Source organism: Eretmochelys imbricata, chromosome 10 (genome assembly GCF_965152235.1).
Source record: "Eretmochelys imbricata isolate rEreImb1 chromosome 10, rEreImb1.hap1, whole genome shotgun sequence".
Taxonomy (NCBI): Eukaryota; Metazoa; Chordata; order Testudines; family Cheloniidae; genus Eretmochelys; species Eretmochelys imbricata.
This window is the reverse complement of record NC_135581.1, coordinates 59469849-59614027: the sequence shown is the minus strand read 5'-3', so window position 1 is coordinate 59614027 and position 144179 is coordinate 59469849. Positions and strand designations below refer to the sequence as shown.

Sequence of the window (144179 nt, the reverse complement as noted above, 5' to 3'; positions counted from 1 at the left end):
TATTGCTGATTTTGCAGAGCGCTTTATGAAGTCTGAAGATGGCCCAGTTACATCTATCCCATTTTCAATGTTGCAAAATTTTGCAGTATTTTGCTGGAATAGTTACAGTCTCAGACATCAGTATAGCTACTGCGTACCAAGCTGTCTTAGCTTATTACTGAATTAGTTGGACCTTAGGAAGCCTGATCCAGATTTCATCTAACACTTTGAAAATTACACCGTTTTCATAAAAAACTCTCTTGCTGGTCATATACCTCTGTACTAATAATTTGGAATCATTGCCAATACTGTAACTAATTGCACTACTGGTGTCTTGAATCCCATTTTGTTAAAAGTATCTCTTCATTTGATAACTGCAGCAATACATGCTGCAATACATTCGCCCCACCACACACTCAAGCAGACCATAAAACGTGGCAGGATTAGTCAATCAAGCTTTCATAGGTGTCTTCTGTATTCATCTTGCTGTATAGTAATGGTTTGTCTGTTTCACCTCCACAGCATGCTGTAGAGAAAGGAGTTTATTGCAATCACTAGCAGGGCAGCTTAATACTTCGCTCAAGTTTAGTGTGCGGATTTGGAATCCTGCTTTAAAGAATATTAATAAATATACATATATATTTCTAATTACTAGCCAGGTAAATCTATCAGCACAATTGTGTTCAGAACAATGTTTTATTTTAATCTTTTTTGACTATCTTTACCCTTTGCCTTCTTTCAATTACCTATAAACTAGAGGGTCTCACAACTTTGTTGCTTAGGTGGACTGGGCTGGCAGGAGGGTCAGGAACACACCCTCTATCCCTGAACCTATAGACATTTTACAGGATACTGCCATTAAACCTTTATGTGATTGGTAACTTGTCTAAGCCACTTCTCTTTTTCTCTAAATTGTTTTATCAGTTTCATATAAACAAAAATGATGCTGGAGGCAAAGGGGTCTGAGCAGCAGCATTGTATCATCAGAGGTAACTCACTAACCTTAAACCCTAGCTCTGCTGCTTGCCTTGATCATCTCTCCCCTTGGCAGTGCCCATTTGGTGCTGCAGGTAGAAGAAGATCTCTCCCTACAGCCCCAATTGGGCTCTGTTTAGAGAACTAACACTGTTTTGACTGGGCGAAGATTAATGAAGAGCTGCTCAGAGCTAATCTGCAGCAATGGGTAAAGGTCATTCTTAAAATATAGTTGGCAAATCCTACTCTGCCCAAATTCAGGACACTCTGCTGTTCCTCATGCCAAATTTATTTTTTATTACTGCTACCCCCAGGTCTGGGAGGGTGAAATGTCTGAATGGGGAGTACACTATATGCCTCATCCATATTGTCCACTAGTTTTCTGCCTTCCAACTGATTTGTGTGCACAAAGTGAGGATCTGCATCCTTCCCACAGAGTGTGCAGGCTTTTCAGGATGGGAACTGTGCCTTCTTTTGTTTGTACAGCACTTAGAGAGTGTTGTAGGTGCTGTAAAGTGTGTGTCTTACATTCTCTCCACCAGCCTAGCGAAAGGAGGTCTTGATTTCTCTCATCTTCTGAACAGAAGCTTTTACATTACTGGCATGCCCTCAGTGTGCCCATAGTAGGTTCTAATTTTGCATGGTAAAGTGAGTGAAGCTGGAAGAGAAAAGTCAGCAGGTTTAAGAAAACACTTCTGTATTTACTTAGGTATAAGTAGCCAGAATAGAACTTGATGTAACTGGCTCAGCAAAATGAGGCCTAAAACTCAGCTCTACAGCATTTCTCTGTCTGCAAAAAAAGGTCCCGTCTTTGCCCTGAAAAGCCTACATATGCTGTGGTAAGGATGCAAGTTCTTGCTGCAGACACACCCTCTGCTAACAGATTAATTGAAAGGAAGACACACCAGTGGAGCATAGGGGAGAGGCATACAGTGGACTCCACACCCAGGCATCTCATCCTCCCTGGCCTGCGGGTGGCAGTAATCGCATGAGGGACTGCAGAGTCTCCTCCATCTAGGCAGAATAGGCTTTGCGAACTAGATTTTAAGAGTGATCTTTTCCCGCTGCTATAGATTAGCTCTGAGCAGGTCTTGGCTACACTCTCTCAGATCAAATATCACCTGCAGCTTTCATTGCTGAAAACAGTCAGGATGCGTAGATATTGTGTAGGACCTAATGCTTTTAGTAGGAGAGTTCCAGTCCCAGACAGCAAAAATATACTAAAAAGCAGCAGTATTTTCACTGTACTGGTTCTGTATTCCACTCACGGTAAAACCCATTTGCTGTTGCTGGGTATTGATCTTTTATTGCAATGAGGCAGCTTGACAATCCAATGGCACTTTTACAGTTTTCTTTGTCTCTCTATACTTTCCCCTGAGGCAGAAGTCCAACCAATCCCAGCACCATTTTAGAGAAATAGTGTCGGATTGTTAGTGTGTGATTAGAACGTTTAGTGAATATGCGGTGTCTCTATTTTTTTTTAGTAGTGATAAGCATGAGTTACAATTTTGTTGAAGAGGTTTGTCATAGCTGTTCCATTTTTTAAATTAATTTTTGGAGGGTCATTCAAATGTACAAAAATAAAAAATGAAAGGAAATGTGTGATCAAGAAAATCTCATGAAGGTGTGATTGGACTGCAAGCTCTTTGGAGCAGGGGTCATGCCTTTTATTTGTCTGTAAAGTGTAATGCATGTATGTGACGCTGAATAAATAAAAGTAAAAAATATACTAAAATATACAATTCTATTATGCTGAAGACCATGTTTATATTCGTATTGAGCTACTATATCATTTTTAATACAAATAGCAATAAAAAAGCCATACCTTACTGAATGCTTCCAGGGTAACATTATTGAATAGTGATTTTCTGCAGCTAAATAACTCATCAGCTTTGGTCACCTGCAGTCAGAAACAAGAGGAGACTCCCATTTTCATATAGCCTATTTTGTTTTCATTATAGCAAAGAATAACCTTTCCCATACAAGGAATTGAGTCTATATACTGTATGGGATCAGCTGTACCATGAAGGCCCAGCTCAGCATCGGGGGAACTGTACTGCCCCAACTGGAGGTTTGTGATACATTGTGTTTCAGGCAGGTAAAGTGTCTCCCGGGGAGCACAGATTCTTTGCCACAAACACAGGTTGCAGCACATGCTCTCTGAGCCTGCAAGCTATAGAGATGGGGCCCTGCCACCTCCTTGTTCCTCCCTACCCTCTTTGGGGAGGATAGTGCTGCTAGCAGCAGTGGCCTTTGATTAGCAAAATGCTTGGATATCATGGTGTCACACCCCTCCCTCAAGGGGTCCCCTGGAGAAGGCAGATCAGAATTGTATATTGCTAACACTGTTGCAAGCATTGCAGGGTATTTTGGGAAGGGTCAAAGGTGTGAGTGAGTGTAAAATGGAGGATTCCTTTGCAGATTGCGAGAGGCCAGAGGGGGAAGACAGAAGAGCACAGAGAACGGGTTAACGCCACGTTCCTGCTAGGCCCAAAGATAAGACTCTGACTCCAGCCAGCTCAAGGCCACAGCACATATCTGACTCTGGGCTGCCTGCCAAGTAAGAGTGGGGCCCGGAATCCACCGACCAGCCGTGAGAAAGGAAGTTTCAACTGAACAACAGACCTGCAGATCCAGCCTATAACCAGCGAGGCAAGTGAAGGCCAGCACGGAGGAAAACAAAGAGGACAACAGAGTCTAGCTGGTGTGTTTTGGGAAAGTCGAGAAGACCACAGAGAGCCGATTTTGACTGGTACAAAGAGGTTCCCTGAATGGAACACACCCAGAGGAGCCCAGGACTCAAAACCCTCCTGAGAGCTGGAGCAATCCGGAGATCACAGTGGACCCTGGACAACCTGTACGCACAGGACAGAACTCCCATCCACCCCTCCCCCTCTTCTTCTTACGTTACACCCAGGCCTGGCCAGCCTCAGCTACTGAGTATGAGAGTATGAAAGTGGGTTAGGGCTTGGGGCACTAACGCTTTCTTCCTTCCTCTGAGCGACATGGGAAGCACTCATCACTCTCCGCTGTTATTTTATTATTTTATCAATAGAGCTTTCAAACTTAGACACTTGGTGTGTTCAGTCATCTCCTCCCTTAGCGATCCTGTGGCCTCAGCCTGATCACCTGATGCCTCAGGCAGACTGGTAACAAATGTGTCACAATGGTGATTTCTTGGCAACCTTATAAAAATCTAGATATAGAACCTCTACTCTCAGGGGAGCACAAGGATTGCTGCTGAACCTTCCTCTTTTTCCACAGGAGCAAAAGTGGGCAACAGCCTCCTTGCTCTCTACTTTTTTTTTTTCCCAAGCGGGGAGGCAAAGTACCATCTATCATGTTTTACATTTTTATTATATTAACTCACACTATATACAATTAATTATATTAACACACACTATATGACTATACTATAAACAAATGCAAAATAGTGGTCACCCAAAAGCAGCCATTGTGGTTAAGTTTACACTTAGATTCTCAGCTCAATTTTCTAAGATTTTTCAATTCAAGCTCAATTTTCTAAGATTTTTTTCCTTTTTATGTTGAAGTTTTCTTGCTTGCTCACGGTCTTGTGGTGATTCATTCTTACATTCTGTGGCAGATTATTTGTCTGGAAGATTCCAAGCACTGAAAGAATTGGTGAAAAACTTCCTCCTGGTACCAGGCTTTTTATCTTTTTGCATTTGCCCAAATCCTATGCAATAATGTTTGATTTTGCAGAATTAATGTATGAAATGCCTCCTTTGTAACAGCAAATCATTCAGTCCCTACTGTGAACAGTGGCACTTGCATGCTTGCATCACAGGTGCAGTTGCACTGTGGTCTTCACTGTATAATATATATTTATTTTAAACGTGTCTCTTTTTAAATTGAAGAATGTATAGATTCTGTTCAAAGGAGTTTTTTTTGTTTTGTTTTATTCTTTTAACTTTAAGAGAAGCAGCTGATTAAAGTTTGTGTGTGAGATACTATAATATCAGACTCAACCACAGTTGGTGGAAGGGCTCTCAAGGAATTAACCCAATACAATTTCATTCTTTGCTGCCCCTTGGAAACTGAAAATTCACTGAGCACGCTCCCTTTATACAACCACTTTCCCCACATAAAGGGTGGAACTTCCTACAGATCATTCTGGGAGTTGTAGTTTCTAAACCTTGATAACGAGAAATGTTTGCAAGAAAATTAATGTTCAACACACTTGTAAAATTAAATTATCCTCACCTGCAAAGTAAGGCTGTGGTACTCAGTGGCTGAGTATGAATTACCACTATCACAGGCAACAAAGGAGCAACACTGGGGCTGGTATTTTCACAGTACTCTCTACTTGCGAACATTTGAATGCTACGAAGTGGAACACTTGGAGAGGAAAAAAAAGGGATTAATCATTTAAATCCACTGAAATACATTGGACTGGGAGAGCTTTTTGGACAAAGAATACTGTACATTCCTACTTTTAAGAAAGTGCATTTTTCTTGTTTAAGAGGAACACTTACTTCAGTAACTTTGCTGTATTTCAAATGCAGATTACACCTACATTGTATTTTACACTACTTTTATTGTTCATACTTGTTTATACTGTAAATGTATATACCAAGGCAACACATCAGTTTACTGGAAAGGCACTGATGATCACTATGGGTCACATCGACCAACCTCATGTTGATTTCAGCGAGGCTATTTGTAGAGTAAGGTACTACTCGCACAAGTAAAGGTACTAAGTCATTATACCTAAGTGAATATTATTTCTATATTATCCTTGATGAGCACCACACTCTAAAAAACCCCCCAACATATAAAAAGGCAGTGACCCTGGGCTGAGGAGCCTATGAACCCAGCTAAATATTGCATGAGAGAAATATAATTATATGGGGATGCAGGGAAAAAGATGGGGAAGTGTAATGAAAGCTGCTTTCTAGGGGCTGGATTTTTTCTTCTGCAGAAGGAAAATGACACCTAATTAAAGACCATGAGATTGTCAATATTCATTTCCCAATATCCTTTCAAAGATGCAAAACCTGCAAACTTCTGGGGACTCCTGAGAAACACACTCACCTCCCCCCTGGATCACTGCCTAGAGATATGGAACAGATGTCCTTCCATGTGCCCTGTGGCCATCCCCATCCTCTTGCCTGCACAATGTCAGGTGAGTTGTCATTGGCTCCTCCTCCTCAGCTGCATGTTCCAATTTTCTCTGCAGGAAGTTAGTGACTTTGAGGGGGAGTCAACAATGGACAGACAGTTTGCACTGGTATTTTAATTTGTCCACTGGGAACATGCTGCCTATGTTGGCTCCACCCGGTTCAGTCTCCTGCCCACCCTAACACCTCATCACAATCTCCAGAGTCCCAACTTTTCATCAGTCCCAAGCAGCAGATTCCAAGGGTAGGGGGGGGCATGGAAGAACTGCTGCTGACCCTTCCACGTGCACTGCCCAATTCTGGGCTAATTTTTCTCCCTTCAGCTTGTGTCGGTGGAGACCATCTAAGTCAAGCAGACTAAAGGATATTTTGTGTTTAGGCACAGAAGTTACAAATTCAACCATACTAGTGCAGTTTAATGGTACAGGCAGAAATGGAAAATTTGCTGGCAAATTTGCTGGCTGATGACTTCCTTTCTGGGACTGACCTCCCACCCAAACAAACCCACCCTGGATAGATATTTCTAGGATTTCAGTGCTTTGGCTAGTGCAAGGAGCCTGGACAACGTCAGGAACCTTGAGATTCACTGAGAGTTTCTAGTAGAATTTTAGTATCTCTACAGCTTTGGAAGTGCTCATCTGAGCAGCAGTAGAAAGGATTAATAAAGCCCTGAAGCCTGAGTCATGGGTCTAGACTGCCTCTGATAACTGCTGGAAGGTTCTGGCCACAGCAGGGGAAAGAAGCCAGGATCCAGAAAAGTTTCACCTTTTGTCATCTTCTAAAAATATAGCCATAGTTGACAAAAAGTGAGACAAAGTAGAGAGAAGCTCACTGGAGGAGACAAAAAATAAAAGCAACATAACAGGACTGCGTTTCTTCTGAACAAGTTTCCCTGTCAAAAGGTAAATACCTTCACCCCTGCCAAACCAAAGTACAAGGAATAAGGCGAACATAAGTTTTGGTCAGTATTCTATGGCTAACACACAGGAGTGGCAGATGTCAGTGTTCTATACCTGGCTTTGACCCAGACTTCCTGTGTACTCTTGACCTAAAATCCTCAGTCTGTGTGTGTCTCAGTTCCCCCTTCTGCAAACTACTAATCTACTTCAGGGACGTTGTGAGCCTGAGCTCATTAATGGTTATCAAATGCCTTTGGATCAAAGGTGCTATAGACATACAAATAGTGGTATTATTATTAAGCTCATGTGCACAGCATGCCTGAATCTAAAAACTGACCTTTGTACAATTTATCTACTTGTACACTGTTTATAATTCACGACGATTCTTAAGCATGGTTCTATATTCTTTGTTCTATAAAGCTGACAGAATGGATCAGATTCATTCTTGGTTGAACTCCATTTCAAGTCAATGGAGTTACACCAGACATGCATTTGGTCCACTGTATTCAGCCACAGAGAGGGGCTGTGAATCTGCATCTTTATCTGTTTGAACTAGTCACATTAAATATATTAATCCTGAGCAAGAAGGAAGGGACTGAGAGTAACAATTACTGAAGTTGCAAAGCTTTAATCATCTTTTTATTTTTGATGAATTTATTTGTATTGGGAAATTGAGGCTGTGTGCTATTCTGGTCTTTATTTAGTCTCAATGCAAGCCACAATAGTGGTGATATTTCAGGCTATTTTATTCAGTGCTGTTATAGCCTTATTGATCTCAGGATATTAGAGAGACAAAGTGGGTGAGATAATATTTCTTATGGACCAACATCTGTTGGTGAGAGTCACAAGCTTTTGAGAGCCCAGGGTTGAAGAAGAGCTCTGTGTAAGCTTGAAAGCTTGTCTCTCTCACCAACAGAAGTTGGTCCAATAAAAGATATTACCTCACCCATCTTGTCTCTCAGGATATTTTATGACATTAGTGGAATTAAAGCACATTAGACGAATACCAAATAATATAGGTATTACAGGTTGTACCAATATAAAGCATATAGAATTCCAAATCCTGTTTTATAATATCTGGGTACATACACAACAGAGTTGAAAACATGGTGAAAGAGAAAAACTTTTAAGGCCAAAGGGATTGTTTCTTTTTGTCTCTTCACAACAGTAAAAATCAACATGAAGGTTTCTACCTATGTGGGGGTTGTTTTGTGATTAAGTATATCCTGGCTAGCACCAACTGATCTTGCACCTGTTCTTGGGGGGTTGCATTTTGTTGTTGTTTTTTTACAACAGTGCAGAAGAATAAAAACAAGTCTGCCAGTCCTTCAGAAGTCAGCAGGAGGCTAGAATTTTGCTGCTCTGTGCTATGGGATTCCTTGCAGGTTTCTCCTAACATAACCTATGAGATTCACTGCTGTCTTTACAAATGTTACCTCAGTCACAGTAAATGAAGTGCAATTGAAGAGGGTTGGTAAGTGGCTCCCCAGACAACTGTTTAGAGGAGTCAAATGAATAAGGCCTTGTCTACACAAAGACTTTGTATCAGTATCACTATGTCAGCTAGAGGTGTGATTTTTTTACCAAAATAGTTATACACACACAACCCCTAGCATGAGGATAGTTATACCAGTATAAAAATGCTCATACTGGTATAGCTTATACCCATATGGGAAGGAAAATAGACGATGCCACTGTGAACACTTTTATACCCTTTTAACTGCACCCACTAGGAGGATTGTACACGTAAGACAAGGGTTTAGTATCAGGAGTTCAGGATTCAATCATACAATGGTTGATCTTAATAGCTGGCTTATCCTGATGTATCACTGGACAAGCTAGCTTTTGCTGTACAAACCACCCTTGAATAGTTTCCTGTAATATCAAAGAAAGGGAGAACCCAGGCTGTATACATAGACTGCAAATGAGAGAGAAACTCCCAACAGATTCTTGATTATATCAATATCCAAGCAAATTCAATTTTCTGATCGGTTAGTGAAAAGCAGACTTAAAATGTTACTATACTGAGTGCTCTTCTCAGCTTTACACTGTAGGACTATCCCCCTAAATCTGGATTTAGGGTGTGACAGACCAACTCCTCCACTTGTGCATTGGTCTCAGCATAATGGTACATTAGAAACTTTCCTACAGCTTTGGCAGCATACCAGATGTACCATGACCTCAGGGGCAAATGATGTGCACACTTCAAATGCTATGCTGTCTAGTGTCAGGACTGAGCACCTTCAGCTGAGCCTGAGGACTAGCCAAGCCAGCCTCCAGGCTGATTAATGAACATAGATGGGTTGTGCCGATAGGACTGTTTGATTACCTGACCTGCCCGATTGGCTGAAGAGAGCCAGTAGGCCTGCCTTTGAGCTCAGCAGCAACAGCCAGATGCCGACTGCTCAACAATTCTGCTTGCAGTTGTGATTGCTCTTGCCCCCGCCTTGTGACTGTCCTGCTCCAGCCCCATGTTCCCTTCTTTATTCCTGGCTCCTGGTTTTAACCCCCGTTTCCAGCTCCTGGCATCGAAACTTGGCTCTGGTTTCTGGCTCCTGACTTTGACTCTGACCTTTGGCCCCCGTTTCTGGAAAGCTCTCAGACCAATTCTAACCATTGAGCTGGACTGCAGATGCTCACCCCTGACATCTAGGCCCTGGGAAAAAGGAGTACTAACATGTACATCAAATAGGTCGTCTTATATTTGAGAGAATGAGAAATTTCTGACCTAATAATTTTCTATCACTACTAATGGGTTATACCCTCCCACCTGTGGACTTCAGCGGCAGTCCAAGATTGTTGCTGGAGGCTCCAGGACTAAGACCAGCTTTTCTGCTCAGGGTGCTAGAAGAGTTCTTCCAAATCTAAAAAAATACTCCAGCAACCAATTATTAGCATTAAGACAACAACTTGATAGACTATATAAGTACCCTTTAAGCAACTGTGCATCCAAGTCTTCCCTCAAAGGAACATTTCAATTTGTTAACAAGTTGCATTCCAGTCATTTACCAGGCTAGGTTAAATGATGAAAGAACCTGCTAACAGAAAGAAAATGATCAGGTAAGAAATTTCCTATTCTGCTGCACAGCTTCTTTCCTCATTCATCACTAATGGGAAACAGCAAGCAGGGAATCATAGACGTAGAGAGGAAAAGCATAAGCAGAATTTTAAGTATTATTAAAACAGAATGATAGGCAAAATAGAAGTTCCCCTATATAGCAAAAGAGCTTTGTAATTTAAGGAATTATTTGGGAACCAACCCAGCAGCACCATCCTACCAATAGCTGCCTCTCCACAGGAATGGAAACTTCCTTTGCAAATCTTCCTCAGATGAGTCTCGTACACTTACCCCCACAATGCAACTAGGAAGACTGTAGAGGGACATTTGACTCCTTCTTCATAAATAGTTTTCCAGATGCCTACCATACCAATCGGTACAGGATTTTGAAATCTTGCCTGCAGCAACTTTGAGGCCCTTAAGTCCCTGGCCTTTCGGATGGATTGAGAGGAATGGGGTACAATTGGTGTTTGTACTCCATATGCTTGAGACATATCTTTAGAACTCTAGGAATGGCCATTTATGCTGCAACCTTCCAATGGGTTGCTAAAGTGTAATACAAAACAATGAGAGAACCATTTCCTAGAAACTGTGGAAAGAACAACTTAACCTGAACAGAAAGGTTTTTGGAGCTATAAGAATAACCTTTTCCTCTCTACCTCTATGATTCCCTGCTTGCTGCTTCCCATTTCTCTCTTTACAACATTTCAAACATTCATTTTTTCTTCTCTATCCTTACTTCCAACATATTAGTCCATTCACTTATTTTCCCCATCTCAACTTCTGCAACCTCAGCCTGAAACTTCAATAGCTTTCTCCATCGTTCCCCTCTTCAGTCCATTCAGAAATGCAGCTACTATGCTCATCTTCCTTCCCTGCTGCTCTGACCACATCTCCCTTATTCGGTCTCCACACTGGCATCCCCTCTTTTTTCCACACACTAAATGCAAGCTCTCCTTCTTCATCTTCTTGTCTTTGCCTACAATACATCTCTGTATCGAATCAATGGCAATGCCAAGTCTCCTACCTGTACTGCATCACTGGCAGATTTGGAAATAGAGCAATCAATGTGCACATTAAGAAGTCCACAACCTCATGTCATATAACATTTCCAAGTTGCTCAGAAAATTAAAATTTTGCCTTAACATGGAAGATATTATGAAAAAGTTATTCAGCGTTCTCAGTTGTTCCTTCCATTAACTGGCCAGATGCTGCTGCCATCCTTGTGCAGCCCAAAAAGAAGGCAAAAGATGCAGAATCTTTCCTCTGTATATTTCATTCCCATACAGGAAAACTGTTACCCAGGCTTTTCAGAACCCAACACAGTGGTAACTTAGCTGTTTCACTCCGGGTGGTTATTGGAATAAATCAATGGAAACACAGCACGTCCATCTATAAATGATTGATACAAGCAAGTGTCCTCTTTACTAAAACTACTGTTTATTAGATATTAAACACACACACACACGCGAGCAATAGGTTTAGGACATCCCAGATATAGTTACCCGCAGTCTGAGATAGTTTAGAGTGATCACCAGCCAGGCTTCCAGAGGCCCCCTTTCCCTTCCAGCTAATGTGGAGTTTAGAAGTCAGCTCCTTGCCCAAAAAAAAGCTCCCTCGGACTGCTCCGCGGTATTTACTTTGACCTAATTTTTTATAGCTAACTTTAACAAAGCACATAACCTCTACTGAATCACCAATTTTTCTAATTTCAACAAACTACTCATTATTTTAAAACATTACTAGTATTCTTAGCCATAACAACAGTACGTCGGGGCACCTAAAACTAAGGTCACTATTCACTCACTTTCTTCCATAATGTTCTGTCCCCGTCCTCCCATTCTGATTAACAAACTGCAAGTATGCAAAAAGAAAAGGAGTACTTGTGGCACCTTAGAGACTAACCAAGTATGCAAGTATGCAGTTGTCTGACCTTGTCTGACAAAGGCCTAAGATTATTCCTAGCTATGTGATGTTTGGTTTTCAGCTGGCAGTGGCTGAACATACAAAATAGCTGACTGCAGTACTGTCAAGTTCTGGGGTATTACACAGGAATGTCTAATTCCGGGGTAACAATCCCCTCCTTGTAGATTGTCCCTACCCAGCTAGGTAAATACTCATTGCAAAGTATTTGGGTGCAACTGAACTTTAAGTTACTTGCAACCAATGTTCCCTCTAATTTTTTTATCCATGTGTGGAATTAATTTTGTCATGTGCACCAATATCCAGGTAATGGGTGAATGTGCACCACCAGTAGAAACAAAACCTAGATATAATACATATTTTTAAAAAGTTAACATGGGGATAATTAATTACTCCGGACAGGACAGGTTAGGCATTTCAGAACTCACTATTCAAAGAATTAAATTTAAGCATAAGAGAGAAATAAAAATTATGAAATGCATAGATCACACAAAAAATTAAAGTAATAGCACTTTGAAAGAATAATATTACAGAGAATATATGTGCATTGCAGGAAGTATCAAGAACTAACAACAAACAACAACAACAACAACAACACCACAAGTATGTGTAGGGAGGTGCGTGTGAAAGACAGTGTATGTGAGAGAGAGACAGACATACACAGTGTGTGTGAGGGGCAGAGAAGCGCTATTATGTACCTGTTAAGGGGTCTGAGTTTCTTTTTTCTCACTCCCTCCAACTTTCTTGTGGTCCAGGCAGCAACATCCATGCTCTACTCCATCCAATAAGGAAGGCAAAAGATTGTCTCTTTTGGGACACAAGGTCTTCTCTTCTGCGGGACTTCAGTTGAGGATCTTGACCTACCAGGCACTGCTTGCTAAGTACGATTTCCTGAATTACTCTAAATTTGCTGAGAAACTACCACAGTAAAACAGGACCTGTTTTCAGGCAATCATAGACAAAGGTAAACTAGTGGCGAGGACAACGCTTTGATCAGCTGTGGCTGCAGCAGATAATTCCTCACAATCCATGGCTATGGGCATAGTCATGTGGAAGGAATCGTGGCTCCACTCCTCTGGTTTCCCCAGGGAGGTACAAAATACCAACGAAGACCTCCCTTTCAATGAATCCCATGTCTTTAACCAGAAAACAGACAATACTCAAGGAATGCAGAGTAGTTCTGGAATCCTTGAGTATGTGGAGGAAATTTACACACCTGCACCGAAGTGTAGATTCCACCACACAGTGCACAACGTTACAGGACCACCCAGTTCTTCCATCAGAGGCCCTACAAACTGCTGTGGAAGAGACAGAGGACTCACAGATCACACACTCCGGGACTGCCTTCCCAGCTTTCCTCCTTCCAGATGCAACCCCCACAGAAAAGATATTTCTGAAGAACTCTAGGGAGCTGTCGACCACATTGCCTTCTGCCATACGACCACCTCCTTTTAGGGGTCATCTAGCACTCAGAGTGCAATAACAATGGACAAATGAGTTCTAAATGTCATCTACTTTAGCTGTATGACCGAATTCAGTACACTACCTCAGCCGCAGACTCGCCTGCGATTCCTCTTCAGGGACCACTCTCATGACAGCATCCTCTCTGAAAAGGTGAGCTCCTTGCTGCAAAGAGGAGGTATACAGCGTTTTCCTTCAGAATATCAAGGGATCTATTTAACCTATTTCCTGATAACCAAGGAGAAGGGCGGGGGAGACCGATCCTGGACCTCCATCTTCTCAAATCAATTCATACACAATGCCAAGTTTTATATGGTCACACTAGCATCGATCATCCCCTCATTAGAAAAAGGCTTGTAGTTTATGTCTCTTCATTTGCAGGATGCCTATTTTCATCTAGCCCACAAATTTCTGAGGTTTATGGTTGGCTCACACCATTTCGAATATAGAGTTCTTTCCTTTGGACTCACCACGGCTCCCTGAGTTTTTACCATGGTTTTTGCCATTGTGGCAGCCTACATCATGCATTATCGGCTCCTCATTGTCCCATATCTCGATGACTGTTTCCTGGCGGCATGATCCAGATGCAAGGCCCAAGTTTCAACCTCCATGTTGCTTGTCCTCCTTTCTTCCCTTGGAGTCAGCATCAATGTCAAAAAATCAACTCTAAACCCCACACAATGCCTGAGATTTTATAAGGGCCACCATCAACTCAGTCACAGCATGAGCCTACCTACTACGGGACAGGTTCTAGACTCTGCAAGAACTCATAACTCGCAGAGTCAACAATCCATTGGTCCTGGCCAGGACTTGCCTATCCCTCCTGGGCCACATGGCTTTATGGCTTCGCTGCCTCCAGATGTGGTTATAGATGGTTTACTCACCCACTCATCACATCACGGACCTCATGCTGACAGTCCCCACCAAGATAATCTCATCTCTCATCCCCATGTAAGGTCTGCTCCCCAGAAAAGACTATTATCACCAACACCTTCCTCCTGGGTTGGGCAGCACATATGGGCAAACATGGCACAGGAAACATGGATTCTTCAAGAGTCCAGAATGCACATAAACATGCTGGAGCTCTGAGCTGTAAGGAAGGCATGTCAGGCCTTTCTCCCACTCATCCACACCCATCATATTGTCATTGTTTCAAACAACACCACGACTGTTTGCTACATCAACAAACAGGGGGGCACAAAGTCAACAGCTCTGTGCTCAGAAGCAGTCACTCTTTAGAATTGGTGCATTCCCACCAAATCATCTTATCTGCAGCCTGTCTCCCAGGGACATTGAACATGATTGCAGACCCACTCAGAACGCAGTTTGTGATTGACCACGAGTGGGAACTCCACAGCACTGTAGTACAGGACATCTTTGACAAATGGGGAATTCCGACCAGAGACCTCTTTGTATCTCCAGTGAACAGAAAACGCATCACATATTGGTCCAGAGGAGGTCTAGGGCACCGGTGTCAGGGGAATGCTCTCCTTCCCTGGTCGGAATAACTCAACTATGCCTTTCCTCCTCTACCGCTACTACCACGAGTACTTCACAAGATCAGATGAAACAAAGCGACAGTCATTCTGATCACCCCCTACTGGCCCAGACAGTTTTGATTTCCCAACCTGCTTTGTATTTCTGCCCATTCCCACTCTCCCTGACCTCCTGACGCAGCACAATGGCCATCCAAAACCATAGGTGCATCACCTCAGAGTGTGGTATTTGGATGGGCATCTTCTCTAGAACGGGCATGTTCATCAGGTGTGCAAAACATCTTCTCCATCAGCAGGAAGGAATCCACTATGCATTGTTACCAAGCCAAGTAGAAACACTTCACCTCCTGGGAAGAGCGCAAGGGACCTTCCCCAGAAGCAGCAGGGGATTCCCCTCCTTCTGGATTACTTCCTGTTCTTGAAGTCATCAGGTCTTGCCCTCAGCTCTCTCAAGGTCCACCTACAGTAATTAGCACCTTTCACTTTGTCTTTACCCATCCACTGAAGGGCCTCATCAGAACCTTCCCACCTGTACAACCCATCGCTCCTCAGTGGGACCTCAATGTGGTTCTATCTGTACTTACAAAGCCACCATTCAAACCACTGGCATCCTGTTTTATGTCCCTCCTTTCCATGAAGGTTGCCTTCCTTGCTGCTATCACTTCAATGAGATAGTGAACTTGGGGCTATGATGGCTGACCCTCCTTTCATGACTTTCCATAAAGATAAAGTCTTCCTATGCTTGCATCCCAAATTTTTGCCAAAGGCCATCTCCCATTTTAACATTAATCCATTCACTTGCCTGCTTTCTTCCCAAAAGCCCCCGGCTCTGAAGAGGAATGGCGACTCCACTCTCTTGATGTCCATCAGGTGTTGGCCTTCTACCTGCAGAGGACACGACTGATCAGGAGATCTCCTAGATGGTTTGTTGCAATAGCTGAAAGAGTTAAGGGACAGATCATTTCTACATAACGGATCTACAAGTGAATTCTGGGGTGCATTACACTCTGCTATCAATTATCTGGCCTCTTGCCAACCTCTGGGGTACAGGCCCATTCCACAAGAGCCCAAGCTTCAACCATGGCCTTCCTCCATGGATTTACTGCTTTGAGATATCTGTAAAGCGGCCATATGGAGTTCAGTATACACCTTTGCTATGTATTACGCCTTGGTGCAAGGCTTGGTGGTGGATGCCTCCTTTGGTGTGTCTGTCCTTCCATTTCCACCCTCGCTCAACCCTTCTATTTTCATCCGCACACTCTCCCACAACTTAGGTCCTGCTTGTTAATCACCCTCAGTGGAATACAAAAGGGACCCATCACTCAAAGAAGAAGAGGTTACCTACCTATAACTGGAGGTTCTTTGAGATGTGTGGTCCTTATTTGTATTCCATCTCCCAACTTCCTTCACTGTAAATCCAACAGATCTGTAGCAGAGGGGGAGAAGGAACTGAAGAGATGGTCATTCCACCCTGCCCTTTTTCACCTTGGACAAAACCATGAGGCAAGTCAGGACATATGTGTGGACCAACGGACGCTACTTTTGAATTCTCCAGGTCTAGACGCTAAGAAAAAATAGCTCACCTTTAAACTCTGCTGTTGTGCCAAATATTAGCCCACTGACCTTAGTGGATTAAAGACCATTGAAAAGATTTGAACTTTTGAACACCAGTTTAAATAGTATTTAAATTTAGCAGTGTTATTCAAGGAAAATGAATAATAGTAATTCATTACCTCTGAGGTGGGTTGGTACAGTGCCAAATAACCCAGTAGTTGGCAGTTAAAGTTCATCTCACTTTATTATCATAAAAGAGCAAAGACGCAGATATCAAAGAGCTTCTCTTTGATTCCACCACCCAAGCCTGCCCAGAAGGACTGGCCTTTATCATCTTGAGAGAGTGCACAGTATGTCTCATCTCAGAAAGGAAATAGAGTGAAAGTCACCTGAATGGAAAGGGAATACTTTCCCTCCAGCATAAGCACCTAGGGATTTTCAGAGGATCCTAGGGCAGTTGGAGCTCTTTAGGCACCAACCTCCCTTCAGCTTCTGATATTCCCAAGCCAGATCTATAAAAATGCAAAAATTGCTCTATTCCAGAGGCTACATTAAGTGCATGAACTAGAAGTACAGGATCACTCTACCGCATACCGTACACCAAATGTTATCAAAACCTTCTCCATTCGCATGATTCCATTGCTTCTGTTACAAAATGTGTTAGAAAGCACGGATTTGCTGTCTGTTTCTCTGTTTGCTTTACCACTAACTCCCAAGCCAACAACTTAAATTGATTATACACCCACAGCGAAGGTATGATGTATGCATTTAAATACATTCTGAGATTATAGGCATATGCAGAGGAGAAAAGCCAGCAGAAGAAAGAACATCTAACAAATATATTTACAGACATATTAAAGGCCCAGGGTGAGATTATGTGCTATGCCTCTCAGAGCTGCAGCATATAACTTGCAGCCCAGGGAAAAGAGGTAAGTTAGACAGCCTTCCTTTGCAGCCTTCCAATCTTGGGCTGCTCCAGGGGGTTGAAATGCACCCCTGCCTCAATGGAGTGTCTAAATTACAGCAGCCTCCCAGAGTTGCCCATAGTGGAGAATCTCTTCAGTGCTGTATGCAGCAGCTCTATCCCCAATACACCCTTCCTGCCCCCAGCCTCACCTCCTATGCCAGGGTTCCCTGACGGCAGCCTTATGGCTGTCTTCATCAGTTTCTATGCCAGAGGAAAATCCTCCTCCAGCTAGAACTAGGGCTGTTAAAGCCCATTTTACCACATTTAAAGAGGCTGGAGTATACACAAACTGGGAAAAACTTTATTTTCATACTATACAAGAAGCCTAATTTATATAAATTTCAACTCACATTTGTAGTCACAAAGTATTACCTTAGTGTTAGCTGTTTTAGATCCAAATATTAACAAGACTCCGACAGATAAGTTCTGCTGTCAGTTACACCAATGCAAATCCAAAGTAACTCTGATGCTTTAATTTTTGAAGTAACAAGCACTGCAGAACAAGTAGATGATAACAAAAGAAACCTAGATCATAGCAATAATTCAAAAAAAATCCTGAAGTAATAGAAAAAGTCCCAATTAAATAGTGATCAATGGATACAATCAATACTTTTATGTGCTGATTTTCCAAAAATAATGTGATTAGAACATTCCTGGATGGATTCTGTCATAATTTCTACTGGTGTAAATCCAAAATAATTATTGCAATTATTGTTAAACTCCATACAAAATAAAATAGAACCAAGATCATTTCTACTTGACCTCCACAATGAATATATACATGTATTCACTAAAAGTTGTAGACTATTGTTCAAATACACTAGTGATTCATTCTTAAAAATGTCCAAGAGACCAATTAACTGAACAAAGCCAAATATATTGTCTAAAGCCAAAGCAATACAGTATGAAAAGGAGACAAACATACCCTCCTTCCGTGAAGCAATTTTTATCTCACAGCATGTTCATCTTACAGAGAAGAAGGTGTGCTTCAAAGATACACATTTCAGTTAGTAATATTTATAGTATGATTTTACAAGTTGCAAAATTCTTTAAACATCACTTGAAGTGTAAGTTTAACCTGCTTGTATGTGCCAGGTTGTTTGTGGCACCGCCTTCTGCTTTTCCATATCTCATTTTGAATACTACATTCCAAGTGTTGATGAGATATGAAAGTATTCCCTAACTATACTTGGTACAAAATATTCATGCATCTTTGCTTTGAAAAGTTTCTTATTTTCTAATTCCAAAGCTGACGTCAGCTTTTCAGTGTTGTAGGATACTTGACAAGGGTGAACAGAATTGTGGGGAGAGCATAAATTCCCAACACACAACACTTATATATATCAAAGTAAAATGTATATTATATTAATACCGGGCACCTATACTACGTCTAACAAATATGTATTGGCTAACACATGGACAGTTTAAAGGAATAGGAACAAGAATCACCTGATCTGCTTTAAGTGATCAGCACCATTCAGAGTCCAGTAGTTCAAAATTGAACATTTTGAAAGAAATATACATTGCTGTAGATAAGAAGTGAATGATGGAAAATAACCCAGAAGTCTGCGTCCATTTTTTGAGACACTGAATTGTATTCCTCTTCATTTCCTGAAGACATTTGTACACCTAATCATAATGAAAAAAGTTACATTGTGACTTAATATCTAAAACACACGAGTTACTAAAAATTTAGACAGATCTCAGGAACAGCAGCCAAATTATTATTTTTTGAGAAAATAATATTTCTAATCCACAGGTTTTTGAAAACTTTCTTTTAATAAATACTTAATTTAATTTTAAAATCTTTGAAGTATGCATGAGAGATTAAATAATATCCACAGATTACACCTTTGCATACCCATTCATTCTATGTCAAGTATTTCTTCCCCAATTTTAAAGCAAGGATTGCATGAAATTTTTTTGACGGAATTCAGAATTTTGTAAATTCACTAGTGAAGTCAGCATTCTTTTGCTTCTAGGAGACTTAAGTTTAGGACTTTTTAGAGCTGGAGAATGAAAAAAAAGTGAATTTTCTTTGTCTTGTAAAACTTCCTGTTTTCCCATAAATAAACACAAAACGCTTGGCAGTGGTGGTAGCACATTTAAGGAGAAAGGACATTCATGTCTACCCATATCTAGACAATTGGCTGTTCAGAGGCAGTTCCCAGCAGGAGACTTGCAACAGCCCTAGAGTACATCCTCTCCATGTTCTCCCAACTAGGTCTTCTTGCGAACTATGAGAAATCACCTCTGCCAGGAAGCCACCAGGCTATAGACATATCAACACAGGAGCAGCAACAATCACTATGAATATCTGCAAGGGACAAAACTGAAGTTTATACTAAAGGAACCTATGACCTCAAAACCAGTTCAGACCTGAAACTTAGATACCCCTTTTGTACACCTACACTATCTATAGCAGCCTGCATTAGATGAATTTTGTGAATACTCATAGTGCCGTAGAGTGTCCAAATGGAGCATCTTGCATTGGTAATGCTTGGGCCCACCTTGAAGAATCTTCTACTTAACTCATCCACAATAACAAATGTCAGGGAGCAAGAAATAAACTCCCTTCTAACTCTCCTTCAGTTTTCTCCACTGAACTGCAGGTCAGTATGCTTCCTTGAAGTTCCTACTGAAAACCTAAGACAAACATTTATGTAAATTATAGCCACTCTATCTTACATCTTCAGTTCTGCTAGGGGAAAGCCAGGGTAACCTGAAAAATAAAATTATTATTTAAGTTCTCTATTTTTAAAACTCTTTTTTCTGCTTATTTTGTAACCATAGTAAAACAAGGCAGTAATCTAAGTTGCCACTTTCCTCCTTCCTGCAACTGAAGGAGGAGAAGAGAATATTAATTCTCCATAACTCTATCTGAGTGGAACTTGTTTGCCAAACTGAAAATAACCATTTTCTAAACCATAATACACAATCAGTGTGAGGTTTCAATGTCACATAGCACTTTCTGATTGCTAGGTGCACTCTGTTTTGATTTGCAGCCTCAGAATGTGCCCATAACGTGTACCACACCTATGTAATTTTGCATCAATAATATAGAAACAACCTTGAAGAAGAGTGTTTCTGCAATACCTTTTAAATTAAATGCCCAACCCTATGAAAATTAAGTGAATTAAAAAAAATTAAATTCACTCTCATGGGAAATTAACAACTTTCCATATGTAACTATCAATACTACTAAAAAGTGCTTAAAAGAATGAAGGGTTGGTTCTTATTTGACAAATCCATGTTGACAGGTTTTGCTCATAGAACTGGTCTGATATTGTGTGATATAGCTAGCACCTTTGTAAACTACCCAGTAGTTCTCTAAGTGGATATGGAATTAAACTTGACTAAATTGAAAAGCAAACATATTACTTTGCAAGTATCAGGGGGTTATCCATGTGGAGGTCATTTAAAGCTTCGACCTCTAAAATAACCATTAGAATAGTAAATGCACCTCATCAAAACAGTGCACTATTTTATGTAAGTAGATGCATTTAGCTTTATGGTAGCTTGCAGACACAAACAATTAGATAAAACTCCAGAGGATGAAATGTTTCACAATTAATGGTTTTCCACCGTTGCTTTCATCTGGCATATATAGTAAACATCAATTTAATGTGGCTAGTTTTAGCCAATAAAAACTATGAATAATTTTTTTAAAATTTAGAGTTTCAGAATTGGTGTTGGAACCCAACAGGCAAGAACAATACAACATACAACCTCCTGCAATGCACCCACCAACTTAATTTCTTCCAGAAATGAATAAAAGGGAAAAATTTCAGTCACAGTTTTATCTGAAACTCAAATCAGAACAACATATTGGAACTTACCATAAATTTATAATTTTCATCCACTCTGCCTCTACTATAAGGCCTGGTCTGCACTACAAGGTTAGGTCAAATTTAGCCGCGTTAGGTCGGTTTTATAAGCAAGGAGCATACACAACCAACCCCGTTCCGCCGACCTAAAGGGCTCTTAAAATCGACTGCTGTATTCCTCCCCGAGGGGAGTAGTGCTAAAATCGACCTTCCTGGGTTGAATTTGGGGTAGTGCAGATGCAGTGCAATTCAATGGTATTAGCTTCTGGGAGCTAACCCAGAGTGCTCCAATGTGACTGCTCTGGACAGTGCTTTGAACTCCGATGCACTAGTCAGGTACACAGGAAAAGCCCCAGGAACTTTTGGATTTCCATGAAGCTCTCCTGGAGGTACTCTGAAAGCCTTTGCAGAAGGTTTCTGGGAGGGCTGCCTTATTTCATCCTCCACAGTAGGACACTTTACCATGCCAAGCCAGTAGCAAGTAGTCTGGAATCACTGCAACACAAAGCATGGCAGCAAATGGTCCTGGGTTTTGGTCACATTCATGCAAAATTCGGTCTTTATCTTTCTGTGTTAGCCTCAGGAGAAAGTGATATCATTCATGGTCACCTGGTTGAAATAGGGGAATTTTTGTAAGGGAATAGCAATCCCTTCTGTCAGGGTTCCCTCCCCACTCTAAACTCTGGGGTACAGATGTGAGGACCCACATGAAAGACCCCCTAAGCTTATTTTTACCAGCTTAGGTTAAAACTTCCCCAAGGCACAAATGCCTTGTCCTTGGACAGATGGTATGCTGCCACCACCAAGTGATTGAGACAAAGATTCAGGGAAAGGATCACTTGGAGTTCCTATTCCCCCAAAATATCCCCCCAAGCCCTTACACCCCCTTTCCTGGGGAGGCTTGAGAATAATATCCTCACCAATTGGTACAGGTGAGCACAGACTAAATCCCTGGGTTTTTAGGACACTAAATCCAATCAGATTCTTAAAAAACCCAGAACTTTATTATAAAGAAAAAAAAGTAAAAAGAAGCACCTCTGTAAAATCAGGATGGACGGTAATTTTACAGGGTAATCAGATTCAAAACACAGAGGATTCCCCTCTAGGCAAAACTTTAAAGTTACAAAAAACAGGGATAAACCCTCCCTCTAAGCATAGGGAAAATTCACAAGCTAAAACAAAAGTAGCATTTAACAATTTAACGCATTTCCTTGCTATTACTTACTATTCCTGTAATTTAGATGCATCATTCAGTAGGAGTTGGATTACTTGCTTGGTCTCTCTCTTTGTCTTGGAGAGAACACACACAGAGCACAAAAACAAAGCCTTTCCCCCAGCCACCCCCAATTTGAAAGTATCTTCTTTCCCCATTGGTCCTTCTGGTCAGGTGCCAGCTAGGTTAATTGAACTGATTAATCCCTTACAGGTAAGGGGACTCTGTACCTCTGGCCAAGAGGAATTTTATATTACTGCATACATAAAGGTTGTTACCCTTCCTTTTATATTTATGATACCCTCAGTTTGATCATCCCCAGCACATTAGACCCCAGTCATGCTGGGCTGTTTGTGCTTGGGGATCATCCTGGAGAATAGCCCCACTGGGAGGGGTGTGCTGCACATCCACCCCAAAACCTACAGCCCCTCCTTTTAATCGGCAACTGCAGGCTCTCCTTTTCAATGGCAAAACCAACCAGCATTGGTTGCTATGGGAAAGGAGGGCACTGCAGTTTGAAACCATTCCCACATGTTATGAAAGCGGAAGAAGCCAACCCCGCATACCTTTTGGCTTACAATGGCTATCTGGAAACCAAATTCTGTTGCCCAGTCGTGTGTGGTGTGCCACCATACCAGCAGGCGCTCAATATAAAAGGCAAAATGCAACCTTGTACCTAAAGCACATGTGCTGTCTGCTGTGAATCGCTTGATTCACGGTGAAAGAGTCTCCCATTTGTTCTCAAATTTACCTTCTTAAATTCTACTTTCCCTTCCCCCCCTGCAGCTGCAAATATTTCTGTGCTCCCCATATCAACTCCGTCCTGAGGTTATCGCAGATTAGAAGGCGAAAAAAACACACTTGTGATGACAAGTTTTCAGAGCTCATGCAGTCCTCCCACACTGATAGGACACAGCTGAATGCATGGAGGCATTCGGTGGCAGAGGCCAGGAAAGCATACAGTGAGTGTGATCAGAACACGCAGAAGGAGATGCTGAGGCTAATGGGGGAGCAAACGGACATGGTGAGGCGTCTGGTGGAGCTGCAGGAAAGGCAACTAGAGTACAGACACCCGCTGCATCCACTGTGTAACCACCTGCCCTCCTTGCCAAGTTCCATATCCTCCTCACCAAGATGCCCATGAACACGGGTTGGTGGTGGTGGTGGTGGAGGAGTTCTGGGCACCCTGCCACTCAACTCCAGAGGATGGCCCAAGCAACAGAAGGCTGTCATTCAAACAGTTTTGATTTGTAGTGTGGCTACAATAAGCAAAGTGGCCTTGTCCTTCCCTCCTCCCCGCCCCCCCCCCCAGGCAACCTTTTACTAGTCTGTATTGTCAGTGATCTCAATTTTTTTTTTTAATAAATGAAGAATGAATGGATTCAGAACTATACAGACTTTATTTCCTGTGCTACCTGTGGTTGAAGGGGGGAAGGGATTGGCTTACAGGGAAGTACATTCACCAAAGTGGGCAGCTTTGCATCCACGACAAACACACACAACTGTCACATCATAGCCTGGTCAGTCATGAAACTGTTTTTCAAAGTGTCTCTGATGCGCAGAACTCCTCGCTGTGCTCTTCCAATTGCCCTGGTGTCTGGCTGTTCAAAATTGTCCACCAGGTGATTTGCCTCAATCTCCCATCCCACCATAAACGTCTCCCCCTTACTCTCACAGATATTATGGAGCACACAGCAAGCAGCAACAACAATGGGAATATTGGTTTCACTGAGGTCTAACCTACTCAGCAAACAGTGCCAGTGCCCTTTTAGATGTCCAAAGGCACATTCTACCACCATTCTGCATTTCTCAACCTATAATTGAACTGCTCCTTACTGCTGTCCAGGCTGCCTGTGTACGGCTTCATGAGCCATGGGAGGAAGGGGTAGGCTGGGTCCCCAAGGATAACTATTGGCATTTCAACATCCCCAATGGTAATTTTCTGGTCTGGGAAGAAAGTCCCTTCTTGCAGCTTTTCGAACAGCCCAGAGTTCCAAAAGATGTGAGTGTCATGCATCTGTCCCAACCATCCCACGTTGATGTCAGTGAAATGGCCCTTGTGATCCACCAGTGCTTGCAACACCATTGAGAACAACCCCTTGTGGTTTATGTATTGTTTGGCAAGGTGGTCCGGTGCCAAGATAGGGATATGTGTTCCATCTATCGCCCCACCACACTTTGGGAACCCCATTGCAGCAAAGCCATCCACTGTGACCTGAACATTTCCCAGAGTCACTACCCTTGTTAGCAGAAAGTTATTGATTGCCTTGGCTACTTGGATCACAGCAGCGCCCACGGTACATTTGCCCACTCCAAATTGATTCCCGACTGACCATTGCAAGCTTCCACAGGGCTATCACCAATAGCTTCTCAACTGTCAGGGCAGGTCTCATCTTGGTATTCCTGCGCTTCAGGGTGGGGGAAAGCAACTCACAAAGTTTCATGAAAGTGGTCTTATACATGTGAAAGTTTCGCAGCCACTGGGAATCATTCCATACCTGCAACACTATGCGGTCCCACCAGTCTGTGCTTGCTTGCCGGGTCCAGAATCAGCATTCCACTGTATCAACCTGTCCAAATGCCGCCATGATATCCCAATCACCACATCCTGTGCTTTCAGGAACGTCTGTGTCCATGTCCTCCTCACAATCTTCCTTGTGCTGGCAGCTCCTAGCTAGGCTCTGCACATACTGCAGGATAATGTTTGAGGTGTTTACAATGCTCACAAAAGCAGTGCACAGCTGAGTAGGCTCCATGCTTGCCGTGCTATGGTGCCTGCATGGATAACCCAGGAAAAAGGCGCGAAATGATTGTTTGCATTTGCTTTCAAGGAGGGAGGGCGGGGAGACACACGATTTGTACCCAAAACCACCCTGTGACAATGTTTTTGCCCCATCAGGCATTGGGAGCTTAACCCAGAATTCCAATGGGCAGCAGGGACCATGGGATAGCTACCCACAGTGCACCACTCCGTGAGTCGATGCTAGCCACGGTATTGAGGATGCACTCCACCGACCTAATGCACTTAGTGGGGACACGCACAATCGACTGTATAAAATCGCTTACTAAAGATCGACTTCTATAAAATTGACTTAATTTTGTAGTGTAGACATGCCCTAACACTTACAACACACTCTCGGGTTACCCAGTGATCATAAAGTACTGACCTATTTTCTCTGGCAGACTATTGAATATCAAGTGTACATCCTGAAGTTAAATAGTGTGGGATGGATACATGTAGAGAAAATCAGCTCACAAAACCCAACAGTTAAAGACTGTAGGACAAACCCAACCACAAATGTAACCAGGCTTAAGACTGCCAAAGTAAAATTACTATATCTTTTATACTCAGCAACAGAACTCCACTGTGGCAAATAGCTATCTTAAAGGCTGACATCACAAACTTTGCCTTTGAGAGAAAACTAATAAATTCTGTGGCCTGACAATGGTACTTGAGAGACAGTTAATTTTTACCAGCCAGCAAATAAACAAAAATACTACTTCTTCATCCTGTAGCACTTACCATCCAAGGATCTTAGAGCTCTTTTATAAGCATGAATGCTATTCAGGTTCTTATATCATACCTTTCACTGGCATCTGAAGATATGTCTATCCTGCAAAAAACAAAAACAAAATAAAAATATCCCACAACAGTGAGTCTCAGAGCCCAGGCCTACAGACTTGAGCTCATGCTACAGTGCTAAAAAGGGCAGTGTGGACATTCCTGTTTGGGCTGGAGCTCAGGCTCTGAAACCCAGCGGGGAGGGTGACTCTCAAAGTGGGAACATCAAAGTGGGAACATCTCAAAGAGTGACTTCCCTGAGTGGGAACATCTACACTATTATTTTTAGCACCACAGAGTGAGTCTGAGTCTGTAGGCCTGAGCTCTGAGAGTCACTGCTGTGAGGTGTTTTTATTTATTTATTTATTTATTTGCAGTGTAGACATACTGAGCCTGCAGCTTTGGTTTGGGAAGACGTATACATGGCCAAAGGAAAGCTCAGCTCTGGACTGGAAATTGATAGGACCTTCATACTTTGGGGGTGGGGAACAGGGTATCTGCATTTCCTTTGTTGACTACATCCATGAGGTCATGATAGTTGACTAGTATCTTGACAGCAGCAGATAGGACTGTGTAGGCACCTTTAACTGGCATGGGCTTCTTCCCTTTGGATGGAGACTACCCAGGTCGTGGCATGAGCTGCAGAGAGCACCTGTTCTCTTATTGGCTTCTGGACATGATTGCCAGCAATACTGGGAGCAGAAACATACTGTCTCCTTCTGCCAGCGGATGCAGCAGTCATGTGCAGCAAGCCATCGCACACCAAAGACAACCAGAGTAGTGGGCCTGAATTAACCTGAACCGGAGAATTTCCTGATGACCTTAGAGAGAAGAGACTGCATGGGGCAAGGTCCTGGTGGGTTACCGGGCCAGAGGACAGAAGAGAACAATCAATGGTCTCCACTAGATTCGGAGAGTTCTTGCACAGAGTAAGAATCCCTCGGGTCTTAGCAAAGTCCCAGTCCATAAAATTGCTCAATGTCCCCAAGTCAATTAGAGTTTCCAGGTGGATTTTGGGGCACACAGAAAAATCTGCAGTGGCAGTTGGGAGGGGCATCAGATGCTAGCTCGCAGTTGCAATTGTTCTAACAAAGACATGTGGGGTCAGATAATTTCAAAAGGAGGAAGGAGTCCTGTCCAACACAGCTTCCTGTATTGATGTTGAGATCTGGCATCTTTCCAACACAATGGCCAGCCCAGTCTTTGCCAGACATAATACTGCAAAGCATCTGGGTCTCCCACAATATAAGCAAAGCCCCAACACTTGTTGTCTGTGCTTCTCTGCATCAGGTAGACGTGGGTGGACCTGGCCCAGTGGCCTGGGTTCCAGGTCCTGGAGTAAACTGCACCACTGAGGAATCACAGCCTGAGATTCGGCAGGTTTTAGGGGGCTGAGCTGAGCCACAGTTATGGTGCTATTTGGCCACACTGTTGTCAAGTCAAATGCATAAATCCATTAGGTCACCCAGACTGGATGGAGGTTCAACCTGTACCAGCTCATCTTTAGTGTCTTTGTTCAATCCTAGTCAGAAATGGTGACACTGTACTGCCTTGTTCCAGTCAGTGTCCACAGATAGGAGGTGGAATTCATCTGTGTATTTGGCCATGGTTTGACGCCCCTGCCATAGTGCTTGAAGCATGGGCCCTCTTGGTTCAGGCATGGTGAAGGCCATCAAAGATCCTGGATACTGCTTGAATACACTTCTCCAACTGACCTAGGAGGGCACTGGACTGTTCCAAGAGTGGAGATGCGCAAGCCAAGTCTTCCCCAGTCAATAAATAACAAGCCCAACCCAGGCATAGTCAGTAGGGAACGAGTTGGGGCCATAATAAGAACAGGAGCTGGCACCAGTTCAGGAATCCCATTGAAGTGGCCATGATCATCAAATTTTTTTTTAGCGAAGGGGTCTTTGGTTCCCAGGGGACTGGAACCAGGGCAGCCAGCAATGCCACCTACATCAGTAGGGTGGACACCTGCACCTGCAAATTCTGTATGGCCCCTTCCATCCATGCCACAGAGAAATTGGCCTGGGTGAGATCCCATGCTGGAAAAGTGGACCCCAAGCCTGGTTGTTTTTTATGGGTTGCTCGAACTGTTAGAGACCGGACCATGGGTGGTCAGGCCTAGTGGGCAAAGGCAAGAATCAGGCCTAGTGGGTCAAGCAAAAGCTGGAAAGCATATTCAAACCAAGGGCCAGGGCTGGAGTTGGGTACCACTCATAGGCACTGACTCTGTGGGTGCTCCAGGGGTAGAGCACCCATGGAAAAAATTAGTGGGTGCTTAGCACCCATGGGCAGCCAGGTCCCCCTCCCCCGGCACCTCCTGTCTGCCAGTGGGCCCGCCAATCAACTCCTCCCCCTCACCGTGATCAGCTGTTCCGCAGCACGCAGAAGGCGCTGGGAGGGAGAGAGAGGAGCAGGGACAGGGGGTGGAACTTGGCAGGAAGAGGTGGGGCGGGGGCAGAAAGAGGCGGGGCGGGGTTGTGGGCTTGGGAGAAGGGTGGGGGCGGGGCCTGGTGCGCAGGAGGGGGCTGAGCACCCTCAGGGCCTGGAGGAAGCCAGTGCCTGTGGTACCAGTAGCCATGCCAGGAGTAAAAGCCAGAACCAGGAACTAATCTCCAAGCTAATGATCAGAGCCAGTAGCTACACCACGGGTCAGAGACAGGATCAGAAAATGGAGATTACTTACCTGTAACTGGAGGTTCTATGAGATGTACGGTCTCTATCTGTATTCTACATGTAGTGGACACATGCACACCATGTGCCTGAGTCTGGAATTTTCTTGCAAGCAGCATCTATTGGTCCACACATGTGCTGTAACTCTTTTGCTCTGAACCAAAGGCATAAAGGGAAGTGCAGACTGAGATGCCTCTCTAGTTCCTATTCTTACTGCAAACCCCAATAATCTGCAGCAGAGGAAATGGAGGGCAGGTAGTGGAATACAGATAGGGACCATGCATCTCTAAGAATCTCCAGTTTAGGTAAGCAACCTCCATTTCTTTTTTGAGGGATGGTCCCTATGTTTATTCCACACATGGGGAATTAACAAGCAGTGGTCAAACAGGAGGTGGGTGTAAGGATGCAGAAGTAATAGCTGACTGTAATACTGCTGTGCCCACAGCTGTATCTGCAACAGAAGATTGGAACAAAGCATAATGTCTTGTGAAAGTGTGCAAGAAGCTCCAGGGTAGCTGCCCTACATCTCTCTACTACAGTTGCATCTCTCAGAGATGCAGCAGAGGTTGCTTGTGCTCTAGTGGAATGAGCTCTCACTCCCTCCATTCATGATTTGTGGAAAAATGTCGGCTGAGATTGTCCACTAGGGAGTTCTGCACACCTGCTAAGTATGCTGCTGAAAAAGTTATATGATGGCTGGAGCACCAATTCCAGAGGTTGACTGACTCTACACAAAGAGGACTGGATCTAAATCCCCCCCTGCTTGCTTACACAGAAGATATTATCATATTGCTTGACATTATTTGGACAGGTCAGGATCAGATGAGTGGGAAGAAGGCACTGCAGCCTCGATGGACCGTCCTGAGTTCTAGTAAATTGATACAGATTCTGGTCTTCCAAGGGGTTCATATACCTTGTGCTGTACGATTGCCCATATGCCCTCCACAATTTAACAGAGAGGCATCAGTAATGATGGTTGCCTCAGGAGTCAGTGTGAGGAAAGGGATCCCCACCCAAACCTTTTGACTTTGTGAACCAGAGGAGAGTCCAAAACTTTGGATGGGATTATCACTTTGTTATTGTTGCCGGCCCTCTCTGGTGAGTAAAACAGACAAAAGCCAATCTTCCAGACAACGATGATGGAGCCTGGCGAGTTGCATTACATGTGCCTGAGGCCATGTGGCCAAGGAGGAAAAGGCAAATTCTGACTGAAGTCTGGTGACCTGGTGTATGAGAACACCCATGTTCTGGAACCTCTTGAGAGGTAAATAAGCTCTTGCTGTGGATGAGTCCAACACTGCCCCATGAAATTTATGGAACTTATGGGGATCAACATGGATTACCTGTGGTTGAAATAAATATCTAGAGAAGGCAGTAGACTGAGCAGGAATCACACTGCCCTCTGTACTTCTTCGTAGGATCTGTCATCAGATGCCAATTGTCAAGGTATGGGAAAACAGTGAATCCCTTTCTTCTCATCTGCCACCACTGAAAAAAGCATTTCTAAAGACCCTGGGTGCTGTGGCTAGTCCAAAGGGGACGACTCTGAATTGGTAATAGTCTTGTCTGAAAAGGAATCTGAGGAACCTCCTATGGGATGGATGAATGTCTATGAAAAATATGCATCTTTCATGTTGAGAACTGCAAACCATGTCCCTCCTCTCAGGAGAGAATTATTGATGCCAAAAAGAGATCACATGGAATTTTACCTTTGAAATGAATATATGCAGTTGATGTAGGTCGAGAATCAAGCATCATCCCCCTTCTTTTGGGGGTTGAAGTAGTGCAGGGAGTAGAACCCCTTCCCTTGTTGTTAAGGTGGAAACATTTCTATGGCTCCGCATAGGAGAAAAGAGTCCACTTCCCAGCAGAGAATCTCTTTATGAGAGTGGTCCCTGCAAAAGGAACCAGAAAGAGGGTTTGTGGGTAAGAGTTGCCAGAAATTCTATGCTATGAATAACTTCCAATACCCATTTTTCAGTGGTTAGGTCCCTTCATAGAATCATAGAATATCAGGGTTGGAAGGGACCCCAGAAGGTCATCTAGTCCAACCCCCTGCTCGAAGCAGGACCAATTCCCAGTTAAATCATCCCAGACAGGGCTTTGTCAAGCCTGACCTTAAAAACCTCTAAGGAAGGAGATTCTACCACCTCCCTAGGTAACGCATTCCAGTGTTTCACCACCCTCATAGTGAAAAAGTTTTTCCTAATATCCAATCCATTCTAAACCTCCCCCGCCCCCCTTCAGCTGAAGGCAAATTGGGTATGGCGGTTTCCAAAAACCTGAGGAAGCGAATGATGTGGCATCAATAAAGGGATGCGAGTCTCAACAGTCCCAGGAAAAGAAACTGTTTGAGTGAGGGTTAGTTAGATGTGGTGGTGAATTTTGCAGGGGTTGAGTTCCTGGGGCCTATAAAATCGGATGCTGGGAAGACAGCTGAGCAAAAAGCACACCTCTTAAATCCCAGCTTTTTCTTTGGTTCCACCATTACATAGTTTAGTATAGCTGATGAGATTTGTTTCTATCTATACTACTTATACTAAAAACTAACCTATTCTTAACTTCCTAACATGTAGGTACAAATGGCACAGGAAAGGATAGGAGGCAGGTCCTGGAGGCAAAATTTAGGCTGCTTGGTAAGAGATTGAAATCCAGGACCTCCATGGTAGCATTCTCTGAAATGCTTCCAGTTCCACACGCAGAGCCAGTTAGATAGGGAGAAATACAGGGTCTCAATGCATGGATGAGGTGATGGTGTAGGGAGGAGGAGTTTAGATTTACTATGAACTGGGGAACCTTTTGGGAAAGGTGGAGTCTATACAGGAAGGATGGACTCCACCTAAATCAAAAACAATGAGGAGTCCTTGTGGCACCTTAGAGACTAAGAAATTTATTTGAGCATAAGCTTTCATGGGCTAAAACCCACTTCATCAGATGCATGGAGTGAAAAATACAGTAAGCAGCAGATATATGAAAATATGGGAGTTGCCTTACCAAGTGGGGGGGGTCAGTGCTAATGAGGCCAATTCAATTAATTGATAAGGCCATTGCAGAGAAACTCATTCAATGAATTAAACTAAGGGCTGGGGGAAAGTCAGTCAGCTGCGGAGGAGCACGTGGTTTGGACTAGGGGAGGATCCTTAGGGGAGGATCTATTGATGGAGTTTCTCTATATCTTAGTACAGAGGAGAGGATGGAAGATGATAAAATATGGGTAGGATCTAATGAGAAACAGTCAAATGAAAAAGAGTCCCATTCCATTACATCACATGATGGCAGACAGCTAAAAAAATTTTAAGTGCTTCAATGCTATAAGTCTAAATAATAAGATGGGTGAACTAGAGTGCCTTGTATTAAATGAGGATATTGATATAATAGGCATCAAAGAAACGTGGTAGAATGAGGATAAGCAATGGGACACAATAATACCAGGTAACAAAATATATTGGAAGGACAGAATAGGTCATACTGGTGTGGCACTATTTGTGAAAGAAAATGTCAGATGAAGTAAACGTCTTAAATGAACCAAATTTTACCAAAGAATATGTGTGGCTAACCAATTTATTTGAGCATAAGCTAGCTGTAGCTCACGAAAGCTTATGCTCAAATAAATTGGTTAGTCTCTAAGGTGCCACAAGTACTCCTTTTCTTTTTGCGAATACAGACTAACACGGCTGTTACTCTGAAACCTATGTATGGCTAGTAATTCCATGATTGAATAACAAGAATATAGCAGTAGGGATATGTGATGGTGATAGTGACTGTGAAATACCCAGAGAGATTAGAGAAGCTATAAAAATAAAAAAACCTCAATAATGGGGGATTTCAATTATGCCCATATTGACTGAGTACATGTCACCTCAGGACAGGTGACGAAGTTTCTTGACACCTTAAATTACAGCTTTTTGGAGCAGGTAGTCGTGGAACTCACAAGAGGAAAGGCAATTCTTGATTTAGTCCTAAATGGAGCACAGGATCTGGTCCAAGAGGTGAATATAGTGAACCTCTCGGCAATAGTGATCGCAACATAATAAAATTTAACATCCCTGAGTGGGGCTGGGATGGGACACACACTACAGCAGCCCACCAGGGTTGCATTTAATTTCAGAAAGGGGAACTACACAAAAAAGATGTTAAACAGAAATTAAAAGATACGGTGCCAAAAGTGAAATTCCTGCAAGCTGCATGGAAATTTTTTAGACACAATAGAGGCTCAAATTAAATTAAATTAAATTAAATTGGAGGCCCAAATTAAAAAACACAGTTTTTTTAAGAGGACCAAAAAAATGCCATCGTGGCTAAACAACAAAGTAAAAGAAGCAGTTAGAGGCAAAAAGGCATCCCTTAAAAAGTGAAAGTGAAATCCTATTGAAGAAAACAGAAAGGAGCATAAACTCTGGCAAGTGAAGTGTAAAAAACAATAAGGAAGACCAAAAAAGAATTTGAAGAAGGAGCTAGCCAAAGACTAAAAGTAACAGCAAAAAATTTTTGTAAGTACATCAGACGCAGGGAGCCTGCTAAACAACCAGTGGGGCCACTGGACAATCAAGATGCTAAAGGAGCACTCAAGGATGATAAGGCCATTGCGGAGAAAGTAAACCAATTCTTTGCATTGGTTTTCATGGCTGAGGATGTGAAGGAGATTTCCAAACCTAAGCCATTCTTTTTAGGTGACAAATCTGAGGAACTTTTCAAGACTGAGGTGTCATTAGAAGAGGTTTTGGAACAAACTGAGAAATTAAACAGTAGTAAGTCACCAGGACCAGATGGTATTCACCCAAGAGTTCTGAAGGAACTCAATTGTGAAACTGCAGAACTACTAACTGTGGTATGTAACCTATTATTTAAATCAGCTTTTGTACCAGATGACTGCTGAATAGCTAATGTGACGCTGATTTTTTTTAAAAGGCTCCAGAGGTGATCCCAGCAATTACATGCTGGTAAGCCTAACTTCAGTACTTGGCAAATTGGTTGAAACTACAGTAAAGAACAGAATGATCAGACACATAGATGCATACAGTTTGTTGGGAAAGAGTCAATATGGTTTTTGTAAAGGGAAATCATGCCTCACCAATCTACTAGAATTCTTTGCGGGGGGTCAAAAAGCAACTGGACAAGGGTGATCCAGTGAATTTAGTGTACTTAGATTTTCAGAAATCCTTTGACGACGTCCCTCACCAAAGCCTCTTAAGCAAAGTAAGTTGTCATGGGATAAGAGGGAAGGTCCTCTCATAGATCAGTAACTGGTTAAAATATAGGAAACAAAAGGTCAGTTTTCAGACTAGAGAGAGGTAAATAGTGGTGTCCCCCAGTGGTTTGTACTGGGACTAGTACTGTTCAACATATTCATAAATGATCTGAAAAATGGGGTAAACAGTGAGGGGGCAAAATTTTCAGAGGATACAAAACTACTCATGATAGCTGAATCCAAAGCAGACTGTGAAGAGTTAAAAGAAATTTCACAAAACTGGGTGACTGGGGAACAAAATGGCAGATGAATCAATGTTCATAAATGCAAAGTAATGCACACTCAAAAACATGATACCAACTATACATATAAAATGATGGGGTCTAAATTAGCTGTTACTATACAAGAAAGATCTTGGAGTCATTGTGGATAGTTCTCTGAAAACATCCACTCAATGTGCAGCAGCAGTCATAAAAGCTAACAATGTTGGAAATCATTAGGAAACGGATAGATGATACAGAAAATATCATATTGCCTCTTATAAATACATGGTATACCCACATCTTGAATATTGCATGCAGATGTAGTCCCCCATCTCAAAAAAGTTATATTGGAATTGGAAAAGGTTCAGAAAAGGGCAACAAAAATTATTAGGGGTATGGAATGGCTGCCGTATGAGAAGAGATTAAGAAACTGGGATTTCTCATCTTGGAAAAGAAGGGGAGACATGATAGAGGCCTATAAAATCATGATTGGTGTGGAGAAAGTAAATAAGGAAGTGTTATTACTCCTCATAACTCAAGAACTAGGAATCATCAAATGAAATTAATGGGCAGCAGGTTCAAAACAAACACAAGGAAGTGTATCTTCACACAGTGCAGTTAACCTGTGAAACTTTTTGCCAGAGGATGCTGTGAAGGCCAAGACTATAACAGGGTTCAAAAAAGAACTAGATAAGTTCATGGTCCATCTATGGCTATTAGCCAGGATGGGCAAAGATGGTGTCCCCAGTCTCTGTTTGCCAGAAGCTGGGAATGGACGATTGGGGACAGATCACCTGATGATTACCTGTTCTGTTCATTCCCTCTGAGGTACCCGGCATTGGCCACTGTCGGACGACAGGATACTGGGCTAGATGGACCTTTGGTCTGCCCCAACATGGCTGTTCCTATGTTCTTAACTCAATAAAGGACAAATAAAGCTAAAATCTATCTGACTCTAAAATGGATAAAACCCCAGATTCAGGATGGACCAGAGTGGTTCACTTCTGTCTGCCCAGTGGTTGGGAAGGAACTGAGGTGGCAGGAGGCGCTATGCCTTTTATAGCCTCATCCTCATAACAGTCGTAAACAGTGAGGGGAGGGATAGCCGGGGACACACATGCATGCTAACTGCCTGGAGAAGGTTCTACAGTTAGGCACCACCAGGTGGCACAATACCCATAAATGGGTATATACAGAGCTGCTTATGACGCTGTCTAAATGGGAATGGTGACCATATACACTAATAGAGTCACCACTCTTACAAGATTGTGATAATCTTCTACAAAGTGTTGTAATCTGCAGATTATTATTATCTGGTAATAATGTATATATCAACATTGTGGTTTGCTATATGTTTGTAACTCGAACATGTTGTGAGATTGAGAAATGCCCACAGGTTCTCTCTTCAGGAACAACAGGGAACTGTAAACAAGAGTTTACACGTCATTTCCGAAGACACCTCAAACGGCATGTACGCAGGTGCAAGCAAAAATTTGCAATGCATATGAAGGACTGCTTGACCCCAAGACATAGCAAGGATTTTTCCAGTGAAATGGGTCAAGAAAAAAAGGGAGAACCAAGACCCTGACAACGTCTTTCCTACCACATCTCTGGACTGGTGAATTCTGACAGGGGAAATTTTGAACAAAAGGATTGAGGTCCCAACAAATTATTTGTGCAACCCAGAGAGACTTATAGAAAGCTAGCAGACTTAACATCCCTGCTATCATTTGGACTATAAATTCACTTCCAACTGCAATGTATTTTATCTGCTTTAACCTTTTATTAACTCCTTTTTCTTAGTTAATAAAAATATTTAGTTAGCTTTTCTAAAGGATTGGCTACAGCATTACCCTTAGTGTAACGTCCTGAGTATCCACTGATCTGGGCAAGTGATTGGCCTCCTGGGGCTGGAAGAATCTAATGTGTGGTGATTTTTGCTATTAATAAACTGTCATCACAGATGTCCAGTTTGTCTGGGTGGTAATAAAGGCTGAAGTGTCTCAGGGGACTGTCTGTGGCTCCATGTTAAGCTAGTATAGCAACCTAGGCTTTCACATTTGTTGCTGGTTTGGTTAAATCTAATTAGAGAATATACCACCAGTGTGGGACTGTCTGCCCAGTTTTTTTGATAGTCTGACCCGAGACTGGCCCTCTCAGCTGTGATCCATACCAGCCTCGGTGACACTGCTGAAAGAAGAACCCATACACGGACACCTGAAAAGACCTACCACAGAAGTAAAAAGTTCTTCCAGACGCATGGTCCTTAGCTGTATTCCACACTGTAAGCATGAGTAGGCATGTGCACCGTGCACCCAAGTCCAGAATATCTTCAAAGCAGTGTCCGTTGACCACACTTGTGTTCCTGAGCAAGGGTATAAGAGGCAGTGTATGTTGACACCTCTCTAGTTCCTTCTCTTACTGCAAATCCAAGAATATTCAAAACAAAGGGGACTGAGGGCTGGTAGTGGAATACAGATAGGGACCACACATCTCGAAGACCCTTCAGTTACTGCAAGTCACGTCCACTTCTTTTCTGAGAGATGGACCCTATGTAAATTCCACATGTGATGACTGGCAAGCAGTGTTCAAACTGGAGGAAAGTGTGAGGAAGCTGCCAGCAGAGATGCTTGTAGTACCACCATTCCTATCGATGCATCTGCAGTCGATGCTTGAACTAGAGAGTAGTGTGTCATGAACAGGTGGACAGAACTCCAAGTTGCTACCTTGCAAATGTTCAGTAGCAGGACATCAGTAAGGTATGATGCGCAGGCAGCATGTGCTCACATGGAGTGAGATGTAATATCCCCCAGGGGAGAAATTCTCGCTATTTTGTAGCGATCCAAGAGGCAACCTGAAACCCACTTAGAAATCCTCTGGAAGGAAATGGCATGTCCTTGCAATTTTTCTGCTACAGCAATAAAGTCTTAGAGATTTTCTAATGGGTTTCATTCTTTGCAGGTAGAATGCCAGGGTGCACCTGACATCGAGGGAATGAAGTCTCTTATTTTCAGAAGAAATGTAGGCTTTTGGGAAAAAATACAGGTAAGCGTATTGCTTGATTGATGTGGAACTCAGGAACAATCTTGGGGAGAAATCTGGGATGTAACCAATCGGAAATCTTCTCTGAGCCCAGATTGGGGTGCTTGATTTTCCCTTGGTCCTGGGTTAGGAGATCCAGAAATAGCAAGATCCTGATAAGTGGACGGACAGACAGTGTTAGAAGTTCTATGAACCAGAATTGTCTGAGCCGGTAGGGTGCTAAGAGAATGATGCTGGTTCAGTTGCGACGTACATTCCCTATCACTTGCAAGAATAGGTGAATGAGAGGAAAGATGTTTCTGAGGCTGTCTGTCCAGGAAAGCAGGAGAGCATCACCTTGGAGTCATGACCCATGGCTCCCCAGAAAGAATACAGGGTATGCTTCCTATTCGTCTGGGATGCAAAGAGGTCCTATAGCGGAGTACCCCATTGCATAAATATCTTGGTTAGGACTGTGAAATGAATCTCCCATTTGTGATCTGCAGAGAAACTTCTGGTTAGTTTGTCTGCCAGGAAGTTGTGTAAACCTGGGAGGTACACAGCCTGTATCGTGATGTGGTTCCTGGTATACCAAAGTATGACAGTTTCCAGGCAGAAGAAATGAGATCTCGCTCCTCTTTGTTTGTTTATATACACCACTGCAGAGATATAGTCTGAGGTTGTCTGTACACAGAGCCAGCGTATGAGAGGAAGGAAAGCCTTGCACACCAGGCAGACCCCCCTCAGTTCCAGTAAGTTTATGTGGAGCGTGGCCTATCCCGGGATCCATGTACCCTAAGTATTGTAGTAGTCCAGGTGAGCTCCCCACCCCATGAGGCACCTGTCATAATGATAGTCCTGCATGTGGGAGGGCTGACAGAAATCCCCATCATGACTTTGTTTGGGTTTGACCACCAAGCAAGGGAGGTGAGAGCTCTGATGGGAAGAGTCACCTTGGAGTTGATACGGTCCCTGTTTGGCTGGTAAATGAAATGGAGCCAACCTTGCAGACACTGCCAGTGGAGTTTGGCAAACGACATCATGTAGATCCATACAGCCATGTGGCCTAACAGAGAGAGATACCTGTGAACCATAGTTTGTAGTCTGCATGTGATATGGGAAATCAGGTTGCTCATTGAATAAAATCTGTCAGTGGGGAAGAATGCTCTTGCAAAGACTGCGTTCAACTGGGCTCCTACAAAGTTTATTGTCCTTCTGGGTGATGAAATTGACTTTTCTTCATATATGAAAACACCTAAGGTAACAAGAAGTTGCAGAAGAGATCCTGTTGCTGGCACGGACTTCCTGACAAGATCGGCTTACCAAGAGCCAGCTGTCCAAATACTCAAACACCAGTTGTCCTGGCATCTTATCTGGACTGCTATCACAGAGAAAACTTTCATGAATGCCCTGAGCGCTGTAGCAAGCCAAAAGGGGAGGACCCAAACCTGGTAATGTTCCTGGCCAACCATGAAATGCAGGGACTTCCTGTGTGATAGGTGAATATACACGTAGAAATATGCATAATTCATGCGACGGCCAAGAACCATATCCCCCCTGCTGAAGGGAGGGGATTATAGATGCCAATGTAACCCTCCTGAATTTCAGTTTTCAAATAAAGGTGTTCAGTTACTGAAGATTCAGGATGGGTCTCCACCCTCCAACTTTTTGGGGAATTAGAAATATGGGGGCTAAAACCCTACTCCTTGATATTGAGGCAGGACACGCTCTATCGCTCTTTGGTGTCAAAAGCATTCTGCCTCCTGTTGAAGAATCAGTTGGTGAGAATGGTCCCCGAAGGGGGTTTGTGAGGAGGGAAGGAGAGAAACTCTATGGAGTATCCCTGATGGATAATCGCCAGAACCCAAGTGTTCATGGTGATCTTGTTCCAGTTGTGGGCATGCATGGAGGCTGTGGCAGTAGAAAGAGATGAGAAATGGGACCTCTGAATCTTCTGGCATTTGTGCAGAGGCTCAGCTGGACTCTGGTAATAGGAAGCGTGCAGAGGTGGCGGCCTTGGTCCACATGGCTGTCTCTTGTGTTTCCTCCTGGGGGCTGGAACGTACATCTCCAGGGCCCACAGAGTAGATCTCAAGTCCTTCAGTGAATACAGGGACTCGTCTGTCTTCTAATTAAAAAGGTTGGACTCAAAGGGGAGGTCCTGGATGGTTTCGAACCTCTCTAGGAAACCCTGAAGACTGTAGCCACAAGTTCCTCCGCAGGACAAGTCCTGCGGCCATAGTTCTGGATGCTGTATCTGGAGCATCTACCACAGCCTGGAGAGCCACCTTTGCCACTAACTTCCCTTCATCTAAAAAGAAAGAGTGGAACTGGATTCTGACTTCCATGGGAAACATTTCTTTAAGTCCGCAAGACTGGAGTGGCTGTTAAGATCATATTTCACTAACAAAGTATGGTAGTTAGCTATTGAAAATTGCAGAGGAGACAACCTTCTTTCCTAAGAGGTTCAGCCTCTTTAATCCCTTATCTGCTGGGGTGGATTACTGGTAGTGTGACCAAGCTCTTTCCATAGCCGCCTGTACCATCACCAACTTGGGGCCAGGACGGGAAAACAAAACAAAAAAAAAAAGAAAGTCAGCTTCTTTGACAGGAATAAAATAACATCTCTCAGCCCTTTTAGGCGTAGAGGAACATGGTGCTGGTGTGCACCATACTGCTTTGGCTGGCTCTAGTATAGCCTTGTTAATTGGAAGGGCCAATTCACTCAGTTCCTGCAGTTGCAAGATGTTCCAGAGCTGGTGTTGAGGATCTTGGACCTCCTTTAGTGGGATCTGTAGATCATTTGTGACCCTCTGTAATAGCTCCTGGTACTGATGGTGGTCACCCAGTGGCAAGGGCAACGAAGAAGCGACAGCATCGTCTGGGGACGAAGAAGAAGTGGAACAGGTTCTGGCTCTTTCTCCTCATACACCAATAGAACCAACTGGTGAGAAGAAGAGGAGAGGTACAACTCCTGAAAAGGGCCTGCCAAATGGATCCCATGGTCCCCAATAAGGTCAGAAAGAGGGATCCACCGGTTGTGGGGGACCTCAAAGGGAATCAGTACCAGCAGACATGAGGTGGGGGGGGGCATACCTGGAGGGATGCACAGCCCTCTCATTTGGAGCTCCTGTGCCTCCATGGAGATTCTGGTGCAGCCATCTCCTCTGATTCCTAGGACTTTTCCATCAGTAGTGGCAGTACTATTGGTACCAGAATGCTCCTGCCTGATGGCTGGAGATGGAACAGCTCCTGGGACATCAGAATAGATTCTTCCTCCAGAGTAAGGACATCCCTCGGGAGGGCAGGGCCAGAAAGGAGCGGAGACTGTGGATAGGGAAAGAATATATCCTCTGGTGTTATGCAAATTTCTGTATGGCCCTGGGTCTGGGAGTTCCAGCAAATATTCCTGAAGGACCCAGTTACCTGGTGTAGCAGAACAGTTTTTAAATGAACAAGGGGGTAATTCCAATCTGGGGATCTTGGCAAATCAGATTCCATAGGTTGCATGCGCAGCATCTCACCCAGCCAAAGACAGAGAAGACAGTTACCTTTTCCATAACTGGTGTTCTTCGAGATGTGTTGCTCATGTTTATTCCACAATGGGTGTGCATGATCGCCACATGCACCGGTGCCGGAAGTTTTTCCCCTAGCAGTACCCATGGGAGGGAGCGCCCCCCACAACCCTTAGCACGGTATAACGGGAGCTGCGTGCTCCCCCCACCCTCAGTTTCTTCTTGCCAGACAACTCCGACAGAGGGGAAGGAGGACGAGATGTGAAATAGACATGAGCAACACATCTTGAAGAACACCAGTTATGGAAAAGGAAACCGTCTTTTTTTCTTCGAGTGATTGCTCATGTGTATTCCACAATAGATGATGCCAAGCTATATCTGTTGGAGGTGAGTAGGAGTTCACAAGTTCCCAGGATGAAGAACAGCCCTGCTGAACCTGGCATCATCCCTGGTTTGGGGGACAATCGCATAGTGCAAGGTGAACGTGTGAACCAAAGACCATGTGGCGGCCCTACAAATGTCCTGGATGGGGACGTGGGCCACGAAGGCAGTCGAGTGTGCCCTCACAATGGGTGGCAGGGGGACACCCTCCAGCTCATAACAGGAACGGATGCACAAAGTGATCCGACTGGAAAGCCACCAAATGGAAATCGGCTGGCCCCTCACGTGCTCAGCCGAGGCGACGAACAGTTGCAAGGACTTTCTGAACAGCTTGGTCAACTCGAGGTAGAAAGCCAGAGCCCGCCACACATCGAGTGTGTGGAGACGGTGCTCCTTGCTGGACGCATAAGGCTTGGGGCAGAGGACCGGCAGAAAAATATCCTGACCAATGTTGTAGGCGGGATCCACCTTCGGGACGAACGTGGGGTGTGGAAGGAGCCGGACCTTGTCCTTATGAAAAACCATGTACGGCAGCTTGGAGGTCAAGGCCCTGAGCTCCAAAGACTTGCCTGGCCGACGTGATTGCAACCAGGAAGGCCACCTTCCACGAGGGGTGAGACCAAGAGCACGTGGCCAGTGGCTCAAACGGGGGCCTTGTGAGACAAGCCAACACCAGGTTTAGGTCCCACTGTGGGACCAGGGGGTCTAGAATACAGACAAAGACAGTCCAAACCCTTAAGGAACCGGCCAATCATAGCATGTGTGCCCTTGCACTGGTGGATGGAAGGCTGATATGGCCGCCAGGTGCACCTTGACTGATGAGGGTGCCAGGCCCAGGGCCCTCAGGTGGAGGAGGTAATCAAGGATAATCTGAACCGGGGTGGTCACTGGGGAGACACCCTGGTCCCCTGCCCACCTAGAAAACCAGGACCACTTCGCCAAATAAGCGCGGCGAGTGGCGGGCCGTCTACTTTCAAGGACGATGCGCTGGACCTGCTCTGAGCACGTCCTTTCCTCTCCACGTAACCACTGAGTAGCCATGCCGTGAGGCAAAGAGCCGCCAGGTTGGGGTGGAGGAGGTGGCCTTGGTCCCGAGAGAGCAGGGCCAGGCGCAGCAGCAATGGCCATGGTGGAGCTACCGCCAGACCTGTGAGGGTCCCGTACCAATGCTGCCTGGGCCACTCCGGGGCAATCAGGAGGACCCAGGCCTTGTCTGTCTTTATCTTCTCCAGGACCCTGATGATTAGCGGGAACAGGGGAATGGCGTAGAGAAGCCGGTCTGACTTGGACAGGAGAAAGGCATCAGAGATAGCACCCCTCTCCAGGCCCCCCCGGAGCAGAACTGGGGTCATTGCCGGTTCTGCTGAGTCGCGAATAGGTCCACCTGGGGAGTTCCCCACCTTCGGAAGAGCCAGAGGGCCACTTCCAGGTGGAGGGACCACTCGTGTTTCGAGCAAAAGTCCCTGCTCAAGCGATCTTCCCTCTCGTTCTGGGCGCCCAGTAGGTGGAAGGCCTTCAGGTAGATGTCATGGGCCATACAAATGGCCCATAGCCTGAGGGCTTCATGGCAGAGGGCAGAGGATCGGGCCCCGCCTTGCCTGTTGATATAGAACATAGAGGCTGTGTTGTCCACGAGGACCCTGACTACCTTGCCCTCCAGGTGCGAGCAGAAGGCCATACACGCCAGCCACACCACCCTGAGCTCCTTGACATTTATATGTAAGGTCAGGTCTTGAGCCGACCACAGGCCCTGGGTCTGAAAGTTCCCCACATGGGCCCCCCAACCCAGGTCTGATGCATCGGACACCAGCTCCAATGACAGGCCCTGTCGCTCAACGGGACCCCTTGGAGCAGGTTGTTTGGGGCAGGCCACCACCGTAGGAAAGTGATCAGAGTCCAGCACGGTGAGGACCTTGTCCATCCTGTCTGTGGCCTGGGAGAACTTCAAGCCCAACCAGAACTGGAGGGGCCTCATCTTGAGTCTGGCATGACGGACCACATACGTGCACTCTGATATGTGACCCAAAAGTTGCACGCAAACCCTGGTGGTTGTCACCAGGAACCTTGTGACTGAGTCGATGAGACCTTTCAGGGTCTTGAATCTGTCTGGCGTGAGAGAGGCCCTGGCCGACACTGCATCCAGACGCGCCCTGATAAACTCTATGCATTGGACGGGGACTAACGTGGACTTGGTGTTGTTTACCAACAGGCCCAAGGCGATGCAAGTGGATAGGAGGAGCGCCATGTGATCCCTCACCTGCGACTGGGAGGTGCCCTTGACCAGCCAATCGTCCATATAGGGAAATATCTGGACGCCCCCGCCGTCTGAGGTAGGCTGCTACCACCTACATGCATTTTGTAAATACCCTGAGGGCAGTGGACAGACCAAACGGGAGGACCATGAATTGGTAATGATTCTGTCCCACCATGAAATGGAAGAAGCGCCTGTTCCCCTTGAACACGTGGATGTGGAAGTACGCATCCTGTAGATCGAGGGCAGCGTACCAGTCCCCGGGATCCAGGGATGGGAAGATGGAGGCCAGGGAGACCATGCGGAACTTGAGCTTCACCATGTACTGGTTCAGCCCGCGGAGGTCCAGGATAGGCCTGAGCCTCCCTTTGGCCTTCAGGATAAGAAAATAATGGGAGTAATACCCTTTGCCCATGAACTTCTCAGGTACCACCTCTATCACTCCTAGTCCTAGAAGCCACCCCACCTCCTGCTCGAGCAGAGCTTCGAGCGAGAGGACCCCCAAGAGGGATGGGGGCGCGGAGCAGTTGGGCGAAGAGGAAGTAAACTGGAGGGTGCAACCCTGGGAGATAGTGTTGAGGCCCCATCAGTCTGAGGTTAACCGTGAGATTACGGGAGGAAAGCACACAACCGGTTGGAGAAGGGAAGCTTTTTTGGGGGTGGATCCCTGATGAGGACTGGTGGGGTGCCCCCGAGCGTCCTGTCAAAAATGCCTTTTCCCCGCCTGCTTGCCCTTGGAGGACCCAGGCTGGGGGGCAGCCCAAGACGGCCTCTGAGGGCGTCTCCTATAGTCCTGCTGCTTCTTATGGGTGGCCTCATACTTCAGGAGGGCAGTCTGGGTGGGACTCTGCTGCGTCTTGAACTTAGGTTTTGCTGGAGCCGGGACATAGGGGCCCAGAATCTGGAGGGTCTTGAGAGAGTCTTTCACACCATGCAGCCTCGTATGTTTCCTCCACAAACAGAGCTTTCTTGTCAAATGGGAGATCCTGCATGGAAGACTGCGCCTCACTGGACAGCCCAGAGAGCAGGAGCCATGACACCCGTCTCATGGACACCACGGAGGCCATTGATCATATGGTCATGTCCGCAGCATCCGAGGCTGCCTACAGGGACGCCCTAGCGGCCGCTGCCCCTTCCTCCACTAGCGCCTTGAACTCCTTCCTATCGCGTTTCTGGAGGGAGTCCTCAAACTAGGGCAGGGAGCCCCACAGACTGAATTCGTACCGGCCCAGGAGAGCCTGATGGTTTGCCACTTGTAACTGGGAGCTTTGAAGATGAATAAATCCTCCTTCCAAAAAAGAGTCCAGTCTCCAAGAGTCTTTGTTTTCTGGAGTTGGGGCTGGCTGACCCTGCCGTTCCCTGAGGTTGACTGACTCAACCATGAGGGAGTTGGATGCCCAGGTGGGTATACAAGTACTCATGTCCTTTAGTGGGTACAAAACTACTTGCGTTCTGCCTTTTTAGAGATGGGGGCTAACGAGGCCGGTGTTTGCTACAGAGCGTTTGAAATCTTAGCCACCCCTTCATGAAGAGGCAAGGCCAACCTACCTGGTGCTGATGGGGACAACACGTTAAACAGGGAGTCTGAGGGCGCCTCCATCTCCTCTGCCTGGAGGTGGAGGCTTGCTGCCTTTTAAAGTTCTTGGTGGGCCCTGAAGTCCACCTGCAGGACAGAGGGGGGCGGGGTTAAAAGGCCGGTGCAGTGCTCTGGGTGTCGGCCAGCACCAGAGGGTCCACCAGCTGATTGGACTACGGGCATGGTGCCAAGGACATATGTCCCACCGACTCCTTTCTCAGGGGTCTGGAGAGGCAGGCCGGATGGTGCTTTTGACGCTCCGGCCACAACACTCGGTGCCACTGCACTTGCTGTGGCGCCAGCGGGGCCGGCTGTTTGGGTTGGCTGGCCTGGCCCATTGAAGGACAGCTATAAATAGAGACCAGGCTGGCATAAGATCTGCTACTGTCTAAGGACCGGGAGGAGTGGTGATGCTGGGATCTACGATGACCACAGGACTGCAATCTCAAAGTGGAGGACCGGTACCGACGGTAACAGCTGCTCTGCCAACGGCCTCAATGGGCGGACCCGAGACGGCGAGATGCCAGCAATAGATGCTCGGGGCTGCGATGTCTTGGCAGAAACTTGGAGCAGGAGTCTGCGCGGGAACGACTTTGATGACTGTGCTGTGACCGACTGCGGTACTCTCTCCGAGATGAGGACTGATGGCGACGTCCGCTGTGGTCCCGCCAATATTCGCTCCTTGAGGACCAGCGGTGCCACGAGTCCCGGCCGGACAGAACCCAGCCAGACAGTCTGGTTGGCATCAAGAACGATCCACCTGGACTCTTCCCTGAGCGATCGCTGGGCAGTGATCGGCGTTGGGAATGTTTCCTCGACCGAGCCGGAGGCGACTGCAGAGATCCCAGCAGCGGCTTGCTTCTGGAGCACAGAGCCAACATCGGCGGCGCTCCAGGTACCGGCATGGACATAATGTCCCAGGCCGCCTGGAGGATTTCAGGCATGAATGGCATCTGGACATCTGGAGAGGCCTGTTCTGAAGGGGCCAGGCTACTCCACTCAACGTGAGTCGGAGGCCTGGGGCCTGCTGGGGATCGAGGACTGCCCCACATGGGCCTAGCCTCTGTCCCAGACTTCCCTCGATGCCACTGCGAAGGAGTCTTCCTGGCCCTCTTGGCATGCCCTGTGGACCAGGAGCAGTGCTGACTGGTCAATGGCACCGGAGGGTCGCTGCATACTGACGCCGCGGTGCTGGGTACCAGTTCAGAGTGGAGTGCCGGGGTCGGTACCAACTCCATCAGGATGGCCCGGAGCCTAACGTCCCTTTCTCTTTTGGTCCGAGGCTTAAACGACTTGCAAATCTTGCACCTTTCACTGATATGGGTTTCTCCCAAGCAGCGCAAACAGTCTGCGTGTGGGTCGCTTCTTGGCATAGAACGCCTACAAGAGCCTCACGACTTAAACTCCAGGGTGCAGGACATGCCCCAGCCCTGGCTCACTGACTAACTAAACAGCTAACTAACTACATGTACTAATGCTGAATGAACAAACAGTTCGGAGGACAAGCTACAGGAAAGCTGGAGCAAAGCAGTTCCGACACACCTTCACTGGTGGCAAGAAGGAACTGAGGGTGGGCGGAGCACGCAGCTCCCCTTACACCACGCCAGCCAGGGTTCGAGGGGAGCACTCCCCCCCTACAGGTACTGCTAGGGGAAAAACTTCCTGCACCGGTGCAAGTGGTGAGCACGCACACCTATTGAAGAATACACATGAGCAATCACTCGAAGAACTCCTCTTATAGACACTCCTCGGAGGGGATCTGTCCTTACACCCATGAGAATGCTCGTAATCTCATGGGGAACCCTAGAGTCCTTGGGTTTCGGGGTTAAAGGCTCCGCTTCAAGGCATGTGCTTGGAGGGGTATTGCTTGTCGGTTGAGGCTGATGTACAGGGAGTCTCCCAGTCCCGGATCCTAGCAGGGCCTCCTCTAACAGGAACTTTCTCAGTCGAATTCTGGGTGTCAAGGATCAACAAATACTGCACTTTGCAGAGATATGTACCTCACCCAAACAGCATAGGCACTACTGATGCTCATCACTGATGGAGAAAGAGTGAGGGCAGGAGACACAATCCTTGAATCCCAGACCTCTGGGCATAGTCCAGGAACCAGGGAGGATTTCCCCTGCTCAGGGAGAGAAAACTACTCTATACTAACCACAAACTACTTTAGTGAAGATATTGCCGGCTGCAATAGTGCCAAGCGAACGTCTGTTCTCACTTTCAGGTGACGTGAACAAAAAGCAAGCAGCATTATCTCCTGCAAATGTAAACAAACTTCGTCTGAGAGATTGGCTGAACAAGAAATAGGACTGAATGGACTTGTAGGCTCTAAAGTTTTACATTGTTTTATTTTTGAATGCAGTTATTTTTTGTACATAATTCTACATTTGTAAGTTCAACTTTCATGATAGAGACTGCACTACAGTACTTGTATTAGGTGAATTGAAAAATACTATTCATTTTGTTTTTTTACAGTGTAAATACTTGTAATCATACTACATATAAATATAAAGTGAGCACTGTACACTTTGTATTCTATGTTGTAACTGAAATCAATATATTTGAAAATGTAGAAAACATCAAAAATATTTAAATAAATGGTATTCTATTATTAATAACGCAAATAATCATGATTAATTTTTTTGACAGCCCTACTACTTACAAACATTTTTAACTTTAGAGTGAAGGAGGATGTGATTCTGACTCAGGCCATATGGCGGTAAGAAGGCACTGGAGAGGCATTGACCCACAGTGCTTCTTATACACTTGGTCAGGAATACGAGGAGAGCTGCTGTGTGCATGCTGGTTAATGGACACTGCTTTGAAGAAATTCTGGACTTGGGCGTGTGGTGCGCATGCGTATCCATGTGTGGAATACACATAGGGACCATCACTTGAAGAAGAACTATTTGTGACCAAACTTTGATTTTTATAAATTTAGCAAAGTAAAGTTTACATTTTTCTTCCTAGGAAATAAGCATCAAATATTGTATTTTTTTCATTTTATGAAGTGCCCTTCATCATATAACAAATTAACTGCCCCACAGAAAAATTCCAAATACATTATGGAATTTTATCTCCCCAAGTCAGTATTTTTAAGTTATTGAAAAGCCAACACATGCTACTACTGCTGGAGAAAGTTAAACTCTATGTCACTCTTTTCACCTGATAGAAGTACTATAGTACAGTACTTGCCATTCACATGAAGCTCTCAGGGTATCCCTCAGTTGCCCATTGACAAAAAGTGCTTTGATTGTTTTGCAAGGACATAGAAATTTCTCTCCCCTCTCTCCCACCCCTCTTGGTTACTGTTCCAATGTTAAATATTTGTTTTTCCTTAGATGAGTATTACCTTCTATACACAAATGGATTAGCCACAGGGATGGAAATACTGTGTAAGCCATATATACAATATTTTCATGTTAATATCTTTGAGTACATATATATTTTTCTCCAAATAACTCAGGTCTTTTCAATATGACAATTTTGTTTCCTCTTCTTTTCATAGACATCATAATTTATTTTTCCAAATTCCTGTAATTTAAATCAAACTTTTGTAGACAAATTTATCTTAAGTAAGTCCAATAATAAAAAACAAGCATGATAGCTAGCTAATTAAAGATAGTGGTATCACAATATACCAACTAATAAACTTTTCCAACAGCAAAGTTTATCAGGGTTTCAACTTAAAGTCATACCATTTGCATGAAGCAGACAAAAACAAAAACAATTAAATTCTCTAATTGGATTGTCTGCTCATGATTTTCTATACTGTGAATAAGCTCAGGCTCCCCTTCAGTAACAAACATATCAAGCCTTTTGGTTGATTGACTTCCCCACTGCTCCTTTTTTTGGGATGCTCTGTTTACTTTAGGCTGTTCGTGGAAAAACTACTATCACCATCAAACACTCACCATGGGTCTGTTTTGCACAGTTCCACTGTTTCTTCATAGTCTTTAACAGCAGCAGTTATAACAAGATATAACAAGTCCACAGTGTAGAGAATTGCCTTTCCAGATATTTTATTATTAAAAAATATATATATACACACACACACACACAGAATTACCAAACTCTCACAAAGTTTATTGTAAGAACATAAGAACGGCCCTAATGGGTCCAGCTAGCCCAGCATTCTATCTTCTGACCGTAGCCAATGCCAGATGCCCCAGAGGGAATGAATAGAACAGATAATCATCAAGTGATCCATCCCCTGTAGCCCATTCCCAGCTTCTGGCAAACAAAGGTAGGGACACAATCCCTGACCATCCTGGCTAATAGCCATTGATGGTCCCATCCTCCATGAATATATCTAGTTCTTTTTTGAACCCTGTTATGTTCTTGACCTTCACAACATTCTCTGGGAAAGAGTTCCACTGACTGACTGTGTGCTGTGTGAAGAAATACTTCCATATCACGAGTCTTGTAATATTTGGTGTTTTTCTTGAAGCTCCAGATATTGGAATCATCCAATTAAGTGAGGCCCTCAGCTTTCATTAAAAACAGTTTCTAGTACTTATGGTTGATGAAAAAAACTTGAAAATGTAGACCCCAAACACTCCAAGAACAGAAAGGCAAGCAAAAACAACGCAACATTTATTATTCATCAAAATCATGATTAAGTCTCATGTTTTTTGGAGTCTGGTGCACGATTTTGGAATGCTGGAGATTGACAGTACTGTTTATATTTAAGTAGCACCAAGAGAACTCGATAATCTAAGCTAGCATCCTTACTTGTGAGTTGGCTGGTCTTGAGCTTCTTCAGTCACAGCAAGACTATTGTTCCTAACTGAGAGATTAACAAGGCCCAGGCTGCTAAACCAATGTATTATTTAAACCCTTGCCAGTCCCGGCTAACACCACATTGTCAGGCAATGGAATTTCCTCACAGGGACCAGTTTGGGTAGTGTTGACCCAGCAGAGTTCCTGTTCAAACTTCCAAGTAGCAGCATATCCTGTTCCAGTATATTGAAACAGGAATAATGTGTATGTATAGGCACTTGGTCATTAAATTTCAAAACAATTAAAATATTTCTCAACTCACTAATTTTGAGATGAAATCAAAGAAGAACAGATGATAGCTTTTGGAATCTGCAACTAAATGTTTAAAGAAACTGAAAGGCTTTGTACAAACAAATTAATTACCTGGAAAGTAAAATTATTCACAAAGACAAATATTGTTGCAAATATTTACTCAAAAAAGTAATATTTACAGCAGTGTTTTAATAGCTATTCAAAACATTTAACAGTCATTAAAAACAAAACTGAAAGAGTCAAATGCACATAGTAAAGGATTCAAATGGAGCATTTTAATGAAGTTTTGTTAATATTTCAAAGCAAGCTACTGTTAATCATATTATGCATTCCTATACCTAGCTGCTAACTACATAGCAAACCCCCCCCAAAAAAACAAAAAACCCACCCCAAAATCATTTCAGCAGCCATCTTCTTGTATATAAGTTAGACTACAAAAAGTCCTAAAATCATATTATACATCTCTGCTTTATATGCCCTTGAGTCTTTTTTGTAACAGTTAGCAAGCAGCAGCTACAAAATGGCAGAATACATGCCTGTCTGTTTCCAGTTCATTTTTTAAAAACAGTTTCTGCATTAAACCGTACTTTGGTTTCATTTGAAGACCATTCATATGGGTCTATCACTAATAAAAAATTAAAACAACTGTAATGGTCTAACAGCTACAGTACTTTGAGCAGTATTGCCCTACTTTATACAACTAGTACGTCAGGTAAATCTGCACAGCTTGCACACTGAGAAATCTCACACATATGTATATATATTGTAATTTCCACTTTCACTGAAAGTTTAAGGTAAGCTTACAACCTGGCAAGATTACACCTGTACAGAGGTGCATAGATTCATTTAGTTCTGTTTACATGCTTTGACAGACAGGAATGTGACATCAAATCCAAAGTAGGTTTCTATTTATCCAAACTGTCAGTAGGCGAATGCACCATTGTTGTGAGCATGCTCTATTTCAGCAGTCGATTTACTTAATCCTTGTGATTCTAAGATTTCCACATGGAGACTATCTTCACACACAATAATCTCAATCTTTTCCTCTTGAGTAACAAACCACTTTATTGTAGGCAACATCGTGAAAATGAATTTTTTTCCATTTTCAAGTGCCAGACTAGTAAGACATATCCTCTTCCTATCTCTTGAAGATATATGCCAATGTGCTATTCTTTGTAATATTTTGTTACTAAACTGCTTTCTTCATATACAACATCTACCCTTTTATTTTTCTATCTTAATACTCTGAATCAGCATCAATAAGCATACCCATCACGAATGGTCCATGGTGTTCTTACCATAATTTATACAGCATACTACTTTATACTGAATAAAGTTAGTTTAATTTCAGCTTGCTTCATTCTCATCTGTCTGGTTTATAGTTGTCTCCATTCTGCTAGGACCGCTTCCTTTAGGAATGTCATCTGTTTGTTCAGAAACTAGTTCAGCTTTCTTTGATGAAGGTGCAACATTACCTTTTTGAAGGATCTCAGTAGCTTCATGCTCAAGTACCTCTGATGGAGTCAAAGGCTCCAAATGAATACTGCCTTGCTCGCTAATGTCAGAACTAACAGATTCAGGCTCATCTCTTTTTCTCAAAAACTGCTCAAAACTAACATCTTCACCCAATGTCAGTTTTAAGTCCTTAGTGTTCAAAGCTGCAAGCCTAGTTTCATCCAAGCTACCTTCTTTAGTCTGGTCATTCAAGATAGCATTTTCTGACCTTTGGCAAATTTTCAACTCAGTTTCATTACAAATGTGTTTTTTTTGTTTCTCCTCTATGACTTGATCATTATTATCTGAAACACAGCATACTGCTGTTTCACATGACGAGTTTCTTGAATAGTTGTCCTGGAGTACTAGGCTGGAGTCATTTTCCATATTTGGTGATGTACTTTCCTCACTCTTTTCAACTGATGAGCCATTGTTAGTTGGATTTCCATTGCATTCTTTTTTTGTTTCCTCTGAAGAGTCATTTGCTTGTTTGCTGGAAAAAAAATATCCACTTATTTCTCAGCCATCATAAAAAAATGTTTTAACATATGGGTCTACTCTGCAAAGTGACTAAAAACGTCACTGTAGAATTCCATGCTTGTCATCTCTTACTGACCTTCATATCAAGTAGAAAGTGCCCCCACAGCTGCTAGCCCTGCAAACCCAGGCTCGCATCTAACAGCTGAGTTCTTTCCTTCCTTCAAATCATCGCCAGTAATAAAGATCTTTCAGGCCAAATTAGGCCCTTAGCTATACCTGTGCAACACAACGTTTTTTCAAAATTATACCCTCAGTGACACCTATCATCACATAATCTAAACTGGACTGATGCAGGTATAACTGATTGGAATTTAGTAAATAATTCTGTAGATGATGCAAAAGAAATAGAATCCAGTTCACTCCATTTTAGTCTGATTGGCTCTGCAGTGTTAATAGGAATACAAAGCAATAAAAACTTGTTTTTGTCATTAAAGTAGGTGCTTTGAATTCACACAGGGAGCAGACCCACTGACCAGAAAAGGTGGCATTTTTACATCACTTTTCACAGTAAAACTTCCTTTAATTCAAAATATAAGGTACTGAATTATCTAAGCCAAGTCAAGGAAAACCTTTCCATAGAAGTCTGTTTAGCTATTGATGCTAAAGGGACAATACTGGAACAAGAACAAATGGATATAAACTGGTCACAAACTAATTCAGGATGGGAATTAGAAGACGGTTTTTAACCATCAGACATTCTGGAACAGCTTCCAATAGGAAAGTGGGGGCAAGCAACTAAATTAGTTTTAAGAGAACAGGACAAATTTATGAATGCTATTGTACAATAGGGTTGCTTGTGATCAGGGGGTGGGGGGAGCAGGGCTGAACAGCTGCAGGGTTCACTTCCGGTTTACGCGTTATGATCCTAAACATTCATGCTTCAGGGTTTCAGCCAGCCACTAGCAGGGGCCATTAAGGTATTCCCTCTCAAAGTATTCTGGGAGGTTTTGCGGTTTTTTTCTTGTCTCCTTCCTCTGAAGTATCAGGAATGGCTGCTGATGGAAATGGAATATTGGGTGAGGTGGGCCTGGGCTTTAAGGTGGCACCAAGCATTATCTTTGTCTGGTGCTCGGATGGCTGATTCTTGCTCATATGCTCAGGGTCTAACTGATCGCCATACGTAGGGTTGGGATGGAATTTCCTGCCCAAGACAGATCAGCAATGATCTTGGGTTTTTTTCACTTTCCTCTGCAGAGTGAGAGTGTGGGTAACTTGCCAGACCTCTTGCCAGGATTATCTGGGTATATCTCATTTAATCATTTCCCTTCCATTGCAGGGGCCTCAACCATTGGTGCACCTTGACTGCCCCTATTCTCTGCTTGGAGCACATAATATTTTAGTCTCTTATGGGTCTTATTTAGTTTGGGCTCATTTCCATTGTTGGGTTTAATGTGTGAGTGCTAGATGGTGTTGGTGGCCTGTGGTATACAGGAGGATAGAATAGATGACCTAGTGGTCCCTTCTGTCCTTAAAACTCTAGGACTCCATAATAAAATCCAAGCCATAACATAGGAAAGTGTTATTTAGAAAGTAGATATTGGCTGCACCTTGTATTATTGTATCTTTTTTTAAAATCACATGCACTGCTCTAAAATAGCCAGGGAAATCAATATTCCCCAAATAAAAACGGAATTGCATACTTAGAATTCAACACATACATACAAACCTCTCAAATACTCAGAGAAGATAAGATTTTTTTTCTTCTTTTTTTAAGTCTAATCCCTAAATTTATCTGGTCATATTTTGGTTCTGATAGTTGATGATTCAAGTAGGACACAGTTCTGAACATTGCTTCCCATTTGTTATAGGAACACCAACATACATCATTTACTTGCAGAGAGGGAATTCTGGTCTCCATTCAGAGGTTTAGTTTGCTGAAAAAGTTTTATTTAATTCCTAGCACCCCAAAAGAAAACTAAAATCTGAAAAAAGCCCAGACTGCCAGAAACTTTGAATGTGATGGACAGATTAAAAAGGAAGATGAAGGAACTACCGTTAGACTATTTTCAAGCTTAATTTGTATTTAAAAGGCTACCATTCATTACTCCCAATTTAGCTTTTAAAAATCTAAAACTTAAATTGAAAACAATTCCTGAACTCTGATATATAGCCATGAGATGTGTGAGGGAGAATAAGAGGGATTTTTGGGGGGTGTGGGGTGAGGAGGGGATTCTGATTAAAAGATGCAGAATTATTCTAGCCCAGGTATTACTTATTACAAAACTGAGAAATTGCTCTGCTTCCAAGTTTTACTTTCACTTAAGAAGCTAAACCAAGAATATTTATTAAAAAAACAAAAGCAAAGTGAACTTTCTTGTGCAGGATATAAAACTGATAAGAATTCAGCAACCAAAAGATATTTATCCAGACACTAGAAGCAGCAGAGCCAATTGTAACATAAGCAACCCGACACTGCCATACCAATGTGTTTCACTCATACTCTGGAGGGATTCATTCAAGGGCTAAGAAGCCACCCATTAAAACCCTTCTTCTACTGAAATTGCCAATTAAGGTTAAATTTATATTTCATTTTATTAAAATGCACCGTAACATGTTTAAATCTCTACATAAAACATGTAACATACAATTTTTGCTTCTTGTTTAAGAGTCTTCAAGGAAAGGACCTTCTCCCAAAACAAATTCCTACCCCACCCCAACTCTTCAAGGAAAGATTTGAGAAAAGAGGTTTGCATGAGCTAGTGGATGCAACATGTTCCAGAGTTAAGGACTCTGCATTCACAATACCATATCATCTGTATCTTGATGCTTAAAATCTAGGGTTTCTTAGCATGATTGCTCCAGTTGACCTTGACCACGCTGCTGGAACAAGGAAAGAAAGATTGTCTCAGATAATCAAGACTTAAGTCATGTACAGGTTTACAGATTGAAGTCAATCCTATAATTGTATTCACAAGTTAAATGAAAGCTATGACAGTTCCTGGGGAAATGGTGTAATATATTTGCTATAGCTAATACTGCCTAACAAGCTAGCACCCACATTCTGGACCAGCTATAGCTACAAAGTGATGAAAAAAAGATGCTCCATACTGATCCACCTGGGATTCCAAGAGCACACAGGAGTAGAAGAACATGTCCAAAGTGAGAACCTCTTAAAATGTGAATATACCCTCAATAAATGGGCAAGAACCATCATCCCAAGCCCTTAAAAACTCACATATCCCTCAAGCATCAAATTCTCCACCTTTTCCAGACTGAACCCCTATGAATTTGCTTTCATCCAAGCTCAATTTTGGCCAGGCACTGGAAGGCAGACTATGCATCACTTAATACTGATGAAGAAATAGATACAGCTGTGTGCCATCAGCACACTGACAAATTTATATATCTTACCACTACTTTATTTATACATGTTGAATTGAAAGGTGTAAGATTAAAAATAATTTTGCAAATTCACTCAAAAAGACGTCTTGCAGCAAAGGAATTTAGTTACCCAAAACAAATGGTGACCTCTCAGATAAAAAGGCATACAATGCCTCTAAACCAATACCATTTACCCCGATCAAGGACTGCAGATGAGTCAAGAAAACCCAGTGATTTGTGACAAATTAAGACATCGAGTCAAAAATACTATTTGGTATTGAGAAATAAATATGCAATTTGTTGGTAAGGCTGTGGCTGAAAAATAGTAGCTTTCTGTCTGATATTTCTGGGAATGAAACACCAACACACTCCTGTGAAATACTCCTGTAAACTAACTATTTTGACAAATGGGCATGTAAAGAAACAGCTAACTGTAGATGTGAGGAAAAAAGAGGAAAAACTGCAATTTTCCAGAGAGAAGGAAGGTTTTGAGTAAATACAGTTAGCCAGCTGGCTACCGTACAATGAAAATAAGTATTCACTTCCTGGAGTTGTATGCTTGCATAACCATTCATGTCAAGATGAGAATACCAAGAACACACTATGGTAATGAGCAAGCTGACATGTGGCCCTAAAGTAGCTAGTCCTGACAGTAAAGGAATCCAAAATCAGGGGCTGACGTAAGTTAAAGAGACACTGAGAGTATAAGACTAACAGCTTAGAGAAATAGAGTTATAGAACTCTAGAAATTTGAAGTGTTGTTGCTGTTATTTTTTTTAAATCTCTCTTGTAATTTTAAGGATTTGGCTCTAGCTAGGGGAGACTAGAGAATCAACTCTACATATACTTGCTTTTTGAAACATTTATGAGTTCATTTGATCTTCTCTTTGTTTTATTTAGGACATTTGGGGATTTTTGATTTTCTGGGAAGATTCCTATAGTCTGTCCCAAGGAAAGGTAAACAACCCTCTTGTTTGAGAGAAGAGATATAACAAGGGAATGGGTTTTACGGTCATGCTTGAGTTCTCACTCAAAAGCCCGACAATGGAGCCAGGAGCGATTGGCTGGATTGTGAAACATGGGAAAAGACTAGACCATTGATGAGTCTGAGAGAGCAAGGTGACTTGAGCAATGGTATCAAGGGCTGCTGATGAAACTAAAAAGGATCAATATGGAGTCCTGACCACTGCCAATTGCCAGGAGGATACTGTCAACAAACAAAACTAGTCAATGCTATGTTATATATTGGCCTAAAATCAAACAGATCAACAAAATTTGGAGGATTAAAAAATGATTGATACCAGAGGTGCCTTGTCCCAGTTTTCAATATTTTAAAAATCTACTACCATAGTGGTGGTTTTCATCATGTTGAGATCTGTGCACTAGGAACTAGACTGAAACAATCAACTCATTTCCTCTAGGCCACTGAACTATTTTCAGACTTGAATAGCTGTGTCATTACAAAGCAGAAATTTGCAACAAATACAAATAGGGAGGCAGGGAGAAGCTACTAAATATGATACACAATTGTCTACTGTACCAAGATTAGAATGATTTACTACTGTCCTGGGCTGGATTTGAACCAGTGATCTAGCAAAGGAGAGACTTTGTAGTCATTGCTAAACCTGAGCCATTCAGTTCCCATTATTAAGCAAGCATTTTAAGTGAAAGTAAAATGTCAGAGTATCAGACATACCTCAGAAGTGGTCTCTGGTATGACCAGAGGAGGGAAAAGCAAGAGAGAACATTTTATGGGTGGAAATGTAACTGTCAGGCTTTTGTATTAAGCTTACAGTACATACAGTCTTTAAAAAACAAGACATTACATATGTGTATGAATGTAGAATAATATAATTAAGGTAGAAATTTGTGGCATACAACTTTTAAGGACTACTTCAGGACCACGGTTTTGTAAATTAATAACTGTAATAGGCCACTTCAGGATGATAATTTTGGTGTAATAATTCACATTTTATACAAATTGAACTTTTCCAACAACCTTTTGCCCAAAACAAAATGTACATTATTTCACAACTCATGCCAAATTTTACTGATTCACGGATTTCTATGCAACCAGTCTGAATTAATGTTAGCAATATGTGTGTATTGCTGTATGTTACAATTAATTACCCAACAAGTTCACATATATTGCTTTACAAAAAACCTCCAAATTTTGAAGAGTATCTTTTCACAAGTGTGAAAATATGTTTTTCAGAAGCCATACCGATGTTTTTAAAAACATTTACTTAATTACAGTGCATGTTCCCCAATTTTACCCCTCTATTTTTCTCCTGAAAATACCTTTACTATTCATATTCATTAACATAATAAATAATCCTTCTTTTCAGTATTTTGTACGTCTTTTGGTGCAATTATTTTTTGAATGTTGACTATATGTTTACAACTATTAAGACTTTAAAACTTGTAACAAATACACAAATTTTTGAGCCCAACAGCCCAAGTTCCATGTCTTGTTGAGTAAATACACACCTGCTATTTAAAAATTACTTTCTACCATGAAAAAATTAACAGTATACAAATACTAGTCAAAATATTTTCTCCCAATTACCTGAGAAACAACACAGCACATGTGTTATTTTACCTACTTGAATTTCAAGAGATGCAGCTGTTCCTTATATTTACCTTTCAAAAGCTGATGTTTCTGTTTTTCCTTCAGGCAAACTAGGTCTTGAATTTTTCTGTAATAATTAATGATATTTTTTTTATTTTACAGCCATGACCAACTGATTATACTGCAATGCAGCAGAAAGAATTTTACACTGGTATTTCCCCAGATCCGCAAGTTAGTAGGGATCCAGTTGATAGCTTAGTACAGACACTTGCAACCAGTCTTCCAAGTTAAGAAAAAGTAGATCACATTTTAGCACACGTTTCTGTGACCCTTATTCATATAAGTAGACCCACTCACACCTCACTTGAGTAGGGTCTGCAGAACTGAGTCCCCACAGTTGTTCATTTGGAGGAAGAATATCAGGACTGAACTACAGATTTGTTGACATCAGTGGAAACAAAAGTGAAGTTAATGCAATTTAAAGTATTACACAGGACTTCCTGGACAGTATCTATTGGAGATGTATTAGATAAGGAAGACTGACATACAAATTTGTCTCAGAAAAAACTGTAAGGCTCTGGTTGTAAGTGCTTAGTGTGGTAACTTTATAGGAGAACAAATTGTCCACGATCATATCTTAATAGGATAAGGGATTTCTCAGCACTGGAAGGCACAATAAAAATGAGCTAATTCTTTCATGTATAAAATAACTAATTGTAAAAAAGTAAAAAAAGAGTGCTCCAATGATGGTATTTCGAAATGGCCAAAGTAGTTTAATAAAAGTATCTGCCATAATGCAGACCTGTAAGTCCATGCAAAGCCCCATTGAGGTCAATGAAGGGTCAGGGCCTAAAATGATAAAATTAGGCAATTTCATTCATAATGGTCACTGTTCAAAATTATAAATGGATTTTGAATTTCAAATGAAAAATTGTTAATGTGTAATGTTCAGAAAAGTATCCTAAATTTCTATTATTTGTATTGAGATTTTTTTTAGTCAAATCGGTTTTTCTTTTTTGTTTTTGTATTGTACACTACTTGTATCTATATTTTGCAGTGTAACATACAGTACATATGACATATGGGGATCTGTTTACTCTGCTACAGTGAGACCAAATTCTACAGCAAACATCTTCAAATTCCATGGCAATGTTAATCTGTTCTAAATAGCCTTCATTCTGATCCCTTCACTCATATAAAAAAACAAAACAAAACCACACAATGATGGCTCATACTCACTGACCTAAAATTATTTCCAACAAAGATTATCTTCAACTATGGATTTTTCACTATGTCCTGTAGGTGACTTGGCTCCACTCTCCATGCCTCGGATCCCATGATGATGTACAGCTGGCCTGCTACAGAACCTCCTTCCCCACCCATGCCTACCTAGGAAGGGGTGAGCTTATAGATAACTTCCGCAACTCATCTCCCTATAATGTTCTCAAGGCAACCTAACTGGCCAGCCTATGCTTTTGGTTCCTCCAGATACAGGCTGTAAATTAGACTCCAGCTCTGGTCTCTGACCCAGTTATCTAATATTATCAAACAGAGCAGAAAGCATGCACTATAACCCAGTTAACTCCTCCTGACAGGGAAAAACTAGAGAGCAAAATACAGCTGCAGTCAGATCCAGGCAGAGCAGGTATATGGAACAAAATGTCGAGCACCTGGCTGCAGCAAAATTTAAAACATTTCATGCCACTGGGGAAAAATAACCAATTCCACAGCTATAGAATCAGAATCCAAGAGGCCCTGATGAAGCTGAAGGGGCAGGTCATATTTCTGAGGGCTGCTTCAGGCTCCCTGCAAACCTCAAAGAAATGGTCTGCACTTTGTTCATTTTTTCAGTGTAATGCATCTTCTGCAATCTTCACCTGGAAGTTGAAGCTAGACAATCAGACTGGAAATAAGGTGCAAATTTTTAACAGTGAAGGTAACCACTGGAACAATTAACCAAGGGTCATGGTGGATTCTCCATCACTGGCACTTTTAAAATCTAGAATGGATGTTTTTCTAAAATATATGCTCTATGAATTAATTTGGGGAAGTTCTATGGCCTGTACTATACAGGAGGTCAGACTAGATGATCACAGAGGTCCATTCTGGCCTTGGAATCTATGAACAAAATCATAAGGGCTAGAAATTTAATTTTTTTTTTTTAATGAAAGCAGAGGTTCTAGAGCACATTTCTGCAGGGCAATTGGGTGAATTCCACAGCAAATTCCACGCTGCTGAATCCTGGAATACATGAGGCCCCATTATACACATGTAAAATACATTCTTAATATTCTGTATCAACAATATTTAATGAAAACATACAAAGAAAAAACTGGAGAACCTTAAGAGAGGCACATTTCTGTCCCCAAACCCAGTATATCCACTACGGTTCTGCAGGAAACAAGTGTTAATTACAAACCGGGTCTGTGCCAGATCCTAGGCCTTTCCCTCCACCCACTGGCAGAGTGGGGTTTCCGTAACTGCAGATTCTCTTTTCTGAAGAGTCTCAACAAGATAGACAGGAGAACAATGTCCATTATTCCACCAAGTATGCCCATTACTCTGCAAATCCCAACCCACAGGAGAAAGTTCTGCAGGGCGTTAAGGGAGTGAGAGTGGGTGGTATGAGAATCTATATGTGATAGACTCCAACTACCCCCTTCCACACAGAGCAGGGGAGGTATGTGAGCAGATCTGAGAAAAGCAGTCTAGACTAGCAAAGGAATGATTGAAGTTTATTTGTTGTTGTTGTTTTTAAACAACATTTTTAGTTTTAACTATGACAAAGAGTGCAATTTTTTTTTTTTAAAAAAGTCACTTTCTCACTTCCATTAAGTCTATGCAGTATACATAGGGCAACTAACAATGGCTTCATTAGATTGGCATTTCAGTCCAATCAGTATTTGAATGCCAACTGGAAGTTTCTAGATATAGCAAATTTAAAGGACATTGAGTAGAGGGACATTTTAGTTATGTCATTTGAAAACAGATGACAATGCAGGACAAGGCTTGATTCTTCAAAACAAATGCATCTCCTGGACATACTAGTCTTATTATACAGCAGTACGTACATATGTATTTAAGTAGTATCTTCCCAGTTGGTTAACCATTATAGACATTATAATAAAATATTACCTCAGACTTTGAAATCTCCACCAGAGAGAGAGAAGTTGCCTTTAACCTAGTGAATAATGAATTAAGATTCAGAGTTTTCATACTGTACTATTAATATTAAAAATAAAGATGAAAATAGGACAAATATTATACTTACAGTAAGAAAAATACCATAGCAACTTGAAATTTATTTTTATTGTTCAAATGGATCTGAGCTGGCTTAAAATCTATTTCATATTTTAACATCTCAAAACATTTATTGTATACACGTAGTAAGTTGTACACAAATTTGTTTCGTGTGACCCTTTCCCATTTATTTCATTGATGGAAAAAAGGAAAGTAATAATCTCACAAAACTTCAAGAAATACTGTTCTGCTAATAGTTGCTGTAAGCCTATTTGATGATAGATGATGCATCTTTCCCACAAATCAGTCAACCTCTCAAACTATAACCGAATCACTGTTTTAACCAAATAAATTCCTAAGATTTATATATAAAAGTAGCTATATTTTACAAAGTTAGAACATGTTTCTCTTATACAGCTACACAATTAAATTAAACAGAAACATTCCTACAACAAAACTGTTGCGTATGTCTTTCTTAAATTGTATAATTTATTGCATCCAATAGCTAAGAATAAAGGGTTTTTTTGGAATGTTGTAAAATGTTGAAATTGACCTTCAACTATCACTTAGAGGATAGTCTTCCCCAAAAATATCTTCACAAGTAAAATCCATACATTAGACAGCTATAAATTATTTAAATTTATTGACTTCTAAAACCACATTAATTAAACAGCTTATCACAACATCACCCTGATTGATTTTCTGTGTTTATATGAGAAAATGCTACTGCAGAGATAGCAAGTAGTACATATGTCCGACAAAACCTTGTTAAGTCATCAGTTTTAATATAAAATCTAACCTTTCAAAGGCTTTTTGTTTTAGAAATTGCTTGTGGCTATATCTTCTTTGTTGATGCTGCATTAAAGTCAATTTTAATCAGCTGACATATGGTGCTGTTTCTATCAGACCCAAGTAGTAATGTTATTAATCATGAATTAAATTATTCATGACCTCAGTGAGGCTTAATGACTGCTTCCACAATGTGCAATATAACTTGCATAAGAAACAGTAATTTAAATTTTATGAAAAACAGATAACACCAGAACTAAGCCTAATGTCATCCAGCCTAATTGCTGTTCTACTATTGACTAATCCAAGAAAAAACAATGTTAATAAACACCATTTCAATAATCTTTAAAGATTCTCTATGGACATATCATAAAACTTATGTTTATTAATAACACCACCTTGGTAGGTATTAATAATGACTTTGCTAGTGTTATGTAGACCCATTTATGATTAATTACATCCTGATTTATGATATAGAATGATATATATATTCAAGGGGACCAAAGATCATACTGTTTTTTGTAGCACTTAGCATTATATTAATGTAAAACTAATTAACAATGAGAAAAACAGAGTAAATCAAGTGTTAAGATTGTGTACAATAAATGACGCACTAAAACCACTCTTTTCAGTTAGGGAATTTGAATACTCTGAAGTATTTAATCGTGAGTAAGAACACCAATAAAAAATGAAGTGGCATCCACTTAGGAAGGAACAATCAGTTGCACACATAAAAAATGGGAAGTGACTGCCTAGAAAGGAGTACTGCAGAAAGGGATCTGGAGGTTAAAGTGGATCACAAGCTAAATACCAGTCAACAGTGTAAAGAAAAAGAAACTGTTGCAAAAAAGAAACATCATTCTAGGATGTATTAGCAGAAGTGTTGTAAGCAAGACACGAGAAGTAATTCTTCCGCTCTACTTCACACTGATTAGGTCTCAACTGGAAGATTGTGTCCAGTTCTGCACACCACATTTCAGGAAAGATGTGGACAAACTGGAGAAAATCCAGAGAAGAGCAACAAAAATGATTAAAGGTCTAGAAAACATAACCTATGAGGGAAGATTGAAAAAGCTGGGTTTGTTTAATCTGGAGAAGAGAAGGTAGAGGGGATATGATAACAGTTTTCAAGTACATAAAAGGCTGTCACAAGGACAAGGGAGATCAATTGTTCTTGTTAATCTCTGAAGACAGGACAAGAAGCAATGGGCTTAAATTGCAGCAAAAACGCTTTGGGATGGATATTAGGAAAAACTTCCTGTCAGGGTAGTTAAACACTGGAATAAATTGCCTAGGGAGGTTATAGAATCTCCATCATTGGAGATTTTTAAGAGCAGCTTAGACAAACACCTGTCAAGGATGGTCTAGATTAGTGGTTCTCAAAGCCGGTCCGCCGCTTGTTTAGGGAAAGCCCCCGGCGGGCCGGACTGGTTTATTTACTCGCCGCGTCTGCAGGTTCGGCCGATCGCGGCTCCCACTGGCCGCGGTTTGCCGCTCCAGCCCAATGGGGGCTGCGGAAAGGGCGGCCAGCACGCCCCTTGGCCCACGCCACTTCCCGCAGCCCTCATTGGCCTGGACTGGCAAACCGTGGCCACTGGGAGCTGCGATTGGCCGAACCTGCAGACGCGGCCGGTAAACAAACCGGTCCGGCCCGCCGGGGGCTTTCCCTGTACAAGCGGCAGACCGGATTTGAGAACCACTGGTCTAGCTAATACTTAGTCCTGCCATGAGTGGAGGGTACTGGACGAGATGAACTCTTGAGGTCCCTTCCAGTCTGATGATTTTATAATATTAAAGATTTCATCCATGAACACTAAACAAGAAACCTAAAGAAAATACTACTATGTGATGTTTCCAATAATTTGAAGAAATGTATCAATCTTAAATCTTTTAGGGCCAAATTCACAAGTATGTTCTGACAGCTTTAAGCCATTCTCCTGAAAAACTCATGAAGAAGCGTTCTCTTCAAAATGGTGACTACCTCACTGTTCCCAACTGAAGAGAAGCCCAGCTCCCCCACTAGGAATATGGCAGTTTCCTGTGCTGTCAAGAGGTAAATAGGAGCACTGCGAGGAGCAACTCAGTGCAGATACAGGCCTATAGCCCGAGTCACACTGAGAAAACAACAGGAGATGATGGCTAGTTTGAGAGATAACTGTTCTTTGTGGACTTCTCTTAAGATTAACAGTGGTTGAAGAATAAAAAAGAAACTTTCAGTTATACCAAGCAGCAAAGAATGGCCACTAATTCTAAAAAGAAAAAATTCTTCAAATGAAGCCTAGTCATAAGATTCTACTGAGTTTTAACTATATGGGAAATTTGAAGAGTCTGTGTTATTTCTTATTAAGATCATCAGGCATTACAAAAACAGTTTTGCCAACAGGATGCAAAATTTCTTAAAGGTCCCATTTTAAAATTAATTTAACTCAAACTAATTAACAGATTTATTTATAAATCCTCAGAACTTTCTTTACTCAAGAAGAGGTATAATTTGGGTGAGGGTGTGCTGTAATTTTCATACATAACAAAAAGAGTAATCCCTTCTTTCAGTGCAAAACTTAACTTAATCTTAACTGTAGTATCTCTATAACATACTACAGATATTGAAATACACCTCTCTCATTGCAAAAAGTACACACACACACACACACACACACACACAGAGGAAATATATGCTATAACTGAATTTTAGTTTTATTTTGTATTTGAAAACCTATAAAAAAAATCTATTTATTGTGATTGTTTCTAGAAACAGGGAATGAGCATCATACCCTAGCAGAGCATGGGAATTTAAAAAAAAAAAAAAAGATACAAATGTAGACAGCCTCGTGTATACCAAATTACACTCAAACAAAGCCAGCCACTTTGATCACAAAAGTGTCACGTCTCACACACACTGGTTCTGCAAACTAGTGTCTACACTACTCAGGGTGTCCAACTATTGGCCAGCTTCCAGAAGGTTGGCGTGCATATTAGTAGTATTATAGGAGCTTTAGTGCTGGCGCTGTTAAACAATAATAGAACAACAGAATAATAATAGAACAATAAAAGAATACCATGTAAGTTCAACTTTCATGATAAAGAGATTGCACTACAGTACTTGTATGAGGTGAACTGAAAAATACTAATTTCTTTTGTTCATAATGTTTACAGTGCAAATATTTGTAATAAAAAATAATATAAAGTGAGCACTGTACACATTCTATTCTGGGTTGTAATAGAAATCAATATATTTGAAAATGTAGAAAAACATCCAAAAATATTTAATACATTTCAATTGGTATTCTATTGTTTAACAGTGCGATTAATCATGATTAATTTTTTTAATCGTGATTAGTTTTTTGAGTTAATCACGTGAGTTAACTGCGATTAATCGACAGCCCTAAAAAAAGTAAATTTTTTTCTTTGCACATCATCTAAGAAAACTAGTGACAAAAGCACACACCTTTATCATATAAATTACCTAGGATTCATTCTAAATGTCATAATTAAATCCTCATTTGTTTAGTTCAGATAAAACCACAATCTTCACTGTAACCCAACAAAGAACATTAAAGATTCATTAAACAGTGTTAATATTAAAAATGGGTTGAAGCAGTGTTCAGATTCAGATTAGTTTAGGCTTCAGGTCAGGATGGATCAGTGCCAAAATCTCTCAGATAATCTAACAATTTTTGCAAAATTGGACAAAAATCTTGAAAGTAGTATTCATTAGAGATTTTGTCTAAGGCCAAACCATACCTGGATAATAGGTCCTCTCCAGTTAGGATACAATCCAGAACTAAAACTATGAAGACAAGCAGAGAGCTAAGAATATTTATCCACGCGCCTCAAATACGATGAAATTCGAAGGAGCTCATATTCATAGTGCAACTTTTGACCATATCTAATTAATACAAATTAAGTTAACTACGTTTTAGACGTTAACAAATATAAAAACTTACTCAGAAATGTGTTCAGCAGCTGGGCAACCTAGGGAAACTGGAATTAAAAATAAAGGATTAATTCTGTATTAAAAAATACACCTTGAAATATCATCATTAAAGATCATCCATTTCATCCTTACCCATAACAATTTTACATTCAACAACACCACTTTGCCAAGCCCTGGGTACTAGGGTAGCTCCCCAATATTACAACCTCTTCATGAGCCATCTTGAAGAAGAATTTCTGGACAAATGTACCACAAAACCAGTGATATACAGGATTTGAAATATATCAGTGATATTTCATCCTCTGGACAGATGACCTAAACTCCCTCACTGATTTCCACCACCCATCCATTAAACTCTAAAACACTTCCACACTAGCATCAACATCCTGGACACGATGATCAGCTTCAACATTGGAACCCTACAGACAATTTATAAAAAAAAACCAAACCTGGATCACCCACACTACTTTCATAGATCCAGTAACCACCTCAAACACACCAAGATATCGGTTATTGACAGCCAGGCACTCAAATACCACAGAATAGGATAGAAAAAAAGACTGGGACATACACCTTAACGCACTTAAAAACAGCTTCACCAAACAAGGACACTCCACCAGAGAATGGGCCATCCAAATACCCAAAGAGAACCTGCTTCAATACAGAAATAACCCATCCTGCCCTGCTCGACTGCACACCCCTAGTTGTCACCTACCACCCTCACTGGAGCTCATTATGGGGTATCATCAAACAATTTCAACCCATACTAGATGGGGATGACATTCTGGAAGAAATCTTCCCGAATTCCCTCATCTGACCTTCAAACAATGCCCCCAACCTCTCCAAGCTCATTGTCAGAAGCAAGATCCCCAGAGACCAGGACATACTAACTCCAAGCAGCACCAGACCCTGCCAGAACACCACCACAAAATTTGTAAACATATCCCCATTGCTAAGATGATCAACACCTCCCACAACACACCTTTCCAGATCAATTGGTCCTACACATGTCGTACCTCATCCAGTGCACAAAATGCCCAACAATAGCTACATGGGTGAAAGCAGACAATCACTACATTCTCGAGTGAACTCACACAGAAAAATGATAAAACAAAAACACCGTTTAACTTGTGAGTAAACACTTTTCACAAAATAATCTCTCTATAGCTGACCTCAGCCCTCATCCACAAAGTACTCCTAGGGGAATTCTGCACCACTGCACATGCTCAGAATTTATGTCCCCTGCAGATTTCTTTGCTTCCCCGCAGAAAAATGACTTTCTGACAGGGAAGCAAAGGGAAGCTACAAGAGCAGTCATGCGACTCTCCCCAGCAGTATGTTTTGGGGGCTCAGGGCAGCCAGGAGAGAGGTAAATCACAGCAGGGCAAGAGGCGGGGCTGGGGAAGACCTGGCTAGTGGCTCCTACCATGCATCAGGCTCTGCTGCTAGTCCTGGCTGGGCTGGGCTGGGGAGGACAGGACTTCCTCTTCCCTTGCACAGCATCCATGGCCGGGTCAGACCCATCCCCAGATTTCTCTCCCAGCTGAAGGAAGCTCTGCAAACTCTCCTCTCCATCCCCCATCACTCCTCAGCTGCAGGGGGAGAGATCCCTGAAAAGGGAGCTGTTCCCCCATCCGCCCAACCCCTGTGCATCCAGATCCCCTCATACTCAGACCCTCCCGCCAAGCCTCAACTCGCCCCACCCGATGAGTCCCACTCCCCCTGCACCTGGACCACCCCACCTAGCCCCAGCTGGACCCCTCACACCCAGACCCCGCCCCCTCCACTGAGCCCAACCACCTTCACCTGGACACCCTGCAAAGTCCCATTACCATTGCATCCAGAAACCCCCACCAAGCCCCTGTGCATCCAGATCCCCCCTGCACCTAGATCCCCCACTGACCCGCCTGCACCCAGACTGCCCCACACAGAACCCTTTCGATCCACACCTGGATCCCCCCCACACTTGGATCCTGCTTTGCTGAGTCTGCCCGCCCACACCTAGTGCACCTAGCACAGAGGGCAGGGCCACAGGGTGTTTCTGGGGCACGTCTGGTCCTTGCACTGTGTCAGGGTTGGGCGCAGCCTCACTGCTGAGTCTGTGTCCCTTGGGGAGCTGCACTGTGATCTCCCACCTCTGTGCAGCCAGTGGCCTGTGCTCCCCAATGCCATGCTTGAGCCTCCACATTTATTTGAAAAATAAAATGTGCAGAATTTTTAAATATTGTGTGCAGAATTTTTATTTTTTTGGCACAGAATGCACTCAGGAGTAACAAAGGAAACCTGCACAACAGGCTTCAAAAGATGAGCCTTGGAGCTTAAATTCATAACTTTGCTAAACATTAAAAATCATGGACTGAAGAAAGGCATTGGCTTTATTGCTTATTACAACAATCTATAACCCACTAACCACCCCCCCATTTCCCTCTATTACTGGAAAGGTGTTAATGGACCACTTCACCTTGAACAATACATATTTCAAGGGAGTAACTACTTACGCTAAACAATCTGTTCCACCTTGTATTTAGCTGTGACACTCTGAATACATTTCAAAGACCTGAAGAAGAGTTATGTGTAAGCTTGAATGCTTGTCATTGTCACCAACAGAAGCTGGTCCAATACAAGATATAATTTCACCCAATTTATGAAAGATTAGCATTCATTTTGGGATGTAACTGCACAAGAACCACCAATAATGTGGCAGATTAAAATATTATATTATTAATATTCAATAAATAAAGATAAAATACACTACATGTACTTACCATTCTCTATAATAACTTGACAAGTATGAGTATGTCTTTCACTCAAATGTGTGGCCATCTTATCTAAGCCAGAAACATCAGTTAGGAAATCACAATTAAGACACACGACAGTAACACCCCTAAAAAGGAGGAAAAAAAAAAAGGGTAAAAAGAGTAGGTAGTACAAGGCTATGAAAGATTTTCTTCTACTTGTGGCATATAAAGTTTGAGACTGTGCAGATCCCATGAAAATACAATGTACATGTATGTAATGTTTATGTAAATCAACATTATCTTTCTGTGCACTTAAGTATTTATTATTTGCATTAAGGTAGTATGTAGGACCTCTAGTCATATACCAGGACCCCACTGTGCTAAGCACTGTGCAAACATAATAAAAAGAAAGTGCCATTATTAGCACTTTTATTTGAGCATTCCAAGCATTATAGATAGCAGGTGCGTGAGAGGAAGTTCTTCTCTTGAAAATTTGGCAGGGATGGGGAATAAGGGTGGAAGAGACATGTAGACAGTTGCTTTATTTATCTGCAGCTACATTAAACATTATTAATTCTCCCACAAAAAGCTTCACTTCCCCTGCATAAACATTTTCACTTCCATGTTACTTCCAATTTGTGGCAACCCACAAGATCAAGAGTTCCAAAGTTTGAACCTCAAATACAGGTCTTATATCTAATATTAACTAAGCGACTAGACAGGTATAAGAGTGTATATTAAAGAGAGAATGAAACAAAGAATAATTTGCAACTGAAAATAAGAGTTACCTTAGTTCTTCTGAATGCTTCTTATAGATCCAAAATCTTTTACTTGGACGAGCACTATGAAAGCTACAGAGAAGGAAATATAATTTTAGCTATTTTTCTATATAGAGGGCATGTCTTTTTGAGTATAGTATTCCACATAACTACACCATAAATGGTACTGCAAGTTGCCTGTTGTAAGACATGAAAATAAAGGACTTTTATTGTCTGTCCACGTACTGTTCTAAAGTAGTAAATTTGGTACATAAAGAGTTCACAGGTTCATGCATCTCACTCCCTGTTCAAAATACTGAAATACTACACCAACATCTTTAAAACATCACTCAGGATTAGACTATCAGTTAAATAAGTATGTCTTTATCCTTTACAAGGTATCCGTTTAGAAAACTTTTAAGTACTTTCTGAGGAATGTGGTTTTTGGACAAAAACAACATTTCAGTCATGATTAGCTGAAGTACTATGAAGTTTAATTTTCAAGATACAATCACTATCATAATATGGCAATAGCATAGCGCTGTCTTTGAATAAGTAGTTTGAATTTTTGTGTTTGCACATAAACAAGTAGTAAGTCATTTGTAAAAATAGATAAAACAGACTAAGAATATATTCTGAACTTCTATTATCTTCATGTTTTACAGTAATTAAAATAAGCTATATACTTGTTATCAGTGTCAGTATTCCAGTTTGCTCTGGCTCCGCTATGGTTTGGAAACAAGGCATCATTTATGGACTATACTCAACAGGCTTAAACAACAGCTTAATAAATGTGCATATGAGATCTCTCTTAATATATAAGAGAGACTAAAGCCACAAGATAGCTATACAGCTGCTGGCTGCTAGCATAGAAGGTTCTCCTATTAACTAACTAGAAACCAGCGAGTTTGTAATATGATACATCACTTCATCCAGAAACTCAAATGGACACTGACACCACTACATGTCTGTGTGTGTAAATGGGCACAGGCATCTCTACATACATACACACAAAATGCTGAAACATTAAGATTGCAAAGTCAAGCGCTCAGTTAGAAAATGCCAGAATTTAAGGTTGCCTAGTCAACCTTAACTCATTCCCATTGTGCGTATGCATTATATAGTCCTTAATTATATGATCACATTTTTTCCACAGTACCCCTGCCTCATTCAGTGCACAGAATGAGCAGTGCTCATTTAATGAGCAGCTGTTCAACATTTTGATTTACCCTCATTGTGTGTGAGGCCCCATACCTTATTTACTGCATCACTATTCAAACACTGCACTAAATACAGAACTATTAATTTTCTCATGGGCTTTTCTATCATGATCATCACTGTAGTATCTGTTTCACAAACATCAATGAATTTATCTTCACATTACCCCTGTGAGATAAGGCAGTATTATTTTACAGATGCAGAACTGAGGCACAGATAGAATAGGGTCAAAAAAGTAGCCACTAATTTAGGGTGGCCAATTTTAGACACCAAGGGCCTGATTTTTCAGAGAACGTCTCATTATATAGCACTGCATACGTTTAAAGCACAGATCCCATAGACTTCAGTTGTAGCTGTCACTGAACTGCACTTCTACAATTCAAACACTAGGGTCTCAAGGTGGGTGGCTAGAAAATGAGGAACAAATGATTACTGACCACCTGTGAAAAATTTGGTTTAAGTTACTTGCCCAACCTCACATAAGAATTCTGTGGCAGAAGCAGGGATAGAACCCAGTTCTGCAGGGTGTCATTTCACTGCCTCAGCCACGAGACCATTTTTTCTCTTCCTGCATTACCATGCCTCACTCTATACACAGGGTCCTTATAGTCTGAGGTTTTTTTTTTTTTTTATAGCAAGTACCAGCGCAGTGGATTTAGCCACACATCTGCCATTAACATTATTTTGAAAATCTAAGGCTATAGTTTTCCTCAGTCCTATGAAACAAATACAAGATACAGCTCACAGGAAGAGTTAACATAATTTTATATAGGTTTAAGAAAAATACTTTAAAATAACCATGACTATAATTATAAAAATTTGAAGAGTTCTCACCTCATCATGTGATTTACATAGGCTTTGCTACAGCTAGTATTGTATCTGCATAAGCTGCAATGGACATATGCTGGAAAGTGACTTGCAAAATCTTTTATTTCTGAGTAACATTCAATGCATTTATGAACTCCCAAACGATACCTAATAGTAATACAAATGAACCAAATACTGTTAGTGTTAATATATTAAGGGGACATACTTAATATACTTAAAAAGTCTTATTTTAAAGCCCCAACAGCATTGCTTTGACAAGTAAAAAGAGGGTCTTTTTAACAATGTATTGACTAACATGATTTTAAACACCACTTAGTACCTACTGTAGACAGTTTAACACCTTTTAAAAATGTTAGCTGGTCATGGTAGAGCCTATATACTAAGTACTGTTTAAATTCGTATTAGCGCATACTTCTTAAAAAAACACTCAAGAACATTTTCCCCCCTCTAATTACAGTGTGTCATTATGATCTTAAAACTTACTCAATGGTTATCTGCAAAGGACTTTTAAATAAGTTATTTGCCTGTTTTTTGCTTCTCTAAGCTGTATGGAAAAGGACTGGGGATCTCCTCTCAGATACCTTCCCAACCCATCCACCCTCAAAATACCCCACAAACCTTACAGAAAAATTAAATGAAGAAAGTCAAGTCTGATCCTCCATGATTTTGTTGGAGGCCCAGTTGGATGTCCTGAAGCATATTTATTGTGAGGTTTAGTACCTCAATTGAAGAAGCAGGATTGTTAATCTTTAGCAAAGGCATTTTGTACCCAAAATGTTATTCACTGAAGTTAAATAGCTATTAAAAAAAGTTTTATACAATCAAACTAAAGATCCTTTCTCTTCTCAATAGCTTAGCTTTCAATCTCTTGACTCTTCTGGAACAATTTCATTACATCTCCAGTCACCAGAGTGCCTTCTAGGACAGACAAGACCTGAATTCCTAATTTTAAAAATAAACAGGAAAAACAAACAAAACCTTAAAAACCCTACAAACAAAATGATTTCTTTTTAACCTCATAAAGAAGCTAAAAGGAACACAAGCACAGCTGTATTTCCCTTTGCAGGTCATCTTTAGCAGACTCTGCCTGGAGACTCAATATTTCAACAAAATATGATTTTGTACAGTGACCCAGTGAAAAGTCTCAATTTTGTAGGAAATTAGTACTTTCCACATCATCTGTCCTGCTCTTCTATTGCCAGGAAGTCTGTTGTTAACAAAACAACAAATCACATGGGGAAGAATAAAGATAAAAATAATATCAAGATATTGGTATGCAAATATCAAGATACTAGCGTCTTTCTTATGAACCTGCTCTCCCTGTCAAACTCAACCACGTCACAAATCCCCTGTGTTCCAATAAGCTTTATCTTCATGAACTGATCTTTGCCTACTTTTTGTAAGTATGTTCAAAATATACTTTAGAACAGTATTAACTGAAAGATTTTACCTTAGATTATGCAATGCTGTATTGGCAACTTTTTTTTTTTTTTTGCTGCTGCTGCTGCTGCTAGTAAATGTGTTTTGCTTCTTCTGTACAGTTGATGATTTTAATTTTGATTTATTTGTATTAGATTTGTTGTGATTTTTAGTGTTGGTATTTTTAGTTTTGGGAGATAACTGAAATGTGGAGGTGCTTGTGCTAAAAGATGTGGCAGACGTTCCAGATTGAAGAGGTCCAACAGAAGCTCGAATTGTAACCTAGGAACATGAAATAATATGGGCACTTTATAACACTGTAAAAATTAATGATACTAATTAGAGTTATATTTAAAAATTTTTGAAACTCCTGTTTCTATAACTCAGGCAAGTCTTTCATTTGCCTTGTATATTTTGGTCATATCCCTGTAGTATAAAACAAATAGAGCAGTTTACTGTCAGGAAAATTTTGCTTCACATGGAACACAAATATAAAGAATCCTATTCAATAAGACACGTTGAAAAATATGACTTACAACTGACACAGAACAGAAGCTATACCCCAAATAGTTTACTGATTTTCAGCAAAAAAAGGGGGCATCCAATAAGTAACAGAGCAGAAAATTCTGAAGTAAGCAAAAGTAATCTCTACTTAGTCTTAAACCCATGAAATCTTTGGATAATTGAGTGTGTTATCACAGAAGACTGAAGTCTGACCTGAGAGTTTACTGGAAAAAAAAAATACTTCATAATTTGCAAAGCAGTTGCCACAATTACGAGTTCTCCTACAGGGACTGAAGTGACAGTGTGGTCCAGCTGGTCAGCTTCCAACAGACCAGCTACTTCACAGACCTGCCAAGTCCATAGGTTTTCCTCATAGGACTATGGATCTCAAACCCTCTTAGAAGTCTGTAGGAAAAAACCCTAGTTTACAGGGAAATCTTGTGCTGATTGGCTACTTGTCACTCATTCTATTTTTTCCCCGTGAGGAAGGGCAACCAGGTGACGTGATGATCCACATGCTGATGAACAGCAAGGTTCCCTCAGCACAGATAGCAAGAAGAGCTCTCCACATCTCCCTTCAAACATGGGTCTGGAAAACTCTTAGGGCATGGCTACAGTTGCAGATGTAGAGTGCTTTGAGTTAAACCAGCCTTTGTAGAGCACAGTACGGAAAGCACTGCAGTCTGTCCACACTGACCGCTTCAAGCGCATTGGCAGGGCCTCATTTGCGGCACTTGCAGCAGCATTCGGCGTGGTGCATTATGGGCAGCTAACCCAGCATGCAAATGACTGCAACAAGCTTTTCAAATGGGGGGGAGGGGTAGTGTGTGACAGGGAATGTGTTGTGTGTATGTGGGGTGAGAGTGAGTGGTTTGGGGGGGGCTGAGAGCATGTCAGCAGCAGACTCTCCTCCCCTCCCCGCCCCTCTCTCACACACACAGCATTCCACACTAATGGTTGCTTTGTCTCGGAGCAGATAAGCATGTTGGCTGTCAGAAACGGAGCTTTCAAAGTGCATATCCGCATTCCTATAGTGATTCAAAAACAATGACAAGAGTGGCCACTTGACTTAAGGAGATTATGGGACGTTTCCAGAGGCTGATCAGAGCACAGTAATGCAACACCTCGTCCACACTGGCGCCGCGGTGCTCCAGCGGGGTCACAGCAAACATTATTCTACTCGCCGAGGTGGAGTATCAGCAGCGCTGTAGCAGCGGAGTCAGAGCGCTCTATGTACCTTGCCAGCGTGGACAGGTAGTGAGCTCGTGTGCCTGGGGCTCCTTAATTGTGCTGTAACTCACAAGTGTAGCCAAGCCCTTCTCGATCTCAGTGCTCAGGTGAAAGTGCTAACTAGGGAGCAGCAACTTTTGCTGGCTGCTGCTCTTCCCCAGCATGGCCCCGTACGTTGAGAAAGTGTCAGATATTCTCAACCACTGATCACACCCTCTCTATAGCCAATATGCTAAAGCCGTCGCTTTTCTCCAAGAAACTGAGGGGGGAAGAGAAGGGAAAAAACAGGACCTTCAACTCAGGAAAGCAGCAGGACAGACTTCTTCTAAAAAGTGGGAGTGCAGCTATTATCAACTGTGTCTACTGGGGTGCACAGACATGTACGGGGGAAGTACAGTCTTGTATAAATTATGAAGACGGGAGGCAGAATGAAATAATCTGCTTTGAAGGATGGTATAAAATTGAATGCTTTGAGCAGGGAAGATTCCCTCCTTTCCCAACTCCTCAGTATATCCCACCTAAAACCCAGTCCTCCTCTCTAAGAAGACTCTCTCCATTTCTCTGGCCAGGTAACTTTCTTTTTTTCTCTTTTATATGAAGAAAGAACTTACTTTAGTTCCAGGAGGCAATCCCTCTAATTGCTTAGGTTTCCTGAACGTCCGGTGATGCTGAGTCTTGTGATCCATTTTTTCTTTGCATGTCAAAAATTGCAATCTGCACTTAGTACAACGGTATATTCCTTTTTTCTTTTAAAAATGGAAGACAATTTACAATAAGCAGGAATCTTCTGATGAACTGAAACTGCCATTCTAGCATGTCTCAAGCAATAATGACCTAAATCTTATTTTAACAAGTCACTCTTAATAATCCTAAAACCAATAATACTGTATAACAAACAATAAAATGAACATGTGTACAGTGCTTTAAAATGCAAAGCAATACATAAGCACAATGTATCAGTAGCATTTAGGTTACCAATTAATGAAATTACAAATAAAAGATAACTATAATCCTGCATCTGGTTTCACAAGAGCGAGTGTTTTGTCACTGATTTCAAGAGGATGTCAGTATGACATATCTAAGCAACGAAATGACACGTGTATTCTTTCATAGAATGTGCAGAGGTTTTTTAATATTATTGCTAACGCAAGTTACACAAAACTCCTAATACATCAATATACTGGGGAGATCTACCAATGGAATCCAATAGTTCACTTAAAAGAATTCAAAAGAAATGGTCCAAAGCTTTATACAATAAATATTTTTCCTTATTAGTATATTTACGTTCAGTATTTTAAAACATAACTCTTCTCAATGGTCACACAACCAATAAGCTATTTTTATGGGGGAAGATGTACATTAGCATATTATTAAGTTCAGTTTTGCTTTTAGGTCACATTTCTACATCATGAAGAGACAAAAATTAACAGCTACTTACCTGATGCCTCATATAATGATGCATGTATGGTGCTCCAATTTTAATAACTTTGAGGCAAAATGGACAAAGCAAATGTTTTGTGTTTTCATGTACAGTTCTAAAATGGGTTTCTACATCTGAAAAAGCTGATGATCTGTAATTGCACACCTAGAAATAAAAGTGTAATTTAACCTCATGAGATCTTATGTTGACTTCTTTGCTGAAATTTTCTTAAGAAAAAAATAGGTGTTTTAATACTGAATACTCTGATGTACCTGGCAAACATATGGCATTTCACCTGGCTTATGATTGTCCTTCATATGTTGCAAAAGAACTTGCTCTGTTTCAAAGGATAATTCACAGATTTTACAAATAGCTGAAAAAGAATAGAAAATAGTCAAAAATGTATTAATTGGAGTTTGGGGGAAAAAAATACCGTATTGTGCGTGTGTAAACTGCTATGTGTATGTATATACATACATGCATGCATACATATATATAGATATATATATACACACACACACAGAAATTTATACATATAGAAGTATTAAATATAAAGACGAGACAAACTGCAGATTTATTTTGCTTCTGAAACTTGCTTCAAGAGTCTGCAGTCTGGATTTCCTGGTGTGATGCAAGAAATGCAAGAAATCTGGCAATGGAGAACCGAATCCTATTAATTTTTGTTGTTTTTAAACCTAGACTGAAACGCTAATCTTTCAAACAACTAATCTGGACAAAAGCTGGTAACTAAACATGGTAACTAAAAGTGGATAAACTGGCTGATCAACTACTCTCTAACCTCAGTATTTATTCTCCCCTTTAAAAACAAAAAAACAATGGTTTCCTGCATCTTTATTTGCAAGTTACAAATCAGCAAATAGCTAAAATTTTAAGAACACAATGATTAAACACAAAGAGAACAAACTTACTAGATGACTCATAAGGGGTGTGTGTACTTTCAATGTGGCACTGCAGCTGGAAAGGTGTGGGAAACTGACGATAACAGTGCTGGCAGGTGGTGTGGCTTTCCCAACTTTCACTGCTCTGCTTCTCGAGCTCTAAGTGGTGTTTCATGTGGTTCATAAACCTATTAAAGATAGTGAACAGGTGCACAAGCTAAGTTTAAACAAAAAACATACTTGACAAATTGACATGAAGTATGTAAAGTGGAAAACACTGTTGAATAGGAGCACTTTTGTAGTGAATTGTAAAATGGTTCTTATGATTTCTAAATTGTCAAAAATTTCATAAATGGAAGATACAAATAAAAAACAACCACCACCTTTCAGCAGATTAACCGAAAGACATCCTGAACATTGAATGAAAAACACACTATTATCTCAAATATACTCTGCAGTATAGGGAATCTACAGTATTGTGTCATATTTGATTATAGTCATGCCAGACTATGTCAGAGGGACAACGTGGGTGAGGTGATATTTTTATTGGACCAACTTCTGTTGGTGAGAGAAACATACTTTCAAGCTTACACAGAGCTCTTCGTCAGGTCACCTTCAGGTATGGGGACCTGACAGTGACCTGAAAAAGAGCTCTTTGTCAGCTTGAAAGCATGCGTCTCTCATCAACAGAAGTTGATGCAATAAAAAAATATCACCTCACCTACCTTGTCTCTCTAATATCTTGGTACCAATACAACAACAACACTGCATATAATGATATGTAGGATGCTTTCCAAATTTCAAGAAAGGACAGCCCCTGATACAAAGATCTTATAATCTAATGAAAGGGAAACAAATAAAACAAAATAAACAATCTTTACACAAGTCAACTCAATTCACTCCAAGCAGCACAGCAGAAGTGGGTTTTAAAGAGTGACTGAAACACGGACAAGGCAGAGGCCCTGCAGAGGAGCACAGGGAGATTATACCTTATATAAGGGATACCCTCCCCACAAGCATATTGTAGGAGTCATGTCCCTGAGTATGCTGCCATGAAACCTTCTGGAGTAATGGAGGGGCCATGTGCATGCCCCTAAAAGCCCATATTCCACAAACCAAAAAGTAAAAGTCATTCAACAGAACCATCCCATCCCCCTGAATTCCTCTCTACTTTCAGGAGCTTTATTTAGAGATCAGCTTTAAAGTACAGGGAGGAGGGTTCGTATGTTATTGTTTGTACATACAGTAGAATCTCAGAGTTATGAACACCAGAATGACCAGTCAATCACACACCTCATTTGGAACCAGAAGTACACAATCAGGCAACAGCAGAGAGACACCCCTACCTCCCCTCCCGAAAAAAAGCAAATACAATACAATACTGTGTTAAACGTAAACTACTAAAAAAAGGAGGGGAGCAGTATTTTTCTTTTGCATAGTAAAGTTTGAAAGCTGAATTAAGTCAACGTTCAGTTGTAAACTTTTGAAAGAACAATAAAGTTTGTTCAGAGTTAGGAACAGTCAGGTCAGTTCTACAGAGTGATCTAGATCACTTCGTAAAGTGGTCTCACTTGAACAATCTGTCTTTTAATACAGCCAAATGCAAGGTCACATCTATAAACAAAAAAATGTAGGTCACACTTGCAGATGGGGGACTGTATTTTGGAAAGCCTGTTTCTGAAAAATCATCATGATGCATAACCAATTGAACATGAACTCCCAGTGTGACACGGTTAAGACCACTAACAAGATCCCTGGATGTATAAGCAGGGGAATATTGAGTAGAAATAGGTAGGTGATATTACTACTGGATAATACTTGCATGAGCCCATTACTGAAATACTGCATCTAGCTCTGGTTCACACTTGAAAATGGACGTTGACAAGATGGAAAGGACTCAGAAAAGAGCTACAAGAATGATTCAAGGTGTGAAAAACCTGTATTACAGTAAGAGATGAAAAAAACTCAATCTATGTAGTTTATCCAAGAAAAGGTTAAGAGATGACTTCATTATAGTCTATAACAACATACAAGGGGAGAAGATTTCTGACACTACAGTGCTCTTTAATCTAGCAGATAAAGGCGTAATAAGATCCCATGGCTGGAAACGTAAAATAGATAAATTCTGATTAGATAGTAAAATGCAAATTTTTACAGTGAGAATTGTTAACCTTTGGAAAAGCTTGCCTATGGATGTGACAGACCCACATGTTTAATGATGGCACCATCATGCTCTGAAACAGAGATTCCCTTCATACCAATGGCTCATCCACAAAATGGTAAGAAGAAAACAGTTCGAGAAAACTTCTCAGGCACCAATCCAACATATCCTACAGGAGAGTAGCTGGGGCACAACATTAATGTTATCGGACATCATGTCCACCAGAGACTGCAGAAGGTGAAGGTTTCTGGTGCTTTAGCTATGCAACTTCAGGAAATTAGCTGCGTTTTTGACCAACTAGAGAGTCAATGTCAAGGCAGCACTCTTTAGACCTGTACAATAATAATACGAATAACAAGGTGGCTTGATGGTGGTTCAGGCACTAGGGTCATATAAATCAATTATTAAAACAGAAAATTTAATAAGGAATAATGAAGGGTTACAGGACAGAATCAACAAGAGAATATTGGCAACTTCTGACTAACATGAATCAAGAGATAATAAGGAGAGTAGCAGTCAGCAACAGAGGTGAGTTGACAGTGACAGGATACTTGCTTGACTGATCGGAATGACTACTAGGAAGAGTCTAGAGAGGCCTGAATACTGGTGATTGGAGGGCACAGCTACCAGTACCTCTGAGGACCAAGTAACTTTGAGAGCTAAGAGAATGTTAGACTGTTTCATGCTAAAAGCACAAGCCCCAAGAAGAGGAATCCATAAGCTAGTGTATCTTTGTAAGAGACCCAATATGTTCACTTAAAAGAAAATAATCTACTAAAATATTTTGTTACCCATTAGTACGTCAAATACTATAAATCAACTAAACAAAGTATTAACTATTGTACACTAACAATATCTTTTTAAAATGAAAATATTCTTATATGTAATACTACTACTTATAGACTATTTCCAAGATGAGCTAAAAGAGAGGCTCTTATTTTTATAGCAAAACTATTATGCACAGAAAAAGACAAACAACTTTCTTCAACCCACATCAAACACTGTTTACAGTTTTTAAAGATAAATGAAAGGAAGGAAATGCCATAGCCAACAGCAACTACCAAATCATGAGAGCAAACCCTTTGAAGGTCTGACAGCATACAATATTTTCCAGGGGCTTAAAAGATAAATTACTTGTAGTTGTATTTGTGACTTAGTTTTTAAGTGTGTGTAATAGCAATTTTAATGCCTGCAATTATAAGAACCTTTTGTTTTATTTAACGATATAGGTTTAATGTTATCACAAGCCTGTTCATTTTAAACTTGTAGACTGTGCCCTTTGAAGGCCCAGTCCATTTTTCAGTTTTACATTCTGCTACATCAGCTTCCCTTACAGGCGTCTTATGAAAAAGAACTACGACCTTAACTGCCAAAGCAATTGTGATACAAACTGGCCTACCTACTGAAACAGCTTATGAAAGCTTTTTGTTGCATTTGAAAGTAAAGTTATTCCATCAAAAGAACAGTTTTAAAACTGGTTACACCACTACCAATTACTCATCATGGACCCCTAAAGGGAATTATACTGAAATCTACTGTTAATGTCATCAATCTGGAGGGCAAATTGTAAAACGGTAATATATGTTGCTCTTTCAACTTCCATACTAGCACAACCAGACTCATTAAAGCATACAATACTCTTTATCTTGGAGATATTAAAATTAGCCATTCTAATTTGTACAAAATTTAAGTTCCAAACATACACATGTAGTGAAAAATGAATTAAGTTTTACTTTACACTGAAGTAACTTTATAGCATTCATTTTCAAGTCATATACATAAAATGCATCATTACATTCCAGATACAATTGTGACTGCATGACTTTTAATTTTGTTTTTGTTACTAATGTGTAGTATCTAGCAGTTACAGAAGTGAATGTTTAGATACCTTATATTATTTTTAAGAACTTTCAAACAGCTGAAGCACTTAAAAGTTGTATGAGTCTTCTGCTCCTGTTGTACCCGCTGGACATCACCTTCATGCTTTCCATAATAAAAGTCATTAACTAACATGATCAATTTTCCTTTCTCAGATTCAGCAGTCTTTCTTGGTGTATTTGAACATTCTGTTTTGGACGTTCCCAGAAAGAAGTTATTTACCATATCTGGACAACAATACTGAAAAAGAGACACACGTCTAAGTTACCAAATTGCACTAAAAATGCTAGCCTTGCTAACCTGCATTTCTATTTCCATTACTTTGGGAGATGTTCTCACTTTGCTCTTACCTATGTCTATTCTGGATGGTATCTGCTCTTGTGTTATTGCAAATACAAAAATATATAAGGATAGGATTTAGACAATTAAACACCGAGTATTTTAACATACTGACAAAGGGTTTTTTCTTTTATGTTAATATGACTACCATAAATCACAAGGCAGAATTATTACCTCGTTTTATATGTTGATTAAAAAAAATATTCTGAAATGTACAGCACAATTCAAATTTATCCAATCTTCATTTTATTAACTAGGAAACTATTCTCCCTCCTAACATTAAATTTAAGCTGAGTAAAACAGATGCTTTGTTAAACAAAATATTAGTAAGCATGAGTTTGTTGACAACTATGAAGAAAGCTGTATTTACTGTTTTTAAATTTGATTGTATATATAAAACACTAATGTGATGCATTGATTAGAGCAGATAATTGATAATAAAGACATCAGCATTCTTTCCATAGTCTAAATTCATTCATGGAGCTGGGAAAGTCATCTACCATCCATGGCCTCTGCTTCCCTACCTAAAATAGATATAATGTTTACACATCTAACAGTAGTATTGCAAAACAATGTTTAGAAAGAATTTTTGAGTTCCTCAGATAGAAGGCGCTATATTGCTGTCCAACAGTAAACAAAACTGGAATGCTTCAGAGGCCAACTTTTGCTAAACAACATGCCTTGCTGCATAGTACTAACTTCTCTAACCCCAGTTTGTGATAAGCTCATTTACTGCTGTAGGTGAAATGACAGTCCTTGACATATTTATCCCACTAGGTTAACTAAAGATGTATTTTATTCATAAAAATGTGTAAGTTAATAAAACCAAACAAACCCACTTTCTTCAACAGTACCTTTCAGCACTAAATTCTCCAAATGAACTTTACTTTTCTCTAACAAAATGATCACGAATGGATCAAAATTAAAAAGGTGCAATTGAATATGTATACATTTCTGAGAGGAGGAGCGGAAAAGAGTAATTTTCTCTCCTTTGTAAACAGGATTTTTTTTTTTGGCACTGTTTCTGGCCCACGAAGGAGGTTATATTTTGCCTGTACAAACAGTAATTTGTAGGCATTTAGGGTTAAATTCTTCAAGAGCCTGAACTCCTATTGCATGGGAGTTGAGGATCTCAACACTATACATGAGGTGCTAAGACCCTCACGGAACTGGGCTATACATTATGAGGTTTTTATTTACACATGACTAAGCAAGTGTGCACCTTTCAAAAGGTACGGGAACAATGAAAAAACAGGTGAAAATTAATCTCATTTTGCTAATTTCTTTTTCATTCTTCTTTGCTCATGGGTGTGAAAAACATGCAGCACCTCACAGAACTGGGCCCATGGTGAAAATATCCAGAGTGCAGAATATCTGTAACTTGTCATAAAAATGTGGTACTTGTTTTACAACTTTGCTTAATCCCAAAATGTTTATAATTACTTTTCACAAATACAAAAAACTTTTACCTTCATGTGATTTTTTAAAGGATCCATAAGATTGAAGTGAATATTGCATTTTGGACAAGCTCGTGGAAAAGGTGCTCCATTTTTAACATTGTTTGATGTAATATTAGTACCTGTAAAATGTGAAGTGTACATTAGGACTCCAAATCCACACTCCATCACAACAGTAAATTATGACAAAACCTCTTAGAACCTCTTAGAAGTCCATGGCAATGGTGGCTGTAATTAAAGATTAATTCCAACCACCATTAAAATTACTCTTTCTTTTTGGTGACAACTTGCACACAGTATTACTGTATGTCCAAAAATACTCTAAGAGTGAAAGAGATAACAAGAGATAGATGATCTACCTATCTAAGGTCCTTATGCAGAGCTACTGCAGTGATTTTAAGAGCACAATAGCCCTGAAGTTAATATGTATTTTCTCTCTCCATTAATCTGGGCATAGTGCAGCACTTCGAATTTGTGTTTTCGTTTTGCGAGCATCAATTCTTGGAGGAATGTATGTATTTTACACCATGATCTCAGCATCAACAGGACAGGATTTACCACTTCTGGAAAGGAGTTTCATCACTTGGCTATAGTGATGAGAGTATTGTTCGCTCTGCCTGGTAGTTGGAACCTAGGCCTATTCAGCTGCATCATTCGTGCTGACCTAAGGTGTCTTTGAGGTTCATGGAGAATAAATGGGTATCTCAGGCACCTAGCCCCCCATTCATGAGAGAACAGTGTTTTCTCTTATTAACATAAAAATTGTTTGCCACCTGCTAATCAGTTTGTATTTAAATGTTGGAATAGCTCATCTTTAGTGACAATTGCTTATATCTGGGCTTAAGCTCTCTTGGAGCTACCAAAATCAGAGCCAGCTGCCTCTGTAGATGAAGTTCTCTCTTTGGCATACAGTCCTATCTAGGTAAGCAGTTTAGACAAAAGGAGGAATAAACACAGGAGAGGGTTTTATTTTTAAAAGAATACATATGAACTATTTGAGGTCAACTGTAATCTGCCAGACTATGACCAAAAGTCACAACGGTCAACACACCGCCTTATAAGAAGAACTGGGCAACATTATTCATTTTGGAAGGTGGGGGGGAGGCAAAAAAATGAAGAATTGGGTCAACAAACATTTCATAAACTCACGTAGGTTTTGCCAAATTGTTTCAATGAATATGCTAATTTAAACACACCTAGAATTCATCTCCTTTTGGAGGGAGGGAGAGGCCTATCAGAGCGCAAAAAAAGAAGGTATTTCAAACTAAATCAACAAAATTGCTATAAAGGATTTTTTCTTGGGGGAGGGGATTTCTGCAGCTGCAGCTCCAACCAGGAAATTCTGTACTCAGAGAATCTTTGCAATCTTGGTTAATCTTTGAAAAAGGTATTAATTTGCTACTCAGTTCTTTATATGTAGATTCTAAGGTAAGGTGATTTAACTCTGAGCCACTGAACTCTAAATATTCATATCTTCACAACTACTGAACCAGTTAACTTTATTCTTGGCTTGCTTTATAGACATCAATGAGACTCAAAACAAGCCAAGTCTGAAGACTAAATATACTGTAACATTTGTAAGACTCCAGTGTGTATTATATAGAGTATTAGAAAAATACCTCCTTATATAAAATGAGAACATCTTTTAAGGCATATGCACAAGGGGCAGGCAGAGCTGTTGAGTTAACTCTGCCTTAACTTCTGAGTGTTGATCGTTCAACTTTAACATTGCATTAGTGCTAGCTTTTTCCATGGAACAGATACATGGATTTAACAGCTAGACCATTTAATCTACCCTACCTTTTGAAGAAACATTTTGTGATGGTGTTACTGTTGGAGATTTAACTGAAGGTGATACAGTTGAATTGCTTCCAGCACCAACCTCATTAGGCTTGGCCTTTTTTGGAGTAACACTGTTGGCTTCAGAAGTAGCTGGACGCTTAGACACAAAACCACTCTCATTCAGACCTATAGCGGTTTAAATTAAAGAACCTCAGTTTTTTCATAGTATATTACCAATCTCTTACTGATAACTACTTTTTAATGGACAAACAAGTCTAAACGAATAATAGTTATTAAAATCTCTCTACCCAATAAGCTGTTTAAAAGTTAGAAAAATTATGTTTGGTTGAGTCAGCCACCAATACTTTGAAGTCAATGTGGTGTGAATGAGTAAGAAAATAGACTGAAGCCCCCTCATTTAAGACACCTCATATATTTGCTGCAGCCTAACTAAAGGACCTGCCTGGTCTTTCTGATCCCTCTTCATCTAGCACAGGCCTAATTTGCATACCTAACCACAGATGGCTATAGCATTAGTCACTGCGATGCATACCATTTGGAAGTGCCTTTTCATTCTTCTCTTCAACAGAATCTCTCTCTCATCCCATGTTTTCCTCCCTTGCCTATATCTCTCTCATCCCATGTTTTCCTCCCTTGCCTATAAAAATACTAAATATCAAAAGCAACTTTCAAATACATGTAGATCAGTGGCCTGATTAAGTCCATTAGAAAAGCCGTGTGTCTTTTTTCCAGCGCCAAGTTGCCCTAAAGCCAGCATATCTGGCACTGGAAGATTCCCCCTGCATAGGAGAATCATCCAGTATCACCCACTCAACGCAGTGGTGAAACTAGGAAATAGAAGGCATGGTGGGGGAATCCCTACCTGCCAGTAGTGTGTTCCTGGCTGCCAGGACAGTTCCTGAGGACCACTGGGAACTACAATAAATTAGACACCAGCTTTCAGACTGCTACAGTCTATACCGGGGACAGGACCAACAATAGAAACACTCCTGAAGTGGGCATACAGGGTGAGAACAGAAAATAGGTCCTGTGCACTCCCTTCTCCACTCTCCAGCTGCATTCAGCACTTCTTGGGTAGAACTGAGAATCTGTCCTCTAATCTTTCCTTACAAACAACGAAAGGACAGCCGATCTCATGCAGAATTGTTAAAGCGCTCACTTTTTCACAAAAAATGAAACTAGGACTTCACATGGCGACACCCACCTAAACTGCAATTTTGACTCACATTCATCACCACTTATACAAGAAGAGACCCGCTGCTGTAATAACTAGTTTTGTTAAAGCTAATGTGACTGTTGTGTGGATGCCAGTACAAAAATTGTACGTAGTATTGTTGTAGCCATGTCAGCCCCAGGATATTACAGAGACACGGTGGGTCCAATATCTTCTCTTGGACCGGCTTCTGTTGGTGAGGGAAAGAAACTATTGAGCTTACTTCAGCTCTTCTTCAGCTCTGTAAACCTGAAAAATGGTTTTCTTCACCAACAGAAGTTGGACCAATGAAAGATATTACCTCACCACCTTGTCTCTCCAATACAAAGAGCCTAATGCCTATTGAAAACTGCCTTCATTATGCCCCATGTAAATGAGAATGTACTTAACTTTCAACTTAGACTTTTATACTTCACCAGCTTAAAAAGCTGTTTTGCAGTCATACTTTCTAATGATTCAAACCCAGTCACTTACTGAAGTGAACATGTTAAACACGCATTTTCCATTCAGTTTATGCAACTTTTGCCCAAGGTAATTAAAAATGGCTAAATCAGATCTGGGCTACTCATTGGGTATTATCTTTCTTTTAGTGCTTTTGTTTACTTATACATGCACTGCTAAGTGCGTGAGCTGCTTGCTGGGGCTTCCGTGCATTCATTAGCAATGGCTGTTGTAGAGCTGGTACCAAATTTGTCTTCTTCTGTACCACTGAATTTACTTGTGCAACGGGCCTGTGACCAACAATGGATGTTGTTCTTGTAGATGTGACCATTAGATGTATTTGTATAATTGGCTATGCAGGTTGAACTGACTGAGTGGAACCTCCTATAAAATACCAATTTTTTTCAAAGTCATGTGTGTCAGAGGAAAATCAAGTTTTAATATAATTTGTAATATTTCCTACCAATAAGGAATTAAAAAAAAACCTTCTGATTTGTTCCAAGAAAAATATACACCATTAAGAATTCTATATTCTCACATGGTTGCATGCAACTCCAATTATGTTCCTAGGAGTCACACAAACAGTAGGAGAGTACATATGCTCAAATTAGCATGGGATTGTTTTCTGTGGTGCTACACTGTAAGAGTCAAGTTAATTCTATTAAGTTGTCTCTTTTAGAATAGCCACTCTAAGAGTAGGAGAACTTGTTTACAATAATAGATAAGAACAGAATTCAAATGCACATTGAAGAACAGCTGCAGTTATACTGTGAAAAATACTATTTTAAACAAAAAAATTCCAAACACTGTGTAATAATCAGTAAAACTGGTTGCCAATCTGAAAACTAGGAAATTTGATAGGACAATCACCAATTTACATGGTCTCAACCTTGCAAACACTGACGAACATGCTTAACTTTTATTTCTATGAGACTACTCATAGTAGTAAAGTTAAGCACATTCATAAGAGATTGCAGGATGGGGACATAGGTCTGGCTTTAGGAGACCACTTAAGCACACAAGTCCCACTGAAGTCTGTGCTCAAAGTTAAGCATGTGCTCAAGTGCTTTTCTGAATTGGAGAACAAAGTAGTTAGAGGTAATTACTAAGACGCTTGTGAAATCTGAATCAATAGTCACCTGAGCAGGATAGCTGCTCACTGTTTGATAATAAATACATATATTGGTGCAACACCTCTCACCCATAGCCCAATCCTCCTCTCAGACCAATTTACACTGGTAAAATTCGAATGACTACAACGAATTGCAATTTACACCAGTGTGAAGAAAGACTCAGGCCTACAGTTTATATTTTGGGCTACAGATTTTTAACTTTAAAAAGTAACACTTCAGAAAGAATCACACCACCTGCTTTTAAACAGGTATGTATAAGTATTTACTTTTGGCTATACCAAGATTTTCTATTTTAGCCAAAATATTAATTTTCAGCACTTGCTACCATGAACGATTCTAACTTGAGTTTCCCAGTATTCAATTCCGTAAATAATACAAGCAATACTAAATTAAAAAAAAAAATTCAAAGTGCCCTTATTATTAACAAGTGGAAAGTATTTACTCCCTTTCCCCCACACACATAATAGATTAAAACAATCTGTACACAAAATTATTTTAAGCTTGTTCTGGGTCTTGAACAATTTACAGTCAGTAAATTATCTCCCTGTAACTGATTTTTGTTTAATTATCTAAGATTATTTCTGATAAAGGTGAATGTTAATAATTCTTATGAATTAACATGAAAACTCCTGATATTTCCTGATAAGTCCTCGGTGTACTTGATTTTAACTATATTTTCTAAAAACGTGAGTCAGGATTTTTCCAGAATTCTCGGCAAACAGGCAGGCTTGAATGCTAAAAACTTCCTGCTGCCTTTCCCTCACTTGCATTAAAGGTTTTGGTGTTGTGGAGCTCACATGTGATATGAAACTGAACACCTATTTGTGTTGGCTCTCAGGTCCTTACTACTGCACACACGGTTCTCAATTTAGTCGACACAGCTCAGTCCTACTTTTGCTTACTAGCTCAATAAGTATTCCTCTCAGCCTATCAATTTCCTTTGCGTGTTCCTTAATTTTCTCCAGCAGGCTTTCCTTGCTACATTTTATTTCACTCTATTATACTCTCCTTCTGTTTCTGAAAGGGGCAAAAAGCAGTTTTGTTCTCAATAATTTAAATAAGCAATGTTAAGTTCTTCTTTTAATCTTTAAATCCAACACAGACCACACACCTACTTACATACCTAGTATGAACTGCATGACACCTCAATTCACAGTCATTTAAGGGCTCAGTCCTTGAAGGTGCAGAGCACTCTGGCTCCAATCCAGCAAAGCACATAGGCATGCACGTAACTTTTCAGTTTCCCACTGACATCAATGAAACTGCTCAAGTGCTTAAAGTTAAGCACCTGCTTAAGAGCTTTGCTGGATAAGGCTACAATGCTGAACACTTGATAAAGTAGGTAAGTGCCTGATCTTGCCAAGAGCTACTTGCAGCAACCTTCACCCCAGCTAGAATAAGTCACAGAAAAAGGGAGGGGTAGGAGTGAAGAAGACTATACCAATAAGCGTGTGTGGATAACTACTGGAAAAAACACACCCTTCACTCATTTGGGAACAGATGGAGGATGAGCGAGAGAGTGCCCCATTTAAAGTTTTATGAAACCACCACCTCCCCAACAAGAATTGGTTAGATTTTCATCTTACTCCTTCTGCTTCACATAGCACTTCTGTTTTAGTCCTCCATCTTGTAGAAGGATCAAAAAACTGTCAATTATATTTCATTATAGATTGAATTATAGGCTGACCAACAATTAAGTTTGTCATTCAATTACCACAAAAATGCAGTTCTTTATAACTGACATTGGAAGTTTAAATTTACAGCACACACTTATTCATTCTAAAATGTAATTTAACTTTAGATGTTCTAATCAGTATTTCAAATAAATACAATTTTATTCAGCCAAAATAACAGTTTCTGCAGCTAAAAATAATAATATTTTTTTAAAAAAAATAAAAAATACTTTAGAGGCTCCAGACAAGCATTCTTTCCCCTCCCCAGTTTCTCAAAACAGATCCCTTTGATCTGTCTACTCCAATTGCTATATATAGCAATCAGGAAACAAAGAATGACATCTAGGGAATCCACTGAGCAGACTCAGGAAGTTGTTCCATGGGCTCTCACTGGCTGATTGACAGACACTTTTATTGATGTCATCCAGAGAGAACTGCATATACTGCAAATGAGCCTTTGCCTGCCAAAAAAGTCATTTCAGTGAGTCTGGCAGTAATTTTTTTTTTATATAGACAGACAAAAATCACAAGCACATATTGATTGAGGTCATCGTGTAACATGTGTGAGCTCACAAGAGCAAGACTTTATTGGAAAGTATATTTTAAGTGCAATGCTCCAAATCTTGCTTCGTCACATGGACACCAATACTATTATTTTACAAACACTAAAACTATCCTGTGTTCTGAAACCTCTATTAAAATTATAACCCAAATATAAAACACTCTATACTTGCATTTCTTTCTCTCTTTTTTTTTTTTTTTTTTTTTTTTTTTTTAAAAAAAAGCTTTTACTAACATACACTCACACTCACCTGTCATAGTCACTGCTGCTCCACTCTGGTAGTGAGGAACTCCTGACTTCTGTCTCAAGCCGAACAGTATGCCTGAAGTATTATTTGGTACAGCTTGTGGAGAACTCGCAATATAACCCTAATCAGCCATTTTGAAAAGGAGGGAGGAGGGGAAAATTGGGACTTAATCTTTATAAAGCATTTTGAAATTTGCATACAAAAAAAATCAATATACAAATGCAAGTTACAGTATCATATGCTTGTTTTTTGTAACTACAATTGGATTCAGGTAATTTAAACGCTCCTTATGTAAATACTGAAGTTATAATTACCATCTGCCAAAATAATAATATAAATTCTTTTAAAACAATTAAAACCTGGTTTGGTTCATCTGCGGTTGATTTATTGTGTGTGTGTGTGCGCACGCGTGCCAGAATGGCAAGTTCTGTACGTTTTAGAGGAAGTATGCATACTACTGATTTATTTATCGGAATAAAAACAGAGTTTAGTTTACTAGCTGATTTATCCTATATCTGCTAGTGTTTCTAATTAAGAGGATTTTTTTCTCTAAGCATTTGCCCACTTTCAATTTAAATTCAGAGACTTTACTCCTTATTTACGAAGCTAGCTAACTGCATTTTAAAGGATAGAAATCAGAACCCAATGTCAACTCACAGTAAATAGGAACTTCTTAATACAAACAGAGCAAGATCAGTTATTCTGTTTTTTCTAAGTGCCACCTGCTCAAGCATCAATTCAAGCCAAGATTCAGAAGCCATAATCAGTACTTAGGTAAGGCAATTATTTTGTGATAATAAAAGAAGGATCAATATATCATCAATATTTTTATAGTGAGCTAGGCAGTAGTGAAGTCAGTTTAGAGCATTCCAGAAAAGAGCTAATTGTCAATGATTAATGAAAATGATGAAAATTTCCAGGTGAAGACAACTCATGACCCACATAATTTTAGGGTCTTCTTGCAGTTTTTATCCTTTTTCCAGAGCTGAAGTTCTCATTTAAAGTATATGCCTTCCTAGTACCAAATATAACCTTCAAAATAGAAACTGTGTTTGTGGCTGCATATTCAACAACATAAAAACCTACACACCTTAATTCTTCCCAGTGCATTATTTCTGAAGCCAACAATAACCACTGAAATTCTAAATGTCTTCTCAGTTATATACCAGAAGCATTCACAAAGTAAACTGGTCTTAAAATGTTCACATGGTACCTGCCATGTCACAAGTGCCAATTCATTCAAATGGCCATTCCACACAAAAACTTTATGTAGCATATATGCAATTTCCAGAAGCAGCATAACAAATTAAGAACAACCAGATGATAGAGCTGGGTTCATTTTTAGTTTTAACTTAACGGCAATGTTAAAAAAAAAAGGCCAAAACCCAAATCCAAGCTTGTCCTCAACTCTTCCCTATCAAAAACTGACTGATTTTATTTCCCTTTCTCAGCATACCAGTTTCATGTAGATACCTAGATGCATTTTTTCCCCTAGCACACAGAGTATTTTTTAAAAAAACAGTTCCTTTAAAAAGAAAAGAAGCCAAAGGCTGAAAGAGCAGAGTCCTACTTAGCACTGGATTAAAACTGTGGGAGAATATAAGGCAAAATGAGAGCCTGTGTAAGAAGGCTTGCCACAACAAGAAGATAATCTGGAAAAGGCACATGACTTTGGTCCCATGTCTTTCTTTCCTCTAGTGACTTGTGCCAGCAGATTTGAAGTATGTTGAAGGTATCCACAAATGGATTCTTAGCAAACTGATTTCTCTCCTCTGATGATTTTTCCTCTACTGTGAAAAAATGTGTCCTCGTCACCCATTCCTCCAACTTACATAATGAAACTGAAAACTTGACAATGATAACTCCGTTTTCCAAGTGACTTCACTATTCATCAAAATATTTCATAGGGTAGACCAGATTTTGATATAAAGACCTCATGAAACACGTCCCACTCACAGTTGTACCTTTCCATTCACAAGACAACCCTGTAGCAACTATAGCAATTGTTATATTTTTACTACCTATTTATACCACTACATTGATTAAGCCTGCTGAAAGCAAGTCTAATTAACAGTGCTAGAAACAAATATGACTTGTCTAGTTGAGGCCCCCTCCAGTGCCAAGACAGATTTCAACAGAATGAGAGCACACATCTGTGGGAATCTTTTTTTGTAAATTCCTTCAATGTAGACCCTGAATGACTCAAAGGAAAAACCCCTCAAGTCTTCCTTTCCTCAAACCAACTCCTCATCCAACCTTACCAAATTGAGACTGATCTTTAACAGCAGCTCTGAAAAAAATGGAAGTTATTCTTTTGGTTATGTTAAAAATATTACTAATGATTTGGGATTAATTTTCAGAGTTCTTTGACCTGTTCATTATCAACCTAAGCTTCAAGAAGGTGTGGAGGACTGTGCATACTGTCTACACTTGAAAGATGATGGGCCAGATCATGAGCTGATACAATAGCTCCATTGAAGTCTTTTATGTCCTAATACAAATCAACCATCTTACTATGGTTCTATAGCCACCAAGGCTCTATAGCCACACTTCCAAAATGTTACTGAAGTTAGCATCATTATTTTGGAGAGAATTCAAGATGCTTTTGTTGGGATGAATGGTAGCACATGTATATTTCCCAGCACACAATGAAGTTATCTGGCCAGGGAGAATGTAAAAAGAGGTGAGATGGATATTCCTAGAGACCATGATATCCTCTGAACTGCATGGTAGAATGACAACCTATGAAAACTCCATTTTCAAATGTTCTTTTTGCACAAACTGGTTCAGTCATTTCATGTGCAGAATGAATCAATATCTTCCAATGCCTAGGAGTCACAATCTCTGTTGGGTAGATACCTCAAAGCATGCTTTAAACACCAGTTTTATGACCTCAGCGAAAGGTCAGATGCAAGGTTGATATGAGTTCCTGCATCTGCAAATACAAAGAACAACCACCAGAGTTTAATACATGTTGATGTTTACACTTATAATCCATGTTTGTCATCTTGAGAACCTGATTTCAGCTAGGATCCCTGGCCACAACTTCTTAAAGTAAGAATCTCTAGTCAGTGAAGAAACGGGACACACTGATACAAGTTAGTCAGAATACGCCTCTGCCTCATCACTGAGCCTGTTCTCTGACTTGCCCAAGAACTGAAAAGTCTTACTGGAACCAAACCTCCATCTCAGAACTTGACCATGGAGACAGGAAGACTCCCAAAACTAGTGTGCTATGGTTGGCATGTCTTTGGCATGTCTTTGAAGGAGATTATTACCCTCCCAACAATCCTTAGGAGTTTGGTCCAGTATAGCCATAAATCCCTTATCTCTCAAAGAGTTGGGACTACTGTTGTTAAGTAATTAGCTTTAGCCAATCCATTTCATCAGCTGTGCCTAAAAGGGGGTCTCACACCAAAAGCAATCTAATTGACAAATTGCTGAGAACTGAAAATTTTGAATCTGGATTCTTCCATAATGAATCTGCAAGGAATTTAACTACCCAACACAAACAGAACACTTTAATTGGTATCCTTGTCTAAAAGAAGACTTTATCCTAGATGGCTAAAGGGGGGGGGGGGGAGGGGAGAAGAACAGTAGATTTAGCAAATAATCTTAAGAAGGATACCAAATTTTCACATTTTAAAACGTTGATGCTAGCTACCTGCACTCAGACACTTTAATGGCGTAAACAGATTTCCCATTCAACAGGGGAATCAGTCATTTGTTTTTTACACTGAAAGTGTAGTCCTCTCTCTCGGATTTCTAGTCATATAAGTCTAAGAAAGCTGTGACAACCACAGGTATCTGAATTTGTCTGGAATTTGGTTGCAGTGCCCATTACAATTTTCAGAAGTTGGATGAATGTGCTTCGCTACCTTGCATTTCCTCAGTAAAGTCCAAATTTTTAAACAGTACTACTTTAAGTACCACCCTGCCCAGATGTCCTAAATTCAGTATATTTAAAGGAATGGTGCTCTTAGACCTGGGTACTAACTACAAATTCTTAGCAAACTGATTTCTCTCCTCTGATGATTTTTCCTCTACTGTGAAAAAATGTGACCTCTTTATCTCACTCATTGAGAATTTAACCTTCACCACTCAATCTCAGAAGGGTCTGTAGCAGTTTCATCCCTGTAGTTCTATCAATTTGGGGTCCTCTGACTCCTCATGGGGAAGATGGTCTTAGTATCACTCAGGCACACTTCCTCCTTTTCAAAGAAACAGCCACATTACAAGATATGTATACTGACACTGCAACACATAGCTGCAGTGCATTACTGTTCCATCTATATTTTCCTTCTTTGTTCATTATTAGAGAAAGAAAAATATTGTGGGAAGGGGTGAAAGGCATAAGCAACTATTGCTATGATGGTCTTTTGCAAAGCAACACACAAAAGAGAATTTGCAACAAAAAACTAGAGAAAAGAATGCAAAAAGACTTAAGTGATGCTCTACCAGTAGCAAAACAAACAAAAAGTAAGCTATCAGTAGGGACAACCATTCTGTGGATGCACAGAAATCCACAAATTCAGGGATTTAGGATCTTGAACAATTTTCTCACAAAAAAAACAAACTTTTGTTATTTTGTTTCTCTGAAAATGTGTATGGAACCTTCCCAAGTTTACAATTTCCCCTAAATTTTGAATTTAGTAAATTTATACTAAATTCTCCCTCCCTGCATCTTGAAATAATATCTAGCAACACATTTTAAGATTAATACCAACAAGAGAGGAAAAAAACAAGTTTACCGAACACTACCACATATCTAGGGCCTGGTCTATACTACAGAGTTAGGTCGATGTAAGACAGCTTACATTAGCCTAACCTACTAAAATGTCACTCCCACTGATGTAACTCACCCACTACATTGACTTAATAACTCCACCCCCATGAGAGGCATAGAATCAATATCGATGTAGTTAGGTTGACACAGCGTCAGTATCGATGCTGCGTTGCCTACATCGACAGCTGCTGCCTTTCAGAAGCCATCCCACAATGCCCCACACTGACAGTTAAATTGGTGCGAGTCCTCCTGGTGAGGGGACACACCACCAAAACAAGGAGCGCAGCATGAACATGCAAAAGCAATTTAATTACCGCCATGGCTGTACATTGACATAACTTAGGTCATTTGTAGTGTAGACATACCCTAGGTATCAGCTTGTTTGCAACTTTTTAAACTGGATATAAAATAATGGCGCTGCAAACTCTAGCATACATACTGAAGTCTATTCCATACACCCAGGCTACTGGACTACCAATTTGGTCACTCAGGCTATTTTCTCATTTTTCTACTTTTTTGTTCGAAAGCAGTAGTATTAAACATCCACTTCATTAAATTGCAGAATAATATTAAAATGAAAATTTCAAATTAGCATTCCTGTAGGAATAAATTAAACAATGGAAAACATTGCAAAAGTTTTTGAAAAATATATGAGTAATTAATTATTTTTACAATTACATCATATAGAGAATCAAAATTTTACTAAAGCCCAGATCCTGCAAACACTTATGCACATGCAGAACTTTGTACACAAATATACCTTGTCCTGAAGACAATGTAATTACTCCTGTGTAAAGTTAACCAGCTGCCAGAGTCTCTGAAAAACTGAGGCCTTAAGCTTCAAACAAATTGAACAACATCAAACACAGTGTAGTAAAACGTCTATTTAATACTAAAGTTCCTGAAAGGGAACCTACGTGTCATAACATGTTTAGTAAATTTCTACAAAAACCACAAGGTTCTTTGAAACCAAAATTTAGTGAAGTGATGTGACTATACAATAAGCAATATCCACTTCTTGTACTTCATTAATTTAACTGCAATTAAACCTTAAGCTTTATAAGTTACTATAAGAATTTACCTGATTTAATATTATAGGTTGTGCTGTTACTGTAGCCACTGGCCTCGGTACGGGTTGACCCATTACAGGAATTGTAATATTTTTTGATACTGGCTGTGTCATTACTGGAACGGTTACAGGTCTGCTAACAGGCTGTGATATTCCAGAATTTGACCCGGGTATCTGCTGAGCTGATAAACATCCAGCAACAGGTCTCTGTAGCGTCTGTGAAGTTCCTGAAACAGTCACTGATCTAGACAACGGTTGAACGGCTACAGAGCTAGTTGCAGGTCTGGATACAGACTGAAAGACTGGTGAAGCAGTGACAGCACCCGGATTGGATGCAGGAGTTGTATAGTGTTGACTGGCAGGCTTGAACGTAGTAACTGTACCTGTTACACAGAATTCCAGAATAATCATTACATAGTATTACAGTTGGATGTTTCATTAAGTTTTTTTTTTTTTTTAAATTACCATATTAGGACAATGTAGTACCTCTACTAGGTGCACCATTCTGTATCCCCGTTCGTGATGAGCTGAGGTTGACTCTGTTCAATATATCTGTTAAAAGTTACATTTGTGTCTTAATTCCAGTGACAAGTTACAAAAACTGAAGTGAAGTTAAAATAAAAACAAAAATTAAAAGCAGCATTATATGTGAAGGTAGCAAAAGCCAACAGATTTTTTTCAGTTAAAAACTTGAATGCCATTTCTAAAATAAACACCCAATAAAGCAATCTGCATCATCATCCTATTTGTACAAATAAAGATCTTGAGACTCCTGATTTTTCTTCTTGAGAAAGTTAATTCACCAAATCATGTCAAATTTTAGTTCTCTAGAAATGTAGATAGGAAAGCAAAACTCTGCTACATAGAATCCATAAGTGTTTAGCTGTGTTGGTTACGTAGACCATTACACAAAAATTTAATGAAGACAGTGGAAACAAATAAGAAAAGTGAATACATTCATAAATTATTTCTTAGAAAAAGTTTCTTGAATTCTGAAAAAACATTCCAAAAAGAGGAAGGAAACTCCCCGCTCCACAACTAATTACTTTGCATTTGGCAATTCAAGACAGATCGGGAGGAATAATTTGAACTACTTATTCTAAATTAACTATCAATTTACGAGAAAGATCTGATCATCATTGCAGAGAGCTCAATCTCCAACAGAAGAGAAAAATCCATAGTAGTATATTAGGCTGTACAAGGAACAAGATGGAGAGTACTACCAAAATATATACCATTATACAAATAAACGGCATACTCTCACCCTGTATACGGTTCAGTTATAGTCACTGCAACTCAAAGTTTGGAGCGGAAATAGAGGGGGTACAAAAACAAGCACTAAAAATTATGAATATGGAAAAAATATTATGAAGAGATTGGAATGATTGGAATCTTTTACCTTAGAGAGTAGATGAATAAAAGGGGGAAATGATAGGAGTATAAAAATAATGAATGGTATAGAGAAGCTAGATCAGGAACTTCTATTCAATCTCACTTGTAACATAAAGCGACACTGAAAGGTGGCAAATTCAAAACAAAAAAGAACACTTACACAAAATGCACAAGTAGTGTAAGTTAGTTTCACCATCAAGATATTGAGGCAAAGAATTTAGCAGGATTTATAAAAGATTAGATGTTTATATAACTAACAAGAATATACAGAAGTTAAAACAAAAAAATAATAACTATTAACTTCAGGGCATAAGCCAACCTCTAACTATTGGTAGTTAAAAGAAGCTTTTCCTGGGTGAAAATTATTCCTCAGCTGCCTACTGCAGAGTTTCTTCCTCTGAAACAACTGGTACTGCTTACTATTTGAGATAGGTTACTAGACTAGATGGACCTTTGGTCTGTTTCAGTATAGTAATCCATAAATTTATCATACCAGTACTCCTCTGGATGACATTACCTAAGACAGACAGGCAGGCAGGCAGGCAGGCAGGCAGACAGAAAACCACTTGCTAAAAGAGGATATATAGGCTTCCCCTGCCCACAAAACTAGCACAGCTCACTATATAAGCACCGTTTGGGAAAAGGTTAAGGAGGGAGGAAAAATGGTAATTTACTTACAATGTAACTGTTCTTTGAGACATAGTTCATAGGCGTATTCCATTCAGGAAACTATGAGCTTCTCCTCATTTTACTGCGCAATCCCCCGTAAGAAGCATCTGCCACATCGAGTGCCAACTGCACTGAGGTCTTGGCCACCAAGCGGCTTCTGCCAAGAAAGCCCGTAACTCCTCCCTTACATCTCCAGGCAGCTTGTCAGTGAACTTAGACATTGCATCCCAGTTTACAAAATCATGTTTTGCTAACAATTCCTGCTGGTTTCCTATGCATATTTGGAGAAAGGAAGCAGCAGATTCATTTGGCTATGATGTAGCCATGGTGGCATGTAAAATAGACTTCGATCTTGAATGGTCCCTTGCATGTCTTCTTTCTTCAGCAAGTGTCCATATGGAAAGGTTTAGCCTTCTTAAATCCCTCAAAATTGCATTTTCCAACCACATTCTTGGTGCTCTACTTTCTTCAACCACAGCTCCATAAAAATTCTGTAAAAGCGTACCTGCTTCTGTACTTTGGACGTTACCTCATCCCACTGCAGCCATCTTGTTCTCAAAAAGGTGCAAAACTACAACTTGCTAGGATCATCTAAATACTTCCTCATCTGTGACAAAAGTCAAACCAACAGATCTTGATACATCGTAACTTTTGACACTGAAAACTTATTTCCTCTCCTCCAGTATTTTTAACAGCCATGTTTCTGCTCCACATAACAGAGTTGTCATTACTGGTGTGTTGAACACTTGTATCTTGGGTTGTTACACAGACATCCTGCCGGCCAAAGAGGTTTTTGAAAATGTTGAAATGACGCAGACACAAGACTGATCCTATGTGTAACTCCTTCAGCTATAGGACCTCCTGCTATCAACCAACTACCAAGATAGATAAAACGGTTTACCAATTCAGCATCATTACATGCAGCGTCAGTAGGCCATTCATGTCTGTTTTATCAGAGGTACACACAGCTTTGGTTTTATCATCATTGATCTTAAGTCCCATAGATTCTGCAGTTTTTTGCAGCTCTTCTAGCACCAGCTGTAGTTTGTCAATGGTCTCTCAGGAGGCATGGATCAGCATTCATCTCACACTCCTTGTCAGTACCCCGGCCCAAGCCAGGGACACTAATGATCCAACAAGCATACCAAATTCAGTGATGAATCCTGGTCACGTGCCACCTGAGGCAAGTTCCACATACACTAAGAAGAATGGTCTCTGCAAGTAAGACAATATCATCCACATACTTAAGATCCTCTAAAGATTGATCTTTAAATTTCACTTCACCTACTTTGGGCTCAATCAGCTTTGTCATCAGATAGTCTATCAGAACTATAAACAGATGGTACATGTACCCCGTGGGGTACACAGTGGACTTCCAGGGGATACATCAACACATCTAGAGATAGTTGCCTTGTTTTATAACAGGCTATTAAAAAGCACTAGCGAAATCAGAACTAAAATTTCATACAGCCAAAATGAAAAAGTAAGTAATTTTTCCAAAATAGTGTCCGGTAACACTTTTGTATTTTTATGTCTGATTTTGTAAGCAAGTAGTTTTTAAGTGAGGTGAAACTTCGGGTACACAAGACAAATCAGATCCCTGAAAAGGATACAGTAGTCTGGAAAGAGACTTGAGAACTGCTGCGATAAACTACATAGGTGAGATTATGCGTACTGGGCATATTCTAGAATCTAATGAAAACCAGTTTATAATACAAATATTGACCCTCACAGAGGTAAATGTATTGCAATACAGTTCTTCCACCAGGCATACTAAGTCCTCAGGCACTCCAGACTCATAGCAGTACCCACAGTGCTGATTCGTGCACCGAATCAAAAGTAAATGCAAAGTCTATAAATGTGGTATTAAACTTCCTTTTGTTTCTGTAATCATGTTTTCATTAACATTCTGCACAGTGTATATATATAAGACAGATTTTAGATCAGCCTGTACAGAATCCACACTGGCTGTCTCTCATTTTTGGGCTGAGACAGTATTTCAGTTAGTTCAGTAGTATAATCAAACATTTTCTCTGGGACTAAGAGCAGTGTTATTCCCTTATAGTTTGAGCAAACTGATCCCTCTCCTTTTTGCGGGATGATGCAGCCCCTCTTCTAATCTTCTGGAATATGACTGGTTTCCCAAACTTTTAAGACAGTTTTATGAAACTAGTAACCTAAACCCAGGCCACCATTTTTTAGGAGTTCTGATGAAATATTGTCAAGACCAGTTGGTTCACCATTTGGTAAATGTTTGACCATATGCATCACTTCCGCAAGTGTCAATTTCCTGTTTTCTGATGGGTTCTCTTTTGGATTAAGCTAAGTTCACATCTTTGTGGGGATCTGTTCATTAAAATCACAAAAGTGCTAACACCAATGCTTAAGTTGTGCATCAATATCTTGGAAGTATTCTCTGGAGAGAGGAGGAATAATTTTGTCTCCTAAGTCAAGTCTCTTGGATTTTCTCTTTGGGAATTGATTTGAATCTCCCTTGATGCAACCTCTCATTGACAGCACTGACCATGAAGGAGTTTGAGGCAGAGTGGGAACAAAAGTACCCGAAGCCTTGCATCGGAACATGATATAATGTGTCTGTATGCTTAGCTATTGGTGCCAAGGAGGCTGGTATGTGCCATAAGGTATTTTCTGGTTCCAAAAGAGCCCCATTCAGAAGGAGGGCTACCCTCCCAGGGGCTGCCACCTGAAAAACGGCCAAAACCTATCCTGAAGGACAGCCCATCACTCTCACAGATCTTGGGAGACAGGCCAGTCCTTGCTTACAGACAGCCCCCCCAACCTGAAGCAAATACTCACCAGCAACCACACACCACACAACAGAACCACTAACCCAGGAACCTATCCTTGCAACAAAGCCTGTTGCCAACTCTGTCCACATATCTACTCAGGGGATACCATCATAGGGCCTAATCACATCAGCCACACTATCAGAGGCTTGTTCATCTGCGCATCTACCAATGTGATATATGTCATCATGTTCCAGCAATGCCCCTCTGCCATGTACATTGATCAAACTGGACAGTCTCTACGTAAAAGAATCAATGGACACAAATCAGACATCAAGAATTATAACATTCAAAAACCAGTTGGAAAACACTTCAATCTCTTTGGTCACCCGCTTACAAACCTAAAAGTGGCAATTCTTCAACAAAAAAACTTCAAAAACAGACTCCAACGAGAGACTGCTGAATTGGAATTAATTTGCAAACTGGATACAATTAATTTAGGCTTGAATAAAGACTGGGAGTGAATGGGTCATTACACAAAGTAAAACTATTTCCTCATGTTTATTTCACACTCCCCCCCACTGTTCCTCAGATGTTCTTGTCAACTGCTAGAAATGGCCCACCTTGATTATCACCACAAAAGGTTCCCCCGCCGCCCTGCTCTCCTGCTGGTAATAGCTCACCTTACCTGATCGCTCTTGTTACAGTGTGTATGGTAACACCCATTGTTTCATGTACTCTGTGTATATAAAATCTCCCCACTGTATTTTACATTGCATGTATCCGATGAAGTGAGCTGTGGCTCACGAAAGCTTATGCTCAAATAAATTTGTTAGTCTCTAAGGTGTCACAAATACTCCTTTTCTTTTTGCGGATACAGACTAACACGGCTGCTACTCTGAAACTTCTCTTGGACAAGCTCAGCTTGTATGCTCAACACTGCAGCCATCCTCTTTGATAGGTCCTGGTAAGATTGAAAATCCTCTGGAACAGGGGAGGAGGAATCCGAAGTCATTGAGTCCTCTGCAAAGGACAACAAGTTAACCAAGGCCAGTGGGTCCTCTTGCGATACAACTGGTTCCTCAGTATCTGCACATGCTGCCAAAGTAAGTGGCTCCCCATGGTGTTTAGCAGAACAATCTGGTGAGCTTCCTCTCCAGCATGCAGATAACTGAAACCTGGAAAACCATTATAGTGGCTCTTTAGGAATCCTTAGGTTGTGAAGAAGGGTGTAAGTCACAGGTGTGGTTGTAGTAACTTCAATGGAACAAAAGGGGCCCAAAGAGTCAAAGGTATTAACATGACTCGAACTGTGCAAAATTAAACACTGTTCGATAAGGTTCAGGGTTTGGTATAGAGACCTAAGCAGTGCTTAGTACCATGGCAAACACACCATTAAAAATACTTTTAACATTTTATTAAAGGCACAGAAAAGGACAATATTTAAAGCATTTGAAATGTACAGTAGTAAATACGGTTTTCATTTTAACAACAGTCGTTGTTTCCCTTAAGTGGAGGGTCTTTTAGAAGGGAAAAAAAAAAAAAGCCACCTTGTTCTACAATCTCTTGGATGGTATTAAAGATGGTAATAACTGTCCTTTTTGAGGAAAAGTGAAAAAATTAGCCGAGATTGGCTGGCGCTGTTGTTGTTAAAGTCAAACACCTTTTCCTAGAAGACAAAACAAGACAAAATACAAAAAGGGGAGAGAAAGTACAGCAAAGATAGAAAAAACAGCTTCTGTCTCTGATGTTGGCTTCTATTTGCAACCTCACTGCTGGAAAAAAACAGTGAGAGTACATGGTCTTATTAGTCACTCTGAGACCTGGAAAACTTGTGACAGCATCGGGCAGTTTAGGGCACTGCCTTTCTAGTCACAGACTTACAGCAATGTTGCAAAATATACAACCTTGGCTGGCTAAGCCAGACTCTTATTAAACAGAAGGAAAGAGGAGAAAGAGAAGTGAAGACATAAGGTGAGGAAGGAAAAGGACACATCAGGCGAAGAGAGGAGAGAAAGTGTCACATTCCAGATGGTGGTTGGGATTCAGTCGGAGCTGGTAGCAGAGGAGATGTCATCTGCATCCCTTTTCTCTGGCCTGGTCAGGACATCTCCCAGAATCAGGATGAAAAAGGTCCTTGGGTCCCAGGAGATGGTGAGGGTAGCAGACATGATCGTGAAGCTCGGTCCTGTAGCCAAATTTTCTCCCAAAGTCTCTTAAGGACCCCAAGAAGGAGTAGAAAGTGGAATAGCCCATCCCCTCCTTATTTTGTCCACCGATTAGGCCTAATATCCTGACATACCAATTTTGGTTCATTGATTTCTGGTTCCACACTTTGTTTAATAAGCATGATCTTAACACAATTCTTGAGTTATGTCAAAAGACCTTTTGTTTGGACTAATTCAGTCTCTCTCTCACACACACACACCCCTTTTCTTACCAAAGATTTGTGGTTACAGCTTATTGTGACATTTTATTAACTTACAATCACTTTTTACAGATGAACCCACAATTAAGGCAAATCTGTAGGCCCAGTTACAACCAGGCCCAATTATTTACAGCAGCCAATAGGAAGTAGGTCAAGATGAGCTATCTTTGCTGTATGAACAGTCCCATTCTTGATACAATGCTCTCCTTCAGTAGGTGGTCTAGAAGGCTTGATAGACTGACCAAACCTCAGAGGGAACAGTGACATGGAGGAAGACTCCAAACCCAACTGCAAGGAGCTATCTGAATAGTCAGCAGAAACTGGGGGTGCCAATCCTAAAGAGGCTACTAGGCACCTTTATTTATCTGTGGCCCATTGGAAAGAAGTCAATATCAGTGCTGATGCCAGCATAGTAGTCAATAGTGCAAACAAGCCCCAAGATGTGAAGAGAATCACATGGAGTCTTTGTATGAGGAAAGACCTTGCTGCTGCTGCTGAAGTGCAAGTTGTGGCTGATGCCCAGTCTGAGGGCTACCCCAGTATTAAACCCAAGTGAGAAGATACATGCTTGTGCAGAGGCTGAAAAACATACCAGTACTGACATGGTGTGCATTAATGCCTATCACATCTTCGCTGTTTCTCTTAGTATCAACACTGACACCACTAACAGCCTCTGTTCTGAAGCCATGGACCCAGACGGACCACCACGAGCAGGAGGCACATCCACTGCCAAGGACTCCTGGCACCACAGGAGAGTTTGGGATGGAGAGTCAAAGCAAATCCTTTACTACCTCATAAGCTTGCAGGTCCGTTGGTACCAATGGGGCCAGAGCAGTATCTGTTGGTACCAGATTCAACAGCTGTCCCACAGGACAGTACCAGAATCAATGGTACAGTACCTATACGTTCCCATCATGGTACAAGGGAGACAAGGGTCGACAACTTGGCTCTATCCTGAGAAGCAGGGGTGATTTTCCAAGTCCTCCTTCGAAGAAGAAGAAGAAGAGTAGTCCTTCAATCTGGAGTGGCTCTGGTCTGTTTTATGGATCCTCTTTCAGAGTGGCCCCGGAGAGGAAGACTAATCCCCCCCCCCCCCCCTCTGATAAGAAGAGTCTGAGTACAGCAGTTTGTCAACGACCACTGCAGCCTCTGTAGCACCCTGAGAGGCAGGGTGATCCATCGACGGCCAGAAGACTGAGGCAGATCCTGTGCCATGAGGTGTTGCTTGAGGCGCAGAGCTCTAGAAATCTGCATTCTTTACCTGAAAGAAAGGCAGATTCTGCACATCTTTTTAATGTGTCCCGCACCAAGGCCAAAAAGCAGCACATGTGGGGGTCACTATTCAGAACAGACACCTCACATGACAGGCAGTACTTGCATCAAAAACTAACCACTGACTAAAAACAATCAAAACAGTAAAGAAAACTAGCTATTGGCAGGAACTAACACCTAATATTTAACAGGATTACCCAGACCAAAAAAAAAGTGAGGTAAACTGCATGGGGAACTCATACTCAGGCACAGGTGGTGAGAAGGCACTGGAGAGATCAGGGTGGTGTCAATCTTATATAATTTCAGAAGGAGCCAGGGTGCAGAGCACAAGCTCCTCCCCGATAGATACTGCTACAGAAAATTCTCTGACTCCAGCACACCAGGTGCACAAACATCTTAGTAGAATACACATATACAACTGCTTGAAGAAGAACAGTTTCTATGTTTAGATTCTTCTTTACTTATTTGTTAACCATGCTGAGATTAAGTAGCAGTATGGTAGGGCATGTTATCCTACAGTGCCTTAGGAGTAAAGGAAAGCCAAGAATTACATGGCTCAGCCACAAAATCATTCAATACAAACCTAGCCAGAAAAAATAATGTGCATAAAAAGGTATTTATACCTCTAGGTTACTGATATGAAAGTTAATATTTCTAAGTGTTCAAATACTGTAAGTTGGAAACTGACATACAACATGTTTCCGAATGTATTTGCTCCCAGCTTTTAAAGAAAGAAATCACTGAACTGGTAGAAATCACTGGTTAAGCACCTGCAACCAGAATCTGTTCAAGTGCTAAACCAGCTTTTGATACGATTAGCCTCTTTACCAGGTGCAAAGGAATATTTTCTTCATTTCAGTTTATTCTACTAGTTCAGATCAATGTTCAAAATTCATTCAAAGTTAAGAAACCAATTAAAAGCTCACCACACAGAAAAGCTTGTTTTTCTCTTCAATCTATGAATAAAAACTAGATGTGGAAGCCTGAGACCTACTAGTTCTAAAATGTTGAAGGACACAGCGACTAGAAATGATCAGTTCAATTCACTAACTACAGGTACTTCCTTTGTTTAGTAAATCAGTTAGTTTTAAAGGCAAAACAAGTTTTGATAAACCTTTTCTCTTATGTTTCCAGCACATTTAAAGTAGTTTTATTTAATTTAAAAAATGTTTGTGTATTTTAATTGAATCAGAATTTCCATCCAGAGAGCCTGACACATATCACAAGTAACAAAATTAAATCGTAAATAAGACATGCATCACCATTTTCTAAAATAAATGTAAAAATTAAGAAATAATGAATAAATATGGAGCTATATAATTACTTAAATAAATGTGTACAGACATAGCGTATCCTCCTGGTTATCAAAAAGAAGCACCAAATTTACTGTAAATGTTATATCTAGTTGCAAGTCAAAATGTGTTAATGGTTACCAACCAATGAGAATAAACCTTTCTTTAGCAAAATAACTAAAAAGTACAAATACAAACACAATTAAAATTGATTTAAATCAAGCTTTCCTGTTTACTTAAATCATTATTTTTTTTTTTTTTTTTTTAAATCAGTGATCTAAATTGCTTTGATTTAAATCAGTTTACCCTGGCGGTGAAACTGTAAACTATCTAATAAGAAATCATGTAGGATAATTAATGTATTATAATATACAAGCATACAAAACTGAGTTAAGATTGCATATTCCAGGTTAACTTTAGCATTTCTTACACATTTCCTAAACATTACTAATATGTTATATTTAAATAGTTAATTTTATTATGCTGATGAAAGCACCTGCCAAACATGAACAAATGTTAGCCGCAACCCATCTTACAAAAAAAACATCTGAAGTACAGAGAAGTTAAGTGATATGGCCTATGTTCCAAAGCAAAATGTCAGATCCAGAAACTGAAACCAGATTTTTTGGTTCACAGTCTCACAGGCCAAGCTCTAACCAGCAGCTACCTAAGTACCTAGCAGGTTATTCATGCAAACTCTTTCAATTTGCCTCTGCTGTAAGAGGGACCAGAGGAGACGCCATACCTGATCATAGCAGTAGATCATATATTCCAGTATCTTGTCTCAGATTATGGCCAGTACCAGATGGTTCAGAAGAAGGTACAAGAAACCCCATAGTGAATAAGTATGACTCAACATACTCCTAGATGTTTTTTTTCTTTACTTTAGCCAATTAAAGCCTGGTTTATTCCCTAAATTATAAGAGTTTATAGCACTTACAAAAAGAACACACTTATTTAACTACAGTAACTGTGTAATATTCTTATTTTCAATATAAGTGCATTATACTTTAGAAAGAAAAATAAACCCTACTATCATAGCACTTCACTTTGGTGTCCTGGCCAACAAGTTCCACAGGTTAATCGTACATTACTACATAATTCAGAGTTTACTTTCATCAGTTTCTCATTTGTCATGTTTCAATTTCACTGAAAGCGTCCATGTACTTATGAGTAAGCAGGCGGGCCCAATTTCCCTTCTATATATTGTTCACTTTTTATTCCTCTTTTTTGTCCCCTTTTAGCTCACCATGCTCTAAACCAGCGTGGGGAAGCTTTTTTCTATCAGGGGCCGCTGATAAAAATCAGTCGTGGGCCAGTCGTGGGGGAAGGGGTGTGTGTGCAGAGGCTCATGGCTCCCCCCCCCCAGTGGGGCGAGCCAGCACTCATGGCTCAGAAATGAGGGGTTCAGGATGTGAGAAGGGGCTCCAGGCTGGGGTGCGGGAGGGGTTGAGGATTCCAGCTGGGGGTGAGGCCTCGGAGTGGGGCTGGGTATGAGGGGTTTGGGGTGCAGGAGAGGACTCTGGGCTAGAGCTAAGGGAATTGGAGCGTGGGATGGGGTTCCGATCTGGGGCAGGGGGTTCAGGGTGCGGGCTCCGGCCAGGCGGCGCTTACCTCAGGTGGCTCCCTGTCAGCGGTGCAGCAGGGCTAACGCAGGCTCGCTGCCTGCCCTGGCTCCGCACTGCTCCCAGAAGCAGTCGCCATGTCCGACCCCTAGGCGGAAGGGCCAGATGGCTCTGTGCGGTGCCGCCCCTGCAGGTCCCATTGTCCGGGAAACACAGCCAATGGGAGCTGCAGAGCCGGCACTGGCGCACAGAGCTTCCCTGATCACTCCTCCGCCTAGAAGCCACAGGGTCATGCCGGTCGCTTCCAGGAGCTGCACGGAGCCAACTGGACTTTTAACGGCCTAACAACCCCCGCTTTCCCCCGCACTGAGGTGAGCCAGCACTCGCGGCTCCAGCCCCACAGGGGGCGCCGAGACTTAGGGCTTCCAACCCATGGCACGGAGACTAGCCACAGGCTGGATTAAATGGGCTTGATCTGGCACGCAGGCTGTAGGTTCCCCACCCCTGGTCCTTCTTCAGAAGGAAGCATTTCAGTGTATTTAGTTGCTTTTTTCCCTGGACCTCTTCTACTTCTGCTAGATTTTTTTAAATAGAATTAACAGAACTCAATACAGTACTCCAAGTGAGCATATACAAATGATTCATGCAATGGCTTTATAAAATATTTTCAGTATTACCGTCTATCCCATTCCTTATGCCTCCTAACATTTTGTTCGCTTTTATGGCCCCTTGTGCACAATTAGCAGAGGTTTTCATTTACCAGTCCTCAATGATTCCAAGTAGTCATTTGTTTTTCAAAGCATATTTAGAATTAACCAAGTAAAAGTAATTCAAATCATCTCCTCCAATGTGCAGTACTTTGGGTTTGTCAACAATTAATGTAATCAGCCCTACTAGGCCCATTCACGTAGCTTAGTCAGGTCTTTCTGAAGTTCCTGAGCCTTCTCTAGAATTGACAAAACATAATAATTTAGTTTAAAGGAAAAAAATCCTCATTTGCATGCTCTTTACCTGCTTGGTGCTGTACTCGGAAGCTACTGGACTGGAGCACTAGATACCTGCACATAATCCAGGGATTTGAGTCCTTCCGAAAGTTTAGCCACCACAAGGGCAAGTTGTCTGTGACCAGTGGTAAGGGACTATTCAGCAGATAATACCTGAGGAAATCTACTGCCCACTTGATAGCCAGAGCTTCCTTTTGATATATAATTGAATATGTTCTTTCCCTGGGGAACAACTTCCTGCTTAAAATATAGGATTGGGTGCTATTCTCCCTCAAAGTCCTGGACAGCACCACTGAAAGACTGATGTCAGATGCATCTGTATACAGAATAAACTGCCGGGTGAAGTTGGTGAGTACAGGCATCAAGCCCAGCCATGCCATCAGGTTATTATAAAAGCATCATCACACTGGTAATCTCAAAGGACACTGTTGGTACCTGTCTTTTAGCACATCCATTAGGGGAGCTGTGATCAATGCAAAGTTGAGGATGAACTGGCATAAAGTCCCACCAGGCCTAGGAAGCAACATATGTGTCTCTTAGTCCAAGGCATGGGGCATGAGTTCAGCTTGTGGATACTAACAGGTTTCACAAAGCTTATTCCTACCCCCTATCCCATAAGTCGTTTCTGCCATGGCCAACTTACACTTTGCAGGGTTAGCTGTGAGACCAAGCCTCCTGTAGGGATGTCAGTACTGCCCGTAGGTGGCGTATGTGGTCTGCCCCCATATAGCTATATATGACAATGTTGCCAAAGTAAGCCTCAGCATATTGCTGGTGGGATCTAAGGATTCCATTCAAAGGCACTGGACAGTCGCTGTCACTCCTTGCAGAGCGAACAACATAGTTTTAAAATGGAAATAGCCAAATGGGAACAGGAGGGGTGTGGTCTTCTACTGAGAAGATGGAGACTGGAAATCAGTCAGCAGCCCTTTGTAAGGTCAATCATAGTGAGATACTGCACTGGGCCCAACCACTCAGAGTTCATCCACCCTTGGCACTGGAGAGGCATCAAACTTTGTGATGGACTTGAGCTTGTGAACATCCCTACAAAAAAGGACCATGCCATCTACTTTCGGGTTCAGGACTATAGGGCTTCTCCAGACGCTCTTAGACTCCTCAATGACCCCCATCCTCAGCACTGCCTGCACCGCTTCACGTATTGTGTCCCACACATCCTTTTTGGTAAAGGTCAGAGAATTCTTCCTAACGAGTTGCCATTGTGCTCTTTCCAGATGACGTTGTATCATGTGTGTGCTTCACAAACTTGTGAAGAATATCTGAGCAAAGTCTCTGATTACTGGCATCAAACAGGATCTTCTGATTTGGCAAAGCCACTACCAGCAGTACGCTTAAACACCACCCAAGGATGTTCCCCCTTGGAGTACATCTCAGCTCTAAAGCACTGCCGATGCATCTCTTTGCTGATGCCAAGCTAATCTAAAATAGCGGTCTTCACATGATTAAAGGTCACTGAGAGGCCAGCACCTCCTTCTCAAAATGGTGACGAGTGCTTCCAGATCATCATGTGGGCCCATCTTAGTTAACTTCACCGACATGGGTGGCAGAGGTCCCTCTGGTGAACTGGTCCCTATGAGGCCTCCCTCGGATGTTCTTGCTGCTGGGAAATAATCTCTTTCAACAGCTGCTGCTGCTGCTGCACTGCTTGGGCCTGTTTCTGGATTGTCCACTACTACAACATTTACTGCTGGAATTGCTGCTGCTGGTTGGCCTGCTGTTGTTGCCACTCCCACCATCCACTTACGCCAGTGTTCAGGGTTCATCTTGTCTGAAATACATATCAGCTGAGGCCACCTCTCGAGGGGCTGGTGAGGAACCTGTTTCTGCTTCATTGCCTTTTAATAGGCATAGAGCTTCATAGCTGTATCCTCCACCAATTGTGCTCAACTGGCCCTGGCGTTAGTGTCTGAATCTTTTGCCCCTGGGTCCCTTATGGTAGCCCCCGCTACTGGGCAATCTTACAGTTCTTGGCAGCAGTTCAGGTCACTTTCAGGTCTCTTCAGAGCCCAATTTAAAATTGCAAAAAGGCTACTATTCTGGGGTGTATTAATAGGAATGTCGTATGTAAGACACAGGTGGTAACTGTCCCACTCTACTTGGCACTAGTGAGTGCCAACTGCGTGCCACACTTTAGTAAACTTCAGAGTCCAGACGAGAACAACAAAAATGATCAAAAGTTTAGAAAGCCTCACCTCTGAAGAAAAGTTAAAAAAACTGGGCTTGAGAAAAGAAGACTGAGGGGAACCTGGTCTTTATATACGTTAATGGCTCCTATGAAGAGGACAGTGATTAATTATTTTCCATGTCCACTGAACGTCAGACAAGTAATGGGCTTAAGCTGCACCAAAGGACATTTTGGATAGATATTTGGAAAAACTTTCTAACTGTAAGGGAGGTTGTAGAATACCCAATATTGGAGAATTTTAAGAACAGGCTAGACAACCAATTCTCAGGGATGGTCTAGGTTTACTTGGTCCTGCCTCATTGCAGGGGGCTGAATCTGATGACCTCTGAAGGTCCTTTCCAGATCTACATTTCTACAATTCTATGATCTTTAACAAGACCCTATGTTGTCCTAAAGCATCCAGAAAATGCTCTTGATTAATAACTACAGCTATTTACATCAAATGGGACTACTCACATGAATAAAGACTGCTTTTAGGAGTAAGAGTTGCAGGATCAGGCCTTATGTTTGCAAATAAATGCTCGTGCAGACCTGTTGGCAAATCTTGTTATCTAAACATCAACATGAATTCCACTCTGGAATTCAAACTAAGGACTTGTGAAATGCTAGAAGAATCCATTCTGGCAGTTGCAGTTCACAAAGCATATTTTCACCTTCAGGCATTTTGGTATAAACATTTGGTTCATATTCTGTATGTCTGAAACATTTAATGGCTTGCACATAAGACATATCACTAAAAAGAATATAGATTCAGAATGAATAGTTTAAAAAAGGAAAACAAATTCCATGGAGGCCTATGACTGAATCCACCTCATCAATCTACAGCTTGTAATTTCAACGTGGACTTTTAATTTGTATTTTACTTCAACTAATCACTATCAAAACTTTATTTTTACAGTGTTGTAGCAAGCAAGTTTAATAAACTACATTTTATCTAAGAAATGTAAGTAGAATATTGTTTTTAGCTAACAGCAGCAGCCTACAATTATATCATATAAGACTGTTATTGTGTCACATATCAAACTAAGCAGCACAGGGGCTGGTCAGTAATAGGATGAGCTGTAGGAAACTGTACAGGTAACTCAATAAATGGTACTCTTCCTTTCCAGACAAAGCTGAACTAATGCTGTTGTATAGCAAAAGGGAGGAATTTACTGTGGGAGATGCTATTTCAGGTAGCATCTCCTCTTCTACTCTCTCAGACTTCCCATGCCACTTTGTACATTAGATGCATTAACCACTGTATTCTGGACAAACCCAATGTTTAAAGTGTGGATATGTACTCCAAAAATACAAGTCCATACAAAAGTGATTAGAAATGGCTTCCTGCAGTTTCCCTAGTTGCCTCTCAATGATTCTACATCAAATTTGCTCAGTTTACAAGTAAAGAGGGATAAACACAATTGTGTTCATTCTGATGTGCTTATCACCAACAGTAATCAAGATTCTGAACATTGAAACCTTCTTATTGTGCTGATAATGAACAAGCCACAGAATGGTCCCTTGAAATGTGCATTAACTACTTATGCTAAGCAATCTGTTCCACCTTGTATTTAGCTGTGACACTCTGAGTATGTTTACCAGACTTGAAGATCTCTGTGTAAGCTCAAAAGCTTGTCCCTCTCATCAACAGAAGCTGATTCAAGAAGAGATATTACCTCACCCATCTTGTCTCTCTAATATGCCAGAGAAGAATCTCATTCACTCTCCCATAGCTATGTTCACTCTATTTGGCAGAATAATTGTGTATTACCGACGCAGCCAGTCCATGGAGCAACAAGGGGGACAGAGTGTGGGAAGAACTGGATAAAGGCAGACACTATACGTCCATGCCTTGGATCCCAGTTCCTGGAGCGGAGTCTGGTTACATCAGAATTTCAGATTTCATTTAAAAGAAAGTATAGGCTTCATGAGATCAAAGAAAATCTTGAAGACACAACCCAAGTACAAGCAATGCAAAGAATTCTGCCTTACTCTGCAGACAGCCTGAAAGAATAGTTTTGTGGTGTGAAATACCCAGTGCATCTCAATGAGTTGTAATTCCAAAATCCACTGTTGTTGGAGGTTCCACCAATGTATCAACCCAACAGAGGACCCTGTGCATGGCAGAAGGAGAAGAGTACAGTGGTCACAGTCCATCCACCCAAGCAGATACATGGATATAGAGGGCCCTCTCTGCTGCCAATACTGCCTCTTTGCAAGGAGTTGGGAAACCTGCTCCTAAATCTCCTGCTCCCAGTGGGAGAGTTTCCCTGCTGTTGCTAAAAGGAAACAGAAAAGGGCCTCATGCCACTGCCTCTCTGGAAGAGGAGACAGACTTCCCACTGCTATCATTCCAAGTGTGGGGTACGAGCTCAGGATTTGAGCCACAGCAACTGTCACAGAGAACACCTTGTCATGGTGTGCTTCGGGTCACAGATTGACTTAATCCAGGCCCAAGTACAGAGCCAGAAACTTCTCCATTATAACCTGATTCTTCCAGTGATTTGCTGTATCACCTTGGGTAAGTCACTTAACGAATTCACTCTCTCTCTTTCCCTCTCTGTGAACTGGAAATTAACGTTGACCTACTTCACAGAGGTGACAGAGGATTGTTTAGTGTTTATACCGCACATACAACATGTACATTTCTTAATATTTTTATCTTTAAAAGAGAAATGGAAAGACAACAGTGAAATTGTCAATGAAAATTATTTTTTCCAAAGTTATAAATAAGAACTTTTCACTTAAAGAAAGCCCACACACTTATTAAGGAATGCCACTTCCTCACACTTATAGATAAGTTATGTCCTAATATTCATTTTGTTTCCCTAGACTCGTATGATCATTTTTTCAACATTATCAGATAGGAATATAGTCATTTGGGCTTGATCCAAAGTTCGGTGAAAAGAATGGGAAAGTGAAGTGAATGTTTCCATTGACTTCCGGGGGTGGGGAAGGGTCAGGCCCCTCATTCAGTTACATCTGGAAACAGTGCGCCTACAAAATAAGCAGTATTCCATGTTTTCAGTTTTTACCGATTTTCATTGATAAATTACTTGTTCTTTTATTAAAGTTCAGTTTTTACTGATTTACACCCCTTTAACAATCCACTCAGTATTTTTTCAGGTACTTATTTTTGTTAACCACTAAAGCTTCACGTGACTGTTGTATTCTGCAGCTCTGAGATTAAAGCAATTCCACAGTGTAAAACACAGAACACACACACACGATGGAGGTCAGAAAATCAAACAATGTTAATATTGTGCTGTGACTGGCTCACAAGGAGACACTGCCCGCCTATTTCTTTGTGTCACTTTAGTGTGGCACTGAATTTAAACGATCAATCCTCCACAGATAAAGATAGTTAATGACCCTTATCCACCCGGTTACCTCCTGTAGTGCTAATCTCCTTACGGGTTTGGATGGACCAGCCTGGGTTCTTCTGGATCCCCACACAGCCATTCCCCCCTTTCTGTGGCTGGCTCCAGACTACCTCCAAAATGGCTTTTCCTCCTTCCTAGGCTCCCAGGGGAGGGCATCTCACTCCAGGAGCTTTCACCAGTGCTTTAATGAAAGAGAGGACACAGCATGATTGTGTCAATGAATTTGTGCATGCTCTTTGTTTTACCAGACCACCACTGTTAATAGCAGAGGAGCCTATTAGTGACTTTGTGAGACATTACTACAGCAGAAAAACCTTTCCTAATGCAGATAAACTCACTTGTAAATATCTGAAAGAAAATGACAACATGTTTGAGATGATGACATGTTTGAGATATACCAACTATCTTGGCAAAATGTAACCACAACTAACACAGATTCTGTTTCCTAGATGGCTAAATTTGCACAGGAGATTAAACTCAATCATAAACTGGAACTGCTACGTATTACCTGTCCTGCTCATCTGATTAACACTGCACTGTCAGCAGCTACTGCTACAGAAGAAATGAAAGACATGAAATCTTGCATCACTGGATTCAGGGCTGTCTTCAAGCATGCAAACAAGTTCATAGAACCATAGAATATCAGGGCTGGAAGGGACATCAGGAGGTCATCTAGTCCAATCCCCTGCTCAAAGCAGGACCAATCCCCAACTAAATCATCCCAGCCAGGGCTTTGGCAAGCCTGACCTTAAAAATATCTAAGGAAGGATATTCCACCACTTCCCTAGGTAACGCATTCCAGTGTTTCACCACCCTCTTAGTGAAAAAGTTTTGCCTAATGTCCAACCTAAACTTCCCCCACTGCAACTTGAGACCATTACTCCTTGTTCTGTCCTCTGCTACCACTGAGAACAGTCTAGATCCATCCTCTTTGGAACCCCCTTTCAGGTAGTTGAAAGCAGCTATCAGCTATCAAATCCCCCCTCATTCTTCTCTTCCGCAGTTCCGCAGTAAACAATCCCAGTTCCCTCAACCTCTCCTCATAAGTCATGTGTTCCAGTCCCCTAATCATTGTTGTTGCCCTCCGCTGGACTCTTTCCAATTTTTCCACATCCTTCTTGTAGTGTGGGGCCCAAAATTGGACACACTACTCCAGATGAGGCCTCACCAATGTTGAATAGAGGGGAACGATCACATCCCTCGATCTGCTGGCAATGCCCCTACATATACATCCCAAAATGCCATTGGCCTTCTTGGCAACAAGGGCACACTGTTGACTCATATCCAGCTTCTCGTCCACTGTAACCCCTACGTCCTTTTCTGCAGAACTACTGCCGAGCCATTCGGTCCCTAGCCTGTAGCGGTGCATGGGATTCTTCCGTCCTAAGTGCAGGACTCTGTGCTTGTCCTTGTTGAACCTCATCAGATTTCTTTTGGCCCAATCCTCTAATTTGTCTAGGGCACTCTGTATCCTATCCCTACCCTCCAGCATATCTACCTCTCCTCCCAGTTTAGTGTCATCTGCAAACTTGCTGAGGGTGCAATCCAGACCATCCTCCAGATCATTAATGAAGATATTGAACAAAACCGGCCCCAGGACTGACCCTTGGGGCACTCCGCTTGATACCAGCTGCCAACTAGACATGGAGCCATTGATCACTACCCGTTGAGCCCGACAATCTAGCCAACTTTCTATCCACCTTATAGTCCATTCATCCAGCCCATACTTCTTTAACTTGCTGGCAAGAATACTGTGGGAGACCGTGTCAAAAGCTTTGCTAAAGTCAAGGAACAAAACGTCCACCGCTTTCCCGTCATCCACAGAGCCAGTTATCCCATCATAGAAGGCAATTGGATTAGATAGGCATGACTTGCCCTTGCTGTATCCATGCTGACTGTTCCCGATCACTTTCCTCTCCTCTAAGTGCTTCAGAATTGATTCCTTGAGGACCTGCTCCGTGATTTTTCCAGGGACTGAGGTGGGGCTGACTGGCCTGTAGTTCCCAGGATCCTCCTTCTTCTCTTTTTTAAAGATGGGCAGTACATTATCTTTTTTCCAGTCGTCCGGGACCTCCCCTGATCACCATGAGTTTTCAAAGATAATGGCCAATGGCTCCGCAATCACATCCATCAACTCCTTTAGCACTCTCGGATGCAGCGCATCCGGCCCCATGGACTTGTGCTCGTCCAGCTTTTCTAAATAGTCCCGAACCACTTCTTTCTCCACACAGGACTGGTCACCTCCTCCTCATGCTGAGCTGCCCAGTGCAGTAGTCTGGGAGCTGACCTTGTTCATGAAGACAGAGGCAAAAAAAAGCATTGAGTACATTAGCTTTTTCCACATCCTCTGTCACTAGGTTGCCTCCCTCTTTCAGTAAGGGGCCCACACATTCCTTGACTTTCTTCTGGTTGCTAACATACGTGAAGAAACCCTTCTTGTTACTCTTAACTTCTCTTGCTAGCTGCAACTCCAAGTGTGATTTGGCCTTCCTGATTTCACTCCTGCATGCCCGAGCAATATTTTTATACTCTTCCCTGGTCATTTGTCCAATCTTCCACTTCTTGTAAGCTTCTTTTTTGTGTTTAAGATCAGCAAGGATTTCACTGTTAAGTCAAGCTGGTCGCCTGCCATATTTACTGTTCTTTCTACACATCGGGATGGTTTGTCCCTGTAACCTCAATAAGGATTCTTTAAAATACAGCCAGCTCTCCTGGACTCCTTTCCCCCTCATGTTACTCTCCCACGGGATCCTGCCCATCAGTTCCCTGAGGTACTCAATCAGTCTGCTTTTCTGAAGTCCAGGGTCCGTATTCTGCTGCTCTCCTTTCTTCCTTGTGTCAGGATCCTGAACTCGACCATCTCAAGGTCACTGCCTGCCAGGTTCCCATCCACTTTTGCTTCCCCTACTAATTCTTCCCGGTTTGTGAGCAGCAGGTCAAGAAGAGCTCTTCCCCAAGTTGGGTCCTCCAGCACTTGCACCAGGAAATTGTCCCCTACTCTTTCCAAAAAACTTCCTGGATTGTCTGTGCACCGCTGTATTGATCTCCCGGCAGATATCATGGTGATTGAAGTCTCCCATGAGAACCAGGGCCTGCGATCTAGTAACTTTTGTGAGCTGCCAGAAGAAAGCCTGATCCACCTGGTCCGGTGGTCTATATCACCCTTGTTGCTCACACTTCTAAACTTAATCCAGAGATTCTGAGGTTTTTCTGCAGTTTCATACCGGAGCTCTGAGCAGTCATACTGCTCTCTTACATACAATGCAACTCCCCCACCTTTTTTGCCCTGCCTGTCCTTCCTGAACAGTTTATATCCATCCATGACAGTACTCCAGTCATGTGAGTTATCCCACCAAGTCTCTGTTATTCCAATCACATCATAATTCCTTGACTGTGCCAGGACTTCCAGTTCTCCCTGCTTGTTTCCCAGGCTTCTTGCATTTGTGTATAGGCACTTGAGATAACTCACTGATCGTCCCTCTTTCTCAGTATGAGGCAGAAGCCCTGCCCTCTCGCGCGCTCCTGCTCATGCTTCCTCCCGGTATCCCACTTACCTCAGGGCTTTGGTCTCCTTCCCCCGGTGAACCTAGTTTAAAGCCCTCCTCACTAGGTTAGCTGCCTGCTTGCGAAGACGCTCTTCCCTCTCTTCATTAGGTGGAGCCCATCTCTGCCTAGCACTTCTCCTTCTTGGAACACCATCCCATGGGCAAGGAATCCAAAGCCTTCTCTCCGACACCACCTGCATAGCCATTCGTTGACTTCCACAATTCAACGGTCTCTACCCAGGCCTTTTCCTTCCACGGGGAGGATGGAGGAAAGACCTCTTGCGCCTCAAACTCCTTTATCCTTCTTCCCAGAGCCACGTAGTCTGCAGTGATCCGCTCATGGTCATTCTTGGCAGTATCATTGGTGCCCACGTGGAAAGGTAGGAAGGGGTAGCGATCCGAGGGCTTGATGAGTCTCGGCAGTCTCTCCGTCACATCATGAATCCTAGCTCCTTGAAATTGAAGGCTTTGTTTTACACAGTGCATGCAGAGCTAACTACTGATAACCTACCCATTGTGCCACATCAGTGGATGAACTTATATTTCGCTGCCTGTCGTGCAGATAACAGGTGGACTGTGCTAATGCATCTCCTAGATCATCCTCAGTTTGTTGGTTCTAAAAGGAGAAACTCTGAAGAGACTGGCAAATAACTAAAATGACCGCCAGATTCTACACACCATTGTTGAAAACCTAGAATCACTGCGTGACACACAGAAAACACTGGAGTTCTCTCCAACTACTGCCAACACGTTTGCCAATACAGATGTTTACTGGATCCTGATAACCAAAATATCAGCTGAACTGAGCATAAACATTGCAGGAGAAACATATGGCAAAAAAACCCCAAAAACAGTTGTTTCTGGAAATCCTTCCCACCCCAGAACACGAGAGAACCAAAAAAAAAAAAAAAGAGTTCAAAACCTTCTACACAACTCTCAGTGAGAAACAGGAGACAACCATGTCCCATAATCAGAATCCAAAAGTATTTGGTGCCAAAGATTCTTTTTGGAAAGTCATCCAGATGTTGCATCCCTTCCTCAAGGTGAATTTTGCAGCAGACTATGACCGTTATGCCAGAGTGTTTCAACCATTTGCCACTAAAGATGAAATTTCAAATCTGAACGGGGAATTTAATAATTATATGAACTTGCCTAACCCAGACAATGCAAAACTGGATGTGCTGGCTTTTTGAAACAGTCATCAAGACACCCTTCCCAACTCCAGCCAAGTGGTACAGCAAGCTCTGAGTGTACCCCCCAGATCTTTTGATTCAGCGCACATACTTTCAAAGTCAGACTACCTCCAAGACAGCAAGAGGCTCAACATGAGTGAGGATATTTTGAAGAAAATTATGCGAGCATACGCAAACCAGGATTTCTGGGAAAAACTGCTAGCTCTGAGAGAGACAAAACAGACTTTTGCACATTATAAAAAGGTTTCAATTAAACTGTAGTAAAATGTGTACATTACAAAAAGTTTGTTTTTCTTTTTTTCCCCCCTGATTTTTCCCCAATTTCTAACTTTTAACCCAATTTCAATGTCTGGAAAATAAACACTGAACAATTCCCAGATTTTTTTAAAATAAAAACTGAAAATGTGAAACACTAAAAATAAGTTAGCTCGCTGAATTATTTTTTCCAGTCCTATATACTACTGCCATTTTATGCCAAATGTGTATATTCCATATTAACACCATCTACACGTAAAATACACAAAAAGAAAAGGAGTACTTGTGGCACCTTAGAGACTAACCAATTTATTTGAGCATAAGCTTTCGTGAGCTACAGCTCACTTCATTGGATGCTGTAGCTCACGAAAGCTGATGCTCGAATAAATTGGTTAGTCTCTAAGGTGCCACAAGTACTCCTTTTCTTTTTGCGAATACAGACGAACACGGCTGCTACTCTGAAACCTGTAAAATACACAGTATTCCTACTGAAATGTTGTCCCACATTGACAGATTTGCACAACAACCAGGAAGTCTACACTGCAATGTACAAGGACTAATCAACTCTTCAAAAAAAATACATAGCATCGTATAGAGTATTTTTTTTTAAAAAATACATCAGCATAATCCAGCATGCCATGTAACTATTTATCTAAAATGGTCTTTTGAAAGTTGTACTTTAATCCATGTCTTAAAATTATTATAAACACAAATTTAGTCAACTTTTCATTTTTAAAATATTGTTTGGAAGACACAGTATGTGGAACATTACCCAAATTACATTTTTTGCCAGCATCTTCTAAAATATCCTTTCCAGTTCAAGCCATCTTTGACACCCCCCAAAGTTATCTCTGCAGATAACTTGATATCCCAGATTCCCAACCAATATAATTTCAAACTTCCAAGAGGATAAACCCTTTAAAAGTATGTATTTTAAATTAGACTACTATCTTAACATCAACTGTAATATACTACCAATGCTTCTTTAATATTCAAAAAGTGAACAGTAGGGATTTTTAAAATACCAAAAGTAGCATTTAAAATACTACTTACGACCCCAAATAAGTAACAGAAAGTGATATAGACACATAGATGTCAGTACAGAGAGATTTTAGAAGATTACAAATACTTAGATTTTAAAACATAAAATGTAACAAAAATCATTTTCTCTTTTACTTACCTGCCAAGGCCCAAGTACAGGACAAACATGGAATTCTGACACAGCTGATGGCATCATAATCACCTAACTCATTCCCTGCACTAGGAGAAAACTACAGAACTTGATGAACATGAACTCTTACTTCAACTGAATTAATATCAGATTATTAATAGCAACATCTTTATTTGACACAGGTGCCTTGAAGTGATTCTTTCTGTGTTAACACTCTCCCCTTCCCTGATTAGGTTTTTGGAGACAGGGAAACTGCCTTTCTCTTATCAGAAAAGTGTTCAGCCATTTAGATAGGCTTACACTAGTAGAAAGACTTTTTTTCAATTAGTTCTTTTTGAAAGGATGGATTACATTAATGTATATTATGTCTGTCTAGGCAGGCGCCAATCTTCACTACAAAGACAACCAGGTTGGAGACTTCAGTTACAATATTACTTCATTCCGTCATGTAAATGGTATCTTAACCAAGCTCCTGAAGTATACTAAAGCCTTCAAATGTCCTTTCTTTAACCTGAGGGACAAAGGGCAGGCAACTGTGTTGTACTTGGGTCCCAGGAGACAGTTGTACTTTTAGTGTATGGTAGATGATCAGGAATGAAATGAATTTAAAACACTGAAGTAATTTACTAGCTCTTTATCTTTACTGACAGTACAAGATCTAGTCTTTTCAAAAGAAAGTAATTTTTTAAATTACTACTTCCATTCTTCATCATACCAAGAATATATATATTTAAAAGGTTTGTTTTATAATGTAGAAAATGCTATCTTACATGTACTGGCCGGTTTGGAGCTCGAAATCTCCCCAATGAAGATTGGCTCATCATCATCATCATCATCCTCCTCAACTTCTTTCACTCTCTTTTGCCATGGTTCTAGCTCCTCTTCCTCACATTCCATAAACAGTTCTGCCATTTTGGTACTAGATAATAAAAAATAATCACACAAGTGTGTCATGGAAAGTGGGCGGGTGCAGGGAGGAGGGAAGTGGCCAAATAACCCACACCTTTCAATAATAAAATTATTGTGTTTGATGCAAACATGACCACAGAACACTCTTCCGAGTTGTAGCCTTCATACAGAATTAGTCCCCAAATAAGCTCAGTTCAAATTCTTACTTATTGTTAACATTTCTGCAAATTATGAGGCGTCTGATCTTGCTTCCATTGATATCAGTGGAGTCTGTAGTATTGGGCACCAGGTACTTAAATACTTTAGGGAAGACCTATTAAAACCCACCTCTGCTCATTCTCCTTGCTTTATCATTCCCTCTGCATCCTCCTCCACTCTTGCAATCATTTTATTCTTTTTATTCCCACACACTTTGCAACATCCAGAACTGAATCCCTCTTTCTATTGTGCCAGAAGTCCAAAAGCTCCTTCAAATTCCTCCTTCAAACCAACTTTTGTTTTGTTTCCTACTACTGACACCCAGTTACAGGGTCAAATCTACACTAGAGCTCTCACTATTGCTTGAAAAGATGCCCTTTGCATTATCATCCCCTTCCTTTAGACTTGCTCTAAGAAAGGCACCATTGTTTTCACCACAGCATCTTGCCATATCTACTTGTGGAGATTTCCCAATGGCAGTGCACCAATTGGAAATAAAGCAAAAGCTCAGTGCAGACCCAGCCATGTTGTCCATTCCTCACTTCTCACCCTAGTACAGCCTCTACTAGAATATGAGAATTCATATGATTTCTCTGTGTATTTTGTCTTGCACTATTTTTGTTTGTTTTAACCCTTTTTTGTCATTTTCTTATCCACTTCTTTTCTCTAGCCTCATGATCTAAGTTAGAGACTGTCAACTCTTTAGGGAAGGGACCATTGTGTTAATTTCTGTAATGTGCCACCTGAGGCAAACAGACTTACAATTTGTTCAGCCCTGACCTACACTTTATACTTAAAAGAATTATGAAATATTTTAAGACAGGAATACAGTCTTTAATGCATGAAAACATCATTGAGAAACAGACCAAATAACCGCTCAACTGAACAAGTTAAAACAAGCTTTTTTTTACCACTCAACTTTAAATCTGAATTGTGCCTGTATCTTATTCTTTCTCCACCACAGCTCCATCTCTTTAGTGCCATGCTAGTACAGGTCTAAATTTACTGACACAGAGAAAGACCTTCCTTATTTTAAAGGCTCCTGATTCTTATTGAAGTTTAAATAAGTTCTGCATAAAGAATTCAAAACTATCCTAGAAACAAATGTTTCACATGCTGCGTCAACTATCTGGCAGCATCAACCAGAGCGGAGGGAAAAAAAAACCCAAACACATTTGATGTGTTAAACGCAATCCGTAGCTGCCCAAATCACTACATGCAGCAATAAGAGGTAGCCACAATATAGGTGCTTATGGCACTCTGATCTTGAGGCCCATTATATGCTAGCTATGGCTTAGCCTGCACTAAGCTACAACAGCTGGCAATGTTTCCCAAAGGGGCCTTTATGCCAGCATGGGATTGCCACAGCACAGAAGTACCATCCCCAGCCAATCTCGGGTGCCACAAGTACTCCTTTTCTTTTTGCGAATACAGACTAACACGGCTGTTACTCTGAAACTTGGATGGTGAAGTAATTTATGCCTCAGAGCTGAATTATTCCCCCACAACAGGAATCCTCAGCATAGCAGTTATGTCAGTTTTGTTCTCCCCCACTTATGCTGCAGAATGCACAAAAGGGCCAAAGATCATGCACTCAGCATATAGTCATCTTTCCCAAGTATTAAGCTTAGTATATTATAGTAACTTAAATTGAGATGGGGAAGTGATGTTAATAAATGGGAATTTAACCAATACGAAGTATACTGAATGCTACTGTGATTAAATGTATGCATTTTATTTGAAAAGCACAATGTAACTTCCTCCAAGCTTTCATCACATAATCGGAGTAAAGCTTGAATCTTCTGAGGAATTTCAAGAATACTGGTTAATTAAAAACTGGTTAAAGAAAGAATTCACTTTCTGGGCCTCATTAATTTTTGGGCCCTTCTATTCTGAAAATTACATCCTGCAGAAAGTAAAACCATGAGTTAATGGAGAGAATTTGGGAGCTCCTAGGCTTATAATTTTTTTATATATATCAAAAATTATCAGTCATCATAACTGATTTTTGTACATTATAGAAGCCAATGGAGAAATTTTTTTACATTGGCTATTTTCAGTCTCCAATATAGCATGTGTGTAAGACTTCCTAAATAGTATAGGAAAAAGATGTAAAACTGTTCTTCGGTCAAAAACATTCCTGCAATCTACTGGGGTCTAATATGGTGGATTGGGAATGGATTTGGATAGGCAAATAGTCTTTGCATTGTGCCAGAAAAAGATCTTCAACACAATAACAGTGACTTTGCCAGACTGGGACCTCTGTGAAACTGTTCAGTTGGTTCAGAAGCATCCACAATCAGGATCATTGAAATAGTAAGTTGTTGCTTTATCTGAAACCACAACCTGTGTCAAATTTGTCAGCCAGTTTAAGAAAACTAACTGAACAGCTTCACCACCAGATCACCTCATATAGCCAGTACAGGAGTTCCTTGAATTGTATAAGCAGCTTATTTAAGTACAGCGTCTTCAGCAAAGTATTCCACTGCTTTGACGAAGACCCTGCTTTGTGTGAAAGGAACCGTTGCTGTGAAGATTCTTTGCTTACTTAAATTATTCAGCTAGCTCAAAAGCTTCACCCCTGAACTAGCTGAATAGAGCACGTTGTAAAGTTTTGTCATATAATTTTTCTGAAAAAAGAAGTTTCTAAAAACCCTATTTAAAAATGTTCATGAACAGCCCATAATTTATTTGAAAATTTTCAACCAGCTCCACTGTTTCATTTTATACATTCACTTGTGAATGTCCGTTAATGGGAGTGATATCAGAATAAAGCTGATGTACAGGCTGCCCTACTACACTGAAAAATGTCTACAAGTTTATTGTTTTTTCCTGCTGCAGTACTGGGTTGACTTCAGTATCCATATTTGCTCCAGAAGCACTTCTGGATCAGTTTATGATCTCATGACCTCTGAGACTATCTCCACGCATTCAGCTGGTCAGATTTTGGTGACTGAAAATACACTTCTATCATGGTTGCACCATTGCCTCCTATAGTTCATGACACAGATCAATCACATGTGAAGGCATTTTGGTGGTCTCCTCATGATGTTTAATGGACTTAATTTTAATACCGAGTTCTCTATAAGGAGTATTTTAAACCAGAGCCCCAATATCAATGGCTTGATAGGACAGGATGATTCCTTATTCTTCAGTATAGAAACTGTGGTATGTAAGCACAAGTGATCAAGTGTCTAGATACACTCTCTTTATGTTGGCTATACTATATCTAATCTCCCTGTTGTCAAAAAATTCCATTTAGGATGTTTTAGACATATTTAGAGTCTGTTAATTTCCTTTACCCTTTGGACATAGTACAGCAATAGACCTGGTTTCGTTAGCTGATACTCTCCTAGGAACGAACAATGACCAGGCACTGAAGCCACTTTTTTTTTTTTTTTAAATCAGCCTTTATTAAAGTCAATCACGTGTTTGTGCACACAAACTGTGAAAAGAGCATGAGTTATTCTGACCGGTTCCTGAATAACAGATCCCAGAGGATGGTTTTGAGTACTCATTTTAGCTACTGCAAGACTATTCTTGTCAACCCTTTGTTTCAGCAAGTGAAAGAGAACGGAAAAGACACACATGGGCTGGAGTGCCACTGCTATGCAAATGACATAGCCATTTTACCCAGATTATCTGCCATATTTCGATCAGAGACATTGCATTTCCAGCGTTTGGCCAAGATTAAAACTTGAATGAGAGAGCTGCTTGAACCTTAATCTGAGTAAGAAGGTAGCGATATTAGAAATTTTGAAGGGGTGGTAGGAGAAGTATCTGGAGAATTCATCTGGGACGGCTTCTATATCTATTAATGAGGGAGTAAATCCACCCTTTATTAGAAAGGTTTGCTGTTTCATGTGCTTGTGAATCCCAGGCTACGTATACAATCTTAGGTGGTATTGTTGGCCAACAGCACTTTGAAACAAATGGACACACATGCCTAGCCATATGCAAATGTCAGACTCCGACTTCACCTCAGCTATCCTTGACTTTAGTCTGGCAGCCACAATTTACTGCAGTGCACTTTACTCTTGAAGACCATCTAGGAGCTTCAGGTAGTGCAGTTAACATTTGTTCAGCAAAGCTAACTGATGAAAAGATATTAGCCACACAGCATATTACATCAGATTTAAGAATTTTTTTATTTTTTTTAATAAATCACTTCTGGTCGCAATCCAAGTTGTTGACTTTGATGAGACTCTATATATTGGATGAAAAGTTACATTAACAGAAAGTTTAGGTTGCAGTCACGCTCAAAATTTAGAAAATGACAGTTTTAATATTGCCCAGACAGCCTTAATTCTGCCCCCTTAACATGTCTATACCATGACTGAATTAAGCACGGATCTTGTGGGAATAAAAATTGTATGCGATCATGTAATTCAAGACTGTACCATAATGCATATGCACTAAGTACAATTTTGATTTTGCGATGAGCAACTATAAATGTAGCACTTCCTAACTCTGAGTGCTTGTTTTTGCACCCAGAAGAGTGCCCTTCCAACAGCTTTTTTTAAGGCAAGTTCCCAAGGTAGGGTTTTTGGGGGGGAAAGCTGCTGGTGGTATTTGTTGGTATTTTTAAATAAAAGGTTTAAAAAAATTTAAAAGGCAAGGCATCTGCAAGATTGGTTTGCTTTCTTCTCTGTTAAGTTTCCCTTCTTCTTCAGTAAGAGGACCTCTTCCGAAATTCACTTCCTTTAATGGTGCAGAGGCAGAATTCACGAGCCTTTAAGGCAATGTGCACCACATCTCTTTTCTTAGGCTTCTATGAGGGCTAATATGGATATTCACTGAGTGGATATCGACCGCATTTTCGAGAATAACTATTATTTGACTTTTGTTTATAAAGCACTTTGTTGAATTTAAACTATACACATTTGCACCAGGAATGTGATTGAGAAATAAATATAGGCACAGTAACTCATTCTACAATAGGAGTACTTGTGGCACCTTGGAGACTAATAAATTTATTAGAGCACAAGCTTTCGTGAGCTACACCTCAGTTAATCGGATGCATCCGATGAAGTGAGCGGTAGCTCGCGAAAGCTTATGCTCTAATAAATTTGTTAGTCTCTAAGGTGCCACAAGTACTCCTTTTCTTTTTGCGGATACAGACTAACACGGCTGCTACTCTGAAACCTGTCATTCTACAATATAACTGTAGTAGAAACACATATGATAACAGAGAGTTATTTCCTAGTTATCAAAGATAAGCAGAGGGCCTGTATCATCCAGTTAAACAACACATGACCTCACTTATAAATTAACACCTCATGTTCAACACTCCATATCTACCTCTTTCAAACAGTTTCTTCCACCTTTTCTAGGAATATCCTTAAAAAAGAGGACTGATAAGTAAGGCTGTATGAAAGTTGTTGATTTTTTTTGGTTCAAAAGTTGCAGTCAGTTCAACTACCATAAAAAAAGTTCTAAAAAAATTTGGTAGCAGTGTGATGCCGGATGCCAGGTCACAAAGTTATTGAAACTTGCAGAAACAATACAAAATTGTAGTGTGTGTTAGAAGTTTACGTTTCCGCAGCAGAATTGCAATCTGAAATTTTCTTACAGCTTGACTAACAAGTAAGTCATCAACACAGCAGTCCAGGGTATTGTCATCTTTCAATGGCAAATGAATCAGATATCTTGTTGCATATGTGCCAAACATTTAATTTATCATAGTACTGCTAGCTCATTCAGAACACAAATAGTTTTGTAAAGTTTATGCTTTTTAAATAGGCTAAAGCAGATAACACATTGCATAAGCCTAGTGCAGAGGCGGGCAAACTACGGACGAGGAGCCACATCCGGCCCGCGGGACCATGCTGCCAAGCCCTTGAGCTCCCGGCCAGGAAGGCTAGCCCCCTCCTCCGCAGCCTCAGCTCGCCGTTGCGCCAGTGCTCTGAGCTGCAGGGTTGCAAGCTCCTGCCAGGCAGTGCAGCTGGCTCTGTCCAGGCTGTGCGGCTGCCAGTCCTGCTGCTCTGAGCAGCATGGTAAGGGGGCGGGGAGATTGGATAAGGGGCAGGGAGTCCCGGGGGGCAGTCAGGGGATGGGCAGCAGTTGGAGTGGGGGAGCAGGGGACAGTTGGATGGGGTGGAGGCTTGGGGGAGGGGGGGCGGGAGAACAGTCAGGGGATGAGGAACAGGGGGGCGGTCTGAGGTATTGATAGCGGACGGGGCAGTCAGGGGACAGGGAGGGGGATGGGGGGTCCTGGGAGGGGATGGTCAGGGGACAAGAAGCAGGGGGGGGTTGGATGACTCGGGGATTCTAAGGGGGGCAGTCAGGGGGTGAGAAGCGGGAGGGGGCGCATAGGGGGTTGGGGGGCAGGCTTTTTCGGAAGGCATAGCCTTCCCTACCCGGCCCTCCATACAGTTTCGGAACCCGATGTGGCCCTCAGGCCAAAAAGTTTGCCCACCCCTGCCTAGTGGTTTCTCTCAATGTTAACAGAACTATTACCCTTGATCCTAGAAACAGAGACTATATTTAAGCTAAGCCGTGTAGATAATAGGTTTTCAATCTGTGGGTTACGATAATGTGTGAGGGAGTCATGAACATGCTATACTTTCCACACTACCAAATGGGAAGTGGGATCCTGACAAAGCAAATGTTGAAAACTAAAAGCATCACCTATAATTAAATCCTATACATGACAGATCAGAATTGTGGAGTAAACTTCATTTTCTTAGAAACATGAAAGCGTTCAAAGTTTTAACTTTTAAAACAAGTTTCAAGTTTTCTTCATGGAATGACAAAACTTCTCGAAAGAAGAGGATTGCTGAAAAAAATTAAAAATAAGTATGAGCAGCTAGAAAAAAAAAAGCTTCTCCTTTCCTTTAAAGCAGATTCTGGCCAATACTGCTACATTTCTGAACAACAAAAACTAACAGTAGTCATGAATGTTCATTACAGCAGCCACAACTGCATCAACTTTTAGGGTATTACTCAACTGTAATCATCAGAACTGCTTGAGCCTGATGCAAGTCAAAAAATCAACTTCGTATCTTATTGAGCAAAATAAAGTGAAAACTAAGTTCATGATGGAATACGAGTTTTTGCTTCTCTGCATAGCTGTCATATCTCCATCTTAATACCATAGATGTACACTCAGCACAGATGTAATAGGCTTACTAAATATACATGTCCCCATCCTTACTGTGGAGTGTTATAATAATTTTGAGCGTTTACATACTTAAAAGAAACTAAAAAAATGAAAACAGCTGTTTAAGAAATAAGAAGTGGGCAAGAATACAACGGGAGAAGAGTGAAGAACTTTTGCAAAACAGTGTGTGTAAACTAAGGCTATAAAATGTCATCTTTGTTTTTGACATGACAAGCTACAAAAACGTAATAAGTTACTGAAATCCCTCAGCAATTTATAGTTGATATGTTACCACCCTCAGTGTGCTGCGGAAATTCCAACATGGATAGTTTCCATGGGCCTATAAATCTTAGTATTATTCTCTGATTCAGTTGTACAAAATCAGGAAGTAACTATCCTTGCAGAGAAGAGAATGGAGGCATCTATTTCATGATAGTAAAGCTTTTCAGATTGGCCTTGCTTGTTGGTCAATTTGTCAGCACAATAGTTAAATTATCTGTGTGATGTAATGAAACTGACTGTTAAACTTTAACAGTTGCCCTTTAAGAGTTCCTAAGAAGCAAAACTAGATTTTACATCACAAGCCCAAAGCTCAACCTAAATCATCCACCTGGCCACCACCACCTCACATCTGGTCCACACGACTTCAGTTAGCATGATTTAATGTTATATGGGCAATCTATTAGGGCAATGTCATGGTTTGCATGGTCTTGGTTTGTTTTAGAGGCTGTCAAACATTGGGTTAGTGATGAACATACTTAAAAGAAACTAAATGATAAAATTTAAGTTTGATGCAAATTAAAAAACAGAAATTAAGCACCGAGCCCAGCGGTAAAACTTCCCTTTAAAAAGCACCTTCCCGCCTCACTGTCATGAGGTGGTAAGTGCCTCCTAAAGAAGGGCAACGTTACCTTTGTAAACAAATTAGACGTTCTCACCCCGAGCTCAAATGGGTGTGAGGTGAGGCCAGGGCAGGGCGCAGAGATCCTGGGGAAGCAGCGTAGCTCCCTCTGGAACCGTTCTCTTTAACGTGGCCTCAACATTTCCCTCTGACACTCCGTGACCCCAGGTGTCTGAGACGAGGGCTGGGTTTGGCGTCGGGCACGAGAGGCTGTATGGGGACCAGAAGCCTGCTTGCACAGCTAGAACGGGGAGGGAGGATCAGTAACACCCATTCGCAACTATCCGGGAGCCACCAACAAAGCGCGGACGCGGCAGGCTGAGCCCGGCAAGCTCCCGTCCCCCGCTGTACGCGGAGACCAAGAGGCTCGCTAGAAAGCCTGCGAGTCCCAGAGCTCGCCGGTCCGAGGAAGGGGGGGGCGCCACAAGGCCACGCTCCGAGCCAAGATGGCGCCGGTCTCACAGGCGACAATCCCCCCGGTGGCCCACCCGCCGCTAAGCAGCAGCAACGCCCTCTGCACGGGAAGGCCCTGAGCAGGCCGTCCCTGCGCGGAGGGGACAGAAGGAGCGTGCCGGCTTACCGTGCTGCGCGTGTGAAGAGGCCGCGGCAGGCTCGCACACTCCCTCCCTGACTGACTGGGGGATGGGAGGGGGCGGCTCCGGCAGAGGATCCTCACATTGCCTTGCCGCGGCGCCCAACCTCAGCCTCCTGCTACTGCAGCCGCCGCTCCTGGAAAAGGAAGGGGGGGGGGGTGTTTGCTGAACCCGGCGCGCTGGCTGATGGGTAAAGTGCAGGTCAGCCCCACAGAAGCGCCTTCTTTCCGGCAGCCATCGGGGAGGGGGCGGGGCAGCGCGGGGGAGGCCCGCACAACGCGCGCAGCGCCATGTGCCTGGCCTCACACCCTGCGGCGGCACAGGGCAGGCCTTGCCTGTAGGCCGCACCCTCGGCGCTTCCTCGGCCGGGGGCTCCGCTGCAACACAGTACTCCTCCCCTCTCCCCAGCACCGGGCAGGAGCAAGCCCTCCCTCCATACTGTACTCATCCCAGCAACCCTGGAGACGTAGCCCGTGAGGGGGCTGGGCCACTGGTGCCCCACCGCCACCCATGGGCCACAGGCCCTCAGGGCCGGCCTTAGGCACATGCAGAATAATGTCATGGGTGCCCTGTGCAGCTCTGTGCTTCGTATGCCGCAGCACCAGCAGCCAGCCCTATCCCCCAGCTGGCCCCCATATGCGGTGTGCCCACTGCAAGGGGCAGGGATGTTCCGAGGGGGTGCGGGGCCCAGGTCAACTCCCTCCGTCCCTGCCCCGCCTCCTCCCGCCCTCATTTTCCACCCCTTCTCCCAAGCCCTTTCCCTCAGCAACAGAAGCGGCCCAGGGGATTAGCAGGGGCAGCCTGGCGCTAGAAGCAGGAGTCAGGCTTAGCCCCGCACTCACCAGCGGTGGGAGGAAGCAGAGCAACCCAGCCCCAGCCCACTGGCTCCCCCCATGTCACTCCGCTTCCTGCCACCCTTGAGTGCGGAAGGGGGGCACAGAGCCCTCCCCCAGGCTCCCTCCCCTGAGCAACATGGCTGGGGCTGGGTCATTCCACTTCCTTCTGCCAGCGCCAGGCCCCCTGCTAATCCCCTAGGGCTGCTCTGGGCCTTTGGGGCCCCCTAAAGCAGCCCCCCACAGCTCCTGCCTCCACAGGCCTTTAGTGCAGCGCAGATCCTCAGTGTGGGGAGCAGGTGCTCGGGCTGTGGAGGGCACCATAATGGGTAGGAATAGGGCTGAATGCCATGATGTAAGCTGCCCTCCCATTATCAAGGGCCTCAGGCATGAACCAAACCCACAGGAAGCCCAAACCACAGAAATAGACTGATTCCCTGCACCAGGAAGCATAGACTGCACTGTGTACCAGGACTATAGATGCAGGATGTATACCACAAAGTAAGCCAAGTTCACAGCACAGCCAATGGCATCTGTAGCACCAGGCACAGACAGATCCCTGAAAAACCCAGACTGGGACATTGCCTTCAGCACACAATACAACTAACCACGATCACCAATAATTCCCTGCGTCATATACCTATGATCAGAATATTACTCCACTTCAGGGAAAGTCATACCTACAGTAAATACAAAGTGCAACAATCTGCCAAGTATAGTGAACTAATGGAACGCAAAATATGAAACTTTGACACATGTACATTGTATAATAGCTATATGCACGTTTTCATTAACAGATATAAAATGAGAAAAATATTTAAATCTAACAATATTCATGTCTAAATATTTGCATATATATATTTGTTATTGTTCATGTAATTTGTTTAGCTCTAGTGTGCTCGGCTTTATACAAAACCCCAGAAGTAATCTAGGAATTTACAGTCTAAGAGCCTGATCCTGCAGTCCAATGTGCACAATGGAGCCTTTTAGCCACGTAGAATCCCACTATAGTTGACAGGACTCCACCTGGACATAAGGGTTTGCCCACATGTATCAAACATCAGGATGTGAGGGTCCAGTCTTGCAAACCTTTACTTAACTAGGTACAACAACCTTATTTATTTTAATGGCACTACTCGTGGCCTGAAGGATCAGGCCTTGCACAACGAGGGAAAAAACCTCCACAGGGACTAGTGGCAGTTTCTATTTTAGACCATTTCCCCCATCTCATTTTAATATGATGGAAAAAACAGCATTTTTACTAAGTTCAGTTAATACTTTTATGTAAAATTTTCTGAGTCAGAATGAAAAGGACCAACTTTAAGACATTCAACCTTTCACATGCCTTTCCTGTTGTCTATTGCTATTCCTCCCCCAGGGGACAAGGCTGCTCCACCCCAAATATCATGGAGGTGATTAGAGTTCTATGATTAAGCTTGAATCTAGACTTCCACTCTAAGCCCTATTTTCTACACTAGAACAACATTGCATACAACTATTTTCTACCCTGTAATTTTAGAGGAAAGTAACAGATTGGTTTCCAATTTGTTATTCCTATTACAGGGTATAAAAATACTCCCCCACCCCCGAGAATTTTAAATATACAGGACTGAAAGACATTTATATGCTGCTTACTTCAAAATTACTTATGTGCTAGATTATTGCCCAGTGTCTTATATTTTTTTTCAGCCCACACATGCTGAACCTCCTACTGCGCTTGACAACTTCCATAGTTGCACTCAAATGCCACTCACAGCACAGGTTTCTTCTCACATATGAGCATTTTCCAGAAGAGAAGAATTATTGACTTAAGACATAGAGAGGAGGAAGAGATCAGACTAAACAAAAAAGTTTAAACTGGGAAGTGTCCTGTTTGTCTCATACTGTTCTGTATGATTTTGAAAGACGAGAAGTTTTTCAGAAGAAGAAAACAGTTCAATAATACTTTATTTTATAAGCTGTACAGCCTCTGACTTCAGCATTCAACTGCTTTAACCATGAGCCCATCCTATCCCTTCCTGCAATCCCATATCATTCACTATGCACCTTCCAATTCTTGCAACAAGTGAGGCTGGGTCTTACAGATAACAGCCTCCTTTACTACCCAACCCTGATTCCTCCCCAGAGCAGGTACATCTTATACATGGAATGATGTAGGGGTCCTGTGGAAAAAATAATATGTGACTATAAAATTAGAGACTCTATCATAATGCATATGCACAAGGGGCCTGAATTAAGGTTGTACAGGCTCCCAAAGCTTGATCACTTCTGCCGTGTCCAGCCTGGTCCTGTCCCACTCTTGACTCCTTGTCCCATTCTGCTTGCCAAGCCAGTCCCAGTTACCCTCTCCCAGCTCCTCATCTGATCCATCTCTCCTCCCACAACACCAAACTGGCTCCCATTCCTAATCTCCATACCCAGACTCCTCCTCCAGACTCAGTCCCTCCACCACCAACCGACTCCTTGCCCCAGTCTCCCCACTCCCTGAATCCTTGTCCCAGTGTTTTTTCCCAGCCAGTCCCAGTTCTTCCCCTGCATGCCGTGTCATTGTCTGGATGGCCTCCCCACTTCCCCCTCACTGATTCCTCATCTCAGAATCTTTGTTCAGACAGTCACAGTCTCTCCCCTGCCCTACCCCAAGTCAACTGGCTCCCAGTCCATCTCTTTGTTCAATCATAGAATATCAGGGTTGGAAGGGACCTCAGGAGGTCATCTAGTCCAACCCCCTGCTCAAAGCAGGACCAATCCCCAACTAAATCATCCCAATCAGTCCCAGTCTCCCCTCTCTACCCACTTTGGCTCCCAGTCACAATCTTCCTTCCACCACCACCCCTTCCCAAGCTCCAAGTCTCAGCCTCCTTACCCAACTAGTTCCAATTTTTCTCCCCACACTCCGGTTTCCATCTCACCATACTCCTGCCCCAGTCACACAAAAGGAGCTGTAATTGATTGATTATGATTGAGCATACTCAGTTGCTTTGAGAAGATGGTGCATGCTCATTCTGGTTAGTAGTAGGAGCTGTGAGGTCAGTCTGTATTCTACTGTGGTTCGATGGCCGGCTGGGGATGTTACCTGGTGGCTCCTTCATGGAGCTCTGAGCATGAGCGTATACCTGGCATCATTCATGAACTCCCCTGACACTTGTCCCTTTTGCGGTGTGAGGGAGAGTCTCATCTATGTAGAGTGTGTCAGGTTGCAGCCCCTCTTCTGGCTCCTCCAGACACTCCTACTGAGGTTCTGACTGCACGTTTCACCTCATCTCCTGATTTTTGCACACTGCATCTGCAGCCCCACTAAGTCACGAGATGTCCTCATCAAGCTTCTCCTGGCACTGGCCAAGACTATCATCCATTACAGCAGGAGGAGGAAACTGGGGGGGGGGGGAGGAGGGAATCGCTCTGCAACTGTGGAGCCTGCTTCCGTTCCTTTATCCAATCACACCTCCAGGTAGAGTTATGCTGGGTGGTGTCCACTGACTCCTTAGACACCTTTGAGAAGCAGTGGGTGATGTGAAGTGTTCTCTGGTTGGTGTCCCCTTCAGGTTCCCTGATTTTTACCCTATGACCATGTGACGAAGTGGGAATGTTCTTAATGTTTTCTCTGAATACTATGAGGGTGCCTCAGTTTCCACTATGCATTTCTTAAGTATCTAGGTGCTGGGATAAGGGGGTGTGATTGTTGCAGAGCCTTAGAGGGCCAGGGTAATGCTGTCTGCACAGAGAATGGCTGACACCCTGTCTCCTGGCAACTGATAGCCTGGGGCCCTCCCCTGCAAAGATGCCAACTGAAGGTATTGGAGAACAAAGATCAGGTGGCCTCCTTGCTCGGGAAAGAGACAAAGGCGAGAGGAGGGGCTGGAGAGTTTCAGTTTGGAGCTGGCTGGGGAAAGAGAAGAAGGCCCAGACCTGGGGTCTGGGCTCCCTGGCCCCAAGATGGACCTGACTGAGGGGTCCTGTTTCCTATAACTACAAGCTCTGTTTTGCACTGTGTTCCTGTCATCTAATAAACCTTCTGTTTTAGTGGCTGGCTGATAGTCACATCTGACTGCAGAGGTGGAGTGCAGGGCCCTCTGGCTTCCCCAGGAACCCCCTCCAGGCAGACTCATTGTGGGAAGCGCACAGTGTGGAAGGGGATGCTGAATGCTCCAAGGTCAGTTACAGGAAGGTCGAAGCTGTATAAGCTTCTTGCCTTCAAGACAGTATGCTCACAGAAGAGGCATGCTCCCCCAGAGTCCTGGCTGGTTTCATATGGAGTAGTTCCAGAGCATCACCCGGTGACTCCATGACAGACCATCCCTGTTTCTTCATTTGTAGTCCCCACTATTCAGTTGTGGTCCAAGCTCACTAGCCCCTCTCCCCTGGCTAATGAGGAGGGACTTTAGCTTCATCTCCCACAACAGGTGCTAGGAGCGATGAGAGGCAACAAGCATGCTGAATGAGGAACAGAATCTTTAGAGATTTTAGCAGCTAAGATGCAAGTCTCAAGTTAGTGTCATGGATCCACAGTATCCGCTTTGGAACAGTATGCAAGACTCCTAAGGGGTCTCACTCTTCCTGTCATGTAGCTTATCCTGTGCCTCACCACCTCCTCAGACTGAATCTCTGGGGCTCCAACACTCCTGCTTCACAGCATGAACTCTGTTCAGTAAGTCCAAATGAGAGAGATTCCTGGTAGAGACTTGTACACTCTTCCAGAAGTTCCAGGATTAATGCACCTCACCAAGCATTTACAGTGACACTCAAACAGCATTGTCAAAACCGTACAGTTTACTAGTCAACTGGAACACAGCATAGGAGCCATTAAGTTAGTGTAGAGCAATGAAGGTTAAAGCATAGACCATTCTGGTCAGCACAGAAGCCCAGCCAAGCTATAGCGAATACCATTGTTCAAGCTCCATGTGCCTCTCCGTCTGACCTTCTTGGTCAGTTCCCAGGTGAAAACAAAGACTTCTTCCAACAGCTCTCTCTTATCCCCCCACCTCACACCTTCCTGTTGTGGGGCAATTGCCCTACTCCTGGAAAACAAGGGTTAAAAGCAGCCCTGGAGAGTGCTGCAGCTGTGAAAGGCTAGGCTGATTGGGGAAGCAGCCACACAGCTGTGGCCAGCTTAATTAGGGCCCAGCTGGCCCTGATAAGAGGGCTGTGGGCCAGAAGCTGAAAGAGTCTCACTCTAGCCCAGAAGTGGGAAGGGCTAGCTGCCTAAGAGTGAGGTACCTGAAGCAGAACAGTGCTGGGGAAGGGCAAAGGGAACTGGGGAGCTCCAGCCTGGTAAACCCCCAGGCTGCAGGTCTTAGTGAAGGCCTACGAAAAGTACTGGGGATGCAGAGAGGTAGCCTAGGGATAAACAAAAGCAGGTCATACCCCCTTGCCAGTGATGAGTGGCCATTACAGTCTGCCCCAATGAGTAGAGCCTAGATGATGACTGGCAGTAGCCACTGAGGCAAGGTGGGTTTAGAGGGTTGGGGGTTCCCCTGGGAGGGAAGACCCAGATTGTGGGGTACTGCTGGGGGCAGAAACCCAAGGGAAAGGGGTAGCGGGGTCTGGGAGGGATATGGGGCCAGCAGCAGGCAAGACACTGGTCTGCAGAGGGCATTCCATAAGCTGGAAAAGAGCCAATTCCCAGATGACCAGCAGGAATATTCTCAAGCTAGGGAATGTTGCTAAGCTTTCCTGCAGAGAGGTGGGGAAATCTATCTTCCTGCAGATCATTGGTTGCTAGGTGTCACTGTCTGGTGATTGTCTTTGCCATCATCTTCAGAGATTCTCCACTGATATGGGGTCAGCCTCAGGCAGTCCTTCTCCAATGACCCATTTAGTCTCAGACAGCAAGGCAACATTCACACTCACGTTTCTTAAGCCTGATCTAAACTAAAAAGTTAGGTTGAAGGAAACTACCTCAAGTAGACCTATTAATGTATGTGTCTACACTGCTGGGTCCTTTACGCTGACCTAAGTCACCTCTAATGTTGACTTCTGTAATCCACCTCTGCAAGAGGTGTAGTGCTTAATTCGATTTTCATGGGTCGACTGTGAGGTAATGCAGACACAGTGTTGTGTAATTTGACTTAATTGGTCTCCAGGTGGTGTCTCACAATGCTCATCTGTGACTACTCTGGAAATCATTCTCAACTCTGCTGCACTGGAGCCAGGTACACAGGAAACAGCCCCTTCCCTGCTAAAGCCCCAGGAATGTTTGATTTCCCATTTCCTGTTTGATCAGCATTGGGAGCATGCCAGCTTGAGCACAGCTGATCATGGAGACTACACGCCCCAAACGTGCTCCAGCCTGGTCTGCACAGGAGGTGGTGGATCTCATCACTGTGTGGGGAGAAGAGTCTGTGCAGGCAGAGCTCCGATCTAGCAGAAGAAACGCTGACATCTATGCAAAGATCGCTCATGGAATGGAGAAGGGCTACACGAGGGACACATAGTAGTGCTGTGTGAAAATAAAAACTTTGCCAAATGTACCAGAAGGCAAGGGAGGCGAACAGTCATTCTGGTGCTGAATCCTACACATGCCAGTTCTATAACAAGCTGCGATTCTCGGGGGTGACCCTACCAGCACCCCCACAAGCACTGTGGACACCTCATAGGTGAGAGTCCAGGGACAACAAGGACAACGATATGGTGAATGAGGAAGAGGAGAAGGAGGAGGAGAAAAATGGGAGACAGGCGAGCAGTGGATCCATTCTCCCCAAGAGCCAGGAAATATTTTTAACCCTGGAGCCCTGTGGGTCACAGGACATCATGGTGGCTGACCATGATGCCAGGGAAGGCCCTTCTGGTGAGTATACAGTTACAATCAAAGTCCAGTTAAACTTTAGCAGGTGCACACATTTGGTATTAGTGCATGTTTACTGTGAAGAAGCAGCCAGGTGCTGTAGCTGTGATTCTCTGCTTACAAGAGGCTGCTCTGGCTACACAGAGGGTGGCCCCCGGAAAAGATGTTTATGTGGACTGGGATAGCCCGGGAATCCTCCACGGATGTCTCTAGGAAACTTTCATGGAGGTACTCTGTAATCCTTTGCAGAAAGTTTCTGGGCAAGGCAGACTTATTTCTTCCACTATGGTAGGACACTCTCCCATGCAATTCCTGAATTAATTCTGCTGGCATCATTGCGGTACACAGCATAGCAGCATAAGGACCGGGTCTACACCCACACGCTTGCAGCACCTCCTTCCTTTCCACCTCTGTTACCCTCAGGAGACTGATATCACATAGTGTCGCCTAGGGGAAATGGGGGAAATTCTCATTAAAAGTACTCTTACAAGAGATGAAAAAGGGGGCATGTAGACCCATCCCACCCCCCACATTTTGGATCGCCAAACCACATGGCCGCTAATGTGCCTTTACTGCGCTTGGCATAGGTCAGCAAGTAGCTTAAAGTGGCTGATAAGGGACTGGGGCCCCACATGAGAGATTCCGCAATTTGGGAGTGAAAACGTTCCCCCCCCCCGCCCCGTTCATAAATAGCTTCCCATGGTGCTATGGGGAAGGGCCACTGTCTGACTAGCTACCTCTCCTCCCGACATGAGCCTGCCTTAAACGTGCGATCACCCATGACCTGGGGGGACCTACTCACCGTGGCTGGAGCAGCAAAATGGCAGAGTGAATGGTTACGGAGTCTGATTATGTTATGGCTTGCACCTAGTGTAATGTTTTGTTTCTGTGTTTTTAATGAAAACTGCCTTGCTATCAAAACATTTTATTCATGTACAATGACAACTTTATTTTTTCCCATGACTGACAGCTGGAAATATGTCCTTCGGCATGTCTTCAACACATGAAAGCAGATTTTCACTGACTAGGAGGAGGAGAAGTTCACCGAGAACACCTATGGGAGAGCGGACACAGAGCTGAGAGTGTAGAGAATTTCACTGTCCAAGAAGTTAGACATGGACATGGAGAACAAGAAAGCTTCCATTGAGCAAGAGCATGCGATGCAGGATGAGATACTTTGGATTATGAGGGACCAAGCAGACATGTTGAGGTGTCTGGTTGAATTGCAGGAACAGAAGCAGGAGGGTGGAGTCCCTCTGCAGACTCTGGTGGACAGCCAGCAAGTATCGCCTGGTGCAGAATCACCCTCCCACAAGCGTTCTATGAGGCGTGAGTGAATAGTCCATTATCCCTTTCACTTAACTCAGGGGGAGGGTAGAAGGAACAGAAGGCACCCATTCACAGACCTTTAATGGTCTGGAATGTGGGGTTATGTTACACAGCTGAAAGTGTTTCTCCCATTCCAACTTTAGAACCCCTTTTCCCCAAGGTTGCTTTTTTTTCTCCCCCCTTCTCCCTCTTTGCTTATGTTTGTTAAACAAAGTAAATGGATTCAAGAAATAAATGTTCTTTATTGAGTAGAAGCAGTGGGCTTGGGCGGGAGGTTAGCTTTACAGGGACATTGATACAAGCCAGGTGAAGGTTTGGGAAAGCACAGTGCAGACAAGCAGCTCACATTACTGTGACTCATTATTGTAACAGCTTTTCAAAGCCTCGCGGATACGCAGCACCTCTTGCTGTGCTCTTCTTATTGCCCTGATGTCTGACTGCTCAAAAGTGCTGCCATGCAATCTGTCTCAACTACCCACCCCTGAGGAAAATTTCCCCCCCTTTTTTTCCACCCACAGATATTATGGAGCACACAGCAGGCAGCTATAATTATGGGGATGTTCTCTTCACTAAGGTCCAACCTTGTTAGTAAACTTCTCCAGCACCCTTTTAAACCACCAAAGGCACATTCAATCACCATTCTGCACTTGCTGAGCCTATAGTTGAACCATTCCTTACTGCTGTCCAGACGGCCAGTGTATGGCTTCATGAGGCATGGGACCAAGGGGTAGGTTGGGTAGCCCAGGATAACTATAGGCATCTCAATGTTGTCAGTGTTCATTTTGTCATCTGGAAAGGAAGTCCCGGATTGCAGCTTTTTTAACAGACCTGAGTTCCTAAAGATGCGTGCGTCATGAAGCTTTCTCGACCGTCCAATGTTGATGTCAGCGAAACGCCCTGTGATCCACCAGCACTTACAACACCATTGAAAAGTATCCCTTTCAGTTTATGTATCCTTTGGCAAGGTGGTCTTGTGCCAAGATGGGGATATGCGTGCCATCTATTGCCCCACTGCAATTAGTGGATAGTTTTGCTGCAATAGAGTTCCCTATGTCCTGCACATTTTCCCAGACTCACTACCCTTCGAAGCAGAAGTCAACTAATAGCCCTACACACTTGGAGCACAGCAGCTTCCACAGTTGATTTACCTACTCCAAATTGATTCCCCATTGACCGGTAACTGGCGTTGCAAGCTTCCAAATGGCAATCGCCACTTGCTTCTCCACTGTCAGAGCAGCTCTCATTTTTGTGTTGCTGAACTCCAGGGCGGGAAAAGCTCTGCACAGAGTTTCTGGAAGTCAATGCCCATGTGGCAGTTTTGCAAATGGGACATTAGTGAGAAAAGCAATTGAGGTGGAAAGTGAGTTGGTGAAATGTGCTCTTTCTTTGAGGAGGTTGTCAATTGTGTAGTTGGTAGGACAGATGCATACACTGTGAGATCCATTTGGAAAGCATTGTTTAGACATGGCTGCTGTTTTTTGATCTTTTGGTCATTGAAAAGGATTAAGCATAGAGATTTTTGGAAAGATTTAGTTCTGTCCAGATAGAAAGCTAATGCTCATCCGATATCCAGGATGTGCAATGTTGCCTGCTGTTGGTTGCTGTGTGGTTTTGGAAAGAAGCAGGGAAGGTGAATAGGTTGATTTAGATGGAAAGAGTATGGTACCTTGGGAAGCAATTTAGAATGTGGACATAGTGTAACCTTATCTTTATAAAGAATTGTACATGGGGGGGGTATGCCAAAAGAGCTCCGATTTCACCAACTCATCAAGCAGAGGTGATAGCGACAAGAAACTGTTTTAATGGATAAATGAATGTAGGAGCACATTGCCATGGGTTCAAACAGAGATCCAGTAAGAAAGCATAGAACGAGGCCAGGGTCCCAAGCTGGGGTTGGGTCCCATATGGGAGAATAAATATTCTGAAGATCTTTTAGGAATCGTTTCATGAGTGAATGGGTGAAGATGGAATGGCCGTCTATCTGGCAGTGAAAGGTGGTGATGGTTACCAGATGCACACGAATGGCGCTTGTGGATAATCAATCATTTAAGGTGTAAAATATATTCCAGGATAAGCAATAGTGTAGGGGCACTCATTGCCTTGACCTGATTGGAGGCACACCAGTATTAGGATCTGGTCCATTTGTGCAGGTAAACGTGTCTAGTTGTATTACTCCTGCTACTCAAGAGTGCCAGTTTAAATAGTTCTGAATGGATTTCCGAATCCAGGAACCATGTAGGAGCCATGCTTTCAGGTGGAGTAGTTGTAGATTAGAATGAGGATGTGAAAGGAGTCTCAGACGGAGAGGGATCAGAGAGCTTACTGTCATGCGAATGAGGTAAATGTACCAGAACTGTTGTGGCCATGGCGGAGCTATAAGGATGATACAGGCCTAGTCCCCCTGTATCTTGTGGAGTACTGGGAACAGAAGAGGGAAAGGAGGAAAGGCATAGAATAGCAGCGTGATGTAATGAGAAATGCATCTCCCAGGTATCCATGTCTCTGTCCTGCTTGCAAACAAAATTGAGGGCAGCAAGCATTCTTTGGTGTGGCAAAGAGGTCTATGGTGGGGAATCCCCAGGGGTTGAAGGTGTGCTGAAGGACTTGCGTGTATAATTCCCTCTAGTGATTGTGGGAGAATCTCCAGCTCAATGAGTCCACAGTGGTGTTCTAGTGTCTGGGGAGCCATGCAGCTGAGATGGTGATGCTGTGATGGATACCCCAGTTCCATAATTTTAGTGCCTCCAAGCATAGAGTGGGACCTTGCTCTGCCTTGCCTGTTGATGTAGAACATGCAAGCAATATGGTCTGTCATGACTATGATGGTACGACGTGTGATCAATAGAGAAAGTGACGGCAGGGACTGCAAACTTCTCATAGCTCGAAGTGGTTGATATGTAAGCTAGATTTGGTTAAGGACCATCTGCCCTACACTGTATGAGAGTTGAAGGTCACTCCCCAACTGATTAAGGAGGCATTGATTGTTAGACTCATGGATGGCACTGGTTGGAGGAAAGGAACGCCGACAGATATTCTTGGGCTGTGTCCACCAGAGTAGTGAGTTCTTAACCTTCATGGGCATGGATAAAAGTTTCTGTAGGCTGTGCCTATGAAGTACATAGACTGTACACAGCCACACCTGAAGGTATTGTATGTGTAACCAACCGTACTTTACCATGAATGGTTTCAGAGTAACAGCCGTGTTAGTCTGTATTCGCAAAAAGAAAAGGAGTACTTGTGGCACCTTAGAGACTAACCAATTTATTTGAGCATAAGCTTTCGTGAGCTACAGCTCACTTGAATGTGGCAGTTGCCATATGGCTGGGTTGTTGGAGGCATATCCTGGCTGAGACCTGGGGACAGATTCTCATGATGGATACAAAATCGACTGTAGTCGAGATTCTGTGAGATAGGAGGAAGGCCCAGGCTTGTATCACATCCAATTGTGCCCCAATAATCTCCAGGTGTTGCACTGGAGTCAGTGCAGATTTCTCTAAGTTTATGCGAAGGCTGAAACTCAAGAAAAGGTCCATCATTTCGATGGCATGAAGTGCGTTGTTTTCAGATGAGGCCTTGAGGAGACAGTCGTCTAAGTATGAAAAGAGGACAGTGCTCTCTTTGCATAAATAGGCAGCCACTACCGCGAGGACTTTAGAGGACACCCAAGGGGTTGTACAAAGTCCAAAGGGCAGTATTTTGTACTGATAGTGATCGGTCCCCATGATGAATCAGAAGAACCATCTGTGGGCAGGGTGTATTGTGATATGAAAATATGTGTCTTGGAGGTAGAGGGCCAAGAACGAGTCCCGTTCTTCCAGTGGTGGGATAATAGTGAGAAGGTTACCATATTGAAGCATTGCAGTTCGACAGACTTGTTTTGATTTTTGAAGGTCCAGGATCGGTCTCCACCCGACAGATTTCTTTTGGACCAGAAAGTAATGGGAGTGAAAACCCTTCCCTCCGTGCTGAGATGGGACCGGTTCTATGGCTCCCAGTTGCAGGTGGTGATTTCTTTCTTCTCGTAGAATGGGTTTGTGAGAAGGGTCCCTGAAGAGGGATGGGGAGTGAGGGTGGGATAAATAGGAAAGGGATGGAGTATCCTTCCTTGATGATTTCTAAAACTCACTTCTCTGAACATTAGCCGTTATGATGGAAAGAAAGGGGCTAAGTAGTTGCCAAACTGGTGGAATGTGAGAGATGTGACTGGAATGGGGGAGACTTCTCGGGGCCTTGACCACACCTTCAAAACTGCTGTTTGGTCAAAGGTGCGTGAGAAGTAGCTCCTTGAGGAATCGTATGTCTGTGTTTGGTAGGGGGCTTCTGTCGATGACGTTGCATATCGTAGTGCCACTGGGAAGTGTGCTGCCGTGGTCAGGATCGTGGGGGAAGTTGGTATTTTCCCTAGATGTCTCTTTGGCACTGATGTGTAAATGCTGAGAGAGTGTGAAGAGTTGTTCAGGAGCCCTTAAGGGAGTGTAGGGATTCATCCATACATACATTGAATAATTTGGGGCCCTCAAAGGGTAGGTCCTCAATGGTGGTTTGTACCTCCTGAGGAAGGCCAGAGAGGTGCATCCAGGACACATCTCATGACGACAGTCACGATGGAATGGGCAGCGGTATCTGCTGAGTCCAAAGAGGCTTGTAAGGTGGTATGGGTGGTAGAGGCTTGTAAGGTGGTACGGGTAAAGAGCACATTTCACCAGCTCGCTCTCCATCTCAATTGCTTTTCTCACTAATGTCCCAATTGCTGACATTTGCAAAACTGCCACATGGGCCTTGGACTTCCAGGAACTTTGTGCAGAGCTTTTCCCGCCCTGGAGTTCAGCAATGGACCTTGGGATACAAGTGCCTGAAGTTGGTTGGTGTTTTTTTTTTGTCCTCAGGAAGATCTTGGCAGAGTTTCTGTAGTTTAGAATAGTTAAGGTAGCTGTACTCAGCCATGAGCCTTGTAATTGGATATTCATAACTGGAGCATCGTGGATGAATAGACAAGCCCAGATAAGTCCAATTGTTTCCAGTCTCTGTCATGGGGTGGTGGGGGGGGGGGGAATGGAGGTTGGTATTGGCATCCCTTTTTGTGCACAGCATTGACAACTAAAGAATTTGGGGTGGGGTGGGAAATTAAAAATTCCATGTCCTTTGTGGGAACACAGTATTTTTTTATCTGCCTATTTGCAGGTTGGCAGGATGGATACTGGGATCTGCCAGAGCACCTTGGCAGGGTCAAAAAAGGCCTCATTGACAAGAAGGGCCATTTTGGAGGATGAGGATGTGTGCAGGATGTTGAGCAGTTTGTTGTTGGCCTTTCTCTTCCTCCAAAGGGATCGGAGGAGAATCAGCAATCCTGCAAAACAAGTCCTGGAAGTATTTAAAGTCGTTGGCTGCCATGGAGGGTGGGAAGCATGATAGTCTCATCGGGGAAGAAGAGGAAAAGTGGAGGTGGAACTTCCTCCTCCTGTTCTTCCTCCTCAACCACTACGGGGAGGAGCTCAGTCTCTGGTGGTCGAGAGACCGACGGAGATGAGCGTGAGGGCCTCTGGCTTTGCTGTGTGGGAGGCTTCCCAAATTGTGCTCTGTACATGGCCCAAAGATCCCAATATGGCCAATGTGGGGGGAGTGGCACATGGGGTTGCAGCCATGGCAGTCCATACCAGGGCCCTGGTCAAGTTGGAGTTTGTGGGTAGTGAGGATGTGTAGAGGACGCCCTCTGTGCTTGTCCTCAATATGAAGGTGCGACAGAATACTCTTCCTCCTCTGCATTACTGGGTAAAGGGGTGCTGTCCTCAGATGAGAAAGGGAAGAA

General features: G+C 42.0%; 1 protein-coding gene across 12 annotated transcripts; it reads right to left on the bottom strand.

Moving 5' to 3' along the window:
* Positions 1 to 50101: 50101 nt before the first annotated feature.
* ZNF280D (zinc finger protein 280D) lies at positions 50102 to 129633 on the bottom strand. 12 transcript variants are annotated; one of them, XR_013347407.1, is made up of 23 exons: positions 129418 to 129633; positions 128848 to 129078; positions 120498 to 120646; positions 96113 to 96178; positions 95639 to 96009; positions 89775 to 89892; positions 84500 to 84667; positions 82712 to 82821; positions 80914 to 81143; positions 76895 to 77052; positions 76238 to 76338; positions 75984 to 76130; positions 75157 to 75291; positions 72843 to 73093; positions 71399 to 71539; positions 69377 to 69439; positions 68616 to 68734; positions 65861 to 65897; positions 61023 to 61068; positions 57959 to 58014; positions 54740 to 54814; positions 52071 to 52210; positions 51821 to 51947 (listed from the first exon to the last, which is right to left on the bottom strand). XR_013347407.1 is itself a non-coding variant. In XM_077829265.1 (22 exons), exons 3-21 carry the CDS (start codon positions 120637 to 120639, stop codon positions 54769 to 54771), a joined length of 2505 nt encoding a protein of 834 aa, XP_077685391.1. In that variant the 5' UTR covers positions 120640 to 120646; positions 128848 to 129078; positions 129418 to 129633; the 3' UTR covers positions 51811 to 51947; positions 54740 to 54768. The 12 variants fall into 12 exon arrangements, 10 of the variants coding, with proteins under 10 accessions (XP_077685383.1, XP_077685387.1, XP_077685386.1 ...); XM_077829265.1 differs by lacking the exon at positions 52071 to 52210 and having other exon boundaries at positions 51811 to 51947; XM_077829266.1 differs by lacking the exon at positions 52071 to 52210 and having other exon boundaries at positions 51811 to 51947; positions 54740 to 54811.
* Between the last annotated feature and the right edge of the window lie 14546 nt (positions 129634 to 144179).

What these genes read in the sequence shown, in the direction of transcription:
- ZNF280D (XM_077829257.1), bottom strand. Translation starts at nt 120,639, where the DNA reads ATGGCAGAACTGTTTATGGAATGTGAGGAAGAGGAGCTAGAACCATGG. An exon ending in AAATGCCATATGTTTGCCAG is followed by an intron (nt 76,131 to 76,237) that starts GTACATCAGAGT and finishes TTTTATTTCTAG; the next exon opens with GTGTGCAATTACAGATCATC. An exon ending in AAGCATTCAGAAGAACTAAG is followed by an intron (nt 68,735 to 69,376) that starts GTAACTCTTATT and finishes CCTCCTTTTTAG; the next exon opens with GGGTGTTACTGTCGTGTGTC.